Source organism: Anomaloglossus baeobatrachus, chromosome 8 (assembly GCF_048569485.1).
Source record: "Anomaloglossus baeobatrachus isolate aAnoBae1 chromosome 8, aAnoBae1.hap1, whole genome shotgun sequence".
Classification (NCBI taxonomy): domain Eukaryota; kingdom Metazoa; phylum Chordata; class Amphibia; order Anura; family Aromobatidae; genus Anomaloglossus; species Anomaloglossus baeobatrachus.
This window is the reverse complement of record NC_134360.1, coordinates 155029739-155173917: the sequence shown is the minus strand read 5'-3', so window position 1 is coordinate 155173917 and position 144179 is coordinate 155029739. Positions and strand designations below refer to the sequence as shown.

The 144179-nt window shown below is 45.8% G+C and overlaps 1 protein-coding gene across 1 annotated transcript; it reads left to right on the top strand.

The window, feature by feature from the left end:
* The first annotated feature begins 55821 nt into the window (after positions 1-55821).
* LOC142250055 (fibronectin type III domain-containing protein 7-like) lies at positions 55822-105689 on the top strand. Its single transcript, XM_075322117.1, has 11 exons — positions 55822-55879; positions 59520-59771; positions 63261-63521; positions 65006-65263; positions 69117-69377; positions 75967-76227; positions 83158-83448; positions 94496-94756; positions 95018-95275; positions 104988-105248; positions 105376-105689. Exons 1-11 carry the CDS (start codon positions 55822-55824, stop codon positions 105687-105689), a joined length of 2736 nt encoding a protein of 911 aa, XP_075178232.1.
* The last annotated feature ends 38490 nt before the right edge of the window (positions 105690-144179 follow it).

Here is a 144179-nt window from a genome sequence, read left to right as displayed (position 1 = left end):
TTATGGCAGCAATGGTAGTACTGCTCCCCACAGGTGGAGCAATGCCCGGGGCACGGTTGGTGTTTGTGGAAGTCTATGGTGCTGCGTGACTAACACGGTGCAGGGCCGACAAGCAATGAAAGAAACAGGCACAAACAGTAGTCTCTTTACCTTTTCCTCTTTTACTCGGCAGAAACTTAGTTCAGGGAGACCGTCACAGATGGTAAAGATGATCCGGCCGGCCTGGAAGTGCCTGGGGTGATCTTTGGCCAGTTGAGTATGAGGCCTACTCCTTAATCTTTCTCTGCTGTGTTAGGACACTGCACTTTGGGTTTGCAATTGCCCTCTAGCTGCTGGGACTTGTTGTTCGTCCCCTTTTCTGTGTGGTAGACTGCGCAGGCCCTCTCTGGTGCTTCTCTGCTGGAGTCTACACCGGGCCCTTGGGATGCAGCTGTACCTTCAGATTACTTCTGGGACAGGGGGCTTACAGCTCTCCTGCCCTCCGGATTCAGCTACCAGGGATGGATTTTATGCCCTGGCAACTACAGACTCCGATGTCCGAGTCCCTGCTGTGCCTCTCTGCTCCCCTTGCTTCACTGGGCCAAGCTATCCCAGCTCTAGGCCCCAGTTTACAAGGCAGCACTACTCTGCGTCTGCACTCTTTCACTCCTGTCTCCAGACTAACCACCACTTCCTCCTTCCAGCCAGACTTAAGGAATGCTCCCTGAAGTTCCAGGTTCAGAGCTCCCCCTGCTGGCCGGAGGGAGAACTGTGTTGAGTGTTAACTTACTGGCCAATAGATCTCCCAATTACCTCCAGGCTCAGCGTTAACCCTTTTGGGAGGGCAATGCTGTTGTGGCGACCAGGTCCTGGGGCGCCACACAATCATCATGAAAGTTGACATTTGGAGGAAACCCCGCAGGTCCAGCCCATGATTTAGCTGTTGAATAATACTGTCAGCTCAGTACGACCCTGTAATCTGAAATGTCCCTCACCGTCTCCCTAGGTCACAGTGAATGGCAGCTTCATGACTGATGGCTTATGAGGGTTAATTCTACTGGAAGATTTCCTTTAATTGCACAAAAATAGTATAATTCTAATGAACTATTAGTCTCAACCTGAATTTTTGGAAATAATGTTTGTAATATTCATTTTTTTAATACTATTATGATTGGATCGCTTTGAAGAACCCCGGTCCATAGTCCAGGTTGGGGTTCTGTGGCCGTGAAAAGGGGCTGCATGAATTTCCTGAGCTTCCGAGTTCCATCGCATTTGATTTGCCGGCCTGGTGTGACGTCATCTGTGATGCGTGCAGCACACAAGTGAGATCCTGCGAGCCTGGCTAGTCATAAGCTCAAACGTGGTTCCCAAAGGGCAAGAAAATTTCTGTATCTCTTGTCCACGGCCAGAGAGCACCCACTTCCACCTTGGCCTGGGTTTCTACTAAGTGATCAGCTCATTTCGCCTACTAATAGCAATCATGGTGTTATTTCCTATTGATCATGATTATGAAAAAAAGCCTTTCATAATGCTTAATGTTATTTAGATACTCTGATGCTAAAAATCCATATATTCTAATGTGTGTTTGATCTACAGCACCATGTAGTCCACAGAATGTGATTGCAGAAGTGGATTGTGTAACAAGTATTGCAGCAGTATCCTGGGATAAGAGCTTGGGAGCAGACAATTATACCGCTTTGGCCATTGCTCCAGATGGGGGACTGTACGTGTGCCATTCCATTACAACATACTGTGACATTGTGGGATTCACGTGTGGTCAGACGTATGTCATAACTGTCTCAGCAGCCAATAACTACAGCGATAGTAAAGTAAGCTCGGCAGTAGAAGTGATAACTGGTGAGTGCGTCTAGTCCTGCAAATCGCATATAGTGTAGATTTTCATGATAACTCCTCAACTGTGTATAAGATTGTCCGTAATGCTTTGAAATTTTAATGAAAGGTTCTATAACTACTCAGAATCCTCAAAAAAAAATCCTCAACATAACCTGTAAGTCAATAGGATCCATAAGGATTAGCTGAGATGCTGGTTATAGCTCCATTAATGGTAATGTCATCAGAGCCTTCATCAAAGTTTCATGGTATATAATTAAAGAATACAGAATGAATACTCTAATAATTGAATGAAAAAGCTCATTATAATTGATGGAAAGCTATGTAATTGATCACATAAAATGTTCACTCTAAAGGCGGCGTTACACGGAACGATTTATCGTGCGATCGCATGAGCGATCGCACCCACCCCCGTCGTTTGTGCGTCACGGGCAATTCATTACCCGTGTCGCACAAAGTCGTTACACCTCCGTCACACATACTTACCTCCCTAACGACGTCGCTGTGGGCGGCGAACATCCTCTTCCTGAAGGGGGAGGGACGTTCGTCATCACACCGACGTCACACAGCGGCTGCCCAATAGAAGCAGAAGGGGCGGAGATGAGCGGGACGTAACATCCCGCCTACCTCCTTCCTTCCTCATTGCTGGCGGGATGCAGGTAAGCTGTGTTCGTCGTTCCTGGGGTGTCACACATAGTGATGTGTGCTGCCTCGGAAACAATGAACAACCGGCGCGCAGAAGAAGGAACGACATTATGGAAATGAACGACGTGTCAACGAGCAACGATAAGGTGAGTATTTTTGCTCATTAACAGTCGTTCGGAGGTGTCACACGGTACGAATTCCGTGACCCCGACAACATATCACACGATATATCATACCGTGTAACGCCGCCTTAAGGCTGTGTTCCCACGATCAGGGTTCACAGCGTTTTGAATGCTGCTTGTTTTCCCTGCATCCAAAATGTGTTGTACAGTACAAGCATAGTAGACGGGATTTCTAGACATCCCATGCCACAGCATGTCAATTGTTGCTGCGGAGATGCGAGAGTACTCCGCAGTGAGAACACAGCGAGAAAACGCAACTGACCAAGCCCGGATCAGGGGCACGAGCAGCTACGGTCTCCTGCGGAGGAGACTTGTGGCCCCACAGGTCAGGACTCACCACGTCCAGGACGCAGCTGGTCCTAGTCATGTGTACATACCCTTAGTTGTTGGTGTTGATTAAAGGGCATGCATGAAAGAATTGACACCAGACAAAGAGTCAGATGTGAATCTCTGCTTGATTAGAGAATCACATGGCTTAAACTGCCTTTATTTTAACAGAGCACCAGTTTATATAAACAAGGAAAAGGGGCATGGTTAGTTCTACAGTGAGCATGCTCAGATATGTCCATTGGTGGTGGGTCGGTCAGTGGGTTGGTCCATGCATTGTTCAATGGATTGGTCCTCTTCTCCCATCTGGACATTCCTTGCAGTTGACACACCCGCGCCGGGGCCATGGGGGTTACTCATTACCGGGCCGCGGTTCCGTTTCCTGGATGAAGCAGGGCGGCTAGGCCCAGTTCCGTGACACTGGCGGTGTCAGTAAAAAGAGAGAGTTTATGATAGTTATTCGTGACGCCACCTGTAGTATGCGGCAAGATAGGTGTCGCCACTGTGGGATGGGGTCTCTGGGGCAGATGGTGATGCAGCTTGGTTGGTATAGCTCTCCACAGGTAGAGCTGGGCCCCAGGGCGGATGGGGGTAGTAGTAGGTGATGGCAGGACTGCCGGACCGGAGGCGCAAGCGAATAACGGAGTGACACAGGGATGCAGTCTCAAGGTTTTTACTCACTGTTGCAGGTTCCAAGGTAACACGTCTAGTCAGTGACCACCTTTGGAGTGCTGGGTTCCACTGTGATGATTTTCAGTCAATCCCGGATAGTTTGGAGGTCAAGACCGGTTCACCCTTCTAGTGTTTTTTCCCTGATCGTCTTCCTGCGCTGACTTCTCAACCACCTGTCCCACACAGTGCCCTGAGCCGGTGTCCGTGGACCCTGTCGGGTGGCTTGAAGCTCAGTCCCTTGGCCCTATGTGGTTATCTTCCAGCGGATTCATGTGTGGATTTGACTTTGGTACTAGATGTGTTCTTAGCCTCTGGTTTTACTAGCAGAGCACTTTGGTTCTTCTCCTCTAGTCTAAAGACCAGTCCCCGATCTGCGGCCAAGTCCCACCACTCCAATATGTCATATGTGGAACAAGGCCACGGGAGTATGGCATACTTCCCGTGGTCTCTGGGACCCTTTTTGTCTTATGCTTGGGTCGAGCTGCACCAGCTCCAGACATCAGGTCTTCACTCCTCCACTGCTCCTTCTTGACTCTCCTCTCTATCACTACAGTGTCCCCTATTACCTAGACTCAACCCCCAGGCCCTGTCGGATTAGGGGGAGGGAGGTACCATCACCAGTGGTGGCTATATATAGCATTAATGGAATCAAGCCCTAACCCTGACCCGATGGAGAGCTGCTAATTTAGAGTGTTGTGTGCTTTGTGTGCATACCAGTGGATGACCTCTTCCTTACCCAGGATGAAGGACCACACCTCTGGCTGAGGTGCAGTACCTCTGTGGCGACTGAAGGGGCGCCACAGATTCCTTGCATACCAGAGCACTGTAAGGAGAACAGGAAGCAGCATCCATCTTTAGATCTGTGTCAAGTGTATGTATCTGAACAAACTATGGAAGGTGAAATAATACGTTTCATTGGTCATTTCCCACAATCCCCTATGGCTCAAGTTTAATTAAGTATTTCATCCTATAGCCCTCTTTAACAAGGTCATACTACAACCTGGGCTCAATACAAAATTTGCAACAGGGCCCCCACCTACCATGTGCTAGGTATATTACTGACACAGGGGTTTTAGGGCCACTTAGAATTTAAGACCCAATCGCAACTGATTTCTGTGCACTCCCTTTTAGTATATGTCTGGTTTTATCCAGGTAAAATATATATCTTTGTACCGTGTTAGCCATTGGAGATAAAAAAAAAATTGTTTAAAAGAACTGAGAGTTCTCAGTGGTTGATACCTTTTTAATGGCTAACTGAAAAGATGGTAATAATAGCAAACTTTCGAGACTACTCAGGTCTCTTCATCAGGTTCAATATAACACAAAATCTGAAGAGTCACATATTTATACACAACAGGACATAGAATAGAGCAGTAAATAAGACAAGTTATGTGAAGCAGAACTATCAGTATGGCAAACAGCTGTGGCAGTAAATATTGCAGCAATTCATAGGTAAGGAGTGTGAAAGTTTTATTGTCCTCTGATTGGGGTCTGGTCCAGAGTTGTGATGCCCCCAGATGCTCTGAGAAGCACATTACTTATTTGATGTAAAAAGACATAGATGGTTTTATCAAAAATGTTTTTCTCTATTCTTGTAGCTAGAAACTATGGCACCACTGAATATATTGCTCTTGTCTTTTCTTTGTCATCAATTTGTTACAGACGGCATATGAGTATTCTACAATCAATTTAACAACAGTGCATAAAATATCTATCTAAAAGGGTATTTCCATCTAATTAAGTAATGAAATATCACTAAGATATGCATCACCTAATCACTGATAAAGAATTGAGGATACACTTTGAAATGTGTTAAAATGAACCACCTACAGTTAGGTCCAGAAATATTTGGACACTGACACAAGTTTTGTTATTTTAGCTGTTTACAAAAACATGTTCAGAAATACAATTATATATATATAATATGGGCTGAAAGTGCACACTCCCAGCTGCAATATGAGAGTTTTCACATCAAAATCGGAGAAAGGGTTTAGGAATCATAGCTCTGTAATGCATAGCCTCCTCTTTTTCAAGGGACCAAAAGTAATTGGACAAGGGACTCTAAGGGCTGCAATTAACTCTGAAGGCGTCTCCCTCATTAACCTGTAATCAATGAAGTAGTTAAAAGGTCTGGGGTTGATTACAGGTGTGTGGTTTTGCATTTGGAAGCTGTTGCTGTGACCAGACAACATGCGGTCTAAGGAACTCTCAATTGAGGTGAAGCAGAACATCCTGAGGCTGAAAAAAAAGAAAAAATCCATCAGAGAGATAGCAGACATGCTTGGAGTAGCAAAATCAACAGTCGGGTACATTCTGAGAAAAAAGGAATTGACTGGTGAGCTTGGGAACTCAAAAAGGCCTGGGCGTCCACGGATGACAACAGTGGTGGATGATCGCCGCATACTTTCTTTGGTGAAGAAGAACCCGTTCACAACATCAACTGAAGTCCAAAACACTCTCAGTGAAGTAGGTGTATCTGTCTCTAAGTCAACAGTAAAGAGAAGACTCCATGAAAGTAAATACAAAGGGTTCACATCTAGATGCAAACCATTCATCAATTCCAAAAATAGACAGGCCAGAGTTAAATTTGCTGAAAAACACCTCATGAAGCCAGCTCAGTTCTGGAAAAGTATTCTATGGACAGATGAGACAAAGATCAACCTGTACCAGAATGATGGGAAGAAAAAAGTTTGGAGAAGAAAGGGAACGGCACATGATCCAAGGCACACCACATCCTCTGTAAAACATGGTGGAGGCAACGTGATGGCATGGGCATGCATGGCTTTCAATGGCACTGGGTCACTTGTGTTTATTGATGACATAACAGCAGACAAGAGTAGCCGGATGAATTCTGAAGTGTACCGGGATATACTTTCAGCCCGGATTCAGCCAAATGCCGCAAAGTTGATCGGACGGCGCTTCATAGTACAGATGGACAATGACCCCAAGCATACAGCCAAAGCTACCCAGGAGTTCATGAGTGCAAAAAAGTGGAACATTCTGCAATGGCCAAGTCAATCACCAGATCTTAACCCAATTGAGCATGCATTTCACTTGCTCAAATCCAGACGTAAGACGGAAAGACCCACAAACAAGCAAGACCTGAAGGCTGCGGCTGTAAAGGCCTGGCAAAGCATTAAGAAGGAGGAAACCCAGCGTTTGGTGATGTCCATGGGTTCCAGACTTAAGGCAGTGATTGCCTCCAAAGGATTCGCAACAAAATATTGAAACTAAAATTTTTTTTGGGGGTTTGGTTTATTTGTCCAATTACTTTTGACCTCCTAAAATGTGGAGTGTTTGTAAAGAAATGTGTACAATTCCTACAATTTCTATTAGATATTTTTGTTCAAACCTTCAAATTAAACGTTACAATCTGCACTTGAATTCTGTTGTAGAGATTTCATTTCAAATCCAATGTGGTGGCATGCAGAGCCCAACTCGTGAAAATTGTGTCACTGTCCAAATATTTCTGGACCTAACTGTATATTAAACTACCCTATCAGGTTTCCGATCACATAATCACTGACAATAACATTTAAGGGCAGCAGTCTAGCCCAGATGTTCATTGCAGCATCCATCAGCCTCTCCACCATGCGATTGCAGTGAGTCGATGGGTTGCCATGACAGGCTGCTGATGGTTTCTGTGCCTTTCATGTTAATTCTCCTCAGAAAGGAGAGGGAACAAAGTGTTAATACAACGTGCTGCAGCATGTAAATTGTAGTCTTCAAACCAGGATAAAAATTACGTGATTTATTTCTACGCGTTTTGGAGTTGTGGCTCCTTCTTCAGAAAAAATCATAGATATATATCTTGATTTTTCCTAAAGAAGAAGCCACAACTCCAAAACTTAAAAATAAATCACCTGATTTTTTTCCTGGTTTCAAACCTACAATTTATATGTGGCAGCACGTTGGATTAACCCTTATTTCCCTCTCCTTTTTGATATTCAACCACCAGCAGCTGTTTCAATATTAACAATATACCCATTACAGTAATTGTGGCTTCACTCAGCTACCCCAGGTGAGCGATTGTCTGTTAGTTTTTCTCATCCCATCATCCCAGGTAAGGCCTCTTTCACACGTTCGTGAAAAACCACGCACGTTTTTCACGGACGTGTCAAAGGTGCGTTTTGCCCTCCGTGAGCTGTGTTTATGCCCTACGTGTGTTCTCCGTGTGTTATCCGTGATAACACACGGAGAACGGGAACTCTCTGCTCACCTGTCCCTGGCGTCGCTGTCCGTGGTGCTGATCTTCGGTCTCCGGTCCTGCCGACTCCCCGCTGCTGCTGCTTCCGGCCGCAATGAAGTGAATATTCAATGAGCATAATGAGCGGCGGTCGGAAGCAAATGACAGCAGCAGCATAGACAGGAGGGCTGGAGAAGGTGAGTAAAGTTTTTTTTTTTATGTTCTGAAACACGTGTGTTTTCTCCGGCACGTGTCACATGGAACACTTCCGTGTGGTCCGTTTGAGTTCCGTGTGACACCCGTGATGCCGGGGAAAAACGGACATGTTGACGTGTGGAGCACACGGACACACGTATGCTCCACACGTGCACACGGTCCATGGCAGAACACGCACGTGAGCGCAGACCCATTGATTTTAATGGGTCTACGTGTGCCCATGTCTCCGGTACGTGAGGAAACGGACCAAACACGTACCGGAGACAAGGATGTGTGAAAGAGGCCTAAGACACTATTTGCGCCTTTTTATCTTTCCAGCAGCCTCTTCATGTTTATTCTCCTGTTATATCCAACCAAGAGGTGGAAAGTCAAAGAAGATCCTGATTTTCAGTATATACAACAATACAATGGTATTGTGCTATATAGCACACGCAATTGCAAATCAAGTTCTCTATGGGAAGTAAAAAAAAGTGGAAAGTAAAAGAAAAATAGTTTTTAAAATAATAAGAAATAATCACCCCTCATTTTCCCCAGTTAAAAATAAACATATTTAGTACTGAAGCATCCGCAAAAGTTCAATCTATCAAAATATAAAAATATTTGACCTGTATGTTAAATGATGTAAAACGGAAAAAATGTAACTGCAAGAATTGGGTTTTTTTTTGTCTCCCCAACATTGCAAAACAATGCAATAATAAGTTATCAAAACATAGTACGGTACGGTATGTATCCAAGAATGTGTACATGAAATCACCAGCTCACCACACAAAAAGCAAGACTGGACAAAACTCCATTGACAGAAAATTATATAAAATTATATAAAATTATCAATCTCGAAAAATGACGGCAAAGTTCATAAGATTTTTTAGGACACTAAAATAGTAAACAACCTATCCTTTTTTTTTTTGTATCACTGTAATTGTACCCACATGGGGAACCTTATTATCAGCTCATTTTTACTGCACAATGAACACCATAAAAATAAAATAATAATAAAAATATTAATTTCATTTATTTTCCACCATTTCACTGTAATTTGAATTTGTTTTGTCGCTTTACCTAACTCTACAATATACAGTCATATGAAAAAGTTTGGGCACCCCTATTAATGTTAACCTTTTTACTTTATAACAATTTGGGTTTTTGCAACAGCTATTTCAGTTTCATATAACTAATAACTGATGGACTCAGTAATATTTCTGGATTGAAATAAGGTTTATTGTACTAACAGAAAATGTGCAATCCGCATTTAAACAAAATTTGACCGGTGCAAAAGTATGGGCACCTCAACATATAAGTGACATTAATATTTTGTAGATCATCCTTTTGCAAAAATAACAGCCTCTAGTCACTTCATGTAGCTTTTAATGAGTTCCTGGATCCTGGATGAAGGTATATTTGTTTACAAAACAATTCCAGTTCAGTTAAGTTTGATGGTCGCCGAGCATGGACTGCACGCTTCAAATCATCCCACAGATGTTCAATGATATTCAGGTCTGGGGACTGGGATGGCCATTCCAGAACATTGTAATTGTTCCTCTGCATGAATGCCTGAGCAGATTTGGAGCGGTGTTTTGGATCATTGTCTTGCTGAAATATCCCCTGCGTAACTTCAACTTCGTCACTGATTCTTGCACATTATTGTCAAGAATCTGCTGATACCTAGTTGAATTCATGCGACCCTCAACTTTAACAAGATTCCCAGTGCCGGCATTGGCCACACAGCCCCAAAGCATGATGGAACCTCCACCAAATTTTACTGTGGGTAGCAAGTGCTTTTCTTGGAATGCCGTGTTTTTTTGCCTCCATGCATAACGCCTTTTTGTATGACCAAACAACTCAATCTTTGTTTCATCAGTCCACAGGACCTTCTTCCAAAATGTAACTGGCTTGTCCAAATGTGCTTTTGCATATCTCAGGCGACTCTGTTTGTGGCGTGCTTGCAGAAACGGCTTCTTTTGCATCACTCTCCCATACAGCTTCGCCTTGTGCAAAGTGCGCTGTATTGTTGACCGATGCACATTTACACCATCTGCAGCAAGATGATGCTGCAGGTCTTTGGAGGTGGTCTGTGGATTGTCCTTGACTGTTCTCACCATTTTTCTTCTCTGCCTTTCTGATATTTTTCTTGGCCTGCCACTTCTGGGCTTAACAAGAACTGTACCTCTGTTCTTCCATTTCCTTACTATGTTCCTCACAGTGGAAACTGACAGTTTAAATCTCTGAGACAACTTTTTGTATCCTTCCCCTGAACAACTATGTTGAATAATCTTTGTTTTCAGATCATTTAAGAGTTGTTTTGAGGAGCCCATGATGCCACTCTTCATAGAAGATTCAAATAGGAGAACAACTTGCAAGTGGCCACGTTAAATACCTTTTCTCATGATTGGATACACCTGCCTATGAAATTCAAAGCTCAATGAGGTTACAAAACCAATTTAGTGCTTTAGTAAGTCCGTAAAAAGTAGTTAGGAGTGTTCAAATCAAGAAATTGATAAGGGTGCCCATACTTTTGCACCGGTCAAATTTTGTTTAAATGCGGATTGCACATTTTCTGTTAGTACAATAAACCTCATTTCAATCCAGAAATATTACTGAGTCCATCAGTTATTAAATATATGAAACTGAAATAGCTGTTTCAAAAACCCAAATTGTTATAAAGAAAAAAGGTTAACATTATTAGGGGTGCCCAAACTTTTTCATATGACTGTATAGTAACATGAATGGTGTAATTCACAACTATAACTCATCCTGCAAAGCAAATGAAAAAATCAAGCCCTCATACATTTCTATAAAAAAAGTTATGAATATTTGAAAAAGCGGAGAAAAAATGAAAACTCAAAAATGAAAATTGTCTGCATCCTTAAGAGGTTAAATCTGAAAACCAAACACTATAGAGCTGTAGAAGCACAACTGTGTGTAGGATATAGAACCACACAAAAGTTCCATACATTCATTTCAGACCAATATTGATACACAATACGACTCCAATTTAGAATTAGAACCAGGAGAACCATGAATCAGTACCAGATATTTATATACAAGACACACTTTTATTAAATTCATTAACATACAAAAATGACCGTGATTATTTCCAAAATATTATCCCAATACACATTGTAAATCAGCTGATTGATCCAACAAATATTTTTTAGCACCCATATATACAGTATATGTGTGTGTGTGTGTGTGTGTGTGTGTGTGTGTGTGTGTGTGTGTGTGTGTGTGTGTGAAAAATAATATTTTTGGGAACAATCAGCTGATTTACAATATGTCATGGATCATATTTTTGAAATAATCACAGTAATTTTTGTATGTAAATGTGTGTAGTGAATGTAGTATATACAATATGTAGTATATATGTATTATATAGTGTGTTCAGATTTTAAGTGATTGCTTTCGCTTTTTTCCAGCACCCTGCACCCCCACTAACTTAAATTCCCAGGTTGGGGCTGAAGTTGTGGATCTGTCCTGGTTGGGCTTGAGTGGAGCTGTGAATTACACAGGTCTCATAACAAAAGATGACGGAGACAGATATGAATGTCACTCTTCAAACACAAGCTGCCTGGTGACAGATCTGATGTGTGGCTCCCAGTATAGTATGACTGTGACAGCGAATGGTGCCTACTGCAGCAGTAACAGGAGTCACGCTCACAGCTTCCAAACAGGTGAGCACATTATATACTGTATACTAAATTGCTATAACAGCACGAGGACTCAGTGGTTAGCACTGTACAATGGACAACACTGTGGCTCAGTGGTTAGGACTGTATAATGGGCAGCACGGTAGCTCAGTGGTTAGCACTGTTGTGTTGCAGTGCTGAGGTCCTGGGTTTAAATCCCCTCAGGCCTGTTTCACACGTCAGTGAAAAACACTGACGTTTTTCACTGGCGTGTAAAACACGCACATGTCCCTCCGTGTGCCGTGAATTACGGCACACGTGGCTTGTCTAAGTGCAATCCGGGCTCCGTTCTCCGTGGCCCGTGATTGCACTTAGAGATTAACTCACCTGAGCGCGCTCCCGCTGTCCATGGTGCTGATCGCTCCCGCGGTGCAGCATCCGGCCGGCGCTGACCCCCGCAGCAGCTGCTTCCGGGTCGGCTGTGTCGTGCATAATGAATATGCGCGACAGTAATGAGCCGGCTCAGAAGCAGCAGGGAGAACGGGCTGCAGAGAGTGTCGCTGGAGCCGGGTGAGTAAAAATGATTTTTATTTTAAAAGCACGTTTTTTTCTGGCACGTGTTTCACGGACCACACCACTGCGTGGTCCGTGGGACATCAGTGATGCCAGAAAAAAATGGACATGTCTCCGTGCGGCAATCACGGACCCGCGGGTATGCCGCACGGAGACACGTGCAGTGAAAAATCACTGATGTGTGAGCAGACCCATTCATTATAATAGGTCTGCGTATGTCAGTGATTCTGGTACGTTTAAAAAAAAGCACAAACGTCCCAGAATCACTGACATGTGAAAGGGGCCTTAAGGAGTTTGCATGGGTTTTCTCCTACACTCCAAACACATACTGATCGAGAATATCTGGATTGCGAGCTCCACTGGGGACAGTGATGTCATCTGTACAGTGCTGTGGAATATGATGGTGCTATATATGGAAGAAAAATAAATATCAATCCATAACAATATGGTGAAAAGTAGCTATTACCTCACTGGGTATAAGACAAATACATTTTACCAGTGTCTGACTGCTGTCTATAGCTTTGCTCCATCCATTCCATTGCTAGGACAAGTATATTTGATAGATAAATATTGTTGGAAAACCCTTTTAATATTACATATAATGGTGTAAAATATATTTGGTGTAAAATGCTGACACATGTTAGTAGATAATTCTGTAGAATATCTCACAGTATAAATATGTTTCTCATCATCTCCAGCTCCTTGTACTCCACAAAATGTGACGGCAAACTTGGATTGTGTGACGAATATTGCAACTATTGTATGGGACCCCAGCCTGGGAGCAGACAATTACACCGCTTCAGTAATGGCTTCTGATGGGGAACATTACGTCTGCAATTCTACTACAACATCCTGTGACATTGTTGGGTTAATGTGCGGACAGAAGTACCTAGTGACTGCCTCCGCGGCCAGTAAGGACTGTAGCGGTAAAGCGAGCCAGGCCATAGATCTACACACAGGTAAGAGCAATTATCTTAAGAATTGGGTATGTACGTGACCTAAGGTTCTTTAAGAAAAGACCTATAGATATGGCAGACACCAAGATACAAACTAATAAAAATGTATAAAAATAATAAAACGATTGGCCTCATTCATTATTGCATTTGAGCATTTTCGATTGTTTTTCATTGCCCCTAAGGGGTACTTTGCACACTATGACATCGCAGGCCGATGCTTGCGATGCCGAGCGTGATAGTCCTTGCCCCCGTCGCTGCAGCGATATCTTGTGATTGCTGCCGTAGCGAACATTATCGCTACAGCAGCTTCACATGCACTTACCTGTCCTGCGACGTCGCTCTGGCCGGCGAACCGCATGCTTACTAAGGGGGCGGGTCGTGTGGCGTCACAGCGACATCACACGGCAGGCTGCCATAGAAGCAGAGGGGCGGAGATGAGCGGGACGTAAACATCCCGCCCACCTCCGTCCTTCCGCATAGCTGGCGTGAGCCGCGGTGACGCAGGTAGGAGATGTTCCTCGCTCCTGCGGCTTCTCACACAGCGATGTGTTCTGCCGCAGGAACGAGGAACAACATTGTACCGTCAATGCAGCTACATTATAGAAATGTCGGACCCTACACCGATGATACGATTACGACGCTTTTGCGCTCGTTAATCGTATCATAAAGGAATTACACACTACGATATCGACAGCTACGCCGGATGTGCGTCACTTTCGATTTGACCCCACCGACATCGCACCTGCGATATCGTAGTGTGCAAAGTACCCCTAAGTCTTTATTTAATGTGTGCCTTTTCTCAAGCCTATTATATATGTCTACTTGTTTTATTTTTTCTTATGTTTACCATTTTTATTGAAGACTAGAAGGTGGCCCGATTCTACGCATCGGGTATTCTAGAATTTACGTATTGTGTAGTTCATGTATGATTTTTGTTATATATATATGTGTGTATATATATATATATATATATATATATATATATATATATATATGATGTTGTTGTGTGTAGTTACCAAGTGTTTGTGTAGGGCGCTGTACATGTTCTGGGTGTTGTCTGGGTGTGGCGGGGGGTGAGAGCGGTGTTGTATGTGTGTTGCGTGTGTTGCGTTGTTTGTGGAGCGCTGTGTGTCTGTAGCGTTGTGTGTGTGTGTGTTGCGCGGTTTGTGTGTGTGTGGTGTGTTTTGGGGGAGGTATGTTTTGTGCAATGTGTGTGTTGTGCGGTATGTGCGTATATTTGTGTGTGCCGCGTTGTTTGTGTGTTGGGTGTTGTGTGTGTGCAGCTTTGTCTGTGTGTGTGGGTGTCTGTGTAGGGCAGTTGTTTGTGGTTCCCAGTGTGTGTGGTGTGTTGTGCAGTGCGCGCGCGTGTGTGTGTGTTGGGGGGAGGTGTGCACTTCCGATCGTGCTCCATCCCCCATGCAGCGCACTCCCCATCGTGCTCCATCCCCTATGCTGCGCATCCCCCATCGTGCTCCATCTCCCATGCTGCGCACTCCCAAACGTGCTCCATCCGCCATGCTGCGCACTCCCAAACGTGCTCCATCCACCATGCTGCGCACTCCCAAACGTGCTCCATCCGCCATGCTGCGCACTCCCAAACGTGCTCCATCCGCCATACTCCGCACTCCCCATCGTGCTCCATCCCCCATGCAGCGCACTCCCCATCGTGCTCCATCTCCCATGCTGCGCACTCCCAAACGTGCTCCATCCGCCATGCTGCGCACTCCCAAACGTGCTCCATCCACCATGCTGCGCACTCCCAAACGTGCTCCATCCGCCATGCTGCGCACTCCCAAACGTGCTCCATCCGCCATACTCCGCACTCCCCATTGTGCTCCATCCCCCATGCAGCGCACTCCCCATCGTGCTCCATCCGCCATGCTGCGCACTCCCAAACGTGCTCCATCCGCCATGCTGCGCACTCCCAAACGTACTCCATCCGCCATGCTGCGCACTCCCAAACGTGGTCCATCCGCCATGCTGCGCACTCCCAAACGTGCTCCATCCGCCATGCTGCGCACTCCCAAACGTGCTCCATCCGCCATGCTGCGCACTCCCAAACGTGGTCCATCCGCCATGCTGCGCACTCCCAAACGTGCTCCATCCGCCATGCTGCGCACTCCCAAACGTGCTCCATCCGCCATGCTGCGCACTCCCAAACGTGCTCCATCCGCCATGCTGCGCACTCCCAAATGTGCTCCATCCCCCATGCTGCGCACCCCCCATCGTGCTCCATCCCCCATGCTGCACCAGCATCAGCCTCTCTACCCGCAGCATCAGCCTCTCTGCCTGCAGCATCAGCCTCTCTCATCCCAGCATCAGCCTCTCTACCCGCAGCATCAGCCTCTCTCCTCCCAGCATCAGCCTCTCTGTCCCCAGCATCAGCCACTCTGTCCCCAGCATCAGCCTCTCTCATCCCAGCATCAGCCTCTCTCCTCCCAGCATCAGCCTTTTCTGTCCCCAGCATCAGCCTCTCTCCTCCCAGCATCAGCCTTTTCTGTCCCTAGCATCAGCCTCTCTCCTCCCAGCATCAGCCTCTCTCCTCCCAGCATCAGCCTCTCTCCTCCCAGCATCAGCCTCTCTCCTCCCAGCCTACCCCAGCCTCAGCCTCCCCCAGCATCAGCCTCTCTCCTCCCAGCATCAGCCTCTCTCCTCCCAGCATCAGCCTTTTCTGTCCCCAGCATCAGCCTCTCTCCTCCCAGCCTACCCCAGCCTCAGCCTCCCGCAGCATCAGCCTCCCCCAGCATCAGCCTCTCTCCTCCCAGCATCAGCCTCTCTCTTCCCAGCACCAGCCTCTCTCCTCCCAGCCTACTCCAGCCTCAGCCTCCCCCAGCATCAGCCTCTCTCCTCCCAGCATCAGCCTCTCTCCTCCCAGCATCAGCCTCTCTCCTCCCAGCCTACCCCAGCCTCAGCCTCCCCCAGCCTCCCCATCCCAGCCTTCCCCAGGATCAGCCTCTCTCCTCCCAGCCTCCTCCAGCACGCCGTGCTCCTCTGCCGACACTCACAGATCCGATCGCATACACTCACACACACACACACACACACACCCGATCGCATACACTCACACACACCCGATCGCATACACTCACGCACACACACATTGACGATATTGCACATACGCGCTCACACTCACAACATCCGGAGATACCACATGCTTCTGGCCATGTGATCCTCCGGCAGGTCCTGGAAGCTCACAGCACAGTATCGCCGCCGGGAAGCAAGTGATATCCCAGGATGTTGTGAGTGTGTGGATGCGATGTGATTTGTGTGTGAGGTGTGTGTGAGAGTGAGTGTGATCTGATGTGTGTGTATGTGTGTGTGTGTGTATGCTGTTATGTGTGTGCGTGTGTGTATGTTCCGCCGCTGCAGGACCTTGATGCGCTGGTAACTATGCTACCATGGTTACCAGCGTATCTCGTCCCCCGCTCGCACGGGAGCCCACACCAGCATACGCCGGCCAGCCCCAGCAATGCGAGGGTATGTGTCGGCTGGTTTGGCGGCGTACGCTGATGTGGGCTCCCGGGGGTTCAGTACTCACCTGGGAGTCGTGGCTCCGTGACCGTGTCGGTTCGGGGAATGCGTGTGGGGGGCGGGGCCAGAGCGAGCGTGCATTGCGTGAGGGGGCGGGGCGTGGGCGAGTTGCCAATGCCTGCAGGGTGCCGGGGTGAGAGGCCAATCTGTGGGGGGCGGAGCCTGGGCGAGCGGCCGGTCAATCCGTGTGGGGGCGCAGCCTGGGCGAGCGGCCAATCCGTGCGGGGGGGCGGGCCCATGGCGAGCCCAGCGGCCAATCAGCTTTGTGTCACCGTAAGGACACAATTTTGGAGCAAGACAGACAGAATAAGGCAATTATATATATAGATTAGTGTTTCCAGATTTTTTTCAGCCAAATCATCATTTGCGATTTTTCTCCGAATTTGTAGTAAATTTTCTCCAGTCCCCCATAGGGATATTATAGTCACCAGCATTGTTTTGTGCAATTTTTGTGAAACATGAGTGTATTGCTCTAAAAATGTTAAAGAAAAAAATGAAGATGTTTTTTGAGACATTGAATTCATGAACCGCGTGTGCCATTATGAAGAATTTGGCAGAAAAACGGCTCTTTACTACAATTTAAAAAAGAAAAGTGCCTAAAAGCCTAACACAAATGATAAATCGTGGTCATTGTGTTTTTCAGCTCCTTGTGTCACAATCATGGAGACACCACAGCTCAACTGTTATAACAACTCAGCCTCAATGTCTTGGAGTCAGAGTCCGGGCGCCATCAGTTACATCGCCAATGTCTCCAGTCCAGGAGCAGAAATGCTTTTCTGCCAGACAACATCCACGGGCTGCATCATCAATCAGCTAAAGTGCGGGCAGATATATAATGCAACCGTTACCGCCATCAATCAGCAATGCACGGGTCCAGCCGCCATCCCAGCTACTCTCACAACTGGTAAGCACCTTTTATCGCTTCATTCCTAACTATTGACCATTGTGAATATTCTGCATTTCGGAGTGATGACTCTTGCTGTGTAATTTCAGCTCCCTGTCAGCCTCACCATGTAGTCACTGATATAAATTGCTCCAGCTCAGTGATTAGGTTGAGCTGGGATGAGTCCCCCGGAGCCCACAGTTATTATTCAATGTTGAGGACACCAGAACACCAATATCTTCTATGTAACAACAACACTGAGCTCGGGTGTGATCTCCGTGACCTTCCATGTGGACAGACCTATGATGTGACAGTGACAGCAGTCAATGATCGGTGCGAGAGTCTTCCCAGCTTTCCATCTACGTTGTATACAGGTATATTGGATGCTCTGACTTCAATTACATATAGCCATTATATTGGTGGTACAGTAATCTAAATAAATTCTAATATTAGATAAGGCTGATCACTAGATATAATTGTTCCTGCTCTGTCTGAGACAACTGTTAAGGCTGCAGCCCATCAGTGACCACTGATAGGCTGCAGCGCTCATGAGAAATAAACAATATGAAAGATTGCTGGGGACACAGCGTTTGGAGCGGAGGAGTGGAAACTGACATAACTACTGAATGGCCAATGTATATGACTATATGGCCAATGTATATGGATTTGCTAAATAGAAACCGTAATAATAGACTTTCTTTCCTTCAGTGCCCTGTTTGCCAAGTCAAGTTCAAGCTGATATCAATTGTGAGTCCAATGTAGTAACTGTGTCCTGGGCTACGACGGCCGGAGCGGTGAATTATACTACAGTCGTTACTGGACCTCAGGGAGAACAGCACTACTGCCAATCCAGCCATACATCCTGCCGCTACACTCAGCTCTCCTGTGGCCTCAGCCTGGAGGCCTCTGTGGCTGCAGTGGGAAACAGTTGTACAAGTGATTTCAGTGGATCTGTATCTTTTCATACAGGTTTGTGTGAAGATTGGAGATTTATATTATAGTCCCAATTTCAAATTTAAATTTCATTCTTTTTCTGCAAATGTACAACTTCTAATAGTGCACATGAACAGTGAAGGACAGTTATAGCCACAGATGCGCTTGTATATTCACATTTTATCAGACCTGGTTTTCTAAAATAAACAAAAGGTATTTTCCATGAGTTTCTATTAGAGATGAGCGGACCCGTGGAAGTTCATAATTACTTAGGTTGAAAAAAAAAGGTTCAGGTTCAGCGGCTTCACTGGACTATACAGTGCTGGCCAAAAGTATTGGCACCCCTGCAATTCTGTCAGATAATACTCAGTTTCTTCTTGAAAATGATTGCAATCACAAATTCTTTGGTATTATTATTTTCATTTAATTTGTCTTCAATGAAAAAAAAAAAATTGCCATGAAGCCAAATTGGATATAATTCTACACCAAACATAAAAAAGGGGGTGGACAAAAGTATTGGCACTGTTTGAAAAATCATGTGATGCTTCTCTAATTTGTGTCATTAACAGCACCTGTAACTTACCTGTGGCACCTAACAGGTGTTGGCAATAACTAAATCACACTTGCAGCCAGCTGACATGGATTAAAGTGGACTCAACCTCTGTCCTGTGTCCTTGTGTGTACCACAATGAGCATGGAGAAAAGAAAGAAGACCAAAGAACTGTCTGAGGACTTGAGAATCCAAATTGTGAGGAGGCATGAGCAATCTCAAGGCTACAAGTCCATCTCCAAAGACCTGAAAGTTCCTGTGTCTGTGGTGCACAGTGTCATCAAGAAGTTTAAAGCCATGGCACTGTGGCTAACCTCCCTAGATGTGGAAGGAAAAGAAAAATTGATGAGAGATTTCAACGCAGGATTGTGCGGATTGTGGATAAAGAACCTTGACTAACATCCAAACAAGTTCAAGCTGCCCTGCAGTCCGAGGGTACAACAGTGTCAACCCGTACTATCCGTCAGCGTCTGAATGAAAAGGGACTGTATGGTAGGATACCCAGGAAGACCCCATTTCTTACCCTGAGACATAAAAAGCCAGGCTGGAGTTTGCCAAAACTTACCTGAGAAAGCCTAAAACGTTTTGGAAGAATGTTCCCTGGTCAGATGAGACAAAAGTAGAGCTTTTTGGGAAAAGCCATCAACACAGAGTTTACAGGGAAAAAAAAGAGGCATTTAAAGAAAAGAACACGGTCCCTACAGTCAAACATGGTGGAGGTTCCCTGATGTTTTGGGGTTGCTTTGCTGCTTCTGGCACTGGACTGCTTGACCGTATGCATGGCATTATGAAATATGAAGTCTGAGGACTACCAACAAATTTTGCAGCATAATGTAGGGCCCAGTGTGCGAAAGCTGGGTCTTTCTCAGAGGTCATGGGTCTTCCAGCAGGACAATGACCCAAAAAACACTTCAAAAAGCATTAGAAAATGGTTTGAGAGAAAGCACTGGAGACTACTAAAGTGGCCAGCAATGAGTCCAGACCTGAATCCCATAGAACACCTGTGGAGAGATCTCAAAATGGCAGTTTGGAGAAGGCACTCTTCAAATCTCAGGGACCTGGAGCAGTTTGCCAAAGAAGAATGGTCTAAAATTCCAGGAGAGCATTGTAAGAAACTCATTGATGGTTACCGGAAGCGGTTGTTCACAGTTATTTTGTCTAAAGGTTGTGCAACCAAGTATTAGGCTAAGGGTGCCAATACTTTTGTCTGGCCCATTTTTGGAGTTTTGTGTAAAATGATCAATGATTTGATTTTTGTTTCATTCTCTTTTGTGTTTTTTCATTGCAAGCAAAATAAATGAAGTTAATAATACCAAAGAATTTGTGATTGCAATCTTTTTCAAGAAGAAACTGAGTATTATCCGACAGAATTGCAGGGGTGCCAATACTTTTGGACAGCACTGTACATAAAGTTCGGTTGTGGACCTGGACTTGACCTGAACCTCATTGGAAGGCACTGATTGGACAGTTCGGGTCTCCGCCCACATGCTGTCACCCATAAACAAAGCACTTCAAGGGGAGGGCAGGGTTATTTTTATTTTTTTTGTGAACGCTGCATCCAATAATGCTGTTTTTACGCCCAGTGCAAGCCAGTCAGAGACTGCAAGCAGCTTGCACTGGGCTGATGTCACATGGAGTTTTACTCAAACTTTACAGAGTGTCATGGTGGCATCAGCCACTGTTCACACTACACATACTGCCACTCCACACTATAGTTTCTCTGGTGTTTCTGAGTTAAACAGGCAGGCTCAGGCATCAACAAACTGTGTACTCATTAATGGTCAGGCCAGTCTGCTGATTACGTTTGGGATCACATGTTGTTGGAAACCTATCACATTTACTTCCTGCCTTTTTAAGATGGTGGAATCAGTCTTCCCACACCAACTATAGTTTATTGGTGTTTTGGTCTGTGTGCTGTTGTGTCTCAGTCCTGCTGGTGATTATATTACATGGTGCTTGGAGTTGTTGTGGAATTCTTTTGTTGTCTTGTTCTTTCCTCCCTGCTCTTTGGTTCCCCTGTTTGTTTATCTCTGTTGGTTTTATCACGCTCCTGTGCCGGCCCCCCCATTGGGTAGGGGGGAGGTGGTATAAGATCTGGGTTGGTCAGAAGCAGAGTCGGGTTGGTGGCTCAGACATCCTCACCTTCAGAGGTAACTCTGAGATAAGGAATAGCTAAGGCCCCTCTAGTCTGAGGGCCAGTCTAGGAGCTCCTGTCCCCTGCATTTCCCGATCATTGTGATAGACAAAGACCGAGCGTACCCGAGCATAGTACTACTCACTCTAGTGGTTTGCATATGTAAAGCACCCAAACTCAAAGACTGATTTTTTTTGTAAAGTTTGTGTTTGGTTCAAGCACTGAACTTTAAAGTTTGGGTCCGCTCATCTCTATTTTCTGTGGCTTCATAGTTGAGAGCTTTAAGCACCAATCCACCATGTCGTGATTTTGTAGTACACCAGTGCTTCTATGGGAGATTAGTATCTTCACACAATTGTGGAACATGATGCAATGATTTCTGTTAAATTCATATGAAAAAAAATATTTGTTTCTGCATTAAAGGAATTTTTCCTTTTCAGAAAACCCCTATACCCCAATTTTTTTTTATAGTTTTTTTACTCCCTCTTCACACCCCAGGTCCAGCGCTGAGTCCATGGTGCTGCTCCCCGTGTCTGGTATTGTCTGCAGCTCCGACAACATGTCATCAGTGCAGCAGAAAATCACTGAGCTTTGTGGCTCTGAGCTGCAAGTACTATCTACTTGGGCAATCTCACTGAGTGGCTGCAGCATTATTGTTTTGATGTCAGCGCTGCAGAAAACACATGTGACGCCCTGGCAAAACCAGGTAGTCACAAATAGGCCCCTGCATAACTCCTTCCCTCACTAGGAAACACACAGCCAACCTAGAAACCCTAGTCACCTAGGGAAAGATAGACACACCAGTGGGCGTGACCAGGCAGTTGGACACGCCCACCCAGGGGTCCAGACAGCCTGGGGCGGGAAAAGTAGTTGGATCAGTTTGGAGTTCAGTTTGGAGAGGAGTGTGGGCTGGAGCTAAGTGTAGCTCCAGCAGGTGAAGGTCAAGTTGAACGGTACCAAGGTAGGAGCCCTGGTGCCTTGGCTAGTAGGCAGACGGTGGTCTACGTCAGCAGGAGACGGGAAGACGGCTCGGCAGAACTGAGGTGGACCGGGACAGGCTTGTAGCCCGCCGCTACCGACACGGGGAACCGACCCGGAAACCGTAGCATAAAGGGGGGTACTCGGACCCTGGAGCCAGAACCGTAAACAAGCGGACTAGTTAATTCACCGATTGAGGCCAGGACTAGAGGTTCTGTCCCACCCAAAGTCCCTCATAGAAGACAACAGCCCACCAATAGGGATAAGAGGTCACCCCAGGGCCCATAGATCCCACGGGCCAGCGTCTGCGGGCACGGCTCCTAAGGCCACATCCAGCCGGGAAGCGGACTCCTGAGTTTGAGACTAGGAAAGTCCACCTTACACATCACAGTGTAGAGAAAGGATAGAGACCACCAGCCGAGTGGGGGACCCGAATGCAACCGGCCGCGGCACCGGCCACCAGCACCTTGGTTTACCAGAGACTTGTGTGGTTTATTAACCGTGAGTAAACAAACACTCCCTGCTGTTGCTATACCCTGCACCAGAGCCACTGGGACCCGGGGCAACCATCCCTACCCATGGAGGGGTTAACATCCAGCTACCATTATATCTCCCCCGGGTGCCCCATCACAGCAGCGGTGGTATCCCAACTCACCACACACCGTGGGTGGCGTCACAAACTTAACACGGCCTAGCCCGTACATCTACGTCCCCCCCATTTATTCGGCGTGTCCGCGAGACCCCCGGTTCCAGAGGCCCTCGAGCCACTACCCCTGCTGGTCCGGATCCGAGCAGCGCCGGCTGCTGGCACGGGGGCGGCACACACATATCGGGAGCATGTACACTACAATAAAGTAAAAAAGTAGATTTTAGTAGTGCATTTAAATAACATAGGGTGCTTGGTTAACACTATTTGATCAAAAAGATTAAAAACTAGTCGGAACAAGTATTGAAACCTTACCTGGTCTCAGTGACTTCAGTGTAAATAAGGGCAGAGAAGGACAAGGCCTCTGCTATCACTTGAGCCATCTGCCTAACTCCCCATGCATATGATCACACCTGGACTTTGTTACACACCTCTGTCCACTGCTAGCCACCACATGACCTTTTCTCTATTGGGACTTACACCTACTGGGTTACCTGTAGAGATGGGCGAACCGGTTGTGGTTCGGTTCGAGTTCGGGTCGCTGAACGGGGCTCTTGTTCGAGTTCGGTTCGGCGAACCGGTTCGGCGAACCACTCGAACCTCATAGGAAACAATGGGAGGCAATCACAAACACATAAAAACACCTAGAAAACACCCTCAAAGGTGTCCAAAAGGTGACAAACAACTCACAACACAACACAAACACATGGGAAAGTGACAAGGACATATACTCATGCGAAAACAAAAGAGCTGGACAAGGAAAAAGAGGAAGAGACACAGATATAGGCATGGCATGCTCTTCTAAAATCATGTAAAACACCGCAAGGTTACTCCAAGCGGAGTCTCCCTTTTTTCCAAAAATTGGGCCACACAGACACCCAACCCTTCAGTGGCAGCACTCGTGCCCCAGTTGTACACTTCATAGCTAGATTTGCATCATGCACATTCAAAAATACGCTATACTTAACCGTCCCCAGGATGACACCGGGGTAGGTAGCAAAGTATTTGCTGAACCATGACTTGTTCATCTTGGCTCCTTTTAAAAAACACAGCAAGCAAGGGTTACTCCAAGCGGAGTCTCCTTTTTTCCAAAAATTGGGCCACACACACACCCACCCCTTCAGTGGCAGCACTTGTGCCCCAGTTGTACATTTCACAGCTAGATTTGCATCCATTTAATTTGTACGTGTGCGGTACGTATTTGCACGTACCGGAGACACGTACACACGGAGACCCATGTTATTCAATGGTAGATGGCACACACACGTAAAATCACACGGAACGTGTGACCGTGTGGTAAGTACGTGTGTGCGCTTTTCTACACGGACGACATGTCCGTTTTTGGCCGGCAGCACGCAGGCACGGACCCGCTTTAGTCTATTGTTCCGTGCCTGCACGTACCGCACACGGAGTATGTCCGTGTTCAGCACGTTTCGTGCATGTGCGTTTTTACACTAGCAATCTTATTTTTTGTTTTTTTTTAAATTAAAGTCAGTATACTTACCTTTTTTTCTGCTGTTCTCAGTCATACTTACATTGGCGCTCGGTTTTTTTCTTCCCCCGGCTCATACCGTTCCCCGATCACCAGGGCGGCGAGGAACAGCTGTGCAGAGAATACGCGGCAACAATTACTTTGAATATGCTGGACGCTCATTAATCAATCTCGTATTCCCTGCTTTCCCCTCCCACAGATGCCTGTGATTGGTTGCAGTCAGACACCCCCCCATGCTGAGTGACAGCTGTCTCACTGCACCCAATCACAGCAGCCGGTGGGCGTGTCTATACTGTGCAGTAAAATAAATAAATAAATAAATAATTAAAAAAAACGGTGTGCGGTCCCCCCCAATTTTAATACCAGCCAGATAAAGCCATACGGCTGAAGGCTGGTATTCTCAGGATGGGGGGCCCCACGTTATGGGGAGCCCCCCAGCCTAACAATATCAGTCAGCAGCCGCTTAGAATTGCTGCATACATTATATGCGACAGTTCTGGGACTGTACCCGGCTCTTCCCGATTTGCCCTAGTGCGTTGGCAAATCGGGGTAAAAAGGAGTTATTGGAAGCCCATAGCTGCCAATAAGTCCTACATTAATCATGTCAGGCATCTCCCCGAGATACCTTCCATGATTAATCTGTAAATTACAGTAAATAAACACACACACCCGAAAAAATCCTTTATTAGAAAAAAAAACACTAACAAATTGCCTTGTTCACCAATTTAATAAGCCCGAAAAAGCCCTCCATGTCCGGCGTACTCCAGGATGGTCCAGCATCGCATCCAGCTCTGCTGCATAAAGGTGACCGGAGCTGCAGAAGACACCGCCGCTCCTGTCACCTCCACGCAGCAAATGAAGGGAATAGCGAGATCAGCTGTATTCAGCATTGGCCGCGAGTAACCTCAGTGACAGCTCAGCTGATCGCGCTATTCCCTTCATTAGCTGCGTGGAGCTGTCAGGAGCGGCGCTGTGTTCTGCAGCTCCGGTCACCTTCATGCAGCACAGCAGGATGCGACGCTGGACCAACCTGGAGTACGCCGGACATGGAGGGCTTTTTCGGGCTTATTAAATTGGTGAACAAGGCAATTTGTTAGTGTTTTTTTTTTCTAATAAAGGATTTTTTCGGGTGTGTGTGTTTATTTACTGTAATTTACAGATTAATCATGGAAGGTATCTCGGGGAGACGCCTGACATGATTAATCTAGGACTTATTGGCAGCTATGGGCTTCCAATAACTCCTTATTACCCCGATTTGCCAACGCACCAGGGCAAATCGGGAAGAGCCGGGTACAGTCCCAGAACTGTCGCATATAATGTATGCGGCAATTCTGGGCGGCTGCTGACTGATATTGTTAGGCTGGGGGGCTCCCCATAACGTGGGGCTCCCCATCCTGAGAATACCAGCCTTCAGCTGTATGGCTTTATCTGGCTGGTATTAAAATTGGGGGAGACCGCACGCCGTTTTACTAAATTATTTATTTATTTATTTTACTGCACAGTATAGACACGCCCACCGGCTGCTGTGATTGGGTGCAGTGAGACAGCTGTCACTCAGCGTGGGGGGAGTGTCTGACTGCAACCAATCACAGGCGTCTGTGGGTGGGGAAAGCAGGGAATACGAGATTGATTAATGAGCGTCCGGCATATTCAAAGTAATTGTTGCCGCGTATTCTCTGCACAGCTATTCTTCGCTGCGCTGGTGATCGGGGAGCGGTAAGTATGAGAGAGGGCTGCTCACTTCAGTCACTCGGGGGATTAGCGGTCACTGGTGAATCCTTCACAGGTGACCGCTAATCAGTACGCGGCACACAGACAGAACCGCGGCATGACAATGAAGTCGGGTGACGTTCACCCGAGTTCATTCTCATCGCGCAACTCTGTCTGCTGTCAGCCGACATGTATCAACGGCATTGTGCAACACACAAACGGACATTCCACACGGACATTCCACGTACACATACACGGGCATTTTACACACAAACACGGACATTTTACACGTACACACGGCTCGCATACGCCATCACACGGATGCCATACGTACCGGAGAAACGCCCCAAAAAAACGGAACACGGACCCGAAAAACGTACCGTGTCATACGGACGTTTTTTTTGCGGAAGTGTGTTTTAGGCCTCAAGCACATTCAAAAATACGCCATCCTTAACCGTCCCCAGGATGACACCGGGGTAGGTAGCTAAGTCTTTCCTGATCCCAGCTCTGCTCATCTTGGATCATTTTTAAAAACAATGTAAGCAAGGGTTACTCCAAGCGGAGTCTCCCTTTTTTCCAAAAATAGGGACACACAGACACCCACCCCTTCAGTGGCAGCACTTGTGCCCCAGTTGTACACTTCACAGCAAGATTTGCATCAAGCAAATTCAAAAATACGCCATACTTAACCGTCCCCAGGATGACCCCGGGATAGGTAGCAAAGTCTTTGCTGAACCATGACTTGTTCATCTTGGCTCCTTTTAAAAAACACAGCAAGCAAGGGTTACTCCAAACGGAGTCTCCCTTTTTTCTAAAAATTGGGCCACACACACACCCACCCCTTCAGTGGCAGCACTTTTTCCCCAGTTGTACACTTCACAGCTAGATTTGCATCAAGCACATTCAAAAATACGCCATCCTTAACCGTCCCCAGGATGACACCAGGGTAGGTTGCTAAGTTTTTCTTGATCCCAGCTCTGTTCATCTTGGATCATTTTTAAAAACAATGTAAGCAAGGGTTACTCCAAGCAGAGTCTCCCTTTTTTCCAAAAATTGGGCCACACAGACACCACATCAGTGGCAGCACTTGTGCCCTAGTTGTACACTTCACAGGTAGATTTGCATCAAGCACATTCAAAATCCACAAGCATTTACTCTCCCCAGGATGACACAGGGGTAGTAAATTCCTTGTGGATCCATGACTTGTTCATTTTGATGAACGTTAGTCTGTCCACATTGTCACTGGACAGACGCGTGCGCTTATCTGTCAGCACACACCCAGCAGCACTGAAGACATGTTCAGAGACAACGCTGGCAGCTAGACACAACAAAATCTCCAAGGCGTAAGTGGAGAGCTCTGGCCATTTTTCAAGATTTGAAGCCCAAAATGAGCAAGGCTCCATTCGCAAAGTCATGGCATCGATGTTCATTTGGAGATACTCCTGTATCATCCTCTCCAGCCGCTGACTATGTGTAAGACTTGTTGTCTCTGGTGGCCTTGCAAAGGATGGTCTAAAAAAATTATGAAAAGATTCAATAAAATTACTGTTACCAGCACCAGACACGGTGCTACTGGTACGGGTAGACTGTTGAAGATGACGAGACTGTCCCATGTTTGTCAAGTTACAACTGGGAGATTCACTCCCTGCACCACGGTTGTTTGGTGGAAAAGCCGAGCTAAGATCGAGTACCAGCTTCTGCTGATACTCCTGCATACGTGCGTCCCTTTCTATGGCTGGAATTATGTCACAAAATTTGGACATGTACCGGGGATCTAATAGTGTGGCAACCAGTAGTCATCATCACTTCTAATTTTGACAATACGAGGGTCATGTTGGAGGTAGTGCAGCAAGAAGGCGCTCATGTGTCTTGCGCAGCCATGCGGACCAAGTCCACGCTGTGTTTGTGGCATAGAGGTGCTAACCGTTCTTTCTTCCTCTGACATCTCCCCCCAACCTCTTTCAACAGAAATTTGACCAAGGTCTCCCTCATCCGCTGAGTCTTCCATGTCCATGGACAGTTCATCCTCCATTTCTTCATGTTCTCCTGCACCCTGCTTCAACATTTCGCCTGCTACTATGCGCCCTTGTTGATCCCTGTCCCCCATGGTCCCATGACTGCCGCGTTGGTGATGATGAACGTCTGGACCTTGGTGATGTTGTTGTGTCTTGCGCATATGAATCCTCCTGTAGTTCCTCCCCTTCCTGTTGTCCCACCCCCTGACTCCGAATACTGTTTAGCGTGAGCTCCAGCATATAAATGACTGGAATTGTCATGCTGATAATGGCATTGTCAGCGCTAAATATATTCGTCGCCATGTCGAAACTGTGCAGAAGGGTGCATAGGTCCTTGATTTGAGACCACTCCATCAGAGTGATCTGCCCCACCTCTGCATCTCATTGGCCCAGGCTATACGTCATGACGTATTGCACCAGGGCTCGATAGTGCTGCCACAGTCGCTGTAACATGTGGAGAGTCGAATTCCAGCGTGTCAGCACATCGCATTTCAGGCGATGAACCGGCAGGCTGAAAGACTTCTGGAGCGATGCAAGTCGCTCAGCAGCGGTGGTTGAACGGCGGAAGTGAGCAGACAGTTTTCGTGCCCTGTTCAGAAGGCCATCTAGGCCGGAATAGAGTGTTAAAAATTGCTGGACAACAAGGTTTAACACATGAGCCATACAAGGCACGTGTGTCACCTTGCCCAGGCGAAGGGCCACACCCAGGTTTGCAGCATTGTCGCACACGGCCTTACCAGGCTGCAGGTTGAGTGGAGACAACCATTTATTAAACTCAGTCTCCAGAGCTGCCCACAACTCAGCTGCTGTGTGACTCTTATTTCCAAGACATTTCAAGCTAAAGACCGCCTGATGCCGTTGCGCTCTGCTGCCAGCATAGTAATGAGGGGTGCGTGATTCCTTCTGCGCAGTTAGAACGCTGGTGGCCTGACCAGGCAGGCTTGGGGCGGAGGTGGAGGACCCAGATGAGGTGGAGGAGGCAGAAGCAGTGGCGGAACTTGGACAGATAGAGGATTGACACACAAGTCGTGGGGACGGCAAGACTTGTGCAGCAGACCCTTCACCATCTATCACCATAGTTACCCAGTGCCCAGTCAGCGACATGTAACGTCCCTGTCCATGTTTACTGGTCCAAGTATCGGTGGTGAAATGCACCCGTTGACACACAGAGTTTCTCAAGGAAGCGGTGATGTTGTGTGCGACATGCTGGTGTGGCGCAGGCACACCTTTCTTAGAGAAGTAGTGGCGACTGGGCATCTGGTACTGGGGCTCAGCGACAGACATAAGGTCTCTAAAATCCTGTGTGTCCACCAGGCGGAAAGGCAGCATTTCGGTAGCCAAGAGCTTACAGAGGGATAAAGTCAACCTCTTAGCTTTGTCATGGGTCGCAGGAAATGGCCTTTTATTTGTCCACATCTGAGGGACAGAGATCTGGCTGCTGTGTGTAGACGGTGGTGAGTAGGGTGTCCCTGAAAAAATGCAGGCTTGTGAGGAAAGTGCAGGCGTAGACATGATGTTGCCTTCATCCAACGTTGATGCTGTCGATGTCTGAGAGAGCTGTACACACGCACTTGTTTCCCCTTCCAAACCAAATGACGACCTACCAAGCAAACTGCCTGTTGCGGTTACAGTGGTGGAAGTTGTGCGTGGAAAACCAGGTGTGACAGCTGTCCCCACAGTCCTAGAAGATGAAGAGCGCGCGGATGCACTTGAAGGGGCAGGCGGTGGATGGTTCGCTCCACTAGACCGCATTGCAGCACGGTGAGCTTCCCACTGGGACATATGATATTTATTCATGAGACGATTCATGGAAGAAGTTGTCAAACTCCTGAGGTTTTGCCCTCTACTAACAGAATCACGACAAATTTTACATATCACATGATTTGGGCGATCTTTTTCTATGTCAAAAAAGGTCCAGGCTAGGCAAGGCTTAGAGGGTATGCGACCTGCTGAGCCCCCCCAACTAGCGCTCAGAGGCAGAGTGGTGGCTGAGGATGCAGTTGTAGACGTGCTACCAGTACTACTCCTCTGTCCAGGAAGGCGCAAGGTAACTTCGTCGTCAGTAGCATCCTCCTCCACCACCTCTGTTGACCTCCTCGAGTTCCTGACTGTGGGTTGACAGTAGGTGGGATCTAGAACTTCCTCATCAAGCGTTGTGTTTGCACTCCCCTCACCCTCAGACCGAGCCTCTTCCTGACGTGAACCAATATTTAAGTTGTCATCCCAATCTGGTATCTGCGTCTCATCGTCATCAGTATGTTCCTCATTGTCTATTACAACAGGTGTTTCAGTTTGTGAATAAGGGTCAACATTATGCTCAGAAACTTGTTCATCACTGCCTGAATCTGAGTCACAAAGGTTCTGGCCATCACTGCAGACCATTTCCTGGTCTGTACTCACTGTAGCTTGGGAGCAGACCTCTGATTCCCAGGCTATAGTGTGACTGAACAGCTCTGCAGATTCAGACATCTCAGTTCCACTATACTGTGCAGGGCGGATGGAGACTTCAGAGCTGGGAGAAAGCAAGTGTGATTGGGATGACAACTCCGAGGACTGGTGTTTTTTGGATGCGGTAGTTGAGGTGGCGGAGAGGGCACTTGTTGGACCACTTGAGATCCATTCAAGCATTTTCTTTTTTTGGCCATCATCTACCTTTGTTCCAGTTGTTCGTGTCCGTAAAAAAGGGAGCACATCGGATTGTCCACGGTAAGTAGTAGACATCTTACTTTTGCTGGAAGATGGTCTATCTTCAGCAGATGTTAATGGAGCTTTGCCACCTTCCCCATGGACAAACCCTTTTTTTCCTTTTCCAACACGCCTCTTCCCCTTTCCACCAGCATCTGTCATTTTGCCACTCATTTTGATTGCGACAATATTGTGCACTTAAAATGTGGTAGTAAAAATTGAGAGGTGGTGTAGATTGCAGCGGTGGTCTATCTTTATTAACAGCAGAATAAACAACAATAACTATCCCTGACAATGCAACTACGGCTCTTAAACTGGCAGCATAGTTTGCTAGTATAATGGCTTAGTAACAATGAGTTTGAGTGTGCAATGCAGAGGTGCTGCAAATAGATTTGCACTAGTGGGACACTAATGGAAGTCCAACAGCCACTTTTAGGATGCCACTAAGTTTACTCAGTGTTTGCTAGTATAATGGCTTAGTAACAATGAGCTTGAGTGTGCAAAGGGCAGGAGGGTACAGTGGCAGGGTTGTGGGTCAGTGTACAGGAAAGGAAGCCTCACTTTTTATCCCTCCTAATGGGGAAATGCAGCGAGGAAGTCCCTGACCTTAGCTACACAGACGCTGTTATCTTCTGTAGCTGTTAAAATCTGTTTCCACGGACCTGACTGTCACCTATGGCTCTGAGCCTGCTGTTATTAGCCCTTACAAGGGCTAATAGAAACTTCTATCCCTATTCTGTATAGCGCTGTGTGTAGAGCGTACACTGCAGTATCGGAGACAGGAGCTACGCCAGCGGTGACTGACACCCAAACACAGAAGAGATAATGGCGTCCGGACGGGCAGATACCCGTTTTTATAATGCAGGGACATGTGACATGGACATCCTATCACCCATGCCGTTGCTTCTCTGGCTAAAAGTCCACTTAGCTGTGTGTGTGTCTGGGATTCGCTGAAATGCTGGTGTGGCGCCCTGGACTAGCCAGGTCGTCACAGGTACTACAACACAACACCCCCCACCCCGAGATAGGCACATCAGTCAGACACAAATCCTTGTTGCCTCCCTCCAGGGGCTGATGTCCACACCAGGTGGGGTGGAGCCAGGCGGTTGGCCCCACCCACTGAGGAGTTCACAGTCCTGGAGGCGGGAAAGGAAGTCAGAGAGAGTTAGGGAATTGAAGTGTGCAGAGCAAAACTGACTGTGTCCGGGTACATGGCCCGGGCACCAAGAGCAAGGTTGGCAGACGGTGGTGGCCGTCTGCAGGAGAGGCAAATCAACGCGTAACCGTAGGACCGGGGATGGGCAGTGGCCCGCCGGTACTGAACCGTGGAGCAAAGTGAAGCCAGCACAAACCGGCAGGGCCTGCGGACCCCGACCAGGCTTGGAGTCGCCGTTAAACAGGTCAAATCCGTTAGTGACCGGAACCCCAGGGGTTTCCAAACAGCCAAGATCCGATTGAAGGCAACCGTCCAAACAGCAGAAGGGAAATACAGCTACTGCCACAGCTAGAGTTCCCAGGGCCAGAGCCTGCGGGCAAAATGGCTCCTCCGGCACATATTCACGCTGGGGAGCGGGTTACCGGTGGGAAGCCATCGGGACCGAAGATACACAAAAGGTGCAGGGAAAGGCAGCCACCACCAACCGTCTGGGAGAAACCACAGCAGCCGGCTGCGGGACCCGTCCATCCAGCCCTTTGTTTTACCAGAGACTTGCATCTGTTTGTGGCTGAGTGAGTACTACCGTGCCGTCCGGCACCGCGCTGCGTAGTTCAAGCGCCCCCTGCACCTTGCCCAGCCCTGCTTCCCCGTCCCCTCACCGGGCCCCGGGACCCCCAACCCCCCTACCCACGGAGGGGGAAAACATCTCAGCTGCTCCCTAACAACGCTCCCGGGATCCCCGTCACCAGCAGCGGTGGTGCCCACCTTCACCACAAACTGTGGGTGGCGTCACGGACCAAATCCCCAAACCAAACCACCCCTTTCACTCACGGTCGAGGAGCGCCGCTCGAGTCCTCGGATCCGGCCCACCGCTCGAGCCACCGAGCAGCAGCAGCGCCGGACCCGAGCGCCAGCGAGAGCGCAGCAGCGACGGCCCCCTCCCCGCCCGTGACACTGGCCCGCCCCACTACACGCTTGCGCTTAGGGAAGGAAGACAATGAAAAAAAAAAAAATTGGCGATCGCCATTATCCCAGCAGCAGTGATCTGAATGCGCTGTTCCCGCACACTATACGCTGAAATTTCATAATAGTGTGAGTCACAGAGTGACTGAGACTATTACAGTGGAAAGCCAGCTAGGAATTAGCTTGGCTTTTTGCTGCTAGAACCGTTCTCGAACGTAACTAGAACTATCGAGCTTTAGCAAAAAGCTCGAGTTCTAGTTCGATCTAGAACAGCCCCCAAAATCCCTCGAACCGCGAACTGGAGAACCACGAACCACGAACCGTTCTCAACTCTATTTACCTGTGTTTAATACAGACACGACCAGTGCACTTAAAGGGATTTGCACATATATCCCTTTAATATGTGTACAGTATTGTGTGACTCCAGTTGAGTAAATCAACATAAATACTATCAGGACCTAGTGCTCTTAAAGGGATCCTCCTAAATGGAACTGCATTATACAACTATTTGGAGACTCCAGCACAAAGTATGCAATTGCAAATATTTGCTTACCCAGTAACACCCACAGTGCCCTTTAAAGGGATCCTCCTACTCAGTACCCTGCTATACACCGTTGGTGGCCCTGCATAGTAGACACTGTTCCAGTTCTTACTTCTGATACATGTCCACCGATGACATACTATACTGTGGAGTTTCATTAACATAGGCTGAACCATCCCACATAGGATTGGCTTGATTGTGTTCTCACTTGCGTCAAACAAACATAATAAGGACATATGCAATTTTTCACAGTTGAGGTTTGCTACAGATTTCTTTTGCCTTCCTCGGGAGTACTTGTGGCATCCCTGAGGCTTCAGTCACCACAGGGTACTGCATCTCACCAGAGGTGCGGTACTCATCCCGGGTAAGGAGGAGTTCGGTGCCAGATCACTAAATCCACAACCACACATAAGCCAGTTGCCCACTCACCGGAATGGGGTTAGGGTTATTTAGGATGGTCACCATATCGTCTGTGGCCTCCCACCCACTAGCTCATGTACTCGAGTGGGCGGATCGACTGATCTAGGGAGCAGGAGCCACACACACACACTTATTCAGTCTTGTCACGACCGGGAACCAAGTAAGATGCAGGAGAATACAGTCGCTGAGGGGAGAGCTGATAGCCCCCTTAGGACCGGCTCATATCTCAGGGTGTAGAGCCCTAGGCTGGTGGGCACTTTACGGCCTGCCAGGAAATCCACTGGGCGTGGGATTTCAAGTCTTCAGGCCCACAACAGCGCCCAGGGCAAAGCAGCAGAAAGAGCCAGGAGCCGTGACCATAGGGCGGCCCATCAGCGGACTCGCACTGCCTGCTAGATGGGACGAGGAACATAACCACCCCAAGGAGTCAGGTCCCTGTGTAGCTTCAAGTCGCAGGGACTCACACAACACAGCGCAGGGAGGAAGGACTCGTGAAGTATACCTTCCGTACTGGCTCCCCAACTTTTCGGGATTGTCTGGAGCCCATCACAGCAAAGTCTGCCAGTCCAACTGCTGGAGCAACTCAGTGAGTAAACACCTTAAACTGCAACTGCTGTGTCATCTGATCCTTCCCGTGTCCTGCGCTTCCCACACTGGGGTGGACAACTACTCTCAACATCATCCCTGGGGCCTACAGTAGCTCTGCCTGTGAAGAGCTGCAACATCTGAGCTGCATTTGAACCGCCCCGTGCCAGCAGCCGGGCTGCTCGGATCCAGATCCGCGGTTGCTCGAGGGGTCTCCGGATCCGGGGGTCGTGCGGCCCCACGAATTAAAAGGGGGGAAAGTATTTACACGGGACTGTTTGGTTAAAGTTCGTGACGCCACCCATGGTGTGTGGTAAGATGGAGTACAACCGCTGCGATTGGGAGTACCCAGTGGCGATGGTGGGGGTGTGCCGCCCCCCGCGTCAGCAGCCTGCCACCGCTGCTTGGATCCAGATCCGCGGTCGCTTGAGGGGTCTCCGGACTCGGGGGTCGGGGTCACGCGGCCACTCGGAATTAAAAGGGGATTATTTACAGGGGATTGTATGGACAGCTAGTGACGCCACCCATGGTGCATGGTAAGATGGAGTACCACCGCTGCAATGGGTAGTACCCGGTGGCGATGGTGGGGGCAGCCAGATGTTTAACCCCTCCACGGGTAGGGAGAATGCCACGGGACTCGGTGTTAGTGACGGGAAGGTGCCGTTGGGATGGTCGGGGGGTCGTTTGTGTACTCACTCAGTTCAATAACACTGACACCGACAACTGTGGTAAACCAAAGTTCAGGACACCACTGCCACTTGAAGGGAGCACGCCTGGATCCCATGCCCGTTGGTGTAGCCTGTTAGTCTGTGACCTTTTCCTTAGCACCTTGTCCTCTAGTTGGTCTCTATAGTATGAAACTAGTTGGGTCCCGCTCACCAGTATGGCTAACTGGGTGAGCTTGCTCTCAGGGTTCACGCTTGGGATTTTCTGGACCGTGTAAGTGGAAAGTCCTATCCCCCTCTTTGCGCTAGTACCCCGATTTTGGAACGTGTGGAGAACGGATCTTGAAGGCTCTGTCCTCGTCGGGTAAATTGTCAGGATGCCTGAAGCTTCTTCTTGACCTAGGTTCTACGTACCCCGTCGTGCCCTGGCCCCTGCCCGGTGATGGCACAAGGTCGCCGGCTGTTCTCCTCGACAGACTGTGCCCCTTGTCATGATCTCCCTGCGACCGGGGTCCAGCTCCTACCAGCCCTAGACCAACGTCTGCCACCTAGTAATTCATGGAGCCCAGCTCCTGACATCTCCTCTCGAGAGTCACTGCTCAACTCAACTGTCTTCTGACACTCCTGACCCCTCTTTTAGCCAACCCCCAAATGGCCGACCCTATTCCACTCAGGCCGTCCACTGGTGTGTCTGGTGGGTGTGGTGCAGAGTGTTCCTAGGATTTTGATTAGCAACACCACAGGATAGGGACCCGTAACCAAGGAGGAGGTGGATATTGTACAGAAGGGCAGATTGCACAATACCCTGTGATGACCTGATAGGCCAGGGCGTTACACGTTACCATCCGCCCCAGCAGAGAGAGATCTTGCGCAGCGGTGGCTCCCCTTATAGCTGCATACCACAGGTGGCGTCACAAAAGACAACTACTCCCATCATCACCATCATCCCATCCCCACCATTTTGGTTGACACCACAGGATCATGGAGCTGGGCCAGGCCACTGTGACAACCCAAACCCCCAACACCAGCCCGGTGACGAGTAGTTCCCAAGACCCCACAGGCGCATCATAGTCCCTACTCATTACTCAATCGACACCTTGCATACAGAAATGCTATGATATGAAACCCATGCCCCCCCCCCCAAAACATTGAATGCTTGTCACGCATATGGCGCTCATTTAACTTTGATACTCAAAGTGGCCACCGTCAGCTGCAATGCACATCTGGACTGTATGCAAGGTGTCGATTCGTATTGAATTGATGATGCCCTACAACTTTGTAATTCACTTTTTTTCTCTATCTCGTTCCGTTTTCGAGATAAAAATGCTAACTCCGTTGCTTTCCTCCAGGTGGTGCTATAGAAGGTTTCATTGCGTAGCACATGGCTACTTTACTATACCTAGACACCACTTATATGCCTATAGCTGTCGCCGTTCTCAAGTTAATGGCGGTGGACAGGATATGGGTGGACACACTGTAGATAAAGCAATCCTTGACAAAGGCCTGGAGTAAGATCAAAATGTTGGAGGGACTATATCTGTTTGTTACCATAAAGAACACATTAAATTTTGCACTGTAAGCAGTCTCCGTACTCTTGTATTTTCAATTTTTCTATATACCGGTGTGCCAAAGTTTCTATATATCTTTATATATATTACATACAGTTTCCTATCATTATGTATATTACCGTCCTTTATTACATAGTGCCCTCTCTTGTTATGTACATCACAATTTGGCATTCGTCCATTAGAAAGCCTCATTTTGCGGAGGCGATACACATGGGGTCCTTTTCCTATCCTGGTTTATGGATTAAACTACATGCCTCTTAATTTTTTAATGCTTTTACATTAATCCCTTCATGACATATGATGTAATGCACGCCGACGTCAGCTGCCGGCCTCTGATTGGCCAATGGTGTGTATTGCAGCACAGGGAGCCAGTGGGTTCTCTGCGCCATGAAACAGTACAGCTGAATCTACGTCTGAGGCTGCACATTCTTTTGAAATAGACAACAGGGTCAGCGGTCCCCCCTCCACCTCTCAGCCGGTGCAGCTGCACTCGTGATATGTTCGCCCCTGTACATTTGTATAGAGTACAAAAAAAAACAGAAAAAAATAAAAATTGAGCTGGAGTATACGTTGGTATATGTGCAATAGGCGCACATTCACACTATGGCCATTTCACAGACAAAACCCAAGAGAAAAATACAAAATGACCATATACCCTATAACAGGGGTCCCCAACCAGAAACAACAATTGGAAATAAAGAATCTTTCCCACATTGATATCAGAGAGAAAAAGTGACCTCCATACACAACACAATCCACTATACAAAGACCAATAATGCCACATACAAGGGAGAAATACCACCATACCCTGACCAGACAACATATTGCCACAACATAGTGACCAAATACAGCCACATACAAGGGAGAAATAATGCCACACCGTGACCAGACAACATATTACCACCATGTAATGACCAAATACAACCACATACAAGGGAGAAATAACGCCACAGCGTGACAACATATTGCCATCACAAAATAACTGAATACAGGCACATACAAGGGAGAAATACCACGGCACTATGACCAGATAACATATTACCAACACATAGTAATCAAATACAACTACATACAAGTGAGTAATACCACCACACCATAGTTAGACCACATTGTAACCAAATATTAACACATAGAAGGGCGAAATACCGCAACACTATGACCAGACCACATAATGACCAAATAATACCACACACAAGAGACGAACACCAGCACACCGTGACCAGACCACATATTACTACCACCCAGGGACATATAATACTACAATAATGATCATGAATAAAAGCCACAATACTAATAACACTAATATTATCAACAGTGCCATTTTAACACAGGAGCTCTGTATATAATGTACAGGTAATACAGTGATCACTAGTGACATTATACACAGGGGCTCTGTATATAGTAGTGTGAGTGTGTGTGTGTGTGTGTGTGTGTGTGTGTGTACATGTAATACACTGTCTTACCAGTGATGTCTCTAGCTCAAGTTACTCATCTTTGCTTTTCCTCTTCATCTGGCGCTGACTGCCACTTGCCACCATAAACCAATAATTTATGTCCCTCGTTCTGGCCCCATATAGTAATTATGTCCCTCATCCTGGTCCCTTTTATTTAATAATGTCCCCCACCCTGGCCCCCTTTATTTAATACTGTCTGGGGAAACAAGTGGAATCAAAAGGGGTTGTTAATTGCTTCCTGCACTAAATATCTCCCCACACACTGCTCCTGTCCAAAATAGCCTCACAAAGTGCCCCTTTCCATAATGTCCCCCCTATGCCACCTTTCACAATCCCCTTCCCAATTGGCTCATAATGACCCTCATTACCCCATAATTTCCTCCATTGCTCCATAATGTGCCAATTTGCCTCATAATGTCTTCATTACCAAATAATGCTTCTCATTCCCCCACAATTTCCCAATTTACTCTATAATGTCCCCCTTGATCTATAATGTCCCAATTTTCTTCCTAATGTCCCCCATTTCCCCAAAATCTTTCAATTTGCTCTATAATGTCCCTCATTGCCCCACGATGTCCCAATTTACTCTATAATATCTCCCATTTCACCATAATGTCCCAGGACGCTTCAAAATGTCCCTCATTGCCCCATAATGTCCCAGTTTGTTTTATAATGTCCCCCACTGCCCTATAATGTCCCAATATGCTTCATAATGTCTTCCACTAACTCATAATGTCCCTCATTGCCCCATAAAAGACCCCACTACCCCATAATGTTCCTTGTAAAAAAACATTGTTCCTCCCCCACCACAGCCCCCTCATCCAAAATTATTGTACATGTCCTCTTTGGCTCCTCTGGAGCAATTACCTCTGTGCCTGTGCATCCCCCTCTTCTCTGCAGCTCTGGCCTCGGTGACGATGGCATGTCGCAGTGCTGAGGAGCTCTTCTGCCTTAGTCCTTTTGCCGCACTGTTCAAATGTATGCGTGCCTGAAAGATGCGCAGACATATGAACAGAGGCGGGGTCTCCAGGTCCTTGACACTGCATATGTGCAGGCCTAGACCCTTGCAGTGCACCTTTAGGACCTTAGGTGAGTCATATGACTGTGATGTCACCAAAAGTCATTCTGCAACTGCGTAAACTTCAGCGATAGTACAGACCTTGTACAGAACAGAACTTGTAACTTATACTCCGACTCATTCCTTGTTTTTATATATATATATATATATATATATATATATATATATATATACATATATATATTATACCTTTGTCTTTTTTATGTAATAGAGAGGTCTTTTGACCCCTCATTCTCTAGGGTCTGGGTGCAAGTGAGGGCTCAGTCCTCCCTATAGCTAATCCCCTGAATATATTCATTAAAGGGTTTAATTTTTAGGACTTTCCAAATAAATGGAAGGTGCAATTTGTCCAAGAAAATTAGGTATTGAAAGAAGCACCTGCAACAAAATTGTTAATGCCTTATCAATATGTATGTAGTGAAGTATAGATGTGTTGAAACACTTTCTGATCTCTGTCTTCTCAGCTCCTAGCGATTTTCTGATCCTTTTCAGAACCATGTAACGAAAATTCAGACCAGCCGGCTCATGCACCATCTTTGTAATGGATTGGAAGTCACTTTCTCAATGTCTGTCTATGAGAGCCTCGAAGTGAGTCTCAGACTTAAGGCCCCGTCACACACAGAGATAAATCTTTGGCAGATCTGTGGTTGCAGTGAAATCATGGACATATTGTTCCATTTGTACACAGCCACAAACCTGGCACTGATTGTCCACAATTTCACTGCAACCACAGATCTGCAGCAGATTTATCTCTGTGTGTGACAGGGCCTTTAGTGTTAATTCACAGGAGCATATAACTTAGACGAGGGTTAGCCGATGTTTTATCGAATAGCACTTGCTTCAATGTGTTACTATTGGGTAGTGCTGACTAATGCGTTGTTCTCATGCTGATTTGGCTTAAGAAAAAAAATGCAGCATGCTGCGATTGACAGATGGCGTGCACTAGAGTTGAGCGAACACTAAACTATATGTACTCACTATGCTCATAACGAGTATGTCTACTACTCGTGTTTTTGTTCCCAATAGCATGTGCAATGCAAGTCAATGGGGAAAACTCACAATGTAACGAGTAACCCGAGTAACCATCTTTTACGCACCTGTGCTCCAAATCTCGCATGCTAGAGAATCCAATCACAGTAAATGAAACTTGGCTCTGACTCAGAGCTTGAGCCGAGTGTCATTACCATATTCGATCCGATTCTCTCACATGAGAGAACATACACCCATGTGAGGGCAACCTTACATTGAGAGAGTAACTTCTGGTCACACTTGAGACACTTTGTGAGCCGGCTAAGCTGGATTGCAGGCACATGGTTGAGAAGACAATCGGAACATCACTGGGAGCTGAAGATGGTGATCAGTAAGTATTTAAACACTTCCACACTACAGTACATTCATAATGATAAGGGATCAGAGAATACATCCTTTGCTGGGAGTGTTTCTTAAGTGTGGTAATAATTGATTTCTTATTGTTTTAGTTCCCTGTTCAGTAAGAAACATTCATGCGCAGCACCAATGTGGCAGCGACTATGCAGATGTCACCTGGGAGGCGGCCGCGGGAGGAGTCACATACACAGCTGCGCTCAGCACTGAGGACGGAGCCAGAAGAATATGCAATACTTCAGATGCCAGCTGTATAGTCTATGGCTTACAATGTGGGGAGCAGTATGCAGTTATGGTGGAAACATTTGGACCAAGTTGTAGCAGCAAAGTCAACGCGTCGGAATATATCATTACAGGTGATTTAATCTCTGATCACATAAAAGATGATTCTGTTTCTCCCAGACTGCCTGTGTGTTATATTACTCTGTACCACAGCGTCCACTCCTAAACATGCCACTTTACCTTCCTTGACTTAAAGTTTGATTTTCACAGTTTCCTCCTTCAGTGTTTTTTAGCTCTTTTTATTTTTCCAAAGTTACTGAGATATAATTATCAGCATTTCAAGTTTTTACACTTCTTTTGATAAATACATCAACTTTATACTAAAACTCAATAATTACAATGTTGACCCTTAGTTTTAAAGATTTCTGAAGTTCTCCCTGGCAGCTGGATGTCAGCTTTTGGGCCAAATTTTTGACTGATAACCAATGATGAGCAAGCCCTACCATGCTCAGGTACTCAGTACTCATAACAAGCAGTCGGACGCTTGGACGGGCTCAACTTGTGTACCGAGTATAATGGAAATCAAAGGGAAGCTCAAAATATAACCTTTATTATTATCAATTAAAATATCAGAACACCCAAACAAGTGATACCACAAGGTATTTTAGCACCAATTTACAGAGTAGATGTACACGAGATAGATCACAGGCGACTTATTTACACTTTCCTCTTGATACTCCCAATATACTCATGTATATCCAAATAAATGAGTGGGACTCAGCACCAATATAGATGAATAAAAATCTTCATGCTTTATTTGAGAAGTTTAAAAATAAAGAAAAAGGTCACAAATCATCCAAAATCGCCATGCGACTTGCCGTGCGGCTTGACGCGTTTCGGACACAAAGGGGGGAATTTAAAAACAGAATTTAAATATCCAAATAAATCAAAGTGACATTGTGCAAAACCACTTCTCCTCCATAATTGCACTTTTGCCCAGAGAATATTGCTCTCATAAGGTGGCTATGTGCAAATTAATTTATAAACAATTTACCATGTGAAAAAAATCACTATGGACACTGAAATACAACCAGAGAGAGAAGATGTTAGTGACAAATGTGCTCAAAGTGTTAAATAGTGCAGTCAATGGTAGCAGTGGGATTTCTGCTCACCGCCTATCCCACTGCAAACCAATGAAACTGGTGTTACCTTAGAATTTGTAGGGGGGGGCGACCTTTTGCATACATGTAAGGGGTAGTCGGACCCCTGGTAGTGAAGGAGCAGTTTTTCCCCCCCTGAAGACACCACAGTAGTATAGTGGCAAATTGTAAATGTTGATGGTAAAATGTTACCTGTCATAAACTGTTTCCCCACTAGGTGCCAGTGTAGAGCAGTGGTTCCCCTGGTAACAGTGGCAGGGAAGGAAGGGGCAGGGCAGCCTAGGTGGGGAAGGAAGGGTTCTGAATGCAGAGTCTAGTGTGCAGTGAGATGTGAGAGGCGAGCAAGCTCGGTCTGAGGTGACAGGGCAGAGTGTGGGAGTGAGACGAGGCAGTCAGCCTGAGTGAGTACTCTTGGCTAGAAAGCAGAGGAAACCCATGAGAAACGGTGGAAGAGTTGGGACTAGTCCGGAGCCGGTGGTGTGTACTAGAGTGGAGTGCAGCTATCAGGGGGATAACAAGTGGCCCCTGCAGGCGAAGGTTAGTGCCCTGACAAAGAAGTGGAGAGGTGAGAACTTATCCAGAGCCGGTAGTGTGTGCTGGATCTGCCCTACAGTAAATCCGGGTTAGAGCGCAGCTACTAGGGGGTTAACGTATGTCCCCTGCAGGCAAAGGAAAGTGCCCGTAGAGAAAAGGAAACCGTTTTTGTAGAAAAGGACCTGTAACTTGTAACGTACTAAAGTAAACCTGCTGCAAACAAAAAGATGGAAGCTTTGTTTAATAAATCGGTGTTTGGTTTATCCGCTGCCTGCAATTGTCTCTTTCCTGAAAGTGAAGAAGGAGCTGGAGAGCACAGAAAGAACGCTGTCATGAATGGGCCCCATGCATCCACACTCTGCCCCAACAACACACCTGTTTTGCAAGTAACGGCCGGGCCGGGGTTCAGCCTGCGGCCCACAAGGCGAGGGGACTCGACTACACCCCCTGAGGCGCCCCCTGCCCCCGTTACATTTTGGCGTAGTCGGCAGGATCAAGCCTGCAGAAGAGAAACCCCGAGTAGAGACCAAGTGGTGCCTGATGTACTGAACAGGCCACAAGATGGCGGCAAGATGGCGGCCGCTCTCATGGATTCAGTGAAGGCGCGAAAAGTGGGCGCCAAACGAAAAGCGCTGGGCTGGCCTGTAAGGAAGAAGCCCGGAGTGCACCGCCCAAAGAGGGGAGGTGCTTGCCCCGAGATACTGCAGAGGTCTAGAGACGTGGGCGGCGCCGCAAGAAAGAAGAGGCGTCGCAAACGCTGTGCCGACCTGGTGGGTGAGGCCGGGGGCGGAGTATGGGCAGAAGCGGGAAAAGAAGAACCGCCTCCACCTTCCCGGCGCGATTGCAACCCCGGCAGTGGAAGAAGAAGCAAACTCCAATACCTGGACCAAGCAGAATGGAGAACAGAGCGTGGCGCGCTCAGCATAAGCAAGCGCTCGCTGAAGCCTGTGGGCTGAAGAGTACCCCGACAGTCGCGCCAAAAGCGGCTGCCGAACCTACGGCTGGAGACAAGCCAAGAGAAGCATCGGCATTACTGGTGATACATCAGAGTATGGTGTCGCACCCGGTAGTTGTTGTCGGCAGCCCACTGCGGTCCCGTCCAGCTACCCCCTCACCCCCGCAGGAGGCTGAAGGGCCTGAACCGGAGAAGGAAGTACCGGAGCCACCGGGTTATGAGCCGTTTCGTAGGCTACCCCGCTTACCTGGACAGTCCCTCTCCGATCATGTGAGGGCCCAGCGGGCCGAATGGCTGCGTGCATACCACCCGCAGTGAGGAGGTAATCGTCCGGAAGAGAGTGATTTGTTTGCCGTTGAAAACTGGTACTGTTGAAAGCCGGTGAATGTTTCCAGTTACAGTAACGTTAAAAGTACTGAACCCGGGAGAAGCTTAATGCAGAACTGTGCGTGGACTCATTCCGTGACTGTTAAGAAGGAATCTTGTTGTCCTGTTGTTTTCTGCCCACCCAAAGACCGGGAGCGCTTGGAAATAGCCTCCGGGCAGAAGGTCAGCTAAGACCGGGAGCTTCCCTGGAGGGACTCCGGGCACCAAACTTGTGTGCCAGTCTGTGTGTTTTAAGTATTGTGTTTTCCTACATGTGTTGTTTTGCAGGTACGAACCTCGCCAGGAGGCTGAGGTTAAAGAGGGGAGGAATGTAAAGGGTAGTCGGACCCCTGGTAGTGAAGGAGCGGTTTTTCCCCCCCCTGAAGACGCCACAGTAGTATAGTGGCAAATTGTAAATGTTGATGGTAAAATGTTACCTGTCATAAACTGTTTCCCCACTAGGTGCCAGTGTAGAGCAGTGGTTCCCCTGGTAACAGTGACAGGGAAGGAAGGGGCAGAGCAGCCTAGGTGGGGAAGGAAGGGTTCTGAATGCAGAGTCCAGTGTGCAGTGAGATGTGAGAGGCGAGCAAGCTCGGTCTGAGGTGACGGGGCAGAGTGTGGGAGTGAGACGAGGCAGTCAGCCTGAGTGAGTACTCTTGGCTAGAAAGCAGAGGAAACCCATGAGAAACGGTGGAAGAGTTGGGACTAGTCCGGAGCCGGTGGTGTGTACTAGAGTGGAGTGCAGCTATCAGGGGGATAACAAGTGGCCCCTGCAGGCGAAGGTTAGTGCCCTGACAAAGAAGTGGAGAGGTGAGAACTTATCCAGAGCCGGTAGTGTGTGCTGGATCTGCCCTACAGTAAATCCGGGTTAGAGCGCAGCTACTAGGGGGTTAACGTATGTCCCCTGCAGGCAAAGGAAAGTGCCCGTAGAGAAAAGGAAACCGTTTTTGTAGAAAAGGACCTGTAACTTGTAACGTACTAAAGTAAACCTGCTGCAAACAAAAAGATGGAAGCTTTGTTTAATAAATCGGTGTTTGGTTTATCCGCTGCCTGCAATTGTCTCTTTCCTGAAAGTGAAGAAGGAGCTGGAGAGCACAGAAAGAACGCTGTCATGAATGGGCCCCATGCATCCACACTCTGCCCCAACAACACACCTGTTTTGCAAGTAACTGCCGGGCCGGGGTTCAGCCTGCGGCCCACAAGGCGAGGGGACCCGACTACACCCCCTGAGGCGCCCCCTGCCCCCGTTACATACATAATCAGAGATTCTGATTTTCAGTTGTCAGCTCAACATGCCTCTGACAGTATAGCCTCCAATTCCCCTGATGAATCGCTACTGAGGAAACGCGTCGGGAAGGAGGACGTTGAGTATTACTGGTGTTGCCTGGGGTAATGTGTGGTATGCAAAAGGTCGCCCCCCACTACAAATTGTAAGGGAACACCAGTTTCATTGGTTTGCGGTGGGATAGGCGGTGAGCAGAAATCCCACTGCTATCATTGACTGCACTATTTAACACTTTGAGCACATTTGTCACTTTAACATCTCTCTCTGGTTGTATTTCAGTGTCCATAGTGATTTTTTGTCACATGGTCAATTGTTTATAAATTAATTTGCACATAGCCACCTTATGAGAGCAATATTCTCTGGGCAAAAGTGCAATGATGGAGGAGAAGTGGTTTTGCACAATGTCACTTTGATTTATTTGGATATGTACCGCCCCGTGGGCTCAGCTGCGACCGGCGAGCTGCTCGGATCCGTGCTCGCTCTGCGGGTGGTGGCTCGAGCCTCTCACGGACCCGGGGGTCACGTCGCTCTGCAAGGGAGTTGGCGCTACACGCGGGAATTTGGGGTGTTTAATTTGAAAGGATAGTTTGTGACGCCACCCACGGGTTGTGGTGATTGTGGACACCACCGCTGCGGTGAAGGTGTGGGGACCCCCGGGAGCGGTGTAGTAGCGCAGCTAGGAGTTGACCCCTCCGTGGGTAGGGGATGTTGCTCCCGGAGTCCGGTGAGCCGGGGCCAGGGTGCAGGGTGTAGTGTTGCGGTGCAGCGCGGCGCGGTGCATGATGGCACTGGTGTACTCACTCTGACACAAGACACTGGAGTCACTGGTAAACCAAACGGAGTGATGAACGGGGCCTGCAGCCGGCTGCAGCTTTTCCCAGGTTAGGGTGGTAATGTCCGCTTTTCTCCTGCACCTCTGTGTATGAATCTTGACTCCTGTGCCTAAGCACCGATAGTCCGCTCCCCGACGTATATCTATCGTAGGAACCCGTTTGCCCGCAGACGCTGGCCCTTTGGATCTCTTGCCCTTGGCGGTGGCACTTATCCGGAATGGTTGGGCGGTTGCCTTCAATCGGGACTTAGGTGGGAATGAACCCCTGAGGTCCAGACTGCAATCAGTTAATTCGACTATGTTGGTAGCTTCTAGCCTAGTTTGGGGTCTGAGTACCCTGCCTGGTGCTCCGGTATCCAGTTGACTCCCCATTTCGGTTCCGGCGGGCCACTAACCTGTCCCGGTCCCTTACGGTTCCGCCGGTCGTCTTCCCGGTCAACTTCAACTTGAACTAGACTCCTAGGTTCCCGCCTCCAGGCCTGTGAACTCCTCGGTGGGTGGAGCCAACCACCTGGCTCCACCTCCCCTGGTGTGAACATCAAACCTAGAGGGTGGTGACAAGGCTTTTAGTTTGACTGGTGTTACCTAACTGGGAAGGGGATGTGTAGTGTTGTTGTGTCTACCTGGGACGTCCTGGATAATCCAGGGCGTCACAGATATACATGAGTATATTGGGAGTATCAAGAGGAAAGTGTAAATAAGTCCCCTGTGATCTATCTCGTGTACATCTACTCTGTAAATTGGTGCTAAAATACCTTGTGGTATCACTTGTTTGGGTGTTCTGATATTTTAATTGATAATAATAAAGGTTATATTTTATTCTATTTACCAGTGCTATATTATATCTTGATAAATTGGTAATAAGGTTTTCTATTTAAAGGGAAGCTCAAGCATCTTTCTGAAAAATCTTCCGGAAAAATACTTAAGTTTCCCATTGACTCAGTACCTGAGTCGAGCCCTTCTGAGCGTCCGACTGTTCATTACAAGTACCGAGCACAGTAGTGAACGCTCATCAAGACTGACAAGCCATTCTTGTCTAATCAATGCTTAGTTTACTACAATTTTTGTCTGTCCCCCTCTTTTTGAGAATTGACCACAGGTTCTTAAATATTGGGGATGTCATAGTAATCCAACTCAATATGCGGGTTCTCACAGCCCTTCACATAGTAATATGGCCACCACAAGCCTTCCCACTCAGTATTATGGCCCCATCAACCTCCCGAGTCAGTATTATGGTCCCCACCAGCCATCCACTCAGCATTCTTCCTGCATGCTGCTCTGGTCTGTAGTTAGTACTGAGGCACCTGAACACCAGGCACGATGTAGTGACATCATCTAGCCTGCAGTGCACAAAGTCTAATGAGACTCACCTGTGCAGGCTGAATCAGGATCACAGAGCATTTGGTATCCACATCCTGAGGATGTGGATATTGCTGAAATTGTGATGACATGGGAACTGGAGGGGGCCCGATGCTGAGCAGTACTGACCTCACCCGACTCATGAGCCCCATAGTGGCTGTGTGGCCTGCACTATGGACGGTATTTTCCTGTTGCAATTGTATCTGAGGATTATACAGTTTACAGTTATTTTTTTACAAACCATTCTTCTCTCTTAAAACTCACAGCAGGTAAATGTTACTCTACATAGTTGATCATTTTAGTCAATTAACATGAAAGAAGCTAATTCTAATGTATGTAACCTATTTAATACAGCCTCTGTTGAGACATATCGCAATCTTTCTTGTGTGACCAATATGTTGAGTAGTAGAACTGTAGTATTAGTAGAACTAAAGCTCAGCACAAGTTCTGCTGTACCACATTCACTGGTTTGTTCAACATGAGTCAACAATGCTATGACTGCATGTGCATGTGGTTGTCCTGGAGAAGTCAACAGACATTGAAATGCGCTGGTAATAAACCACTTTGAATTATCTTCTGGTTACTGGAGTCGACACTAAGGATACCGCTGGGGAGCTGTCAATCAGGCAGATCTCACCAGCGACCAGTGACCTACCACCAGCCAGCAACGACTCGTGGAAACGATGCTGCGCTTGGTAACCAAGGTAAATATCAGGTAACTAAGCAAAATGCTTTGCTTGGTTACCCGATATTTACCCTGGTTACCAGAGCACACCGCTTAGCGCTGGCTCCCCGCACTCGTAGCCAGGATACACATCGGGTTACTAAGCAAAGCATAGTTACCCGATGTGTACTCTGACCACGTGTGCAGGAAGCAGAGAGCCAGCACTGGCAGCCTGAGAGTGGCGTACGCTGGTAACCAAGGTAAATATTGGGTAACCAAGCAAAGCGCTTTGCTTAGTTACCCGATGTGTACCTTGGTTACCAGCGTGTGCAGCTTCCAGACGCCGGCGCCCTGCTCCCTGCACATTCAGATCGGTGCTCTCTTGCTGTCAAACACAGCGATGTGTGCTTCACAGCGGGAGAGCAACGAGCAAAAAATGAACCAGCACTGTGTGTAATGATCAGCGATTTCACAGCAGGGGCCCGGTCGCTGCTTAGTGTCACACACAGCGAGATCGTTGATGAGGTCACTGGTGCGTCACAAAAACCTGTGACTCAGCAGCGATCTCGCTAGTGATCTCGCTATGTGAGAAGTACCTCTAACACGGATAACACGCTATTTCTTTTTTACCCTTGATTAACCATTTGTGGCTCTGCATTAGCTGTTTATTGAACTATTACAGCGGTTGTGTCTCACACAATTCCATCAGGTCAACAATTCCTATTCCATATTTACCTTATTCTATGTGGAAAAGACCTTATCGCACCTAAGGTTTTCAATCCAGCATATCACTTTATTTATACATAGAGATAACAGGGCATTTGAACAAGCACACAGCTCTGGACATCAAGAGCCATGATTAGGAGACCTGCTCTGAAAGATAAGGGGATTGATGATTTTGCAAGATTTAAAACAGCAGCTCATCAGGAGCTGAAAGAGAGGGAAAAGAAGGTGAGCAGATAACTGCTGGATAAAAATTAATAGACTGGAGAGAAGTGGATGATATATTAGTCATTAACATCTCTCCTGAATTGTAACTACTGCGCACATTTGGCCAGATTCTGAGCAGGCATTAGTGGCCAAGCTCCATGGGAAACAGCTGTACACTATGAAAGATAAAAACTCGATGCAGAAAAATGACAGTTAGTAGAAAAAGCAAGTCAATAGCAAGCTTGTTTATTTTTATACTGTCTAAATAATTAATGCAGTCTACTAATCTGAGAATACCCATTTAAGAGAACTCATACATACTGTATGTATATTGTATTACAATACATGGGCCTGATGGATGATGTTTGTTCATAACCATGATATGATGGCCACCGGACACGTCAGGGAGGGGAGATATGTATCACAGAGAGGTGGTTGTCTTCTGTGATGTAAGCTTTGAAGCTAGCTCCAGTAGATATAGTACTGAGAAGATTAATAGGGCTTACAAGGGCCAGATTTATGAGCAGTCAGAGAGATGAATGGGACTGGCTGTTCACATTTCCCCACCTCAAGGCGTGGTATGGTGGACATAAGAAAGTCCAGGTATAGTCATTAGTTGTCTGTGTGTGGAGATAAGACGTTCTCCTGTGTGAAGTCTCCATGCTTAAATTTAACTTAGTATTGCCTTTGTTAGGATTCTGAATCTGTTTCCTGCAAAGAAAGGTCATTACTTTTTCAGTTTTTGTGGCTCACTTTATGGAGTCTTAGTAGCTTGGATGTTTTGTTTAATCTTGCCTCCTGCACCTACCTCAAATGCGATCGAGTGAGCCATATTCCTACACCATTTAGCGCTGAAAACTTCACATGTAGTAATTTGTTTCCTTCACCTTGTCTTTATAGCACCCTGCAAGCCACAGAATGTCACCGGAGATGTTGACTGTCAGACCAACCGAGCGGCAGTATCCTGGAGCCGCACCCCCGGTGCTGTTAGTTACTTAGCGTCGATCATAGGACCAGAAGTAAATGGTCCAACCTGTAATACCACATCCACTACCTGTTATATTGATCTAAAGTGTGGACTCACTTACGACTTTATTGTCACAGCATTCAATGCACAATGCCAAGGTGAAAACAGCATCGTCACACAACTTGTCACAGGTACAATCTACATGTCTGTCTGCAGGGAGGTGAAAGCAAACTGTGATTAGGGGAATGTGGAATGACTGTATGTGGAGATCTATATGTGTAAGTATAAATCTAACTTTACATTGACACCATTTTTATAAATGTCCATATATGTTTTTTTTTTAGCTCCGTGTGCTCCTGGTGGCCTAGTGACACAAGTGCATTGTTACACTGGATCATTGCTTCTGGCTTGGACTCCGATGGCTAATATTGGAAATTTCACCTCTAACCTAATGGGATCTGATGGAATTAATAGAACATGTAAATCCACAGAAGCAAATTGTACCTTCCCCAGCCTGCCCTGTGGACAGGAATATACTGCGTCTGTGTATGCTACAAACCAACCCTGCGATGGGCCGCTAAGTCAAAATGTCAGGATTCGATCGGGTAAGGCAGTGGGATTCAATTCAGATTCAATTCAGTCATACAAAGTTGTTTGCTTGCACTATAGATGCTGTAGTCAATATTGGATTTATGGAAAAAAAAATTCAATACAATTCAAAAATACAAAACAATAGATGCAAAATTGTAATTTATGCTAAAAATCTGCATAAATTAAAAGGCTTCATCATGTCAATGGCACTGCAAGGGTTGCCAGTGCACAGGGCAAGGCAAGTATTGCACCCCCGTTAAGTAACCCTAATAATAACACATAATAAATAACACACAATGCCCGACAGAATTCCCCTTTTAGAAAGTATTAATGCACCCTTATACAGTAATGATGTCTCTCATTGCCCTCACCAAAAGAAAAATTCCATCTTTGTTACTATTCACAAAAATAGAGTTTATCTAATCTAAGAAATTGTGTCCTCTTCTCCTGTGCACACAGAGCGGCCCGGTACAGGCGGTGCAATGTAATGACATCATGGTGCTGCCTGCAAAGGGTCACTAGGTTCGGTTCCCATCAAACAAAGGTACGCCTTGATGCGGCTGATGGGATCTGATGAAGTGGCCATTTTATGCTCTCACTACTTTCATTTTTAGGGTTCACACACACACACTAGAGTATAAAAACCAATCCCATTTTCATCCTGAAGTAGGATTAGTGAAATCCCTTTGATATTCCACATGTCATGCGAGTGCTATGTGAGTGTACAATTTTTTGTTCAGGCCTAGCATCCGTATGACATAGTTTTTTTTTCTCAGCAGCTATTATTCTACAGTCGTTTACAATGTTTTATGCTACAGAATGGAAATGTAGAAAACAGACAGCATACGGATGTGACGTCTGTTTTTCTTCTCTCGCCCATTGACTTGTATAGGCGACCATACAAAGCATGGGCCATTTTTTCCTCAGGCCAAATACAGCTGAAGACTGCCTCACTGAATAACATTGGTGAATGCAATCAGATTTTTTTTTATATCCTATTGCATTTGTGTGAGCGAGGTCTTATTTAGTGGCATGCCAAAGTTTGGGCATCCCTGTTCAAAATTAATATTATTATGAACAGTTATAGGACCAACCAGCAGGATTTTCATATATAAAGTAAAGCCAGTGCTATACTGGAGCTAGGATGCTGAATGTAAGCATAGCTTTTGTTCTGCGATTGGATGTTTTATTTCAGAAATATGTGCAAGTAAAGTTACAGAAATTTACTGCTATTTGATTGACAGCAGCTGCTGAATAGCTAATATGTGGGTCGGGTTTTGCTATTTATTCCCACCCCTGTCTGCCTCCCTGGTAGATGTCTCTATCAATAAAGTTTTCTCAAAGCAAAAACAAAGCAGCTTGAAATACCAAAAAATGACAAAAACCGTAAAGTCAAAAGCATGATAAAAACACATGTAAAAAAAACTCACACAAAAAAACTGAAGTAACGTAATTTACCTAATAAGTGCAGAAAATCTGCAACCTAAAAATGTCGCTAAACACTAATTGTGGGAACGAAACCAAAACTCTTCTTACTAAACACTTTAGTGATTAATGCTCTTATCATGGCAGAACTACGAGGATTATTACACTTATTTCTGACCTTTTTCTTTAATTACATGATATCCATTCTAATCTACAGCTCCTTGTGCACCTGTGGATATACAGCCCTCCCTAAACTGTACAGATAACTCCGTTCTTGTGTCTTGGGGTGTTTCACCGGGAGCCTCCAATTATTCCTTGTCAATGATCAGCTCACATGGAAACAGAAGCTGCAGCAGCGAGGACGCGAGGTGTCGGGTCCAGGATCTGCTATGTGGGGAAAGCTACGCCGTAGCCGTCCGTGCACACAATGAGGTTTGCAGCAGTAAAGAAAGTAGTGTCACCAAGCTTCTAACAGGTGAGGTTACATTACTACTTTTATATTGGTTTTTAATTCCTTAGGGTCAGAACACACAGCGAGTAATACGGAGCGACTAGAATGCAATAAAAATTCGCATTCCACTCGGACCAATATTACTCTATGGGGCCGCTCCCATGAGCGATTATTTTCTCAGCCCTAATCGGACCGAGAAAACAGCATGCTGCAGGTGGAATACGATCTTGTTCCACTCGTACCTATTCAAGTCTTTGGGGGCAAAAGAAACTTCGCATTGCTCTTGTGTTACACCGGTGTAACGCAAGAGAGGTGCGATTTTCGCATCAGCCGGCAACGGAGGAGATAGGGAGATAAATCCCTCCCTCCCCTCCGCAGCGCTGGCCCTCCCCTCCGCAGCGCCGGCCCTCCACTCCGCAATTGTGGTCTGATTGCATGATTGGACCACATTCGCATGACACTCGGCTCCTGCTTTGCTGCGAGCGTGTGCCGAGTGTCATACGAGCCCTCGCAGTAATCCACGTGTGGCCTCAGCCTTATTGACATAATTTTTTCTGGTTGCTAAAGAAAACTTATAATGCAGTAAAGTGTAACAGCACAGTGTGAATGTGTGCAAAACAATAAAAAGTGGTTGCTAAGAGATTCATCCCAGAATTTACCTGTCTGCTCTCCGGACGTTTCTACTTTACATGAGATAATAGTGGACCATCATTTCTCTAGGTTCTGCTTTGTTGTTCCTCTTTGAAATGAATAAATCAATGATTAGCTCCATGCTACCTGATGAGAGATGGCCCTCGTTGACACTCACACTTGATACCTAGTTGTCAGTTAATTATGGTACTGGTCTCCTTAAAGAGAACCTGTGATGAGGATCATGCATGATAAAGTAAAGGTATGGGCATAAATATAAGTGCTGTTCTACTCAATTATTAGGTACCTTTAGTATAAAAAGCCAGAGCCTGGTTAATGATCATTAGAAGTTTTTGCTAAACAAGCTGTTCGTGCATTGAGTTGAAACTGTGGGTGTGGGTTTTCGGCTCTGCCCCAGCCCCTCAGCTGCTTTTGGTCTTCATATATTCTTACTGTTTAAAACTTTGCAGCGGTACTATACTAATTGTGAGCATTTAATATGAGCATTTGCCGCCCCGGCAAAATTTTACTGAAGCCCGCTGGGAGGTCAAGGTACACAAGCACCGCCCACGGTTAGGATGCTGCCGCTGCGAAGTTTTACACAGTAAGAATATATGAACACCAGAGGCAGCTAAGGGGCTGTGGCAGAGCCAAAGACCCCACCTACAGTCCTGCCCCACATTCCCGCCTCACAGTCCCAACTTCTAATGATCATTAAAGAACAACCAGACTGCTGATTTATATACTAAAGGTACCTAATAAATCAGTGGAACAACATCCTTAGGCCTGTACCTTTAGTTTAACATACAGTCATGGCTGAAAGTGTTGGCACCCTTGAAACTGCTCCAAAAAATGAAGTATTTCTCCCAGAAAATGATTGCAATTACAAATGTTTTCTTATACACACGTTTAGTTCCTTTGTGTTTATTGGAACAACACAAAAAGCAGATAAAAAAGGCAAATTAGATATAATTTCACACAAAGCCCCAAATATGGCTGGACAAAATTGCTGGCACCTTTCACAAATTGGGATTCAACAACCTTATTTCAAACGTGTGATGTATCTTCTGACTCTCCTGTGGCAAGTAACAGGTGTGGGCAATAGGAAAATCACACCTGAAACCAGATAAAAAGAGAAGTTGACTTAGTTGTTACATTGTGTGTCTGTGTGTGCCGCACTATGCATGGAGAACAGAAAGAGGAGAGAAATTTCTAAGGACTTGAGTACCAAAGTTGTTAAAAAATATCAACGATCTCAAGTCCATCTCCAAAGATCTTGATGTTTCTTTATAAACGGTGTGCAACATAATCAGGAAGTTTAGAACACATGGCACTGAAGCTATTCTCCCTGGTTGTGGACAGCAGAGAAAAATTGATGAAACACAGGATAGTCTGAATGGTGGATAAGTAGCCCATATCAAGTTCCAAAGAAATTCAAGCTGTTCTGCAGACTCAGGGTTCATCAGTGTCAACATTTGATTGAAATGAAATGCTATGGCAGGAAATATAGAAGAACCCCACTGCTGACACAGAGACATAAAAAAGCTAAACTGCAGTTTGCTAAAGTGTACGTGAGTAACCAAAATTCTTCTGGGAAAGTGCCTTGTGGACAGATGAGACCAAGATAGATCTTTTTGACAAAGCACATCATTCTACTGCTTACCGGAAACTAAATTAGGCCTATAAAGAAAAGAACACAGTACCTACAGTCAAATATGGTGGAGGCTCAAAGATGATTTGGGGTTGTTTTGCTGTCCCTGGCACTGCGTGGCTTGTCTGTGTTCAGGGCATAATGAAATCTGAAGATTAACAAAAGATTTGGGGTTGCAAACTAGTGTCCAGTGTCAGAAAGCTGGGTTTGTGTCCTAGGTCATGGGTGTTCCAGCAGGAAAATGACCCCAAATGTATTTCAAGAAGCCCCCAGAAATGGATGGAAACAAAGCACTGGAGAGGTGTGAAGTGGCCAGCAAAATATGAGAGACCTGGAGCAGTTTGCAAAAGAAGAGTCCAAAATTCCAGTTGAGAGGTGTTAAAAGATTGTTGATGGTTACAGGAAGTAATTGATTGCAGTTATTTATTCAAAAGGGTGTGCAGCCAACTATTAAGTTGAGGGTGCCAACCATTTTTTCGGGCCCATTTTTGGAGTTTTATGTGAAACTATGTACAATTTGCCCTTTTTTCCGATGTTTTGGGTTTTTTTTGTCTTGTTCCAATACAGACAAAGGAAAGAAACGTGTATGACAAAACGTATAATTGCAAACATTTTTGGGGAAAAATACTTATTTTTCTGGAACAATTTCAAGGGTGTCAACACTTTCGGCCATGAATGCACCTGATTCTGATAATAAGTTCTCTTTAAGCAGCAAGCTGCCTTCCAGTTAGATCCAAAGCAAACCCAGACCTCATTTAGATGCCTGTTTTCATGTGAGTTTTATTTGTGCTTTTCACCGGTAGAACACTAAGCTACAATAGTGTATGGAGCTGTTTACATGACTATATTTTTTTGCTGACTTAATATACACAAAAGAAAAATGGAAAAGTCCTTTTTTGATACTAATACAAATCTGGGGGGCCATGAAAAACTGGACAGTGCACTGTCGGCATCTTAGTTGCAGTCTAAGGCCTGTTTCACACGTCAGTGAAAAACACAGACTTTTTCTCTAACATATACCGGGATTCACGGCACACGTTGGTTCTACATGTGCTATCCGTGATCCGTGAAAGCACATGGAGATAAACTCTCCTGCCCCCTCTCCTGCTGTCCATGGTTCTGAAGTCTCCCGGTTGCTGTGTCTGGCTGCTGTATCTCTCACTGCTACAGCTACTTCTGGGTCGGCTGTGCAGTGCATAAATGCATATGCATAAGAATAATGAACCAGCCTGGAAGCAGCAGACAGCAGCGGCCGAAGACAGTGTCGCTGGAAACGAGTAAGTTTAAAAAGCTTTTTATTTTCAATGTACTTGTTTTTCTGGTATGTGTTTACCGGATCACACCATAGCATGGTCTGTTGAACAGGAGTGATGCCAGAAAAAAAACAGACATGTCTCTGTGCGGAGGACATGGACAAGTGTGTACACCGCATGGAAACACAGTCAGTGAAAAATCACTGATGTGTGTGCAGGCCCATTGATTTTAATGGGTCTGCGTATGTCCGTGATTCTGGTACATATAAAAACTGTGATAGGCTATGTGCGCACAGTGCGTTTTTCGCGGCGTTTTTGCGCGTTTTTCGGGTGCGTTTTTGGCCTCAAAACTGCAGGACTTTGCTTCCCCAGCAAAGTCTATGAGTTTTCATTTTTGCTGTCCGCACATATCTGTTTTTTATACCTGCGTTTTTGAGTTAAAAAAAAATGGACATGTCAGTTCTTTCCTGCGTTTTTCTGCGTTTTCCCCCCATGCAATGCATTTGAAAAAGGCAGCAAAACGCAGAGATCAAAAACGCAGCAAAACGCAGCCAAAAACGCACCAAATCGCGGTAAAGACGCGTGCGTTTTTTTATGCGTTTTTTCGACGCAGGTGCGTTTTTGTGCGTTTTTAGCGGCCAAAAACGCACAAAAACGCAGCGTCAAAAAGACGCAGTGTGCGAACCTAGCCATATACGTACCAGAGTCACTGATGTGTGAAAGAGGCCTAATGCTGATCACTTTTCACTAACTGTTTGCTCAGAGGAGTTTGAGCAATCTCCATTGGGTTTTTTTTGCTTGTGTGAAAAATGATGAATCACTGATAGTAAAACCTAACAAACAGAAGAAATACTAATGAAAATCTGATCCAGCCCACTAATGGAAATTGGTCTATTTTTCACGTACAAGAAAAAAAGACCTAAACATCTCAATTAACCCCTTAACGACCAATGACGTACATGGTACATCATGAGCCGGTGTCAGCTCCGTGCCGACAGCAGTCACAACTGCTAATTTCCTAACAAAAAAACTATGTTTCAAAAATGGTGCTGATGTAAAGTAGACATGTGGGAAATGTTATTTATTAACTATATTGTGTGGTGGAACTACCTGGTTGAAGAGCATACAAATTCAAAGTTTGAAAATTGTAACATTTTCACATTTTCTACCAAATTTTTTGATATTGTTATAAATAATGTCAAATAATATGGAGCATGTATTACCACTAATATCTCAGTATTACTGGGATCCGTTCCAGAGTTATTAGCTGATAAAGTGACACGCGTTGCCATCCATATGTCCTCCAATTGTCACACATATGTCCATTTTTGACATCCATATAACATTAATTTTTATACATCAGTAATGTAAAAATTTTAAAAGGTCAGATATTTTTTTCTATGATGTGTCTATATGGTATAGAATAATGGGCACGTGTGATCCAAACAAAAACGGATCAGAGTAGAGCAGTGTGATTTTTGGACTTGCAGACCATCAGTTCATGTGCAAAACCTTTCATCTGGACAACCCTATTAACTTGCATACAGTAAGGGCTGGTTCACACTAAGCGACAGCGACAACGAGGTCGCTGTTACGTCACCATGTTCTGTGACGTAACAGCGACCTTGTAAGTCGCTGTTATGATCGCTGCTTAGCTGTCAAACACAGCAGCCGAAGCAGCGATCATAACCGCGAGAGCAGGGAGCCGCGCACACTGCTTAGCGCTGGCTCCTTGCTCTCCTAGCTACAGTACACATCGGGTTAATTAACCCGATGTGTACTGCAGCTACATGTGCAGAGAGCCGGAGCCGGCAGCACAGGCAGCGTGAGAGCTGCGGAGGCTGGTAACTAAGGTAAATATCGAGTAACCACCTTGGTTACCCGATGTTTACCCTGGTTACAGCTTACCGCAGCTGCCAGATGCCGGCTCCTGCTCCCTGCTCGCTTCATTTCGTCGCTCTCTCGCTGTCACACACAGCGATCTGTGTGTCACAGCGGGAGAGCGCCTTTGAAGAAAACGAACCAGGGCTGTGTGTAACGAGCAGCGATCTCGCAGCAGGGGCCAGATCGCTGCTCAGTGTCACACACAGCGAGATCGCTAATGAGGTCACTGTTGCGTCACCAAAACCGTGCCGTAGCAGCGATTTCGGTAGCGATCTCGCTATGTGTGAAGCACCCCTAAAGCGGGCTTTACACGCTACGATATATCTAACGAGATGTCGGCGGGGTCATGTCGTAAGTGACGTACATCCGGCATCGTTAGTGATATCGTAGTGTGTGACAGCTATGAACGAGCAGAAATACTCACCTTCTCGTTCATTGCTGACACGTTGCTCATTTTCTAAAAATCGCACGTCCTGTTGTTCATCGTACCTGGGGCAGCACACATCACTCCATGTGACACCCCGGGAACGATGAACTGCAGCTTACCTGCAGCCACTGGAAATGCTGAAAGAAGGAGGTGGGTGGGATGTTTACGTCCCGCTCATCTCCGCCCCTCCGCTTCTATTGGGCGGCTGCTGTGTGATGTCGCTGTGACGCTGAACGTCCCTCCCCCTTCAGTAAGTGGATGTTCGCCGCCCACAGCGAGGTCGCTTGGAAGGTAAGTACGTGTGACGGGAGTTTACAGCATTGTGCGACACGGGCAACAAATTGCCCGTGTCGCACAAACGATGGGGGCGGGTGCGATCGCAAATGCGATCGCAGGATTAATTGTAACGTGTAAAGCAGCCTTTAGTCTATGTGTTTGACACATGGACAGCGTAATCACTGAATCTATACTGAGTAGAGTAAACCTCAACGGTAAAGTTCGTGATTTGTACCAAACACATTGTGTTCGGAGTTCCAACCCGAGCACAGACGTGTAAAAAAAAGTGTGTGTCCAAATTCAGACACTGTATGCTAACAAAGTTTGTTGAAAGCCTGCAGAGAGAATTACTACGACCATTTTACAGCGCAGAAGTTCGGGTCTCCATTTGGGTTTGGGGCCAAGTTCAGGTCAAGTCCGGGTCCACATCCCTAATCCTGAGTTCAAACCCCTAATTTAATTTTTGCACAAATTATGAATAATGTGCATCTTTTTTTACATTAGGCTTTGGACAGTGGGTCAGGTTCATTACCTATATTTTTTTGTGCTTTTATTTTTGTTTTATACTTTTCTATCCAAGGAACATCAGATTTTGTTCTGCTAGCCTTGAAAAAAACAACCTGGATCAGAGTTATGATCAGACAAAAAAAAAATTAAACTACGGAAAATAAAGCCATTGGCTGTTTTGGAAGAAATATAATTTAGGCGTTATTCAGACTTTGGTGATTATTTTTGTATACAGAAATCGTCCGAGTTTCATCATTGTTTTTGATCAAGATTTTCATCAGCGCTCGGTCAGAGTTTCATCAGACTTTCTAAATGAAGGTTTCTCAAGCTTCTAATTTCAAACTATCTGTGAAAACTGTACAGCACATTGTTGGCATGTTAGCGGTGGTATTCTTCATGGACCCATAGACTTGCATTGGCGATTTTGATGTCAGAATCAGATCAATATCGGAGAAATCTCTGTGAAAAAGACAGATAGATCCAGACCTCACTATGAATTTACAATGTGTTACATTAGATTGAGTTATATACAATTTATATTGATAAATTATATGTTTTTTCATCTTTCAGGCCCATGTTCTCCGTTGAATTTGCAAGCTCATATTACTTCTGATCTGGTTGCACTGGTCTGGGGAGCAGCACAAGGCGCTGTGAATTACACCGTAGAGGTGGCCGGCACTAATGGAGACATATACATTTGTCATTCCTCCAATTCCTCATGTGAAACGCAGGACCTCATTTGTGGCAGTCTGTACTCTATGTCAGTCACAGTTATCGGACCCTACTGCAGTAAAGTCAGCGGCAGCTATGGATTTCAAACAGGTAAGAAAGATACATAAAGATAATATTATTAAGATATTATGTAAGAAAAGGTCTAAAATAATACCTAGAATTTTGTGAATGCTAAAATTAAAATACCTATAAAAATTCCACTTAAATATATATTTTAATATCTTTGTTAAGCTACCAAAATATTTGGGTCACTGTTTAGTAACAAAGACTTTAGCTCTCAACTAACAACATCACAAAGTCACAGCCATTCATGAATATTTTACTCTTCATCAGTTACTCTGTCTTTATATTCAACTAAAAAGAGATTTTTCTGTCTGTGATTTTCATGTCATTGCATATATATTGTATAATGGGTTATGTCCAACATTGCACGTTAACCCCTATCCACAGTACACAGGATAGCTGATAGCTTGCAGATTAGTGGTGTTTCGACCTATGATGTTTAGGACTCTGAAATACCGTCAGAATGTGTTGATGGCCATGCATGCCCGCCATTGTTCCTTTCATTGTCTATGGTACTGCTTTAGAAAACCAAGTACTGTACATGGCTTTCTCCAGCTGTCCCAAAGAGGTTTACCGGTGAATTTTTATTTTTTTTTAATTGTTTTATTTTCAACGGGTCAAAAGGTAGGTGATTTGTACTTTGGTGTTATGTATTTTTTTTTTACTTTTTACTGTATTTCGTCCCCATAGTGCCCATATTTTCCTAGCTTAGCATATTTCCAGCTGTTACTTAATTTTTATGATTACCCACTTAAATCCTGGATTAAACACTTAAACTTACAAACTGAAGTTTCCTACGAGATATTTAGGCGGGCTTTACACGTTGCGACATCGCTACCGATATATCGTCGGGGTCATGTCGTTAGTGACGCACAACCGGCGCCGGTAGCGATATCGCAATGCGTAAATCCTAGCTGCGACGATGAACGAGCGCAAAAACGTAAAAAATCGCTGATCTGTGTCACGTCGTTCATTTCCATAATGTCATTACTGCTGCAGATACGATGTTGTTTGTCGTTCCTGCAGCACCACACATCGCTGTGTGTGAAACCGCAGGAACGACAAACATCTCCTTACCTGCGTCCACCGGCAATGCGGAAGGGAGAAGGTGGGCAGGATTTTATGTACCGCTCATCTCTGCCCCTCCGCTTCTATTGGCCGGCCGCTTAGTGACGTCACGGTGACGTCGCTGTGACAGCGAACGCACCTCCCCCTTGAAAGAGGGATTGTTCGGCGGTCACAGCGACGTCGCCGAACAGGTATGTGCGTGTGAAGCTGCCATAGCGATAATGTTCGCTACGGCATCAAGCACCAGATATCGCATGTACGATGGGGGCGGGTGCTATTTTAATGATATTTCTACATATTAGTATCTTTTAGTCGAGGTTCAGTTGACCATATTTCACGGTTCATGTATAGACTACAATGTACAGACTTACTGGGGGTCTCATAAACTTACAGCCTCTTATACTGTATAGCGGGCTTTACACACTACGATATCGTTAATGAATTATCGTCGGGGTCACGTTGTTTGTGACGCACATCCGGTGTCATTAACGATATCGCAGTGTGTGACACTTATGTGCGACCTAAAACGATCGCAAAAGCGGCCAAAACCGTTTGCCGCGGAGAGGTCGTCCTAAAACAAAAAATTGTTCTCTTCTAATTAGCGATGTTGTTCCTCATTCCTGCGGCAGCACACATCGCTGTGTGTGACACCGCAGGAGCGAGCAACATCTCCTTACCTGCGTCCACCGACAATGCGGAAGGAAGGAGGTGGGCGGGATGTTTACATCCCGCTCATCTCCGCCTCTCCGCTTCTATTGGACGGCTGCCGTGTGATGTCGCTGTGACGCCGCATGACCCATCCCCCTTAGAAAGGAGGCGGATCGCCGGCCAGAGCGACGTCGCAGGACAGGTAAGTCCGTGTGGGGTAAGCGAGGTTGTGCGCCACGGGCAGTGATTTGCCCGTGTCGCACAACCGACGGGGGGCGGGTACGATCGCTTGCGATCTCGCTAGCGAGATCGCAGCGTGTAAAGCCCGCTTGTGTTTATGAGACTCTAAGTACAGGTTTCTGAGAACAGCAGTCAGTTTGTGCAATCTGGACAGTCAAATATGGCCATCTGATGTGAATTTTAGAAATTTAATTTAATTTCACGATGTTTTGCTGTATACTGTATATTAGTATAGTAGTGCATTGATAGGACACATGGTTGTCTTACAGGGAGTATAGGCTCTTAGGAATTATCATGTGTGCCAAAGCCCAAGATGGTGAAAACAGTTTGGGCAGTTAAATTATTAAAAACACATCTGGAATTAGTATCATTTTTATTATTATTAGTTATAGAGCACAACTGGTTCCATAGTGCAGAAGGGGTGGCATGTGGTAGTTGTAGTCGTGGGCAAGAGTGAAAACCCTGGCTGCTGCGCAGCCCTGCATAGTCAGTCCGTGCCCTGGCCACCTCCACAGCGCAAAGGGTTAACTGTGGGATACATTTCTGACACAAAGTCCAAGTTCTTATTAAACGGTTCTTTACTTGTAAATGCACCTAATATCCGCAGAAAATGGTCATTACAGGCACTTTTCTTAAATGTTGTGGCTTTTAGGAAGTTTGTTCTTGTAATAAAATTTGCTGCAGCCCACAGTGGAAACTGACCTGAAGTGTGACTTTCCGAGTCTACAGCATGTCAATTGTTCATTGCGGAGTCCCATGCATCCTCTGTAGGGAGAACACAGCGAGAGACCGCGGTGCTCCGAACCCTGATTGTGGGCACGAGCAGCTGCAGTCTCCGGCATTCTCCTGCAGAGGAGACTCGTGGCCCCGCAGGTCAGGACCCGCCACACCCAGGACACAGCGGGTCCTAATTGTGGGTACGTACCCTAAAAACCAGGGACTGCTTCTCACGGTGACGGGCAAGGACGATTCTCTAGAACCCAGCGACGTCAGAGACTTTTCCTTGTATACACAATCAACAGAGTGAGAGATGAGTGAACAACCAAAGAACATTTATTCCAAGCAATCCAAAAGGTCCATAAAATAATCCACCACACAGAGAGTAAAGTAGTCCAGTAATGGGATAACTGTCCCAAGGATCAGTCACAATCCTCCAGCAGTCCTTTTCCAGGGAATTCAGAGTTTCTCAACGGCTCTCTGGGGTGCTGCCTGTAGCCACAGCTTCTCCCCAAGAGGATGAATCTTCCTGCTTCCTCTCTTTCTTAGCCAGACTGACTAATCCTCCAGGTAAGCATAGAGTTTGGGTGGCTTCCAGGCACCCCTCCCCCACCCCTAGGGACAGAAGCACTGCAGGGGGTTATTAACCTGCAGACAGGACAAATAATACATAGAATGATCAGAGCACCACACCTAGAATACGAACCTACACAAAATGATACACAACCCACAATATCACACCATCACAATCACATTTTTATGTATATATGGCCCCTGGTAGTTTTCTTAATCTCTTTATATATATCATTACATAATTTTTGTACTCTGTTTTTTTTCTTTAAGCTCCTTGCTCTCCCCAGAATGTAGTAACACAGCTGGATTGTACAAGTAATATAGTCACTGTCTCATGGAACATAAGTTCGGGGGCTGACAGTTACTATTCTGAAGCTATTGGGACAAATGGAGAAACATCTACATGTAACGCCACAAATACATCCTGTGACTTTACTGACCTTAAATGTGGAGCATTATACCTGGTTACCGTTACAGCAAACAATGAAGCCAGCAGTAGTAAGCCCAGCTCACCTGTTGAATTTGCAACTGGTAAGTTCTCAATAGTTTGGTGCTAACTAATTAATCATTGTAACTTTGTAAGCAGGGAATCCTAAGTGATTTTTAACTGTCACCTTAAAGAGATCCTGTCTCCGACATAATGTAGAGGCAGAGTCCCTGATTCCAGTGATGTGTCACTTACTTGGCTACTAAAGGGCATGTCAAATGTAAAAAATGGGGCTCTGTCAAGAAGGTGAAAACAGTCTTCAGTGAGTGGTAAGGGATTAAAAAGGATCTGTTGGCTTACAATTTACCCTTGTCACCAGGGTAGGTCCTTATTGCCAGCAATGTTTGAGGTATGTAGGGTCTCAGCAAACAAAAGTATACAAAAAAAAAAGCCTTTTGGATATGAAATCTCACTAATTTATTAGTACAGCTTAGAAGTTTCCAGGCGCATTAAAAATATTGCATCAAGGCAAAAACCAACGCATTTCAGACATCAAGCTGTTTTTAGTTACCAGTTGTTTGCTTTGTCTGCATCTCAAGCCAATCAGGGACTTCTTTCTGCGCAGAGGCTCTTCATGGCCAATCTGGTGAACTCTGTGCTTATCATGTAGGTACACACCTGACTGATAAGGGGAATGGGCTAAGGGCTGGTTCACACTAAGCGACAGCGACAACGAGGTTGCTGTTACGTCACCATGTTCTGTGACGTAACAGCGACCTTGTAAGTCGCTGTTATGATCGCTGCTTAGCTGTCAAACACAGCAGCCAAAGCAGCGATCATAACCGCGAGAGCAGGGAGCCGCGCACACTGCTTAGCGCTGGCTCCTTGCTCTCCTAGCTACAGTACACATCGGGTTAATTAACCCGATGTGTACTGCAGCTACATGTGCAGAGAGCAGGGAGCCGCGCACACTGCTTAGCGCTGGCTCCTTGCTCTCCTAGCTACAGTACACATCGGGTTAATTAACCCGATGTGTACTGCAGCTACATGTGCGGAGCCGGAGCCGGCAGCACAGGCAGCGTGAGAGCTGCGGAGGCTGGTAACTAAGGTAAATATCGGGTAACCACCTTGATTACCCGATGTTTACCCTGGTTACAGCTTACCGCAGCTGCCAGATGCCGGCTCCTGCTCCCTGCTCGCTTCATTTCGTCGCTCTCTCGCTGTCACAGACAGCGATCTGTGTGTCACAGCGGGAGAGCGCCTTTGAAGAAAACGAACCAGGGCTGTGTGTAACGAGCAGCGATCTCGCAGCAGGGGCCAGATCGCTGCTCAGTGTCACACACAGCGAGATCGCTAATGAGGTCACTGTTGCGTCACCAAAACCGTGCCGTAGCAGCGATTTCGGTAGCGATCTCGCTATGGGTGAAGCACCCCTAACAGAGGAACCGCACACCGCAGATGCTAACGCATTGTTTGTGTTATGGGGAATGCTTGTATTTTCAGACCTGTCCAGAAAACTGACTGAGCTTCTAGATTGGTATTACTTGTATTATTTAGATACTAAATATCATACCATTCTCTTTTCCAGCTCCCTGTGTCCCAGTACAAGAAGTACCTAATCTCATCTGCTACAACAATTCTGCTACCCTGTCCTGGAGTCAGACATCTGGAGCCGTCAGATATGTCGCCAATGTGACTGGTCCACAAGACATATATTCCTGTCAAACAGAAGATACTACATGTGTAATCAATCAGTTAAAATGTGGTCAGACATACAGCGTGAGGGTGACTGCTATCAGCAAACAGTGCAGTGGTCTGCCATCTGCTCCGCTTACACTTACATCTGGTAACAATGAAGAAGTTGTGTTTTTAAAAGGAACAAGTCACCAGGTTTATGCTACTCATCTGAGAGCAGCTGTCACAATGACTACACGATAGTGGGAAACCGGGGTTCCTAAACTGACCCTCAATCTAGGGGGCTCTACGCGATCCCTAACCTCAGGGATATTTCTAATGGTGGAGAGGCCTGAGTCCCCTTACTGGCCCTGCTCCTTACCAGTCCTTATCTAATTCCCCCCGCCCCTCCCCTCAGGGAGGGACCAGACAGGAGTGTGTTGGAAACCACAGAAATAGACAGGCAGGGGAAACCAAAACTCTGTTACTCAGTGCACACACACAGAGGTATAAGACAATAAGAGATTAGGAGTAGTGATGGGCGATCCCCCCCTATGGTCGGGATCGGGGAGACATTTTGTAAAGATTGAGATTGAGATAACAAGATCTTGCATCTGATCAACGATCTTAGGCGGGTTTTACACGATGCGACATCGCTAGCAATATATCGTCGGGGTAACGTCATTAGTGACGCACATCTGGCGCCGGTAGCGACATCGCAATGTGTAAATTCTAGGTGCGACAATGAACGAGCACAAAAGCGTAAAAATTGCTGATCTGTGTCACGTCGTTCATTTCCATAATGTCGTTACTGCTGCAGATACGATGTTGTTTGTCGTTCCTGCAGCACCACACATCGCTGTGTGTGAAATCGCAGGAACGAAAAACATCTCCTTACCTGCGTCCACCGGAAATGCGGAATGGAGAAGGTGGGCGTGATGTTATGTCCCGCTCATCTCCGCCCCTCCGCTTCTATTGGCCGTCCGCTTAGTGACGACGCGGTGACGCCGCTGTGATGCCGAACGTACCTCCCCCTTGAAGGAGGGATTGTTCAGCGGTCACAGCGACGTCGCCGACCAGGTATGTGCATGTGAAGCTGCCGTAGCGATAATGTTCGCTACGGCAGCAAGCACCAGATATCGCATGTACGCCAGGGGCGGGTGCTATCGCGCTTGACATCGCTAGCAATAGCTAGCGATGTCGCTGCGTGTAAAGCCCGCCTTAGACTTTACAGTTATGGAATGGAGCGAGGGGGGCTATAAACTAAAGAATTTAGTTAATAATAAACATTGTCATTACATTTACAGGTCCCCCGACGCGTCCTGCAGACCCGCTATGTCCCGAAGCTTCTGCTTCCGAGTACGATCAACGCTGTGCCGCCCGGTAACCAAAGGACCTTCCGTGACATCATAGCATGTGACCAGTCACGTGTTAATGTTGTATTATCTCATTGGCTACAGATTGGTCACATGACTATGACATGCAAGGTCCTGTAGTGTCAGCATGCTTGCTGGTACTCGGTGCTCGCCCGAGCATCTCAGTACTCACAGTATACTCGGCAAACGCCGTGTACTGGCGAAATGCTCGGGCACATGCTCGGCTCCCCCTCCCTGCATGTTGGCGCTCTTTATAGAGTCAGCTTACATGCAGGGATTGGCTGCCACACACTGTAATGCAGCCAGTGAATACTGGCGCCGGGAATCAGGTGATCAGAGATCACCATTGCTAGAGTAACCCACTCGTTTGGTTACTATTGCAACGGGGGCAGCGGTGAAGTCACCGCTTACCAACCCGCAGCCTTTGCTCACTCATTGAGTGATTAGAACGCACGGGGAGCAGAAGTGTTCTTCCTTCCCTTGTGCATTCTGATATAGCAGAGCTGCATCGGTTGAGGAGTAATAAACATGGAGTCCCTAAGTGTGTCTGGGTATTTATTTCTAATAAAGTATTTTTTCTCAGTGTGGTGTCTGTCTTTTTTTAACACTTTATTGGAAATTCTTAATGGCCGGGTCAAACTTGGCCTTACATTAAGAATCTCAGGCTTAATACCAGCTGGTAAAACAAACAGGTAAAGCCAGGCATCTGGGGGCTGGGATTCTCGGCAGCCTGCAGCCGCCCCTGGAAATGGCGCATTCTTTCTTTGCGCCATTTCCAGGCGCTTTACCCGGCTCGTCCAACGGCCCTGGAGCCGGGTGGCAAGCTGTGTAATAAGGGGGTTAATACCAGCTTTGTATTCTCAGATAGTACTAAGCCCGAAATTCATGGTGTCACGCCAAATTAAACATGGCCACCATGAATTTCTAGTAAACAGTAAAAAAAACCACAACACAGAGACATTTTTTTATTAGAAATAAAACAAAAAAAATTTAGAGACTCCATCTTTGTTATAAAAAATCCTCAGTCCGACTTATTCAACAGGGAGAGCATTGTCAACTCTGCTACATTACTCTGTACAGAAAAACGTCTATACAAAGTGAGAAGCAGAGAGAGCAGTGAGCAATGTCAACTCTGCTGCATCACTCTATACAGCAGCGGCTATGATACAGCAGCGGCTATGATACAGCAGCGGCTATACAGAGTGAGAATCTGACACTGAGGCCGGATATCCACTTACGTGTAACTCGTGCAGTCTCGCATGGGCATCTCCCTGAACAGACTGACACTCTCCGGACACGAGCACCGACAGCAAATGTCAGGAGAGTGTGCGGCCGTACCGGGTGATGCCGATTCGACACTAATACAGTGACTGTCAAAGTTCAGTTACCAGGACCTTCAAGATGTCATAGTCATATGACCAGTCTGAAGCCAATGAGGTAATACAGCATTCACACGTGACTGCGTCACATGGCTATGACGTCATTGAAGGTCCTTTAGTAGTCAGTGCTGGTTACTGGGCGGCACAGCAATGATTGGACGGACGCGGAAGCAGAAGCGCCGGGAGGCAGAGACTGTAGGTCGCGTCGCATGACCTGTAAGTATGATCATAATGTTTTTTAATAATGTGCTTTTTTTTCAGTCCCTGGACCCAATCCGGACCCGATCTGTAACACGAGCTTCTCAGGAAAGCTTGTGATTGGGCTCGTGTACACGATCACTATATGATCGGTACAATCCCCGATCTTTACAGTTCGAGATCGCCCATCCCTAATTAGGAGGAAAACAAGAGCAAGAAGTAAGCAACAAGACAACATGAGTAAACTCCACAACCGCTGCAAGAAAAAGCAACACTTTCACCAGAAGTCTGGGGCACCAAACTTCACAGGCCAACACAGAATAACCTCTACCTGGCATGGGTAGAAGATTAAATCCAGCATAAATAGGAGGGAAGTAGATGTAATTGACTTCCCCACCACATGCGATCACAGGAGCCTAACAAGCAGAGAATCAGAGATTAACTCTTGCTAGCCTATGAATCAGCAAACAGCAGGTCGATGCCCATGTCTACCTGTGTTGATCTCAAGCACCAGAGAAACCATCGGACAGAGTATCAGAATCTGCAATCTGAACAGAGATCGATGCTGCCATGACAGTCAGTGAAGTTTGTGCAAACTCCATGTGACAGCAACATAATGTAGGATCAGAGACCCTGAATCCAGAGATGTGTCACTTACTGAGCTGATTGCTGCAGTTTTGATAAAATCCCTGTTTGATCTGCTGCAGATCTACTAGTTCTCTGGATGCTGAGCTGTGTATAACGCCACCCACACCACTGATTGGCAGCTTTCTGTGTACACTGTGCATAGGCAGAATGCTGCTAATCAGTGGTGGGGCAGGGTTATACATAGCTCATGAATATGGAGCACTCCATGGCAGCAGATTTACTAGTCCTATACTGATAATCTGTTCATTTTATGAAAATTTCAGCAAGCAGCACAGTAAGTGACACATCTCTGGAATCAGAATCTCTGCTCCTGCATTATGCTGTTCTCAGATTAGATGGCAAAGACCTGGTGTCAGATTCTTTTTAATGATCACCTTTATCTTAGATAATACATTTTATATCCAATGAATATCCATTATTACAGGTCCGTGCCAACCACAGAATGTGGTCTACAACGTCAATTGCATAAATAACTCAACCCTTTTAACCTGGGCTAAAGCCCCTGGAGCTCTGAGATATATATCCAGTTTGGTATCAGTTGGACAAGAGCGCTTCCAGTGTAGAAGTACAGATACGGTCTGTGAAATCACGGGCTTGGAGTGTGGATGGAGCTACAACGTGACGGTGACAGCATTCGGCAGTGAATGTCAGAGCGCGCCCAGCTCTCCAGCTGAGCTCTATGCAGGTGATAAGACTTGGCCATTCAATTTGTATAGCTTAATAACTTGACTATTTATTTCCACAGCCATCATTAAGGTAGCAAGGTAACCTGTGCCTTGTCCAGGGTACAAGTAAAATATATCTTTGTACCGTGTTAGCCAGTAGAGATAAAAAAAAATTGTTTAAAAGAACTGAGAGTCCTCAGTGGTTGATACCTTTTAATGGCTAACTGAAAAGATGGTAATAATTGCAAGCTTTCGAGACTACTCAGGTCTCTTCATCAGGCATGGTATAACACAAAATCTGAAGAGTCACATATTTATACACAACAGGACATAGAAAAGTGCAGTAAAAAAAAAAAAAAAAAAAAAAAAAAAAAAAACAAGTTATATAAAACAGTTCTGTTTTATATAACTTGTTTTTTTTTTGTTTTTTTTTTTTTTTTTTTTTTTTTACTGCACTTTTCTATGTCCTGTTGTGTATAAATATGTGACTCTTCAGATTTTGTGTTATACCATGCCGGATGAAGAGACATGAGTAGTCTCGAAAGCTTGCAATTATTACCATCTTTTCAGTTAGCCATTAAAAGGTATCAACCACTGAGGACTCTCAGTTCTTTTAAACAATTTTTTTTGTCCAGGGTAGGAACTTTGGGAATGTGGGACACTATGCAAATTCTGTTTGGTGATTCGAAAGTAAAAATAAAGTGTAGAATTCCATTTATAACTACAACTCTATTGATCACACAGGTCAACAAAAAATATTTTTTGTAATCATTGCAGGTGACTTTGTACTTTTCTGAATCATCTTTTTTGTCCTGATTTAAAAAATATGTCAAATATGTCAAAATAATTTAGAGAAAAATTATTATAATCCTCTAAACAAAAGACATCAAAACCCGAATTTTAAAATGGTAATTTTTATTTATAGTAAACAATTTTTAAGAATATACATATTTGACTAAAATGAGATAATTACAGAATAGAAATGAAGACCGAATGGCATAATAATCATTTACATATTGTTATGATGATTAATTAAATAAATAAATAGCAACAACAAATGACTGCCACAATGATCTAAAAATAAATATGACCGATCCAATCAGTAATATTCCCTCATAAAGAACTGATAATAATCAAGGTATTAAAAAATAATAAAGTGACTCTGTGCAAATTAATGCATACAGCAGCAATACAAAAATACCTTGAAGTTATGTATGAATAAAATATGTATATATACTGTATACTTGTGTTGTTATAAATAACTTTTGAGGCTATGGGGGAAGCCAATTTTTTTTTTATATAAAGTGCAATCAGATCTCTACAAATAAGAAGTTGTCATAAAATTATCAACCACATAGCAATTTATGCTCAATATAAACCAGAAAATCTATGACCAAGGAAAAACCCTTAATATGTCCACTATAGCGCTGGAGTCAAATACTACCAGTAATCATATATTAAATGAGCTCAGCAAAGTAAAATCACGTATCTGCAGCCATCAAAAAAACCACATGGGGCATAGCGTAGATCCAACATAGTTGAAAATGGTTACCTGGAAATAAAGTTTTGTGTGCCTCGGTCCTCTCACCCCGACGTTTGTTTCGCTATTCCCTGCTTGTGTGTATTATATATGTGTATATTCTTAATAATTGTTTACTATAAATAAAAATTACCATTTTAAAATTCGGATTTTGCTCCCTTTTATTTAGAGGATTATAATATTTTTTCCTCTAAGTTATTTTGATATATATTTGAGTGGGAGTGTCCACAGTTGGGTTTTTTCTCTTCTATTGCTACAATTTTTGACCATAATTTGTGTTTATTTTTCTGATTTAAAAAATGTATATACGGTAGTTTTTCTGTAGCATGTATAGTTTCCATGGAGCAGCATCATTATTATATAAGGAATAGGAATATACTGGTGAATTTAAGGAAACAGTAATCTACATATCAGAAAAAAATGCTTCTTCTTACAAAACAGTTTTTATTGAACTAAAATAATTTCACATGCAAACTAAAAACCAAAATATGAGCAGTAATGAAAAATGCTTGACATTAGAGTGTCATTGATACGATTTTTCAGTATTGTCCCTATATAACACCCAACAGTAATCTGCCATCATTGAGTCATTCCAAAAACCCCTGGTAGTGGTGTTCCATTACCTCAATTTGCTGGTGAAACCGCTCGCCTTGTTCATCGCTTACATCCCCAAGATTTTGAGGGAAGAAATCTAAATGTGAATGCAAAATGTGCATTTTTAGAGACATGCGACATCTAAGACACTGGTATGCATTTAGCAGTTCCTCAACACCTTCAACGTATTCTGGAGAGTTATTTTTTCCTAAGTAGCTTTCACAGATCCTCTTGAAGCTTTTCCAAGATCTCCATTCCTTATCATTTAGAGTTCATTCAAACACATAATCTCTCATAAGCTCTCTGATCTGAAGACCAACAAATACCCCTTCCTTCAGTTTTGCTGGTGAAATGCTGGAGAATTTCTGACATTTACTGGAACCCTTGTGAATTTGTCTTTGGCTTTCACAAAGTTTTTAATCAATCCCAACTTTATATGTAGTGGAGGAAAAAAGATTTTTGTTGGAGCAACTAAAGGATTATGCTGAGCATTGTCTCTACCTGGAGAATAGATGTTTTTATGTCCCCAATCACGACGAACATAATGCTCTACTGTATTTCTACTGTCCCATAAACACAAGGAGCAACAATATTTTGTGAAGCCTCCTTGCATTCCCATCATTCCCATTAGCAGACCAATCACTTTCAAATCTCCACAGATATTCCATTGATGATGCTTATATTGTACTAGAAGGTGGCCCGATTCTACGCATCGGGTATTCTAGAATTTACGTATTGTGTAGTTCATGTATGATTTTTGTTATATATATATATATATATATATATAGATGTTGTTGTGTGTAGTTACCAAGTGTTTGTGTAGGCGCTGTACATGTTCTGGGTGTTGTCTGGGTGTGACGGGGGGTGAGAGCGGTGTTGTATGTGTGTTGCGTGTGTTGCGTTGTTTGTGGAGCGCTGTGTGTCTGTAGCGTTGTGTGTGTGTTGCGCGGTTTGTGTGTGTGTGGTGTGTTTTGGGGGGAGGTATGTTTTGTGCAATGTGTGTGTTGTGCGGTATGTGCGTATATTTGTGTGTGCCGCGGTGTTTGTGTGTTGGGTGTTGTGTGTGTGCAGCGTTGTCTGTGTGTGTGGGTGTCTGTGTAGGGCAGTTGTTTGTGGTTCCCAGTGTGTGTGTGTGTGTGGTGTGTTGTGCAGTGCGCGCGTGTGTGTGTGTGTGTGTGCGCATCAGCCTCTCTTCTCTCAGCCTACCTCTCCCAGCCTCCCTCCTCCCAGCCTCCCTCAGCATCAGCCTCCCTCTCCCAGCCTCCCCAAGCATCAGCCTCCACCAGCATCAGCCTCTCTCCTTCCAGCCTCCCCCAGCATCAGCCTCCGCCAGCATCAGCCTCTCTCCTTCCAGCCTCCTCCAGCATCAGCCTCCCTCTCCCAGCCTTCCCCAGGATCAGCCTCTCTCCTCCCAGCCTCCGTCCTCCCAGCCTTCCCCAGCATCAGCTTTCCCCAGCATCAGCCTCTCTCCTCCCAGCCTCAGCCTCTCTCCTTCCAGCCTCCCCCAGCATCAGCCTCTCTCCTTCCAGCCTCCCTCAGCATCAGCCTCCCCTTCCCAGCCTTCCCCAGGATCAGCCTCTCTCCTCCCAGCCTCCTTCCTCCCAGCCTCCCCCTCCCAGCCTCCCTCAGCATCAACCTTCCGCTCCCAGTCTCCCCCAGCATCAGCCTCCCCAAGCATCAGCCTCCACCAGCATCAGCCTCTCTCCTTCCAGCCTCCCCCAGCATCAGCCTCTCTCCTTCCAGCCTCCCTCAGCATCAGCCTCCCGTTCCCAGCCTTCCCCAGGATCAGCCTCTCTCCTCCCAGCCTCCTTCCTCCCAGCCTCTCCCTCCCAGCCTCCCTCAGCACCAGTCTTCCCCTCCCAGTCTCCCCCAGCATCAGCCTCCCCAAGCATCAGCCTCCACCAGCATTAGCCTCTCTCCTTCCAGCCTCCCCCAGCATCAGCCTCCCTCGTCCCAGCCTCCCCCAGCATCAGCCTCCCCCTCCCAGCCTCCCCCAGCATTAGCCTCTCTCCTCCCAGCATCAGCCTCTCTCATCCCAGCATCAGCCTCTCTCCTCCCAGCATCAGCCTCTCCTCTCTGTCCCCAGCATCAGCCTCTCTCCTCCCAGCCTTCCCCAGCATCAGCCTCTCTCTTCCCAGCCTCCCCCAGCATCAGCCTCCCCCAGCATCAGCCTCTCTTCTTCCAGCCTCCCCCAGCATCAGCCTCTCTCCTTCCAGCCTCCCCCAGCATCAGCCTCCCTCTCCCAGCCTTCCCCAGGATCAGCCTCTCTCCTCCCAGCCTCCGTCCTCCCAGCCTTCCCCAGCATCAGCTTTCCCCTCCCAGCCTCCCTCAGCATCAGCCTTCCCCAGCATCAGCCTCTCTCCTCCCAGCCTCAGCCTCTCTCCTTCCAGCCTCCCCCAGCATCAGCCTCTCTCCTTCCAGCCTCCCTCAGCATCAGCCTCCCCTTCCCAGCCTTCCCCAGGATCAGCCTCTCTCCTCCCAGCCTCCTTCCTCCCAGCCTCCCCCTCCCAGCCTCCTTCAGCATCAGCCTTCCCCTCCCAGTCTCCCCCAGCATCAGCCTCCCCCTCCCAGCCTTCCCCATGATCAGCCTCTCTGCTCCCAGCCTCCTCCAGCACGCCGTGCTCCTCTGCCGACACTCACACACCCGATCGCATCCACTCACACACACCCGATCGCATCCACTCACACACACCCGATCGCATCCACTCACACACACCCGATCGCATCCACTCACACACCCCCGATCGCATCCACTCACACACCCCCGATCGCATCCACTCACACACCCCCGATCGCATCCACTCACACACACCCGATCGCATCCACTCACACACCCCCAATCGCATCCACTCACACACACCCGATTGCATCCACTCACACACACCCGATCGCATCCACTCACACACACCCGATCGCATCCACTCACACACACCCGATCGCATCCACTCACACACACAGACACTGACGATATCGCACATACGCGCTCACACTCACAACATCCGGAGATACCACATGCCTCTGGCCATGTGATCCTCCGTCAGGTCCTGGAAGGTCACAACAGCACAGTATCGAGGCCGAGAAGCAAGCGATATCGCCGGATGCTGTAAGTATGTGAATGCGATGTGAGGTGTGTGTGAGGTGTGTGTGAGGTGTGTGTGAGGTGTGTGTGAGGTGTGTGTGAGAGTGAGTGTGATCTGATGTGTGTGTATGTTTTCTTCCGCCGCAGCAGCAGGACCTTGATGCGCTTGTAACCATGCGAGCATGGTTACCAACGTATCCACACCACTCCCGTGCGAGCGGAGGCCGGGGGGGGGGGGGGTGAGGGTGGGGTGGGAGTACAGTACTCACCTCGGTGACAGCCGTGTCAGTTCGGGGAATGTGCGGGGGGGGGGTGGGGGAAGTACAGTACTCACCTCGGTGACAGCCGTGTCAGTTCGGGGAATGCGCGGGGGGAGGGAGGGGGCGGGGCCAGAGCTAGCGTGCATTGCGTGAGGGGGGCGGGGCGTGGCGTGGCCGAATTGCCAATGCCTGCAGGGTGCTGGGGCGAGAGGCCAATCTGTGGGGGGGGGGCGGAGCCTGGGCGAGCGGCTGGCCAATCCGTGTGGGGGCGCAGCCTGGGCGAGCGGCCAATCGGTGTGGGGGGGCGGGACCATGGCGAGCCCAGCGGCCAATCAGCTTTGTGTCACCGTAAGGACACAATTTTGGAGCATGACAGACAGACAGATAGACAGACAGATAGACAGACAGACAGACAGACAGACAGACAGAATAAGGCAATTATATATATAGATAGCATCCAAAACAACTGACAGATTTTCATAACTTTCCTTTAGATGAAATGAGTGAGCAATAGGGATTGATGGTTTCATATTTCCATTGTGAAGCAACACTGCTTTCAAACTTTTCTGGGATGAGTCAATAAACAATCGCCAATCTGCAACAAAATACTGTTGATTCAGTTCTTCAAAGAGGCCATTCACATTGTTACAGTACACCATCGGTCCATCAACTGTGAAAAATTGTGTTAAAGTGTTACTTCTGTTTTGGTAATAACACACTTTGACATCATCATAAAGAACGGTGGTACACAGGAACTGGCAAGGTACCTTCATGTGGAATTGGCCTAATCGCAGATTCAAATTCACGGTAATTAATCTTATGTTTGTTCTTTGTAGAAAAGCCCTTCAGTTTGACAAAACAAAAGTAGCAGTCATCACTATCACTATGATCTCTCCAAATCATGGGAATAGCAAATTAAGTAAAACAACCTAAGAAATGGTGATAACATAGGAAGAACCACATACATTGAAAATGCAGAAATAACGTAATACAAAAATACTTCTATCTCAGAAACTTTATTTGATACAGCAAAACTAAGCAGATTTTTGGAATCAACACATCAAGCTCCATAAAACTGACATATTACCTTTGCTGATAATTTTTTTGTGTTGACCAGTGTTATTCTTTCTTTTTAGTGCCTTGTGTGCCAACTGAGCTACAAGCTAAGGTTGACTGTAAATCTGATTTTGCAATGGTATCTTGGATCACTGTAAGCGGAGCTGAAAATTACACTGCGGTAATCACAGGGCCTCAGATGGAGCAGTATTATTGCAGTACAGTCAATTCTTCTTGTAGCTTTACCCAATTGTCATGTGGACTCCTATATAAGGCAACTATTGTTGCAGCTGGAAAGATTTGCAGCAGTACAGTAAGCTCGGCCATTACCTTTCATACAGGTATGTGGGATGCTATTCAGTCTTCATATGGACATTATGTGGGTAATTTATAAGGTGTAAACTCAACTACATGTATTTGATTTATATCTCAAAATCAATTTTTTTAGTAATCCTATTCTCAATATCTACAATATTTACTATACAGTGCTTGGTTGAAGTCTTGGAGCTAATAATGTCTGGGTCTTACTTTCTTTACTGGGCAGCATCTACTTATATATAAGAGGTTTGGTTTAGTTGGTAAAAGTGACCAAAGCAGTTGTATTTTTTGCCATGTTTAATGACGTATTGTGCTTTTAGTGTCCAGTTAAACATTGTGAAATTATTTGTATTCACTGTGATTGGGTCTCAGAGGCCAGCCTGTCATGAAAGAAGTCTCAAGGAAACTTTACACATTTAGGTTTTGGATGTTGTTTATATTGATAAAATCAAGATTGGATTCACATAGAGGAACAGTAGTATCTGTCCTCTATGATTTCTATCTCTTTAAAAATATAATTTTACAGGTTATGGGTGCTAGATTCTGTGATGGGACATTGAACAAGGGAAATAGTCTGACTATCATACCTGAATGTTACAATGTGACCATAGGCTAGCAAGGGACAAGGGGCTCCTATACTGTACCACACACTAGGGGACCCTAGGCTATCCCTGTCCTTAGTGTTACCCCTGATGGTGGAGATGCCTGAGTCCCATACCTTGCTAATCTATTTCCCTCACCCCCCCCCCCCATGTAAGGAAGTGACAAGAGTGTGAGGGAAAACACATTTAGACATACAAGAATGACAGAAGCTCAGTCACACTGTCAGGAATAAACAGTAGTAAACTAAAATGAAAAGCAAGTGAAGCATCACACTAAAACTGCTCAGAACAATATTACATACAACCACCAGTAAGCCTGGATAAATCCAGCTCCCCTGACCAGAATAGACACGTTGTAGCTGGCTCTATAAGAACAATCCAGCCAGCATACTGTATATAGGAGGAGAGCGAATATGACTGGTTCTCCCACTGCTTGTGACTAAAGGAGATTAATAGCAGAGATTAAAGGGGGCTTTATATGCTACAATATCGTTAATGAATTATCGTCGGGGTCACGGTGTTTGTGACGCACATCCGGCGTCATTAACGAGATTGCAGTGTGTGACACTTATGAGCGACCTTAAACGATTGCAAAAGCGGTTAAAATCGTTTACCATGGAGAGGTCGTCCTGAAACAAAAAATCGTTCTCTGCTTATTAGCGATGTTGTTCGTCGTTCCTGCGGCAGCACACATCGCTTTGTGTAACACCGCAGGAACGACGAACATCTCCTTACCTGCCTCCGTCGGCCATGCGGAAGCAAGGAGGTGGGCGGGATGTTACGTCCCGCTCATCTCCACCCCTCCACTTCTATTGGACGCCTGCCGTGTGACGTCGCTGTGACGCCGCACGAACCGCCCCTTAGAAAGGAGGCGGTTTGCCGGCAAGAGCGACGTCGCAGAGCAGGTATGTGCGTGTGACGCTGCCATAGTGATAATGTTCACTACAGCAGCGATCACCACATATTGCACGTACGACGGGGGCGGGTGCTATAGCGCTCGACATCGCCAGCAAATGCTAGCGATGTCGCAGCGTGTAAAGCCCGCTTTACTCTTGCTATCCTGCCTGGGAATTGTAAATCTGTGTGTCGACGCCCGGGTCTGACTGCACAGATCACAAACATCAGAAAAGTTAGAAGGCAGAATACAAGAATCTGAAGTTTCTACAGATCCTGACACCGCTATGACAGTCAGCAAAGCTTGCAAAAACCACCTTGTAACAGTGGAGAAATCTTTCCCCTAAGACTTGGATCACAAATATATTTTCTACATCTGAGAAAATTAGTCCGATTATGCTAATCACATGCTGATCTGAATTTCTCCATCTTCTTGCAGTCCAAGATTTTAAGGGACCAGTTGACTTGAATGGCCAAGTGCCATCTGATTCTTGGAGGCAAATGGACATGTGTACTGCCTCATTGAATTACATTGTTCTGAATGCAATCCATTTTTTTTACGCATAGCACTCTAATGATCGCGGTCGCAGTGATTGCAACCGGGCCCCTGGGTACAGGGAGCCTGCCAGCCCCAGCGTCTGTTTCAGCTGGATGTGCATCCGAAGGTGTGAATACAGCTGAAAATATATCGCAGCACAGAGACCCGTTGGGTACCTGCACGGGAATGTACTGACCGCTGATTAAGGCTATGAATATTCACTGCTCCCCATGCCTATAATCCAGGGTATGGGGAGCAGAGAATATGCAAGCACCCGGCAGGTCACTGTGCTGTAAGTGGGCATGCAATGCATGACAGTGACGTGGTGGCATGCCATCATCAGAGGAGGACACCAGGGGAGCTGGGAAAAGGTACAGTGCCTACAAGTAGTATTCAACCCCCTGCAGATTTAGCAGGTTTACACATTCGGAATTAACTTGGCATTGTGACATTTGGACTGTAGATCAGCCTGGAAGTGTGAAATGCACTGCAGCAAAAAAGATTTTATTTCTTTTTTTATTTTTTTTTTAAATTGTGAAAAGTTTATTCAGAGGGTCATTTATTATTCAACCCCTCAAACCACAAGAATTCTGTTTGGTTCCCCTAAAGTATTAAGAAGTATTTCAGGCACAAAGAACAATGAGCTTCACATGTTTGGATTAATTATCTCTTTTTCCAGCCTTTTCTGACTAATTAAGACCCTCCCCAAACTTGTGAACAGCACTCATACTTGGTCAACATGGGAAAGACAAAGGAGCATTCCAAGGCCATCAGAGACAAGATCGTGGAGGGTCACAAGGCTGGCAAGGGGTACAAAACCCTTTCCAAGGAGTTGGGCCTACCTGTCTCCACTGTTGGGAGCATCATCCGGAAGTGGAAGGCTTATGGAACTACTGTTAGCCTTCCACGGCCTGGACAGCCTTTGAAAGTTTCCACCCGTGCCGAGGCCAGGCTTGTCCGAAGAGTCAAGGCTAACCCAAGGACAACAAGGAAGGAGCTCCGGGAAGAACTCATGGCAGTGGGGACATTGGTTTCAGTCAATACCATAAGTAACGTACTCCACCGCAATGGTCTCCATTCCAGACGAGCCCGTAAGGTACCTTTACTTTCAAAGCGTCATGTCAAGGCTCGTCTACAGTTTGCTCATGATCACTTGGAGGACTCTGAGACAGACTGGTTCAAGGTTCTCTGGTCTGATGAGACCAAGATCGAGATCTTTGGTGCCAACCACACACGTGACGTTTGGAGACTGGATGGCACTGCATTCGACCCCAAGAATACCATCCCTACAGTCAAGCATGGTGGTGGCAGCATCATGCTGTGGGGCTGTTTCTCAGCCAAAGGGCCTGGCCATCTGGTCCGCATCCATGGGAAGATGGATAGCACGGCCTACCTGGAGATTTTAGCCAAGAACCTCCGCTCCTCCATCAAGGATCTTAAGATGGGTCGTCATTTCATCTTCCAACAAGACAACGACCCAAAGCACACAGCCAAGAAAACCAAGGCCTGATTCAAGAGAGAAAAAATCAAGGTGTTGCAGTGGCCTAGTCAGTCTCCTGACCTTAACCCAATTGAAAACTTGTGGAAGGAGCTCAAGATTAAAGTCCACATGAGACACCCAAAGAACCTAGATAACTTGGAGAAGATCTGAATGGAGGAGTGGGCCAAGATAACTCCAGAGACCTGTGCCGGCCTGATCAGGTCTTATAAAAGACGATTATTAGCTGTAATTGCAAACAAGGGTTATTCCACAAAATATTAAACCTAGGGGTTGAATAATAATTGACCCACACTTTTATGTTGAAAATTTATTAAAATTTAACTGAGCAACATAACTTGTTGGTTTGTAAGATTTATGCATCTGTTAATAAATCTTGCTCTTGTTTGAAGTTTGCAGGCTCTAACTTATTTGCATCTTATCAAACCTGCTAAATCTGCAGGGGGTTGAATACTACTTGTAGGCACTGTAAATATATTTGTTTATTTTGTTTACAGTGTACCGCGCCCGGGGGTATGATATGTACCAGGTTGCGGCCAGGATGGGGACATAAAACCGTCTGGGGCCATTATGGGGACATGTATACCAGTCTGGAGCCATTATTAGGACATGTATACCAGGATGGGGCCATTATGGGGACATCTGTTATGATCTGGTCACTGTGGATGATCACAAAACTCCCATCAACAGAAAAAACACAAAAGTAGTTGGAACCTGAGCTGACCGCAATCCCCTATCTGTCAGACCACACTAGAAGTAGTTGTGGAGCGTTCCTAAAAACCTAGATGCCACGTCACAGTCGAAGATACTTACTACACCTCACAGATAGAAATGAGGAAACCTATCTTGCCTCAGAGTAGTCCCCAAAGGAATAGCAAACCCCCAACATATAATGTCAATGGTGATGTAAGAAAGCACAATACACAGATAGGAAATAAAGATTAGCAAAGGCGAGGCCCGATTTCCTAGAAAGAACAGGACAGGACAGATAACTGATTGTGGTCAGTGCAATACCTTGCGGAAAAATGCTAGTCTCCTGATAATAAAAATACTGAGACCACTAGGACTCTTCCCCACTATATCAGGTAGTCTTGTAAATAATGGGAGAAACAAAATACCAAAAAAAACACAAGAATTACAAAAGTGCAAATAATCAAATAGAACAGGAAGAATCTCCCTTTTCTGGCAGTGGGACCTGCAGAGGGAGAACCCCCATGCTCATCAAAACAGAAAGACAATTCCTCTCCTGCAAGAAAACAGACTTTAAGCAAAACAAAAAGAAAAACAAACACCCTTAGGTGTGGATCAGGCAATAAAGCAACTTGCAACTCATCTGGAATGGGACAGGCACAGGATAAATGGAAGGACAACTCCAAGCCAATTTAGAAACTAAGGGCCAAAATGGGGATATAAATACCAGGATGGGACCATATATTCCAGAATATAGCCATGATAAGGTCATACACCAGGATGGGGGACATATTTACCAAGAAGTGGCCCAGGATGGGGGACATTAGTACAGGATAGGGGTCATTACTACACAATGAAGGGGGAGGGGGAGGACAACTCTTATGCCTTTATAGGATTAAGAACGCTACAATGGCCTATACATTTGACCAACATGTGGGGGGCCCAGGCTCAAACTTTGCACTGTGGCCCATCGGACTCTAGTTACGCCACCTCCACCGGGTATCTTTGTTCTAAAACTATCTGGCATTTCAGAGATATAAGGGGGCTTTACACGGTAGCGATATCGCTAGCAATTTCTAGCGATAGCGAGCGTGTAAGTACCCGCCCCCGTCGCACATGCGATTGTTTGTGATCGCTGCCGTAGCGAACATTATCGCTACGCAGCGCCACACATACTTACCTGGTCGGCGGCATCGCTGTGACTGCTGAACAATCCCTCCTTCAAGGGGGAGGGACGTTCGGTATCACAGCGACGTCACCGCAACATCACTAAACGGCCGGCCAATGAAAGCGGAGGGGCGGAGCTGAGCATGATGTAAACATCCCGCCCACCTCTTCCTTTTGCATTGTGGCCGACGGCAGGTAAGGAGACGGTCCTCGCTCATGCGGTGTCACACATAGCGATGTGTGCTGCCGCATGAGCGATGAACCACAACGCTAAACAACCCCGTACCGATTTTTGAGTTTGGGACGACCTCTCCATGGTGAACGATTTTCACCATTTTTGAGGTCGCCTAAGGTCGCTGGTAAGTATTACACGCTGCGATATTGTTAATGACGCCGGATGTGCGTCACTAACAATGTGACCCCGACGATAAAACATTAACGATATCGTAGCGTGTAAAGCCCCCTTTACTGTAAAGACGAGATTGGTTCAGTGCTACCCCTGGCCGACTCTTTCTAGCTCCGCTGCAGGTTACGAACAGGTCTTTTTGGAAATGTAGTTTCCTAGTCAAAAATCATTATTCACATGGTGGGCAATGCAGTGAAGAAGAAGGTGAAGATGAATAAGGGCAACAAAAGTGAGAAGGAAGGCATGTAGTAAGCTTTTATCTGCAGGACTACATATGTATTATATAAGGTTATGTAGCTTTGAGGATTTTACATTTTGTGAATAACCGTTTAACCACAGGATTTATATACCTGTAGTAATTTCACCAAAGAGTGAAACCAGACAAAGGCAAAAGAGGGAATAAAAATATATTACAAAGTAGTCCAGTTTTATTCTTTACAGGCATCAATCGTAGTCTAAGGCGGGCTTTTCACGTTCCGACATCGCTACCGATATATCGTCAGGGTCACGTCATTAGTGACGCACATCCGGCGCCGGTAGCGACATCGCAATGTGTAAATCCTAGGTGTGATGATGAACGAGCGCAAAAGCGTAAAAAATCGCTGATCTGTGTCACGTCATTCATTTCCATAATGCCGTTACTGCTGCAGAAACAATGTTGTTTGTCGTTCCTGCAGCACCACACATCGCTGTGTGTGAAACCGCAGGAGCGACAAACATCTCCTTACCTGCGTCCACCGGCAATGCGGAAGGGAGAAGGTGGGCGGGATGTTATGTCCTGCTCATCTCCGTCCCTCCGCTTCTATTGGCCAGCCACTTAGTGACGTCACGGTGACGTCTCTGTGACGCCAAACGCACCTCCCCTTGAAGGAGGGGATTGTTCGGCGGTCACAGCGACGTCGCCGAGCAGGTAAGTGCGTGTGAAGCTGCCGTAGCGATAATGTTCGCTACGGCCGCAAGTACCAGATATCACATGTACGACGGGGGCGGGTGCTATCACGCTTGACATCGCTAGCAATTGCAATTGCGATGTCGCAGCGTGTAAAGCCCACCTGAGGTGAACTTGTGCTTTAGTATACAGAAGTTTTTATTGTAATTATTGATAGAGACCTGACACAAAAGTACATTTTACAATCATTTGTTGCTTTTTCCTTTCAGTGCCATGTGTTACAAGTAATATAGATTTACAGTATGACTGTGGTGCAGATCATGCTGTGGTGTCCTGGGATGCAGCCCGTGGTGGATTGAATTATACAGCCTCCGTCAGTGCACAGAATGGGGATGGAGGTTCCTGTAGCACAGCAGACACTAAATGTACCGTCAGTAATATACAGTGTGGACAAGTCTATTCTGTGACCGTGGACTCCATTGGGACAGAATGCAGCAGCAGCGCCACCTCTCCACAACTGACGCACACAGGTATCTCTTCGCTTTTTAGGCCTGGTGAAGGTAACACAGTGAATATTAGGCTATTATCACATGCTGCAGATTTGTTGCAGTAATTTCTACAAATGTCCCATTCATCTTAAAGGGAATCTGTCACCAGATTTTCCCAATATAAACTAAAGCCGCTATCTGTACCTGCTCTACTACTGCAATCCATCTAAGCCCTGAACTACCACTGTATGTGCCTAAAAAAAACATATTTTTGGTATACAGCACAACCTAGTTCGATGGGCATCTTTTTTCTTTTCTCAACGCCTCCACTTTGTCCAGAATCACCATCCTCCTGACTTGATTGATGTGAATGACATGTCCTATATCAACCACAGATCAATGGGAATCTTGTGCCTGTGTAAGGAGGTGGTCCGGCTGACATGTTCCCCCTGAAGCCATCGATCACATAGTTGTATTGTGATGTACCTGTTAGGTGGCCTGCTGTGCTAACCGCTGGCCACAAGAGGTCACTGTTTTCTTTTCATAAGTTGTATAATTTTGTGCACTGTGCTGTGAGGAGACAGTTAACTTTGGGACTAGGCCACAGGGGAGGAGGTAGCCTGCAGAAAGAGGGGACTGTGTTCCTGTTAGAAGAGAGTAGGTAGTGAAGATCTGGACAGGATGAGAGAGGTATGAGGTATGTGAGGTATAGCTGGAAGGACAGAAGTAGTGAGATCCAAAAAAGAGGCGACAGAGATCCATTGCGGCCTCCAAGTTATGTGAGACCTGTAAGGAGGAAAAAGCCAAGAACATTGGGAGTTCAGCAGGGCATACATAGAAATCATGGGGCCCCATAGCAGAAGTTCTAATCCCCCCCACTCCGAAAAATAAATAATTATTCATCTGGGTCACTTAACAGCATATCTCCCAATTTTACATCCCTTACAAAGTAATTTTCCTCATATTGAAGCCCCTAGATTCCACTTTCATTGCACCCAGAAAGTATGATGCCAATAAAAGTGCCTCATAAACACTGTATGATACCCCACAGCAAATTCCTCCACAATATCCTCCATATGCACAGTATGATGACCCTACTGAACCCCCCTCAATTACTCCAATAAAGTGTGGTTACCCCCACCCATCCCCATGTGTGATCCCCACACAGCCCTCCATGCCGTATAATGGGATTACATACAGTATAATGGCCACCACATCTCTTCACACTGTATATTGCCCCCTACACAGTCTTCTGCACATAGTGTAGAAAATTATCCAGCATCCAGATCAGTAGATTGGTTTAAAAATCAATTTTTCTTTATTCCAAACTTCATAAAAACATAAAATTCTCCATCATGATGAAGAACGCATCACAAGACGTGTAAGGTGGACGCGTTTCGGACAAAAAACTAGTCCTTAATCTGGTTGTCTCAGTGAGAATGAAATACTTAAAAAAGTGTGAAACAACTGAAATATGTCTTAAGCCCGCTTTACACACTACAATATATCTTACGATGTGTCGGCGGGGGTCACGTCGTAAGTGACGCACATCCGGCATCGTAAGGTACATTGTAGCATGTAACAGCTACGCACTATTGCGATTGAACGGTAAAACGTTCATCGCACGCACGTCATTCATTCCTCATGAATTGAACGTCAGGTTGTTCATCGTACCCGGGGTAGCACACATCGCAGTGTGTGACACTCCGGGAACGATGAACAGATCTTACCTGCGTCCTGCGGCTCCCGGCCAGCAATGCGGAAGGAAGGAGGTGGGCGGAATGTTTACGTCCCGCTCATCTCCGCCCCTCCGCTTCTAGGTTCTTCAAAGTAGCCACCTTTTGCTTTGATTACTGCTTTGCACACTCTTGGCATTCTCTTGATGAGCTTCAAGAGGTAGTCACCGGAAATGGTTTTCCAACAGTCTTGAAGGAATTGCCAGAGATGCTTAGCACTTGTTGGCCCTTTTGCCTTCACTCTGCGGTCCAGCTCACCCCAAACCATCTCGATTGGGTTCAGGTCTGGTGATTGTGAAGGCCAGGTCATCTAGCGTAGCACCCCATCACTCTCCTTCTTAGTCAAATAGCCCTTACACAGCCTGGAGGTGTGTTTGGGGTCATTGTCCTGTTGAAAAATAAATGATGGTCCAACTAAACGCAAACCGGATAGAATAGCATGCCGCTGCAAGATGCTGTGGTAGCCATGCTGGTTCAGTATGCCTTCAATTTTGAATAAAGCCCCAACAGTTTCAGCAGCAAAGCACCCCCACACCATCACACCTCCTCCTCCATGCTTCACGGTGGGAACCAGGCATGTAGAGTCCATCCGTTCACCTTTTCTACAAAGACACGGTGGTTGGATCCAAAGATCTCAAATTTGGACTCATCAGACCAAAGCACAGATTTCAACTGGTCTAATGTCCATTCTTTGTGTTCTTTAGCCCAAACAAGTCTCTTCTGCTTGTTGCCTGTCCTTAGCAGTGGTTTCCTAGCAGCTATTTTACCATGAAGGCCTGCTGCATAAAGCCTCCTCTTAACAGTTGTTCTAGAGATGAGAAGGTGTGTCCAAACTTTTGGTCTGTACTGTATATATATGCAGAACCCATAGTTGTCTATATATTATAATGCACACCTCATAGACCTCCATATAGTATAATGCATCCACATAGTCCTACAAATAGTGTAATGCACAGCCCATAGTCCTCCATATATTATAATGCAGCTCCCATAGTTCTCCATATATTATAATGCAGCTCCCATAGTTCTCCATTTATTATAATGCACACCAAATAGTCCTCTATATATTATAGAGCACCCCCATAGTCTGCATATATTATAATGCACTCCCCATAGTCCTACCTATATTATAATGCACCCCCATAGTCCTCCCTAAATTATAATGCACCCCCATAATCCTTCAGCAGTGTACTCTCTGACTAAAAAAACCCCAAAAACTCACCTCTCCTCTTTTCCCAGCTGCTTCGGACTCCTCAGCGTGTATTCTGCATCTCTGCATAGCGGGCGCACAGAAGTCACATCATAGTATCTGCTATGCTGAGACATCAGAGCTGTCCCTCTGAACAATCCATGTGCGGGTGTCCACCACGCATGCGTGCCATTTGCCCCTCCAGCCTGCTGTATCTTTATGGGCTGGCGGCATCCTGATCATGTGATTTGATCGGCGCTGCCCAGACATGACTCGGCGGCCAGCGGGTGTCAGAGGTTACTATGTTGATGCATGCATCTGTGGCGCCCCTGACCTGGTCAGGCACCACTGAGTACTGCACCCATGCTGGGGGCAGTACAATACAGGTAATCCAGAAGGCTGACCGAGGTGTGACTACACAGGCGCATAGTAATCAGGTCTCACACATGTACCTTTGGGAGGACTCCTGAGAGCTTCCAGGAGGGGGTGTGGCCTCCATGTCCACTCAAGGGGTATGGTAGAGAGCCTGGTTGCTAGGTGGTGTAGGCAAGCACAGTGGGGAAAGAGGAAGAGAAGGAGGAACAAGGAGTCCGGAGCAGAGAGTTGGGAAGTGGAGCTCAGAGAAAGCAGACGTGCAGAACCCACGAGTGAGCCAGTTTAGTGTGCAGCTCAGGGAGAGCAGACGTGAGGAGCATACCCTGGAGCTGTTGCAGTCTAACAGCATCCGCGCAGTGACTACCGACGGGGGAGATCGGTCACCTGGTAGTGCCGCCCGAAATCCACCCAAGGCTAGAGAGAGCACAGGGGTGGCAGAGTAAGGGGACTGCCAGTGAGGTACCAGGCCCGCAAGGGTAACAGGTCCCAGTGCAGAGATAGATTCACCTTTCTTCTGCCAAACCTGCCTGAGGGGGCACTTCAGACCTCCAAGACAACACCACAGAGTCCGCAGCCACGTATCAAAGAGAGGGCCCATAGTTCACAGGAGGCAAGCAGCCGGAGTGATCTGGTCCAGGCTACAAGCAAACGGGCCGAAACGAGGGGAGAACAGGCAGCAGCAACTTCCCCGGGTGACCCCCGTAGGGACTTCAAGTCGGGGTCACCACAAAAACACAAAGGGCTAAGGAAGGCGAGTTGGTAATCACCCTCGTCAGCCAGCCTGAAGGATACCTGGTTCCAGCCTGGTTCATCCCAGCTACGCCCGGGTTACTCACCTGCCATCTACTGTGAGTAAAAACCCTGAAAGACTGTCTGGACTGTGCCTGAGTCATTCTGCGTCCTGTGGTTCCACACACTTACACAGGGCCCTGGGGCTTGCCTCACTCTCGGGAGGCTACTACAACTGACTGCACCCACCATCAGCCGCAGGCACCCCTTAATCTGTAGTGGCGGGCCCCAATGACGGCAATACCGAGAGTGGCGTCACAAAAATCCTAAAAGAAGATTCCATACCTGTGACCAGACCGTCCCGCCACGTGGAGTCCCTGAAGGTAATGCACCGACACAACACCTGTGGGGCTTCACATCTGGCGTCACGAACAGGATAAGGACTAGACCTGTAAAGACAGGTGACCATGTGCCTGGGCGATCCGCTTGAAAAATTGGAAGCGCCGCCATATTGCCACCATGAAAAGCGCGCTGAAAAACAACAGAAGCCCGCGCTAGAAGAAGTTACCGCCCACGAAGAGGTGTGGCTACCCAGAGAACCCCTGCAGAGTCTTGACCTCGCAAGTGATGAGAGCGGAGGTGTGCAGAGACGGCGGGAAGGAAGGGAAGCCACAAGCCTGCTGCTGAGAGAACGCCTGCAGTGTGCTGACCTTGCAAGAGGGGACGAGAGGCGGATCTGTCCTGAGACGGCAGGAAGAAGCAGCGCTGCAAGAAAACAAAAGTCTGCTATTAAAAGAAAAGCTACAGGAAGTGGCAGGCCGGTTGCTGAAAAGAGAGCTGAAGGAAGAAGCAGAGGAGATGGCATCTGAACGCAGAGACCCAGAGCCAGGCTCCGCTGCCTGGTGGGATCGGGAGCTTGCCCAGTTCTGCGACCGACTGGAGGCCAGGATCGTACGGCAGATCAGAGAGGGACGCATGGAGCTTCTGGAGATGGCTACAGCGGTTCGGGCCTACGAGAGGTGGACCACACGACAAGTGCCACACCAGGCGGCGACGACTCAGACCCCGATGATGCTACCGATGGGTGAGTCCTGTGTTGCCCCTGCCCGCTCGAGTGCCCCGACCCCCGCTGCCATGCCCGCGGTCCCTGGAGAGACGCCCGGCACGGCGACACTGAACCAGGCCGCAGCCACGCCAGGTGCGGCCCACCAAGCCCAGACCGCCGCAGCGATTCCCTGCCCGGCCTGCCAAGATCTCGCCGCAGCCGCGACGCAGATCCACACCGCAGGAGCGACTCCAAACAAGGCCGCAGCCACGCCAGGCGCGGCCCGCCAAGACCAGGCCGCTGCCATGCTGGGCGCGGGCCACCTAGACAAGGCTGCAGCCCGCCAAGCCCAGGCCGCCGCAGCGATGCCCTGCCCGGCCCGTCAAGAACCGGCCACAGCAGCGATGCCCGCTGAGACTCCGGCTGCGACCCTGATTGAGACCGCAACAGCGACGCTGATCCAGTCCGCTGCCAGGCCAGGCTTGGCCCGCACAGACCAGGCCGCAGCCATGCCAAGCTCGGCCCGCCAAGACAAGGCTGCACCGCTATCTACCCCGGCCTGTAAGGCCAGAGCAGACACCGCTCCCCAGCCCAAGGAATTGGACCTCCTGCTCACGCTGGGCAAGGACCCCGAATACTGGAGGCTGAAGGCCGACCTAGAGGCTCATTTCCCAAAGGAGATGGTGGACCGGTATCTGCTCCCTCCACATGCCCACAGGAAGACTCCCGTAACCTCCACGGCAAAGAGTCCACCGCCCTGGCCTGCTGACAAAAATCCATCCCCAGCGCTGCCGCAAGAGGAGTGCTCAGGAGAACTAAGGGGGAGGGGAGGCCAGAAGGCTGAGAAGCTGACCCCAGAGCCATCAGCAGTGGATGCAGCACCAGTCCCAGAGCCAAAAATGCTGCCTTATTCTCGCTAGATGAAGAGAGCCCGACACCCCCTGCTGAAGAAGAGCTGACTGTCTTCATGCCCAGTAAGTACATCACCTGGGAGCCTGCACGCAGTGAGGGGGCAGCCCAGCAGGACCCAGCCCACAAGACACGGCGCCGCAGCAGATCGAAGTTTTCTCTGCACAGCAGTCTCCAGATAGGAAGGATGAAGTAACAGCCAGAGACTTGGAGGAGAAGCAGTCATTAAGGAGAGCTAAATCTCAAGTCAGAGGCCCCCTTTGTCGTGGAGTTGTGGAAGACTTCAATTTGAAAAGTGGATACGGCTTCATTGTTGCACCTGGCCTGAAAGAAGGCATCTTTGTAAGCAGGAGAGACATTATAGCACACTTGCCTAGAGGACATCCAGGAAGAAACCTGTACATGGGAGACCTGGTAGAATTCACCAAACACCAAGGAGAACGCGGATGGTACGCACTAGATGTTACACCATGCCCCAGAAATCCCTACAGTAACCCTGCTGTCTCAACACTACAACATAAAGAAAGAGAAAAAGAAACAGAAACAGAAGATGAAGATAGAGAAAATGAAGACAAAATCAAAGATCCCATTGATGACACAACTACTGATGACGACGACAGAAATGTGGAGAATGACAGGTGCCACAGCCCTACAGGCCAAAGCCCTGGTGAGGAGGAATCCATGTAAGGAAGTAAAGAAAAGTACAGCAGTTTGAAAAGTTTGCAACGTTAATGTTCAAGAAATGTGCCCACATAGACTAATGTGAGAAACCCCTTTTTGTACTTTGAAAAATAAGGACTATAGGCTATGAACTGGCTATAGCCACAAACTCTCGCAGTGTGTATAGTTACCTTGAATGCTACCACCACCAGGGAGCATGCCTGTTTATGGGGCCTGGCTCTTCACCACAAAGAGGGTACCTGGTCAGCACCAACTGTGGAGGCCGACCCCACATCCTTCCAGAAGAGGCTGAAGGCGCGGCTCCACCAGGCCAGGTATACCTTGAAACCACCAGACCAAGAAAGCCGCCTCTACATCCTGCCAGAAGTGGCTGAAGGCGCGGCTCGACGGGACAGGAAGATTGGAGGAAAGGTCTGGGGAAGCGGATGGCCCAGACCTAGTTGCTAAAAGGACCGGTGACCTACCTCCTGAGAGGGTTTTGGGTGGGTTAACGGACTTGTGGGTGGAGGGTGGTGATGTATGGTACCTGGTGGTTTTATAATGTTTTTACAATGTTTTACTGTTTTATGCATTTTAAAATGTTGTCTTGCAGCCCCAGGACGTGCTGGTGATAACTAAGAGGGAATGTGGCACCCCTGACCTGGTCAGGCACCACTGAGTACTGCACCCATGCTGGGGGCAGTACAATACAGGTAATCCAGAAGGCTGACCGAGGTGTGATTACACACAGGCGCATAGTAATCCGGTCTCACACATGTACCTTTGGGAGGACTCCTGAGAGCTTCCAGGAGGGGGTGTGGCCTCCATGTCCACTCAAGGGGTGTGGTAGAGAGCCTGGTTGCTAGGTGGCGTAGGCAGGCACAGTGGGGAAAGAAGAAGAGAAGGAGGAACAAGGAGTCTGGAGCAGAGAGTTGGGAAGTGGAGCTCAGAGAAAGCAGACGTGCAGAACCCACGAGTGAGCCACTTTAGTGTGCAGCTCAGGGAGAGCAGACGTGAGGAGCATACCCTGGAGCTGTTGCAGTCTAACAGCGTCCGCGCAGTGACTACCAACGGGGGAGATCGGTCACCTGGTAGTGCCACCCAAAATCCACCTAAGGCTGGAGAGCGCAAAGGGGTGGCAGAGTAAGGGGACTGCCAGGGAGGTACCAGGCCTGCAAGGGTAACAGGTCCAAGTGCAGAGATAGATTCACCTTTCTTCTGCCAAACCTGCCTGAGGGGGCACTTCAGAACTCCAAGACAACACCACAGAGTCCGCAGCCACGTATCAAAGAGAGGGCCCATAGTTCACAGGAGGCAAGCAGCTGGAGTGATCTGGTCCAGACTACAAGCAAACAGGCTGAAACGAGGGGAGAACAGGCAGCAGCAACTTCCCCAGGTGACCCCCGTAGGGACTTCAAGTCGGGGTCACCACAAAAACACAAAGGGCTAAGGAAGGCAAGTTGGTAGTCACCCTCATCAGCCAGCCTGAAGGATACCTGGTTCCAGCCTGGTTCATCCCAGCTACGCCCGGGTTACTCACCTGCCATCTACTGTGAGTAAAAGCCCTGAAAGACTGTCTGGGCTGTGCCTGAGTCATTCTGCGACCTGTGGTTCCACACACTTACACAGGGCCCTGGGGCTTGCCTCACTCTCGGGAGGCTACTACAACTGACTGCACCCACCATCAGCCCCAGGCACCCCTTAATCTGCAGTGGCAGTCCCCAATGACGGCAATACCGAGAGTGGCGTCACAAAAATCCTAAAAGAAGATTCCCTACCTGTGACCAGACCGTCACGCCACGTCGAGTCCCTGAAGGTAATGCACCGACACAACTCTTGTGGGGCTTCACACATCACCACATGAGTCACCGCACTTTGATTAGTGCGCCAGTATAAATAATCTTGCTTACCAACTGATTGTTGCCCCTGGACGAAGGCGTAGCCGAAACGCTCGTAGCTCGTAGGGCAGTCTTTGTGCTCGGCTGACCTCCTCAGTATATTATCACAGGTATCTTTCCTTTTAATTATCAAACTTTGTTGCTCTGTAACATCCCTCCGATGTAGGTGGCTGTACCCGGGGTTATGTATATACAGTATACTGCCAATGTTGCAGCTGGGATTAACATGTATTGTTTCCATCTTCCGGATGTTTTTGATTACTAAGCCCCACTAGGAGATACATGTAGCACAGTGGTTTGGATGCTTGTTTATTTAGACACTTGATTTAATTCTGTCAATTTGACGCCTTTTTGCCACTTACACGCAGAGAGCTTTTTTATTAATTGGCTTTCATATTTATTAGTACACTTGGAACCAACAGTGTATATACCAATTGTGTATTAAATCAACTGTTTGGAGGATTATGCATTCGCACTTTAGTTCATGTTTTTAACAATTACACTGGTGTTTTTTTCCTACTTACCTGTTCAAATAAAATTACAAGATTTTCATTTATTGGACGCTTGATCGTGTCTTTGTTTCTTTGGTTTGTCAATTAATTATATACGATTTTGTCCATCAATACAGTCCTTTATGATCCACATGACTATAATCATTAATACACCGTGTGCAGAATTATTAGGCAAGTTGTATTTTAGAGGATTTTTTTTATTATTGATCAACAACTATGTTCTCAATCAACCCAAAAGACTCAGAAATATTAAAGCTTAATATTTTTGGAAATTGGAGTGGTTTTTTTTTAGATTTGGCTATCTTAGGAAACATTTCTGACATGCAAAAACAAAACCCAAAAAAATTAGTGACCAATATAGCCACCTTTTTTTATGAGGACACTCTACAGCCTACCATCCATAGATTCTGTCAGTTGCTTGATCTGTTTACAATCAATATTGCGTGCAGCAGCCACCACAGCCTCCCAGACACTGTTCCGAGAGGTGTACTGTTTTCCCTCCCTATAGAGCTCACATTTTATGAGGAACCACAAGTTCTCTATGGGGTTCAGATCATTTGAACAAGGGAGCCATGTCATTATTTTGTCATCTTTTAGACCTTTACTGGCCAGCCACGCTGTGGAGTAGTTGGATGCATGTGATGGAGCATTGTCCTGCATGAAAATCATGTTTTTCTTTAACGATACCGACTTCTTCCTGTACCACTGCTTGAGGAAGTTGTCTTCCAGAAACTGGCAGTAGGTCTGGGAGTTGAGCTTCACTCCATCCTCAACCCGAAAAGGTCCCACAAGTTCATCTTTGATGATACCAGCCCATACCAGTACCCAACCGCAACCTTGCTGGTGTCTGAGACGGAGTGGAGCTCTCTGCCCTTTACTGATCCAGCCTCTGGCCCATCCATCTGGCCCATCAAGAGTCACTTTCATTTCATCAGTCCATAAAACCTTTGAAAAATCAGTCTTAAGATATTTCTTGACCCAGTCTTGACTTTTTATCTTATGTTTCTTGTTCAAAGGTGGTCGTTTTTCAGCCTTCCTTACCTTGGCCATGTCCCTGAGTATGGCACACCTTGTGCTTTTCAATACTCCAGTAATGTTGCAGCTCTGAAACATGGCCAAACTGGTGGCAAATGGCATCTTGATATGCTTGATTTTCCTCAATTCATGGGCAGTTATTTTGCGCCTTTTTTGCGCAACACGCTTCTTGCAACCATGTTGGCTACTTGCCATGAAACGCTTGATTGTTCGGTGATCACGCTTCAAAGGTTTGGCAATTTCAAGACTGCTGCATCCCTCTGCAAGACATCTCACAATTTTGGACTTTTCAGAGCACGTCAAATCTCTCTTCTGACCCATTTTGCCAAAGGAAAGGAAGTTGCCTAATAATTAAGCACACCTTATATAAGGTGTTGATGTCATTACACCACACCCTTCCTCATTACAGAGATGCACATCACCTAATTTACTTAATTGGTAGTTGGCTCTCAAGCCTATACAGCTTGGAGTAGGACAACATATATAAAAAGTATCATGTGATCAAAATACTGATTTGCCTAATAATTCTGCACACAGTGTATATACAAGTATATATCTTCTGATACTAATAGATTGTGCATAGGTTTAGTCATGTGGAATTGCACTTTGCCATCAATTTTTGTATGAGATGTCAGAGCGCAGACACAGCGGGAGAATAATGGAGGAGGGAGCGGATAGAGGAGCGCTCTTTCTTTCATCATTGCATTCATCTGTATTGGCAACCGCGATACAGTTGAAAGTGAGATGCCAGGAATGCGGAGTGTCGAAGCCCACAGTGGTGAAATGCATGTTGAGGTGTTTAAGGTCCCACTCTCAGTGTCCCGCTTCACTCCTATTGTACTGCATTATGTCTCAAGGAATTTATCTATACGTGACAGGCACGATCTATAAGGATAATCTGTATGTCTATGAACATTTATGGTTTGATTATTACTGCTCCCAGTCCGTTGTCTGTAGTCTTTTTCTCTTAGATGCTGTGTTGTTTATATCCATAAACTTTGGCAATTTTATATTCTTCTTTTTTCCTCCAGGACCCTGTGTGCCTCAGAATGTCTCTGCTGTTACTGACTGCCAGACAAACGTCGCCTCTGTATCATGGGGCAGCGCTCCTGGATCCATTAATTATACTGCCCTGGTGACCACATCCGATGGCGAGGTTCACACCTGTGATACCACATCAACTGACTGTAATGTCACCGGCCTGAGCTGTGGTGTCACATATACTGTCAGCGTCACAGCATACAATGACCGGTGTCAGGGTGAAAGCAGCCCGGGAGTGGACCTGATCACAGGTATCGTGCACAAAAAGTGCACAGGCATTGTATGGGAGAAGGACCTGATATATACATTATACACTCAGATGATCCACTATACATCTTTTATCTTGTAGTCTTTGCCTGATTTTTTTTTCTTTTCTCTTATGTTCACATTAAAATTGTGATGCTACATATTTCCAACATTCATGTTAAGTTTCCTTTTAATATTCCTTTACTGTTTTATTTTTTTCCTGGAACATTTCTGAGGTGCAGGTGCCATCTTATTTCTTTCTGCAGCCCCCTGTGCTCCGGATCACGTCCATGTAGAGACGGACTGTGCCACAAATGCTCTAGACATTACCTGGAAGCAGAATAACCGTTCGGACATCTTCACCTCCTTTTTAACAACACCGAGTGGGAACATGACTTGTTCATCTGACCAGGCCCACTGCACTTTCTATAACCTGCCGTGTGGAAGTGAATTTGTGGCATCCGTGTCGGCCGCCAACATCCGCTGTAGTGGACCAATAAGCAAATATGTGAAAGCCCAGACTGGTAAGTAGAAGATGTACATATGTATTGCATAGAATAGTGTTTTCAGACCATTTAATACCCACGACAGTATATTGGATCCATCTTGGTAGTACTGGGTACTGTACTATGTTCTTCAGAACAGCTTGGGCTGTTTGTGCTATTGATTCCTTAAATGCTCTTCATGGACCTGGTGTGAGATGAAGTGTGCTTTTTGTTGGAAGCATTAAAAGATTGGTAGAATGGCCATATGATCAACAAACATACTGTGGTACAAGCCTGTGTGCTAAAGCAACATCACCTATACCATTTCATGAGAATGCCTGTTCTAAACCAGTGACACTGGGCAGGATGCCTCCATACATTCTATGATACACACTAATTACTGACTGGGCACATGAAGATACTGAGGTTCCTTAGACAAGGTTATGCCTTTACAATAGTGCTTAGCTGTTTAGTTTTGTTGATCCTGCTAACTATAGTCTTAAGGCCCCCATGACACATGACATAAGGCCTCTATGATACATGACATAAGGCCCCTATGACACATGACATAAGGCCCCCATGACACATTACATAAGGCCCCCATGACACATTACATAAGGCCCCCATGACACATGACATGAGGCCCCCATGACACATGACATGAGGCCCCCATGACACATGATGCATCTATCAGGGATAAACGGGTCTCCAATGTAAAACTCCCCTTCCCAATCTATACTTAAAATAATAACACAACAACGACTTTATTGCTCGAATGGCCACAGATTTTATTTAATCATATATATATGTACCCAAAACTCATGGCTCAACATGCCACCCATTGTTAACACATAACCTGTACATATATATATATATAACCAACACACCTGATAGATCCGTCCGAGAGGCCAACCATCCTTCCTATCCCCCGGCCGTAACCTCCAACCGGCCCAGAGGACCACCTCGGCCGTGACCAACCGACCCGAGGTGTAGGGTAACAACGTTCCATCGTTAATTACCCCTCCCCAGAACCTGCAGGACTTCCGCCCACAAATTCCAAACCAATCCGAAGCCACTCCCCCTGAGTGACTTCATACCAAACAACCGACTGTCGGTACTCCCAACCTCTCTGAATGGACCTATCACCCCGCCACAGACCGGCCAAGTGACACCTTACTTGGCCCAGGCCCTCCACACCCCCATCGCTTGCTCCAAACCATCCCTCAAACCCAACATCCACAAATCCAAACCTATGTCCGTGAGATGGACCCCATCTCGTCTCAGATACTGCTCAGTGGACTCCTCCAGCTCTCTATGTCGCACCACCACACCCCCATTTCGCACCACAAACCTACCAATCGCCCGATTCAATTTGACCCGGGCCCTGTTGATCCGATCAACCGACCTTGCAAAACGCCACCGCGTCCGGGCTATAATATCGGACCAGACAATTACATTCCCGGGAAAGCCCTCCACAAATGCAACAAGTCCATCTTAATATCCCTCTTCACATCCCTCGCCGCCCTCACTCCAAGGTCATTTCCTTCCACATGCAGAATTAAAATATCAGGTTCACGATCAATGCGGCTATAATATGCCACCTCAGGACATGCCCCGAACTCCGAGCCATTTCACACGGGCTTCCGACATTGCCATTCCGAGCTGCCGACCTTCGCGACGAACATCCGCCCGCAACGCTCCCCAATAAACAAAGGAGTGCCCCAGAATCCAAACGAGGCATGGACCTATGAAAATATAAAACCATAAATAACAGACCAAACAAGGAAAACCACACTCCAAGACCCTAACTCAAGCCATTTAACCCCCCCACACCAACCCTCACCTGACCAGGTGTGGTCTAACATACAGGCGAAACCTGGAAGATTCCCATCTCCCAATCCGCCGAATCCAATCGTCACTCAACCCCCACCGGGCAGCTTCCGTTGCTGCCCCAATCCGGAAGGAGTGAGATCCGTAATCCCTCGTCTCTTCCCCCGCCCGTGCCAAAGCCGTCTTCAGCACTGCAATGAACTGAAATCGTGATAACACAGTTCCATCCACATGCCTAAGGAAAACACCGGGATAACCACCTCGCACCTTCAAAAACTCAGACACCTGCACCACCGGGCATAACTGGTGCCCTGGCAATTCAAACAACACCACAAGGCGACCCCGGCCCATCTGATCCGTTTTAGAAAAACGTAGCCGGCATTCCACTCTATCCACCCCAAGCATCACGTCCTCCATCAACAGACCACCAATCGCTTGCCTAGCAGGGCTAACCAACTCGCCAATGCGAAAGGCACCAAAAAACGCCAATACGAACGCTACCGAAAACAATGCCCGTTCATAAGGGGACGAACAGAGCTCCCCCAAACACCCCACCAAACGAACCAACAAAGGAAACGATATAGGCCGACGCGTGTCACGTGACCGTACCCCTTTTCGAAAGCCCCTCATCGCCTGCCGCACCAAGAAATCCTTTGTCGCGTCCCGAACCCCCTGCATTTTAAACAAGAAAACCAACGCCGCCAACTTGAAACCTATCACCGCGACAGACCGACCTGCTGAAAATTCCCCACTAATCAACGTCAAGACCCCTAAAACCCGACCAGTGTACCCGGGCTCCATAAAATCCGACCTTTCCAACTCCTCCCATGCATGCCACACCGTCTGATAACGGCACCAAGTAGCCTCGGCCACCGATCTCCTAATTCCTTCAAATGCTACACTGACGCCAGGTCCCACAGCCATTCTGGGCACGGTTCTCCATCCTCCTCTGCTCCTGGCACCAGTCTCCTGAACCTGTGAAACTGAAATCGAGATAGCGCATCAGCCACCTCGTTTTGAACCCCGGGAACATGCCACGCCACCACACAGATGTTTAGAGCCAAGCAACGTAACACCAGATGCCTCAAATACCCCACTACCGGAGGTGATTTGGCCGACAGTGCATTAATAGAATTCACCACCGCCATGTTATCACAATGCATGCAAACCTTCTTGCCTGCAAATTCCGGGCCCCACAACTCCACTGCCACTATAATGGGAAACAGTTCAAGCAGCGCCAAATTCTTTACCAACCCGGTTTCCATCCACAGCCGTGGCCATTTCCCAATGCCCCAACGTGTTTGGAAGTTCGCTCCAAAACCCGTCGCTCCTGCAGCGTCCGTAAACAATTCCAGCTGGAATAGCTATTGGACAATGCCCTGCTCATCCACAACGTCTTTCCGTTATATTGGTCGAGAAAAGTATCCCACACCAGCAGATCCCCTTTCATCACCTTTGTCACTCTGACAAAATGATTCGGAGCAGACACCCCCGCGGTCGCACTTGCCAATCTCCTATTAAATATCCGCGCCATCGGAATAATACGACAGGCGAAATTCAATTTTCCAAGCACCGACTGAAAGTCCCGCAACTTCACCTTCTTAGACCGATATAACGACCGCACCGACGCCTTCAGATCACGCAGCTTGCCCTCCGGCAACCTGCATTTCATAGCCACTGTATCAATTTCGATACCTAAAAAACACAGGGCCGTCACCGGCCCTTCCGTTTTTTCCTTTGCCAATGGAATACCCAGACTCCGTGCTGTTCGCTCTAACGTAAATAACAACAAGGAGCAAACCGAGGAGCCCGCCGGTCCAACGCAAAGGAAATCATCCAAATAGTGAATCACTGAATGGACTCCTGTCACGTCCCTGACTACCCATTCCACGAAAGAACTGAACGCCTCAAAATAAGCGCATGAAATGGAACAGCCCATGGGCAGGTAACGATCCACGTAGTATCCCCCATCCCACATGCACCCCAAGAGATGAATACTCTCTGGGTGCACCGGTAGTAAACGAAAAGCTGCTTCCACGTCCGCCTTCGCCATCAGGGCCCCTCGCCCGGCTACCCGCACTAGCTCCAAAGCCTTGTCAAACGATACATAATTGACTGCTGACAACTCAGGTGAGATCCCATCATTTACAGACAAACCTGCCGGATACGATAAATGATGAATGAGCCGAAATGTATTTGGCTCCTTCTTGGTTACCACCCCCAGTGGCGAAATCCTTAAGTTGGAGAACGGCGGGTCCTTGAACGGGCCCGCCATCCTCCCCAACTCCACTTCCTTTTGCAGCTTTTCCCTCACCACCTCCGGATGTTCTTTTGCGGATCTCAAGTTACTCGGGCGAAACACCGGCGCTTCAGATTCGAACGGAATCCGAAAACCCTCCGTAAAACCTTTCAACAACAGCTCCGCCACCCGCACATCCGGATATCTATTTAAATAGGGAAGCATCACCTCTACCCTCACTGGCGTCCTCCCTTTTACCAGACCCCTCTCCTGCCTTTCCTTTTCCTTTTTTGAAACACCTGGCCAAAGAGTGGGAACCTCCACAACCAGAACACTCGTGTTTAAACCGACATGACGCCCCAAACTTACATTGCCGTTCATTAAATTGCCAACAGGCACCTTTTCTCAGGCCAGCCGGGGACCCGCCACTCGCACTCGGGCTCCCGGTACCCCCACGAAAGGGCTGAGCCGGAGCCGTCATCAATCGCATCCACAGGGAAATATCCTTGTGGTCCCACCGGATGCCAGGCCGCAGAGCCTGCCATTTCCAGAACTGCTCGTCATATCTCAGCCACCCTAAACCACCATACACTCTATACGCCTCCCCAATGGAATCCATGTAACCAAAAAGGGCGGAGCAATGCTCCGGCTCCTTTTCCCCAATCACGCTGGCTAAAATCGCAAACGCCTGTAGCCAGTTAGTAAAAGTTCTCGGTATCAGCCTGTACCTCCTCTTCTCCTGTACCTCCTCTTCCCCCCAGCCCATCCTCCTTTTCTTTCTTGGAGTCACTTGGCTTCACTTTGTCCAAGTTAAACTTCTCCAAGGGGAGCAAGGAAAAAAGTTCCACATACTCCCCTTTCCATATCTTCTCCCTCACCTCCTTTTTCAAATGCACCCCTAATGGACTTTCAAAGCACACATAAACTTCACTTCGTGCCCTATCATCCAACCGCACAACCTCGTCCTCTTTTTCTGCGTCCTTACTCACCGCAGCCGCTACGCCGTCCGCCTGCCCCACCACAACCGCCGACGCAGCCTCTGGAACTTCAACCTCTCGCGCCGGCACCACCGGCGGACCACCAACTGGGGGGCCCACCCAAGCCCCTGCCGGAGACCCAGGCCCGCTCTGTCCCGACCTCTCCGCCGACAACCCCTGCAACACCCCTAACAGCTGACCCCAAAAATTCCGACCCCGGTACCACCGACTGTCTGACCGTACCTGCGCCCTGCATACCGCCCCCTGCAGAGGAACCCACGCCCCCACCCCCAGACCCCGCAACATTAAACATATCAGTCGTCTTCTCACCAAGCTGCCTCTGAACCGAATCCGGAGCAGCCGTACCACGAACGTCCCTCAGCCGATCCATCCGTCCTGCCGCCTCCTCCTGTCCTTCTTCCTCTCCAGAATCCGAAACGCCGCTGAGGTCCTCAGGGGGGACCAGTGAGGGGACAGCCTGCACCTGGCGGCCGTCGACCCCCACGGTCACCGCACCCTGCGCCTCCGGGCGTCCCCTGCTGGGCCTTCTCCTCTTGACGCAACGTGGCGTCCTGCCGCCACTCTTCTTTGCAGGTCCCACGCCTGCCTGCTGCGTCGTCATCACGACGCTTGCAGATCCTGTGGATCTCCCACCCTGCCGACTGCAGGGAGGCCGTGCTGCTCCCGCTGCTTGTAGGGAACTCCCCCCAGCCCGATCCTCGCTGGGGGGGACCGTGATCACTGATCGCAGCGCCGGGCCCTGCGGACTGCAAGACCCTGCCTCCGGACCCCTCATGCTGCCACCCCGATCTGCACCGCCGCTCCGTCCGCTCCATCTCCCCTGCCGTCTGCAGGGAATCTCCGCCTCTGTTTCCTGATGCCGGGCACCACCCCCAGCCCGCACTTCACTGGGGGCTGCCGTCGCTCCGGTCCGGGGCCGTGCAGACCACCGAAGCTCCGCCCACTTCCGGCCCACGGGATCTCCGGCGAGGATTCCTCCCGGCGGCCGGTACCTCTCCCAGAGGTAAGTAAGGAGGGCTACGCTGCCCCGGAGGGTCCCCAAGGGGGCTCCTGGATCTTGTTCTTCTCCCCACGCCGGGGGAGTAGCGCTCCGGCGGTCGCGCCCACCGAGCGCGCAGCACCGGCCCGGGTGCTGGAGCAGCAGGCATTACCGCTCCAGCCCCGCAGATCGCCGCCAGCTGCTCCCGCAGCGCATCCACGCCAAGGACCTCAGAGGCCCCGCGCACCATGTCCAGTAAAGCTGCCAAGTCAGCCATTGTCCCGTCGGCGAGCAGCAGCACAGGTGGGACACACAGCTTGGGCAGCAAAGAGGAGGTCACCAGGGCACAGCCCCCTTTATACCCCCTAGTACCACCCCACCCCTTCCTTGGTTCCCCCCAATCACCTCCACCGACACTCCCACCAATCCTAAAGCCCCATACACTGCCCCCTAACCAAATCCCTTAACCCCTTCCTACCCTGACCCTTCCGCTCGTCATGGGGCCTATTCACCCCTATGGGGCTCACTGCCCATCTTGACAATGCTTCAGTTGATTGTTCGTCCAACAGCCATCTCAGCTATACTTCCATTTGGCTGAGTGCTCCTGTGTTCTCTGAGAAAGCCACTGACAGACATCTCTACCGGGGGCTTTATCTTTTAGACATGACCGATCAACAACTCATATTTGTTCTAACTTTCACCTATTCATTCCTTATTTTACTTGTTTCCTGTGAATGAGACACTCAGTGTGTTATACTCACATTTCCTCCCCTTTATATCTCCATCCCGGGGGCCGGTGGCTTTATAGTGCCCTCATTATATGAGTTAAACTCCTTGCATTACACAGCTTCTATTCCCTGGATTTCATTCATTATAAATGCACACATTTTTATTTCTGTGAATAAATTGGCAAATGTTACAAACTGACACAAGTCATCTGAATAAGACCTGACGAGTTGCTCTGCTGTGGCCTTAAGCTCGTCTGAAGACAGTTCTTTCAGATGGCTAAAAAAGCTAGATTTGCTTGATATATCTTTATATGCTTGAAGATGTTGGTCAAGAGAAGCGATAAACTGATCAAAGATAGGCAAGAAAGTTTCTGTTCTGTATTTTTCAGAAGGGCTGAGTTGTACTTCCGTATAGCCATAATCCAATGGATTGAGACACACGTTTTGGTGTGTTCCCCCATGCTGGTAAATGACCCCATCCTGGTAAATGTCCCCCTTCCTGGTAAATGTCCCCCTTTCTGGTAAATGTACACCATCCTGGTACATTACCCCATCCTGATAAATGTACCCCTATCCTGGAAAATGTACCCCCATCCTGGCATGTTTCCTGCATCCTGGCATGTTTCCCATATCCTAGCATATTTCCCCCATGCTGTCATGTTTCCCCCATCCTTGCATGTTTTCCCCATGCTGTCATGTTTTCCCCCATCCTGCCATGTTTCCCCAATCCTGCCATGTTTCCCCCATCCTCTGCCATGTTTTCCCCATCCATCCTTGCATGTTTTCCCCCATGCTGCTATGTTTTCCCACCCTGCCATGTTTTCCCACATCCTGCCATGTTGTCCCCCATCCATCCTTGCATGTTTTCCCCCATGCTGCTGTGTTTCCCTCATCCTGCCATGTTTTCCCCCATGCTGCTATGTTTTCCCACCCTGCCATGTTTTCCCACATCCTGCCATGTTGTCCCCCATCCATCCTTGCATGTTTTCCCCCATGCTGCTGTGTTTCCCTCATCCTGCCATGTTTTCCCCCATCCTTGAATGTTTTCCCAATCCTTCCATGTTTCCCCCATCCTTGCATGTTTACCCCATGCTGCCATGTATTTCCCCATCCTTCCATGTTTTCCCCCATACTGCCATGTTCTCGCCCACCTTGACACAGCCGCTGCCACACACAGTTTAAAAAAAACAAACTTCACCTTCCAGCACCCGCTCCACCACTGCGCGCCACTGGGTTGGGTCCTCAGTTCCCGCGCTGCCACCAGTCATCATTATGCCGATGCCGCTTACTGACGCTCCCGCCGTCTCCTAGGCAACAGGCCTGCGGCCTAGGAGAGGATGAGTGTCAGAGCGAGGAGAAATGTCTCCTCTACTTCAACACAACTTTGAACTGCCGGCACGACCGCGCCAGCAGTGCAACGTGGCATGATCAGGCGACAGCGCACGTGCCGACAGAATAAGCTCTGCATACACAGTCTGGCATGCGTGCCATACGTTCGCCATCAATGGCCTAGAAGCTTCTGTTGGGATCAGAGAAGGCTGCCGCATGCCATAAGCTAAGCATTAGGTACAGGTGTACTAAGGAGTCTGGCTAGCCAGGTCAGTGGATGCTGATGCAGGTGCCATGACTCTGCGCCAGCCACTGAGATGTAGGACTGTAGCCAGGTCCCTACACTTTTAATAGTTTCTCTTTTGTTAAATGTTCCTTATCATTCGAAATGGTTCACAGCAAAGAGACGTGTATTTTACATGTTTTGAGATATTTATCCCTATATTGGTGGGTGGCCCAGGGCCCGGGCCCCTTGGGCCCCCCCTAAATCCGAGCCTTCTTCCATCCTAACTTGGCCATCACATTCTTTAGTCTAATGTCAGCTGAACCCACTGATATTGGTAAGATCAGCTGACAGTCTATTGTGTATGTGTGAGTTTAGTTCAATGATGATATCAGTGGAAAAGAGGGATGCCGCCTATTGAGTTTCAGCAGTGGATCCTTTTGTTTGTTTAGCCGACAGCTATCTAATGTGTATGGGCCTGTGCTTTAGCTTGAACCATGCCTATTTGACTTGCATTACAGCACTTTTCCCCACTAAAAACATTTAAGGCAGATCCAAACAATACAAAATATTGGAAATGGTCTTTGGAGGTATTCTTTGTGTTCTATAATATTAAAGGAAATCTGTCATGTGAAAAAACACTATTAATCTACAGATATGGGGTTAATCTGCAGGCTAAAAGCATTTGAATCCTTTACCAGGCCCACACCTGAAACCCCGCTGACGGTAGGAAAATAACTTTAATCCCCCATACAGCGTTTGAGTTTTAGTCATCAGGCAGGTGCCAGCGCAGGTTCTGTCACCGCTCTGTGTATGGAGAGCGGCGGCTGTAACCACACCCCCACACTGATGGACAGCCTCGTCTAATGCTGAGAGGCTGTCAGTCAGTGTAGTGGGCGTGGCTTTAGCCGCCGTTCTCCATACACAGAGCGGTGACTGAAATGCTGCCTGGGGGATTAAAGTTCTTTTCCTCCAGGCAGCGGGGTTTGATGTGCGGGCATCAGGCAAAGTTCAAACACTATTGACCTGCAGATTAACCCCATATCTGCAGGCCAATAACATTCTTCCACGGGAAAGCTTCCCTTTAAAGAGTAATAACATTTTTAAACATTTTTATATGTTGTTTCTCTTATTGATCAGTAGTTGACAGGGGCTTCAGCTCCTGACTGATAAGTCAAATCAAGAAGGAGAAATGCTCATCTTTATCCCCAAGTATGAGCAGAGTGATGTACAGACCTATAGAGTTTTTTTTTTGACCATACATCACTCTGCTCGCTTCCAGTTAAGTTTAGGCTTGACCATTTGGTGGGGTCTTAAGACTAACATCAACACTAATGAAAGAAATCTATAACATATCAGAAAATGTTTTAAAGTTTAGTTGCGCTGTAAGTTTATTCACTTTTTGCTTTATTTTGCAATCTACAGCTCCTTGTATCCCAATGAAAGTGAACACAGCCCTGGACTGCATTAGTAATTCAGCCCTGATTTCCTGGAGCAATTCTCGGGGAGCATTAAATTATGTTTCCTCATTGAATGGATCAGTTGGAGAACGGTACAACTGTAGCAGCCCGGCCACGTCATGCTGGATCAGAAGTGTCCCCTGCGGTGGACTATACACTGTTGTCATGATGGCTCAGAACGACATCTGTAGCAGTGTAGAAAACAGCGTGGCTGTGCTGGAGACATGTAAGATACTCCACATTGTATAGTGTGCTGATACATGTTATATAGGCCATCAACAGGCTAGATGTGAAAATCACATGAATTGTATAAGGTCTGATATTGTATTATCTAAATTGTTCTCTCTTCTTAGGTCCTTGTGCCCCACAAAATATGTCTATATTTTCCCCCTGTAACACAAATGAGGCTTTGCTGCAGTGGGTGGCCGCCCCGGGGGCTGTGCGTTATACAGCCAGTGTAATATCATCAGAAGGAAGAAATTATATCTGCAACACAACAAACACCACTTGCACCATCGGAGGACTTCAGTGTGGAGAGACATACAATGTCACTGTCACCGTATTCAACGATTTTATGGCAAATGTAAGCCTAGAAGGGAAGACATTCACCAAAGGTAATAACAAAATAAGAAAATGCATTGCCGTAGTGCTGATCTTTATGGCCTAAGACACACGGCGAGAAAAACGGTGCGAGTGGAGTGCGATAAAAGAAATCGCATTTCACTCGGACCAATATTATCCTGTGTGTCAGCGCACATAAGCGAATATTTTCTCAGCCCTAATCGGACCGAGAAAACAATCACAGCATGCTGCGATTCTAATGCGATCATTGTGTCTCTCGCACGCATTCAAGTCAATGGGGCGAGAGAAAAATCGCACTGTACTCGTGGTACACTGGTGTACAACGAGTGTAGTGCGAGAATGGCAATACCCGGCTACGGAGGAGAGAGGGGGATAAATCCCTCCCTCCCCTCCTCAGTGCCGGCCCGCCCCTCCGCAGCGCTAGCCTGTCCCTCCGGTTGCTGGCCTGCCCCTCCTCAGAGCCGGCCCACCCCCCCCTCAGAGCCAGCCCGCCCCCAGCAGCTGAGGTCCGCTCGCATGATCGGATCTCAGTCGCAGGAAGACTTGCATGACACTCGGCTCTGCTGTACTGCCAGCATTAACTGAGTGTCATGCGAGGGGATCGCAGTAATCCCCATGTGGCCCCAGCCTTAAGCGGGCTTTACACGCTGCGACATCACTAGCATCGGCTAGCGATGTCGAGCGTGATAGCACCCGCCCCCGTCGTACGTGCGATATTGTGTGATCGCTGCCGTAGCGAACATTATCACTACGGCAGCGTCACACGCACATACCTGTGCAGTGACGTCGCTATGACCGCCAAACAATACCTCCCTCAAGGGGGAGATGCGTTCGACATCATAGCGATGTCACTGCGGCGTCACTAAGCGGCCGGGCAATAGGAGCAGAGGGGCGGCGATGAGCGGGACGTAACATCCCGCTCACCTCTTTCCTTCCACATTACCGGTGGACGGAGGTAAGGAGATGTTCGTCGCTCCTGCGGTGTCACACATAGTGATGTGTGGTGCCGCCGGAACGACGAACAACATCGCTAATAAGCAATTAACGATTTTTTGATTCAGGACGACCTCTCCATGGCGAACGATTTTGGCCACTTTTGCGATCGACTAAGGTCGCTCGTACGTGTCACATGCTGTGCGTCACAAACACCATGACCCCGATGATAATACGTTAACGATATCGTAGCGTGTAAAGCCCGCTTTACTGTTACAGTTCTGAATTCCACTACACTTCACACCACCTGCATCATGTGGGAAGGAGACCCTGTATAATAGGGATTTAATGCAGTCTGTGATTACTTTATACACTGTATATACATTAGTTTCTAGGCATTAGTTATGTGATACTCAACCTCCTAACCTGCACAATATATGTATGTAATCAGTAGTTATCACAAACAGTAGGTTTTTAGATGAACCACTTCACGACATCCGCCGTACATGTACGGCAAGTGTATAGAGCGCAGGCTCCCGGGTTCAAACTGTGACAGCGGGATTTCTCATGTGCCAGCATAGGGGCGTGTCATTCGAAGCACCAATCTACGCACCTGTGGCATGATCGTGGCTTGCTATGACAGCAGGGGGCCTACTGAAGACCTCCATACTTGTCATAGCAATGCTCATTTGAATCCTGAAGTGGCCGGGCTTCAAAAGGAGACAGTGATTTCTGCTATATACAGCAATGGTGGGGCATTACTGGATATAGCACAAGTGATCAGACGATCACGGGTTATAGCCCCCTAAGGGGACTTTTAAAAACCGTGAAAAATACATTTTTTTTAAAAAAAAATATGAAAAAAAAAACCTGTTGCCCCATTAAAAATACTAAAAGAAAAATTTAAAAAAATACACATATATGGTATCGACAGGTTCAAAATATAAAATTAGTTAAACACTGTATATACAGTATATATAAAATTAGAAAATTAAGCACTGTAAACAAAAAAATTAAGAACGCCAAAATTATGTTTTTTTTGGGGCCGCGGCAATAACCACCAAAAATGCTGTAACAAGCGATCAAAACGCCATATATATTCTAAAATGGCATCAGTAAAAACATAATAATGTATATTACATTATTATGATGACTCTTTTATAAACTTTTTGTATGTTTTTGTATTCAATAAAATTATGATACTGTTATGAATATGGAACTCCATGTGTGTTTTTTGCACACCTCTATAGATCAGTAAAACCATCGTCTTGGCCCTCAAAACATAATCATCACAATGCTCCATCATCCAAAAAATGAAAACGTTACGAAAAATTGGAAAATAGGAACAAAACCACCACAATTTATTTTTTCAAACTTTTTTCACCAATAAAACAATGAAAAAATATGGACATGTGTGATGTCGCCGTAATCGTACTGAGGGTGAGAATCATATTTCGAGCTAATTTTTATCACAAGATGTACACTGTAAAAACAATTCCCCAAAACCATGTCAGAATTCAGTTTTTTTCACAATTTCTCCAAATTTGAAATTTTTCCCCCGTTTTACAGAACACTGTGGTAAAATGAATGATGCCATTCAAAAGTACATCTAATCCCGCTAAATACAAGCCCAACTATGTCTATGTGGACAGACACATAAGTTACAGCTATGGGAAGAAGAGGAGGAAAAAACGAAAACACAAATTGACCCCATTGTGAAGGGGTTAATGGTCAACTAACACGCGATATATGTATAACATACAGCTAATAGTCTCTGAATAATAAATGTGCTAAGTATGGGTCACTGCAGATTGCCTATTAGAACAAGCAAGTTCCTACCGGTCGCTGCGTCCTCTCATCTTTTCAGTTGCTTCTTGTAAATGTTCTTCTCATATATCCCATGTTGCATGCCATTATTTTGATGTCATAAACGCATGTTTTCTGCACCTAAAAAGCATGTAAAACGCTGGAATTTTGATGTTTCTTGCTTTTTGCAACTTCTCATTGACTTCAATGTTAGCAAAACGCAGCCCAAATGGCAAAAACAATTGACATGCTGCTTCTTTGGACGCTGAGTTTTTGCCCAAAATTAGGCAAATTAAATGCAGCGTTTAGAAAAGCAAAGTGCTCACAAGAAATCCACTTTTCCCATAGACTTTGCTGGAAAATCAAAATGCATGCATAATCAAAAAAAATCTGATTTTTTTGATGTTGTCTTTTCTATGGTCCTGAGGAAGGGGGCAGAGTTCCTGAAATGCGTAGACCTATGCAACAGTAAAGCCACATTAATCTGATCTTCAGACTTGTGATCATTGGCGCGGCTTACAGAAACCCGTTTTCTACTTTTCTCTGTTATCTGCCACTTGGGTTGCCGCTGCCGTGATCCATTTCTACATGCGATTATAGTAGTTGTGACTGTCACAACTACAGTTGGTGAGTATTATTGCTCCCCCCACCTTTGCCCTGTACCTATAAGGGTAAGACCCTATTGCGCTTTATTTTCCACAGCTTTTTTTTCCTATAAATCCCACCAAAAATGAAGTGAAAAAAATCTTTAATTTCAACAAATAGTAAATTTTATTAGCTACATTTGTTTTTTCATAAAATACAAGGAGACACTGACTACATAAACTGGACAACCCCGGACTAGATTTACCCAAAGTATCGTAACTCCAAAATGAAGCCAAATTTCACAAGGTAATTACGGTGTTCCCCCACTAGATGGTGGCAGTGTGCAGCTATGCCTATATATAGTGACAAACAGGTAATTGCTGTGTTCCCCCACTAGATGGTGGCAGTGTGCAGCTATGCCTATATATAGTGACACAGGTAATTGCTGTGTTCCTCCACTAGATGGTAGCAGTGTACAGCTATGCCTATATATAATGATAAACAGGTAATTGCTGTGTTCCTCCACTAGATGGTGGCAGTGTGCAGCTATGCCAATATATAATAATAAACAGGTAATTGTTGTATTCCTCCACTAGATGGTGGCAGTGTGCAGCTATGCCTATATATAGTGACAAACAGGTAATTGCTGTGCTCCTCCACTAGATGGTGGCAGTGTACAGCTATGCCTATATATAGTGACAAACAGGTAATTGCTGTATTCCTCCACTAGATAGTGGCAGTGTACAGCTATGCCTGTATATAGTGACAAACAGGTAATTGCTGTGTTCCTCCACTAGATGGTGGCAGTGTACAGCTATGCCTATATATAGTGACAAACAGGTAATTGCTGTGTTCCTCCACTAGATGGTGGCAGTGTACAGCTATGCCTATATATAGTGACAAACAGGTAATTACTGTATTCCTCCACTAGATGGTGGCAGTGTGCAGCTATGCCTATATATAGTGACAAACAGGTAATTGCTGTATTCATCCACTAGATGGTAGCAGTATACAGCTATGCCTATATATAGTGACAAACAGGTAATTGCTGTATTAATCCACTAGATGGTGGCAGTGTGCTGCTATGCCTATATATAGTGACAAACAGGTAATTGCTGTGTTCCTCCACTAGATGGTGGCAGTGTACAGCTATGCCTATATATAGTGACAAACAGGTAATTGCTGTGTTCCTCCACTAGATGGTGGCAGTGTGCAGCTATGCCTATATATAGTGACAAATAGGTAATTGCTGTATTCATCCACTAGATGGTGGCAGTGTGCAGCTATGCCTATATAGCCTATATATAGTGACAAACAGGTAATTGCTGTGTTCCTCCACTAGATGGTGGCAGTGTGCAGCTATGCCTATATATAGTGACAAACAGGTAATTGCTGTATTAATCCACTAGATGGTGGCAGTGTGCAGCTATGCCTATATATAGTGACAAACAGGTAATTGCTGTATTCATCCACTAGATGGTAGCAGTATACAGCTATGCCTATATGTAGTGACAAACAGGTAATTACTGTATTCCTCCACTAGACGGTGGCAGTGTGCAGCTATGCCTATATATAGTGGCAAACAGGTAATTACTGTGTTCATCCACTAGATGGTGGCAGTGTACAGCTATGCCTATATATAGTGGCACAGGTAATTGCTGTATTCCTCCTCTAGATGGTGGCAGTGTGCAGCTATGCCTATATATAGTGACACAGGTAATTGCTGTATTCCTCCTCTAGATGGTGGCAGTGTACAGCTATGCCTATATATAGTGACAAACAGGTAATTACTGTGTTCCTCCACTAGATGGTAGCAGTGTACAGCTATGCCTATATATAGTGGCACAGGTAATTTCTGTATTCCTCCACTAGATGGTGGCAGTGTACAGTTATGCCTATATATATAGTGACAAACAGGTAATTGCTGTATTAATCCACTAGATGGTGGCAGTGTACAGCTATGCCTATATATAGTGACAAACAGGTAATTGCTGTATTCATCCACTAGATGGTGGCAGTGTGCAGCTATGCCTATATATAGTGACAAACAGGTAATTGCTGTGTTCCTCCACTAGATGGTAGCAGTGTACAGCTATGCCTATATATAATGATAAACAGGTAATTACTGTATTTCTCCACTAGATGGTGGCAGTGTGCAGCTATGCCTATATATAGTGACAAACAGGTAATTGCTGTGTTCCTCCACTAGATGGTGGCAGTGTGCAGCTATGCCTATATATAGTGACAAACAGGTAATTGCTGTATTAATCCACTAGATGGTGGCAGTGTGCAGCTATGCCTATATATAGTGACAAACAGGTAATTGCTGTATTCATCCACTAGATAGTAGCAGTATACAGCTATGCCTATATATAGTGACAAACAGGTAATTGCTGTATTAATCCACTAGATGGTGGCAGTGTGCTGCTATGCCTATATATAGTGACAAACAGGTAATTGCTGTGTTCCTCCACTAGATGGTGGCAGTGTACAGCTATGCCTATATATATAGTGACAAACAGGTAATTGCTGTGTTCCTCCACTAGATGGTGGCAGAGTGCAGCTATGCCTATATATAGTGACAAATAGGTAATTGCTGTATTCATCCACTAGATGGTGGCAGTGTACAGCTATGCCTATACATATAGTGACAAACAGGTAATTGCTGTGTTCCTCCACTAGATGGTGGCAGTGTGCAGCTATGCCTATATAGCCTATATATAGTGACAAACAGGTAATTGCTGTGTTCCTCCACTAGATGGTGGCAGTGTGCAGCTATGCCTATATATAGTGACAAACAGGTAATTGCTGTATTAATCCACTAGATGGTGGCAGTGTGCAGCTATGCCTATATATAGTAACAAACAGGTAATTGCTGTATTCATCCACTAGATGGTAGCAGTATACAGCTATGCCTATATATAGTGACAAACAGGTAATTGCTGTATTAATCCACTAGATGGTGGCAGTGTGCCGCTATGCCTATATATAGTGACAAACAGGTAATTGCTGTGTTCCTCCACTAGATGGTGGCAGTGTACAGCTATGCCTATATATAGTGACAAACAGGTAATTGCTGTATTCCTCCACTAGATGGTGGCAGTGTGCAGCTATGCCTATATATAGTGACAAATAGGTAATTGCTGTATTCATCCACTAGATGGTGGCAGTGTACAGCTATGCCTATATGTAGTGACAAACAGGTAATTACTGTATTCCTCCACTAGACGGTGGCAGTGTGCAGCTATGCCTATATATAGTGGCAAACAGGTAATTACTGTGTTCATCCACTAGATGGTGGCAGTGTACAGCTATGCCTATATATAGTGGCACAGGTAATTGCTGTATTCCTCCTCTAGATGGTGGCAGTGTGCAGCTATGCCTATATATAGTGACACAGGTAATTGCTGTATTCCTCCTCTAGATGGTGGCAGTGTACAGCTATGCCTATATATATAGTGGCACAGGTAATTTCTGTATTCCTCCACTAGATGGTGGCAGTGTGCAGCTATGCCTATATATAGTGACAAATAGGTAATTGCTGTATTCATCCACTAGATGGTGGCAGTGTACAGCTATGCCTATATGTAGTGACAAACATGTAATTACTGTATTCCTCCACTAGACGGTGGCAGTGTGCAGCTATGCCTATATATAGTGGCAAACAGGTAATTACTGTGTTCATCCACTAGATGGTGGCAGTGTACAGCTATGCCTATATATAGTGGCACAGGTAATTGCTGTATTCCTCCTCTAGATGGTGGCAGTGTGCAGCTATGCCTATATATAGTGACACAGGTAATTGCTGTATTCCTCCTCTAGATGGTGGCAGTGTACAGCTATGCCTATATATATAGTGGCACAGGTAATTTCTGTATTCCTCCACTAGATGGTGGCAGTGTACAGTTATGCCTATATATAGTGACAAACAGGTAATTGCTGTATTAATCCACTAGATGGTGGCAGTGTACAGCTATGCCTATATATAGTGACAAACAGGTAATTGCTGTATTAATCCACTAGATGGTGGCAGTGTGCAGCTATGCCTATATATAGTGACAAACAGGTAATTGCTGTATTAATCCACTAGATGGTGGCAGTGTGCAGCTATGCCTATATATAGTGACAAACAGGTAATTGCTGTATTCATCCACTAGATGGTGGCAGTGTGCAGCTATGCCTATATATAGTGACAAACAGGTAATTGCTGTGTTCCTCCACTAGATGGTGGCAGTGTACAGCTATGCCTATATATAGTGACAAACAGGTAATTGCTGTGTTCCTCCACTAGATGGTGGCAGTGTGCAGCTATGCCTATATATAGTGACAAACAGGTAATTGCTGTATTCATCCACTAGATGGTGGCAGTGTACAGCTATGCCTATATATAGTGACAAACAGGTAATTTCTGTATTCCTCCACTAGATGGTGGCAGTGTGCAGCTATGCCTATATATAGTGGCAAACAGGTAATTACTGTGTTCATCCACTAGATGGTGGCAGTGTACAGCTATGCCTATATATAGTGGCACAGGTAATTGCTGTATTCCTCCTCTAGATGGTGGCAGTGTGCAGCTATGCCTATATATAGTGACACAGGTAATTGCTGTATTCCTCCTCTAGATGGTGGCAGTGTGCAGCTATGCCTATATATAGTGACAAACAGGTAATTACTGTGTTCCTCCACTAGATGGTGGCAGTGTACAGCTATGCCTATATATAGTGACAAACAGGTAATTGCTGTGTTCCTCCACTAGATGGTAGCAGTGTGCAGCTATGCCTATATATAGTGACAAACAGGTAATTGCTGTATTCATCCACTAGATGGTGGCAGTGTACAGCTATGCCTATATATAGTGACAAACAGGTAATTACTGTGTTCATCCACTAGATGGTGGCAGTGTACAGCTATGCCTATATATAGTGACACAGGTAATTGCTGTATTCATCCACTAGATGGTGGCAGTGTGCAGCTATGCCTATATATAGTGACAAACAGGTAATTGCTGTGTTTCTCCACTAGATGGTAGCAGTGTGCAGCAATACCTAGATATATAGTGACAAACAGGTAATTTCTGTATTCCTCCACTAGATGGTAGCAGTATACAGCTATGCCTATATATAGTGACAAACAGGTAATTACTGTGTTCCTCCACTAGATGGTGGCAGTGTGCAGCTATGCCTATATATATAGTGACAAACAGGTAATTGCTGTATTCCTCCACTAGATGGTAGCAGTATACAGCTATGCCTATATATAGTGACAAACAGGTAATTACTGTGTTCCTCCACTAGATGGTGGCAGTGTACAGCTATGCTTATATATAGTGACAAACAGGTAATTGCTGTATTCCTCCACTAGATGGTGGCAGTGTACAGCTATGCCTATATATAGTGACACAGGTAATTGCTGTATTCATCCACTAGATGGTGGCAGTGTGCAGCTATGCCTATAATATAGCTACAAACAGGTAATTGCTGTGTTTCTCCACTAGATGGTGGCAGTGTGCAGCAATACCTATATATATAGTGACAAACAGGTAATTTCTGTATTCCTCCACTAGTTGGTAGCAGTATACAGCTATGCCTATATATAGTGACAAACAGGTAATTACTGTGTTGCTCCACTAGATGGTGGCAGTGTACAGCTATGCCTATATATAGTGACAAACAGGTAATTGCTGTGTTCATCCACTAGATGGTGGCAGTGTACAGCTATGTCTATATATAGTGGCACAGGTAATTGCTGTATTCCTCCTCTAGATGGTGGCAGTGTGCAGCTATGCCTATATATAGTGACACAGGTAATTGCTGTATTCCTCCTCTAGATGGTAGCAGTGTGCAGCTATGCCTATATATAGTGACACAGGTAATTGCTGTATTCCTCCTCTAGATGGTGGCAGTGTGCAGCTATGCCTATATATAGTGACAAACAGGTAATTACTGTGTTCCTCCACTAGATGGTGGCAGTGTACAGCTATGCCTATATATAGTGACAAACAGGTAATTGCTGTGTTCCTCCACTAGATGGTAGCAGTGTGCAGCTATGCCTATATATAGTGACAAACAGGTAATTGCTGTATTCATCCACTAGATGGTGGCAGTGTACAGCTATGCCTATATATAGTGACAAACAGGTAATTACTGTGTTCATCCACTAGATGGTGGCAGTGTACAGCTATGCCTATATATAGTGACAAACAGGTAATTGCTGTATTCATCCACTAGATGGTGGCAGTGTACAGCTATGCCTATATATAGTGACACAGGTAATTGCTGTATTCATCCACTAGATGGTGGCAGTGTGCAGCTATGCCTATATATAGTGACAAATAGGTAATTGCTGTGTTTCTCCACTAGATGGTAGCAGTGTGCAGCAATACCTATATATATAGTGACAAACAGGTAATTTCTGTATTCCTCCACTAGATGGTAGCAGTATACAGCTATGCCTATATATAGTGACAAACAGGTAATTACTGTGTTCCTCCACTAGATGGTGGCAGTGTGCAGCTATGCCTATATATATAGTGACAAACAGGTAATTGCTGTATTCCTCCACTAGATGGTAGCAGTATACAGCTATGCCTATATATATAGTGACAAACAGGTAATTACTGTGTTCCTCCACTAGATGGTAGCAGTGTACAGCTATGCTTATATATAGTGACAAACAGGTAATTGCTGTATTCCTCCACTAGATGGTGGCAGTGTACAGCTATGCTTATATATAGTGACAAACAGGTAATTGCTGTATTCCTCCACTAGATGGTGGCAGTGTACAGCTATGCTTATATATAGTGACAAACAGGTAATTGCTGTATTCCTCCACTAGATGGTGGCAGTGTACAGCTATGCCTATATATAGTGACACAGGTAATTGCTGTATTCATCCACTAGATGGTGGCAGTGTGCAGCTATGCCTATAATATAGCTACAAACAGGTAATTGCTGTGTTTCTCCACTAGATGGTAGCAGTGTGCAGCAATACCTATATATATAGTGACAAACAGGTAATTTCTGTATTCCTCCACTAGATGTTAGCAGTGTACAGCTATGACTATATATAGTGACAAACAGGTAATTGCTGTGTTCCTCCACTAGATGGTGGCAGTGTGCAGCTATGCCTATATATAGTGACAAATAGGTAATTGCTCTATTCATCCACTAGATGGTGGCAGTGTACAGCTATGCCTATATGTAGTGACAAACAGGTAATTGCTGTGTTCCTCCACTAGATGGTGGCAGTGTGCAGCTATGCCTATATAGCCTATATATAGTGACAAACAGGTAATTGCTGTGTTCCTCCACTAGATGGTGGCAGTGTGCAGCTATGCCTATATATAGTGGCAAACAGGTAATTACTGTGTTCATCCACTAGATGGTGGCAGTGTACAGCTATGCCTATATATAGTGGCACAGGTAATTGCTGTATTCCTCCTCTAGATGGTGGCAGTGTGCAGCTATGCCTATATATAGTGACACAGGTAATTGCTGTATTCCTCCTCTAGATGATGGCAGTGTACAGCTATGCCTATATATAGTGACAAACAGGTAACTACTGTGTTCCTCCACTAGATGGTAGCAGTGTACAGCTATGCCTATATATAGTGACAAACAGGTAATTGCTGTATTAATCCACTAGATGGTGGCAGTGTACAGCTATGCCTATATATAGTGACAAACAGGTAATTGCTGTATTAATCCACTAGATGGTGGCAGTGTGCAGCTATGCCTATATATAGTGACAAACAGGTAATTGCTGTATTCATCCACTAGATGGTGGCAGTGTGCAGCTATGCCTATATATAGTGACAAACAGGTAATTGCTGTGTTCCTCCACTAGATGGTAGCAGTGTACAGCTATGCCTATATATAATGATAAACAGGTAATTACTGTATTCCTCCACTAGATGGTGGCAGTGTGCAGCTATGCCTATATATAGTGACAAACAGGTAATTGCGGTGTTCCTCCACTAGATGGTGGCAGTGTGCAGCTATGCCTATATATAGTGACAAACAGGTAATTGCTGTATTAATCCACTAGATGGTGGCAGTGTGCAGCTATGCCTATATATAGTGACAAACAGGTAATTGCTGTATTCATCCACTAGATGGTAGCAGTATACAGCTATGCCTATATATAATGACAAACAGGTAATTGCTGTATTAATCCACTAGATGGTGGCAGTGTACAGCTATGCCTATATATAGTGACAAACAGGTAATTGCTGTGTTCCTCCACTAGATGGTGGCAGTGTGCAGCTATGCCTATATATAGTGACAAATAGGTAATTGCTGTATTCATCCACTAGATGGTGGCAGTGTACAGCTATGCCTATATGTAGTGACAAACAGGTAATTGCTGTGTTCCTCCACTAGATGGTGGCAGTGTGCAGCTATGCCTATATATAGTAACAAACAGGTAATTGCTGTATTAATCCACTAGATGGTGGCAGTGTGCCGCTATGCCTATATATAGTGACAAACAGGTAATTGCTGTGTTCCTCCACTAGATGGTGGCAGTGTACAGCTATGCCTATATATAGTGACAAACAGGTAATTGCTGTGTTCCTCCACTAGATGGTGGCAGTGTGCAGCTATGCCTATATATAGTGACAAATAGGTAATTGCTGTATTCATCCACTAGATGGTGGCAGTGTACAGCTATGCCTATATGTAGTGACAAACAGGTAATTACTGTATTCCTCCACTAGACGGTGGCAGTGTGCAGCTATGCCTATATATAGTGGCAAACAGGTAATTACTGTGTTCATCCACTAGATGGTGGCAGTGTACAGCTATGCCTATATATAGTGGCACAGGTAATTGCTGTATTCCTCCTCTAGATGGTGGCAGTGTGCAGCTATGCCTATATATAGTGACACAGGTAATTGCTGTATTCCTCCTCTAGATGGTGGCAGTGTACAGCTATGCCTATATATAGTGGCACAGGTAATTTCTGTATTCCTCCACTAGATGGTGGCAGTGTACAGTTATGCCTATATATAGTGACAAACAGGTAATTGCTGTATTAATCCACTAGATGGTGGCAGTGTACAGCTATGCCTATATATAGTGACAAACAGGTAATTGCTGTATTAATCCACTAGATGGTGGCAGTGTGCAGCTATGCCTATATATAGTGACAAACAGGTTATTGCTGTGTTCCTCCACTAGATGGTGGCAGTGTACAGCTATGCCTATATATAGTGACAAACAGGTAATTGCTGTGTTCCTCCACTAGATGGTGGCAGTGTGCAGCTATGCCTATATATAGTGACAAACAGGTAATTGCTGTATTCATCCACTAGATGGTGGCAGTGTACAGCTATGCCTATATATAGTGACAAACAGGTAATTACTGTGTTCATCCACTAGATGGTGGCAGTGTACAGCTATGCCTATATATAGTGACAAACAGGTAATTTCTGTATTCCTCCACTAGATGGTGGCAGTGTGCAGCTATGCCTATATATAGTGGCAAACAGGTAATTACTGTGTTCATCCACTAGATGGTGGCAGTGTACAGCTATGCCTATATATAGTGGCACAGGTAATTGCTGTATTCGTCCTCTAGATGGTGGCAGTGTGCAGCTATGCCTATATATAGTGACACAGGTAATTGCTGTATTCCTCCTCTAGATGGTGGCAGTGTGCAGCTATGCCTATATATAGTGACACAGGTAATTGCTGTATTCCTCCTCTAGATGGTGGCAGTGTGCAGCTATGCCTATATATAGTGACAAACAGGTAATTACTGTGTTCATCCACTAGATGGTGGCAGTGTACAGCTATGCCTATATATAGTGACAAACAGGTAATTGCTGTATTCATCCACTAGATGGTGGCAGTGTACAGCTATGCCTATATATAGTGACACAGGTAATTGCTGTATTCATCCACTAGATGGTGGCAGTGTGCAGCTATGCCTATATATAGTGACAAACAGGTAATTGCTGTGTTTCTCCACTAGATGGTAGCAGTGTGCAGCAATACCTATATATATAGTGACAAACAGGTAATTTCTGTATTCCTCCACTAGATGGTAGCAGTATACAGCTATGCCTATATATAGTGACAAACAGGTAATTACTGTGTTCCTCCACTAGAAGGTGGCAGTGTGCAGCTATGCCTATATATATAGTGACAAACAGGTAATTGCTGTATTCCTCCACTAGATGGTAGCAGTATACAGCTATGCCTATATATATAGTGACAAACAGGTAATTACTGTGTTCCTCCACTAGATGGTAGCAGTGTACAGCTATGCTTATATATAGTGACAAACAGGTAATTGCTGTATTCCTCCACTAGATGGTGGCAGTGTACAGCTATGCCTATATATAGTGACACAGGTAATTGCTGTATTCATCCACTAGATGGTGGCAGTGTGCAGCTATGCCTATAATATAGCTACAAACAGGTAATTGCTGTGTTTCTCCACTAGATGGTAGCAGTGTGCAGCAATACCTATATATATAGTGACAAACAGGTAATTTCTGTATTCCTCCACTAGATGGTAGCAGTATACAGCTATGCCTATATATAGTGACAAACAGGTAATTACTGTGTTCCTCCACTAGATGGTGGCAGTGTACAGCTATGCCTATATATAGTGACAAACAGGTAATTGCTGTGTTCATCCACTAGATGGTGGCAGTGTGCAGCTATGCCTATATATAGTGACACAGGTAATTGCTGTATTCCTCCTCTAGATGGTAGCAGTGTGCAGCTATGCCTATATATAGTGACACAGGTAATTGCTGTGTTCATCCACTAGATGGTGGCAGTGTACAGCTATGTCTATATATAGTGGCACAGGTAATTGCTGTATTCCTCCTCTAGATGGTGGCAGTGTGCAGCTATGCCTCTATATAGTGACACAGGTAATTACTGTATTCCTCCACTAGATGGTAGCAGTGTGCAGCTATGCCTATATATAGTGACACAGGTAATTGCTGTATTCCTCCTCTAGATGGTAGCAGTGTGCAGCTATGCCTATATATAGTGACACAGGTAATTGCTGTATTCCTCCTCTAGATGGTGGCAGTGTGCAGCTATGCCTATATATAGTGACAAACAGGTAATTACTGTGTTCCTCCACTAGATGGTGGCAGTGTACAGCTATGCCTATATATAGTGACAAACAGGTAATTGCTGTGTTCCTCCACTAGATGGTAGCAGTGTGCAGCTATGCCTATATATAGTGACAAACAGGTAATTGCTGTATTCATCCACTAGATGGTGGCAGTGTACAGCTATGCCTATATATAGTGACAAACAGGTAATTACTGTGTTCATCCACTAGATGGTGGCAGTGTACAGCTATGCCTATATATAGTGACAAACAGGTAATTGCTGTATTCATCCACTAGATGGTGGCAGTGTACAGCTATGCCTATATATAGTGACACAGGTAATTGCTGTATTCATCCACTAGATGGTGGCAGTGTGCAGCTATGCCTATAATATAGCTACAAACAGGTAATTGCTGTGTTTCTCCACTAGATGGTAGCAGTGTGCAGCAATACCTATATATATAGTGACAAACAGGTAATTTCTGTATTCCTCCACTAGTTGGTAGCAGTATACAGCTATGCCTATATATAGTGACAAACAGGTAATTACTGTGTTCCTCCACTAGATGGTGGCAGTGTACAGCTATGCCTATATATAGTGACAAACAGGTAATTGCTGTGTTCATCCACTAGATGGTGGCAGTGTACAGCTATGTCTATATATAGTGGCACAGGTAATTGCTGTATTCCTCCTCCAGATGGTGGCAGTGTGCAGCTATGCCTATATATAGTGACACAGGTAATTGCTGTATTCCTCCTCTAGATGATGGCAGTGTACAGCTATGTTTATATATAGTGACAAACAGGTAATTACTGTGTTCCTCCACTAGATGGTAGCAGTGTACAGCTATGCCTATATATAGTGACAAACAGGTAATTGCTGTATTAATCCACTAGATGGTGGCAGTGTACAGCTATGCCTATATATAGTGACAAACAGGTAATTGCTGTATTAATCCACTAGATGGTGGCAGTGTGCAGCTATGCCTATATATAGTGACACACAGGTAATTGCTGTATTCATCCACTAGATGGTGGCAGTGTGCAGCTATGCCTATATATAGTGACAAACAGGTAATTGCTGTGTTCCTCCACTAGATGGTAGCAGTGTACAGCTATGCCTATATATAATGATAAACAGGTAATTACTGTATTCCTCCACTAGATGGTGGCAGTGTGCAGCTATGCCTATATATAGTGACAAACAGGTAATTGCGGTGTTCCTCCACTAGATGGTGGCAGTGTGCAGCTATGCCTATATATAGTGACAAACAGGTAATTGCTGTATTAATCCACTAGATGGTGGCAGTGTGCAGCTATGCCTATATATAGTGACAAACAGGTAATTGCTGTATTCATCCACTAGATGGTAGCAGTATACAGCTATGCCTATATATAGTGACAAACAGGTAATTGCTGTATTAATCCACTAGATGGTGGCAGTGTACAGCTATGCCTATATATAGTGACAAACAGGTAATTGCTGTGTTCCTCCACTAGATGGTGGCAGTGTGCAGCTATGCCTATATATAGTGACAAATAGGTAATTGCTGTATTCATCCACTAGATGGTGGCAGTGTACAGCTATGCCTATATGTAGTGACAAACAGGTAATTGCTGTTTTCCTCCACTAGATGGTGGCAGTGTGCAGCTATGCCTATATAGCCTATATATAGTGACAAACAGGTAATTGCTGTGTTCCTCCACTAGATGGTGGCAGTGTGCAGCTATGCCTATATATAGTAACAAACAGGTAATTGCTGTATTCATCCACTAGATGGTAGCAGTATACAGCTATGCCTATATATAGTGACAAACAGGTAATTGCTGTATTAATCCACTAGATGGTGGCAGTGTGCCGCTATGCCTATATATAGTGACAAACAGGTAATTGCTGTGTTCCTCCACTAGATGGTGGCAGTGTACAGCTATGCCTATATATAGTGACAAACAGGTAATTGCTGTGTTCCTCCACTAGATGGTGGCAGTGTGCAGCTATGCCTATATATAGTGACAAATAGGTAATTGCTGTATTCATCCACTAGATGGTGGCAGTGTACAGCTATGCCTATATGTAGTGACAAACAGGTAATTACTGTATTCCTCCACTAGACGGTGGCAGTGTGCAGCTATGCCTATATATAGTGGCAAACAGGTAATTACTGTGTTCATCCACTAGATGGTGGCAGTGTACAGCTATGCCTATATATAGTGGCACAGGTAATTGCTGTATTCCTCCTCTAGATGGTGGCAGTGTGCAGCTATGCCTATATATAGTGACACAGGTAATTGCTGTATTCCTCCTCTAGATGGTGGCAGTGTACAGCTATGCCTATATATAGTGGCACAGGTAATTTCTGTATTCCTCCACTAGATGGTGGCAGTGTACAGTTATGCCTATATATAGTGACAAACAGGTAATTGCTGTATTAATCCACTAGATGGTGGCAGTGTACAGCTATGCCTATATATAGTGACAAACAGGTAATTGCTGTATTAATCCACTAGATGGTGGCAGTGTGCAGCTATGCCTATATATAGTGACAAACAGGTAATTGCTGTATTAATCCACTAGATGGTGGCAGTGTGCAGCTATGCCTATATATAGTGACAAACAGGTAATTGCTGTATTCATCCACTAGATGGTGGCAGTGTGCAGCTATGCCTATATATAGTGACAAACAGGTAATTGCTGTGTTCCTCCACTAGATGGTGGCAGTGTACAGCTATGCCTATATATAGTGACAAACAGGTAATTGCTGTGTTCCTCCACTAGATGGTGGCAGTGTGCAGCTATGCCTATATATAGTGACAAACAGGTAATTGCTGTATTCATCCACTAGATGGTGGCAGTGTACAGCTATGCCTATATATAGTGACAAACAGGTAATTACTGTGTTCATCCACTAGATGGTGGCAGTGTACAGCTATGCCTATATATAGTGACAAACAGGTAATTTCTGTATTCCTCCACTAGATGGTGGCAGTGTGCAGCTATGCCTATATATAGTGGCAAACAGGTAATTACTGTGTTCATCCACTAGATGGTGGCAGTGTACAGCTATGCCTATATATAGTGGCACAGGTAATTGCTGTATTCGTCCTCTAGATGGTGGCAGTGTGCAGTTATGCCTATATATAGTGACACAGGTAATTGCTGTATTCCTCCTCTAGATGGTGGCAGTGTGCAGCTATGCCTATATATAGTGACACAGGTAATTGCTGTATTCCTCCTCTAGATGGTGGCAGTGTGCAGCTATGCCTATATATAGTGACAAACAGGTAATTACTGTGTTCCTCCACTAGATGGTGGCAGTGTACAGCTATGCCTATATATAGTGACAAACAGGTAATTGCTGTGTTCCTCCACTAGATGGTAGCAGTGTGCAGCTATGCCTATATATAGTGACAAACAGGTAATTGCTGTATTCATCCACTAGATGGTGGCAGTGTACAGCTATGCCTATATATAGTGACAAACAGGTAATTACTGTGTTCATGCACTAGATGGTGGCAGTGTACAGCTATGCCTATATATAGTGACAAACAGGTAATTGCTGTATTCATCCACTAGATGGTGGCAGTGTACAGCTATGCCTATATATAGTGACACAGGTAATTGCTGTATTCATCCACTAGATGGTGGCAGTGTGCAGCTATGCCTATATATAGTGACAAACAGGTAATTGCTGTGTTTCTCCACTAGATGGTAGCAGTGTGCAGCAATACCTATATATATAGTGACAAACAGGTAATTTCTGTATTCCTCCACTAGATGGTAGCAGTATACAGCTATGCCTATATATAGTGACAAACAGGTAATTACTGTGTTCCTCCACTAGATGGTGGCAGTGTGCAGCTATGCCTATATATATAGTGACAAACAGGTAATTGCTGTATTCCTCCACTAGATGGTAGCAGTATACAGCTATGCCTATATATAGTGACAAACAGGTAATTACTGTGTTCCTCCACTAGATGGTGGCAGTGTACAGCTATGCTTATATATAGTGACAAACAGGTAATTGCTGTATTCCTCCACTAGATGGTGGCAGTGTACAGCTATGCCTATATATAGTGACACAGGTAATTGCTGTATTCATCCACTAGATGGTGGCAGTGTGCAGCTATGCCTATAATATAGCTACAAACAGGTAATTGCTGTGTTTCTCCACTAGATGGTAGCAGTGTGCAGCAATACCTATATATATAGTGACAAACAGGTAATTTCTGTATTCCTCCACTAGATGGTAGCAGTATACAGCTATGCCTATATATAGTGACAAACAGGTAATTACTGTGTTCCTCCACTAGATGGTGGCAGTGTACAGCTATGCCTATATATAGTGACAAACAGGTAATTGCTGTGTTCATCCACTAGATGGTGGCAGTGTACAGCTATGTCTATATATAGTGGCACAGGTAATTGCTGTATTCCTCCTCTAGATGGTAGCAGTGTGCAGCTATGCCTATATATAGTGACACAGGTAATTGCTGTGTTCATCCACTAGATGGTGGCAGTGTACAGCTATGTCTATATATAGTGGCACAGGTAATTTCTGTATTCCTCCACTAGATGGTAGCAGTATACAGCTATGCCTATATATAGTGACAAACAGGTAATTACTGTGTTCCTCCACTAGATGGTGGCAGTGTGCAGCTATGCCTATATATATAGTGACAAACAGGTAATTGCTGTATTCCTCCACTAGATGGTAGCAGTATACAGCTATGCCTATATATATAGTGACAAACAGGTAATTACTGTGTTCCTCCACTAGATGGTAGCAGTGTACAGCTATGCTTATATATAGTGACAAACAGGTAATTGCTGTATTCCTCCACTAGATGGTGGCAGTGTACAGCTATGCTTATATATAGTGACAAACAGGTAATTGCTGTATTCCTCCACTAGATGGTGGCAGTGTACAGCTATGCTTATATATAGTGACAAACAGGTAATTGCTGTACTCCTCCACTAGATGGTGGCAGTGTACAGCTATGCCTATATATAGTGACACAGGTAATTGCTGTATTCATCCACTAGATGGTGGCAGTGTGCAGCTATGCCTATAATATAGCTACAAACAGGTAATTGCTGTGTTCCTCCACTAGATGTTAGCAGTGTACAGCTATGACTATATATAGTGACAAACAGGTAATTGCTGTGTTCCTCCACTAGATGTTAGCAGTGTACAGCTATGACTATATATAGTGACAAACAGGTAATTTCTGTATTCCTCCACTAGATGTTAGCAGTGTGCAGCTATGCCTATATATAGTGACAAATAGGTAATTGCTGTATTCATCCACTAGATGGTGGCAGTGTACAGCTATGCCTATATGTAGTGACAAACAGGTAATTGCTGTGTTCCTCCACTAGATGGTGGCAGTGTGCAGCTATGCCTATATATAGTGACAAACAGGTAATTGCTGTATTAATCCACTAGATGGTGGCAGTGTGCAGCTATGCCTATATATAGTGACAAACAGGTAATTGCTGTATTCATCCACTAGATGGTAGCAGTATACAGCTATGCCTATATATAGTGACAAACAGGTAATTGCTGTATTAATCCACTAGATGGTGGCAGTATACAGCTATGCCTATATATAGTGACAAACAGGTAATTGCTGTGTTCCTCCACTAGATGGTGGCAGTGTACAGCTATGCCTATATATAGTGACAAACAGGTAATTGCTGTGTTCCTCCACTAGATGGTGGCAGTGTGCAGCTATGCCTATATATAGTGACAAATAGGTAATTGCTGTATTCATCCACTAGATGGTGGCAGTGTACAGCTATGCCTATATGTAGTGACAAACAGGTAATTACTGTATTCCTCCACTAGACGGTGGCAGTGTGCAGCTATGCCTATATATAGTGGCAAACAGGTAATTACTGTATTCCTCCACTAGACGGTGGCAGTGTGCAGCTATGCCTATATATAGTGACAAATAGGTAATTGCTGTATTCATCCACTAGATGGTGGCAGTGTACAGCTATGCCTATATGTAGTGACAAACAGGTAATTACTGTATTCCTCCTCTAGATGGTGGCAGTGTGCAGCTATGCCTATATATAGTGACAAACAGGTAATTACTGTGTTCCTCCACTAGATGGTAGCAGTGTACAGCTATGCCTATATATAGTGACAAACAGGTAATTGCTGTATTAATCCACTAGATGGTGGCAGTGTACAGCTATGCCTATATATAGTGACAAACAGGTAATTGCTGTATTAATCCACTAGATGGTGGCAGTGTGCAGCTATGCCTATATATAGTGACAAACAGGTAATTGCTGTATTCATCCACTAGATGGTGGCAGTGTGCAGCTATGCCTATATATAGTGACAAACAGGTAATTGCTGTGTTCCTCCACTAGATGGTAGCAGTGTACAGCTATGCCTATATATAATGATAAACAGGTAATTACTGTATTCCTCCACTAGATGGTGGCAGTGTGCAGCTATGCCTATATATAGTGACAAACAGGTAATTGCGGTGTTCCTCCACTAGATGGTGGCAGTGTGCAGCTATGCCTATATATAGTGACAAACAGGTAATTGCTGTATTAATCCACTAGATGGTGGCAGTGTGCAGCTATGCCTATATATAGTGACAAACAGGTAATTGCTGTATTCATCCACTAGATGGTAGCAGTATACAGCTATGCCTATATATAGTGACAAACAGGTAATTGCTGTATTAATCCACTAGATGGTGGCAGTGTACAGCTATGCCTATATATAGTGACAAACAGGTAATTGCTGTGTTCCTCCACTAGATGGTGGCAGTGTGCAGCTATGCCTATATATAGTGACAAATAGGTAATTGCTGTATTCATCCACTAGATGGTGGCAGTGTACAGCTATGCCTATATGTAGTGACAAACAGGTAATTGCTGTGTTCCTCCACTAGATGGTGGCAGTGTACAGCTATGCCTATATGTAGTGACAAACAGGTAATTGCTGTGTTCCTCCACTAGATGGTGGCAGTGTGCAGCTATGCCTATATAGCCTATATATAGTGACAAACAGGTAATTGCTGTGTTCCTCCACTAGATGGTGGCAGTGTGCAGCTATGCCTATATATAGTAACAAACAGGTAATTGCTGTATTCATCCACTAGATGGTAGCAGTATACAGCTATGCCTATATATAGTGACAAACAGGTAATTGCTGTATTAATCCACTAGATGGTGGCAGTGTGCCGCTATGCCTATATATAGTGACAAACAGGTAATTGCTGTGTTCCTCCACTAGATGGTGGCAGTGTACAGCTATGCCTATATATAGTAACAACAAAGAGCCAGCACCAGTGTGCACTAAGGCATCAAATATTCCAAACTGCATTATAAAAAATTTTTTTTGAGATTTTTGGCAAAAAATTGCAATTTCTTGAGCTGCTTCGCCACGTCACGGCAAATCTCATTTGAAGCAGTCCTACACTAAAATATTTTTATAAAATGTGCCATGCGGCCTCACATATAAATAGCAGAACTGCTCTCAGCAGCACTCACCTGGTCTATTGCAGTCCCGTACCCATGACTGAGTCATGGCTGTGGGCGGGACAGGTCCAAGCAAATGCTGCATGAAGTATATATATAGCCTGTGGACAAAGCCTGATGACCCAATGTGAACAGTCACCAAACGCCAAAATCTATACAGATGGAATACATCCCAAATTGGGGTGCATAGCAAGGTGGAGGTCAACCACCGACCAATTCAACAAAGAAACAACAAAGAGCCAGCACCAGTGTGCACTAAGGCATCAAATATTCCAAACTGCATTATAAAAAAATTTTTTGAGATTTTTGGCAAAAAATTGCAATTTCTTGAGCTGCTTCGCCACGTCACGGCAAATCTCATTTGAAGCAGTCCTACACTAAAATATTTTTATAAAATGTGCCATGCGGCCTCACATATAAATAGCAGAACTGCTCTCAGCAGCACTCACCTGGTCTATTGCAGTCCCGTACCCATGACTGAGTCATGGCTGTGGGCGGGACAGGTCCAAGCAAATGCTGCATGAAGTATATATATAGCCTGTGGACAAAGCCTGATGACCCAATGTGAACAGTCACCAAACGCCAAAATCTATACAGATGGAATACATCCCAAATTGGGGTGCATAGCAAGGTGGAGGTCAACCACCGACCAATTCAACAAAGAAACAACAAAGAGCCAGCACCAGTGTGCACTAAGGCATCAAATATTCCAAACTGCATTATAAAAAATTTTTTTTGAGATTTTTGGCAAAAAATTGCAATTTCTTGAGCTGCTTCGCCACGTCACGGCAAATCTCATTTGAAGCAGTCCTACACTAAAATATTTTTATAAAATGTGCCATGCGGCCTCACATATAAATAGCAGAACTGCTCTCAGCAGCACTCACCTGGTCTATTGCAGTCCCGTACCCATGACTGAGTCATGGCTGTGGGCGGGACAGGTCCAAGCAAATGCTGCATGAAGTATATATATAGCCTGTGGACAAAGCCTGATGACCCAATGTGAACAGTCACCAAACGCCAAAATCTATACAGATGGAATACATCCCAAATTGGGGTGCATAGCAAGGTGGAGGTCAACCACCGACCAATTCAACAAAGAAACAACAAAGAGCCAGCACCAGTGTGCACTAAGGCATCAAATATTCCAAACTGCATTATAAAAAATTTTTTTTGAGATTTTTGGCAAAAAATTGCAATTTCTTGAGCTGCTTCGCCACGTCACGGCAAATCTCATTTGAAGCAGTCCTACACTAAAATATTTTTATAAAATGTGCCATGCGGCCTCACATATAAATAGCAGAACTGCTCTCAGCAGCACTCACCTGGTCTATTGCAGTCCCGTACCCATGACTGAGTCATGGCTGTGGGCGGGACAGGTCCAAGCAAATGCTGCATGAAGTATATATATAGCCTGTGGACAAAGCCTGATGACCCAATGTGAACAGTCACCAAACGCCAAAATCTATACAGATGGAATACATCCCAAATTGGGGTGCATAGCAAGGTGGAGGTCAACCACCGACCAATTCAACAAAGAAACAACAAAGAGCCAGCACCAGTGTGCACTAAGGCATCAAATATTCCAAACTGCATTATAAAAAATTTTTTTTGAGATTTTTGGCAAAAAATTGCAATTTCTTGAGCTGCTTCGCCACGTCACGGCAAATCTCATTTGAAGCAGTCCTACACTAAAATATTTTTATAAAATGTGCCATGCGGCCTCACATATAAATAGCAGAACTGCTCTCAGCAGCACTCACCTGGTCTATTGCAGTCCCGTACCCATGACTGAGTCATGGCTGTGGGCGGGACAGGTTCAAGCAAATGCTGCATGAAGTATATATATAGCCTGTGGACAAAGCCTGATGACCCAATGTGAACAGTCACCAAACGCCAAAATCTATACAGATGGAATACATCCCAAATTGGGGTGCATAGCAAGGTGGAGGTCAACCACCGACCAATTCAACAAAGAAACAACAAAGAGCCAGCACCAGTGTGCACTAAGGCATCAAATATTCCAAACTGCATTATAAAAAATTTTTTTTGAGATTTTTGGCAAAAAATTGCAATTTCTTGAGCTGCTTCGCCATGTCACGGCAAATCTCATTTGAAGCAGTCCTACACTAAAATATTTTTATAAAATGTGCCATGCGGCCTCACATATAAATAGCAGAACTGCTCTCAGCAGCACTCACCTGGTCTATTGCAGTCCCGTACCCATGACTGAGTCATGGCTGTGGGCGGGACAGGTCCAAGCAAATGCTGCATGAAGTATATATATAGCCTGTGGACAAAGCCTGATGACCCAATGTGAACAGTCACCAAACGCCAAAATCTATACAGATGGAATACATCCCAAATTGGGGTGCATAGCAAGGTGGAGGTCAACCACCGACCAATTCAACAAAGAAACAACAAAGAGCCAGCACCAGTGTGCACTAAGGCATCAAATATTCCAAACTGCATTATAAAAAATTTTTTTTTTGAGATTTTTGGCAAAAAATTGCAATTTCTTGAGCTGCTTCGCCACGTCACGGCAAATCTCATTTGAAGCAGTCCTACACTAAAATATTTTTATAAAATGTGCCATGCGGCCTCACATATAAATAGCAGAACTGCTCTCAGCAGCACTCACCTGGTCTATTGCAGTCCCGTACCCATGACTGAGTCATGGCTGTGGGCGGGACAGGTCCAAGCAAATGCTGCATGAAGTATATATATAGCCTGTGGACAAAGCCTGATGACCCAATGTGAACAGTCACCAAACGCCAAAATCTATACAGATGGAATACATCCCAAATTGGGGTGCATAGCAAGGTGGAGGTCAACCACCGACCAATTCAACAAAGAAACAACAAAGAGCCAGCACCAGTGTGCACTAAGGCATCAAATATTCCAAACTGCATTATAAAAAATTTTTTTTGAGATTTTTGGCAAAAAATTGCAATTTCTTGAGCTGCTTCGCCACGTCACGGCAAATCTCATTTGAAGCAGTCCTACACTAAAATATTTTTATAAAATGTGCCATGCGGCCTCACATATAAATAGCAGAACTGCTCTCAGCAGCACTCACCTGGTCTATTGCAGTCCCGTACCCATGACTGAGTCATGGCTGTGGGCGGGACAGGTCCAAGCAAATGCTGCATGAAGTATATATATAGCCTGTGGACAAAGCCTGATGACCCAATGTGAACAGTCACCAAACGCCAAAATCTATACAGATGGAATACATCCCAAATTGGGGTGCATAGCAAGGTGGAGGTCAACCACCGACCAATTCAACAAAGAAACAACAAAGAGCCAGCACCAGTGTGCACTAAGGCATCAAATATTCCAAACTGCATTATAAAAAATTTTTTTTGAGATTTTTGGCAAAAAATTGCAATTTCTTGAGCTGCTTCGCCACGTCACGGCAAATCTCATTTGAAGCAGTCCTACACTAAAATATTTTTATAAAATGTGCCATGCGGCCTCACATATAAATAGCAGAACTGCTCTCAGCAGCACTCACCTGGTCTATTGCAGTCCCGTACCCATGACTGAGTCATGGCTGTGGGCGGGACAGGTCCAAGCAAATGCTGCATGAAGTATATATATAGCCTGTGGACAAAGCCTGATGACCCAATGTGAACAGTCACCAAACGCCAAAATCTATACAGATGGAATACATCCCAAATTGGGGTGCATAGCAAGGTGGAGGTCAACCACCGACCAATTCAACAAAGAAACAACAAAGAGCCAGCACCAGTGTGCACTAAGGCATCAAATATTCCAAACTGCATTATAAAAAATTTTTTTTGAGATTTTTGGCAAAAAATTGCAATTTCTTGAGCTGCTTCGCCACGTCACGGCAAATCTCATTTGAAGCAGTCCTACACTAAAATATTTTTATAAAATGTGCCATGCGGCCTCACATATAAATAGCAGAACTGCTCTCAGCAGCACTCACCTGGTCTATTGCAGTCCCGTACCCATGACTGAGTCATGGCTGTGGGCGGGACAGGTCCAAGCAAATGCTGCATGAAGTATATATATAGCCTGTGGACAAAGCCTGATGACCCAATGTGAACAGTCACCAAACGCCAAAATCTATACAGATGGAATACATGGGCACGGGATTGAAATAGACCAGGTGAGTGCTGCTGAGAGCAGTTCTACTATTCATATGTGAGGCCGTATGGCACATTTTATAAAAATATTTTAGTGTAGGACTGCCTCTAATGAGATTTGCCGTGACGTGGCGAGGCAGCTCAAGAAATTGCAATTTTTTGCCAAAAATCTCAAAATTTTTATAATAAGTACAGTTTGGAATGTTTAGTGCTGAAGTGCACATTTGGTGCTGGCTTTTTGTTTTTTCTTCATTGTATTGGTCGGTGGTTGACCTCCACCTTGCTATGCACCCCAATTTGGGATGTATTCCATCTGTCTAGATTTTGGCGGTTGGTGACTGTTCACATTGAGTCATCAGGCTTTGTCCACAGGCTTTTTACTTCATGCAGCATTTGCTTGGACCTGTCCCGCCCACAGCCATGACTCAGTCATGGGCACGGGATTGAAATAGACCAGGTGAGTGCTGCTGAGAGCAGTTCTACTATTCATATGTGAGGCCGTATGGCACATTTTATAAAAATATTTTAGTGTAGGACTGCCTCTAATGAGATTTGCCGTGACGTGGCGAGGCAGCTCAAGAAATTGCAATTTTTTGCCAAAAATCTCAAAAATTTTTTATAATAAGTACAGTTTGGAATGTTTAGTGCTGAAGTGCACATTTGGTGCTGGCTTTTTGTTTTTTTTGTTTTTTTTTTTTATGCCTATATATAGTGACAAACAGGTAATTGCTGTGTTCCTCCACTAGATGGTGGCAGTGTGCAGCTATGCCTATATATAGTGACAAATAGGTAATTGCTGTATTCATCCACTAGATGGTGGCAGTGTACAGCTATGCCTATATGTAGTGACAAACAGGTAATTACTGTATTCCTCCACTAGACGGTGGCAGTGTGCAGCTATGCCTATATATAGTGGCAAACAGGTAATTACTGTGTTCATCCACTAGATGGTGGCAGTGTACAGCTATGCCTATATATAGTGGCACAGGTAATTGCTGTATTCCTCCTCTAGATGGTGGCAGTGTGCAGCTATGCCTATATATAGTGACACAGGTAATTGCTGTATTCCTCCTCTAGATGGTGGCAGTGTACAGCTATGCCTATATATAGTGGCACAGGTAATTTCTGTATTCCTCCACTAGATGGTGGCAGTGTACAGTTATGCCTATATATAGTGACAAACAGGTAATTGCTGTATTAATCCACTAGATAGTGGCAGTGTACAGCTATGCCTATATATAGTGACAAACAGGTAATTGCTGTATTAATCCACTAGATGGTGGCAGTGTACAGCTATGCCTATATATAGTGACAAACAGGTAATTGCTGTATTAATCCACTAGATGGTGGCAGTGTGCAGCTATGCCTATATATAGTGACAAACAGGTAATTGCTGTATTAATCCACTAGATGGTGGCAGTGTGCAGCTATGCCTATATATAGTGACAAACAGGTAATTGCTGTATTCATCCACTAGATGGTGGCAGTGTGCAGCTATGCCTATATATAGTGACAAACAGGTAATTGCTGTGTTCCTCCACTAGATGGTGGCAGTGTACAGCTATGCCTATATATAGTAACAAACAGGTAATTGCTGTATTCATCCACTAGATGGTAGCAGTATACAGCTATGCCTATATATAGTGACAAACAGGTAATTGCTGTATTAATCCACTAGATGGTGGCAGTGTGCCGCTATGCCTATATATAGTGACAAACAGGTAATTGCTGTGTTCCTCCACTAGATGGTGGCAGTGTACAGCTATGCCTATATATAGTGACAAACAGGTAATTGCTGTGTTCCTCCACTAGATGGTGGCAGTGTGCAGCTATGCCTATATATAGTGACAAATAGGTAATTGCTGTATTCATCCACTAGATGGTGGCAGTGTACAGCTATGCCTATATGTAGTGACAAACAGGTAATTACTGTATTCCTCCACTAGACGGTGGCAGTGTGCAGCTATGCCTATATATAGTGGCAAACAGGTAATTACTGTGTTCATCCACTAGATGGTGGCAGTGTACAGCTATGCCTATATATAGTGGCACAGGTAATTGCTGTATTCCTCCTCTAGATGGTGGCAGTGTGCAGCTATGCCTATATATAGTGACACAGGTAATTGCTGTATTCCTCCTCTAGATGGTGGCAGTGTACAGCTATGCCTATATATAGTGGCACAGGTAATTTCTGTATTAATCCACTAGATGGTGGCAGTGTGCAGCTATGCCTATATATAGTGACAAACAGGTAATTGCTGTATTCATCCACTAGATGGTGGCAGTGTGCAGCTATGCCTATATATAGTGACAAACAGGTAATTGCTGTGTTCCTCCACTAGATGGTGGCAGTGTACAGCTATGCCTATATATAGTGACAAACAGGTAATTGCTGTGTTCCTCCACTAGATGGTGGCAGTGTGCAGCTATGCCTATATATAGTGACAAACAGGTAATTGCTGTATTCATCCACTAGATGGTGGCAGTGTACAGCTATGCCTATATATAGTGACAAACAGGTAATTACTGTGTTCATCCACTAGATGGTGGCAGTGTACAGCTATGCCTATATATAGTGACAAACAGGTAATTTCTGTATTCCTCCACTAGATGGTGGCAGTGTGGAGCTATGCCTATATATAGTGGCAAACAGGTAATTACTGTGTTCATCCACTAGATGGTGGCAGTGTACAGCTATGCCTATATATAGTGGCACAGGTAATTGCTGTATTCGTCCTCTAGATGGTGGCAGTGTGCAGCTATGCCTATATATAGTGACACAGGTAATTGCTGTATTCCTCCTCTAGATGGTGGCAGTGTGCAGCTATGCCTATATATAGTGACACAGGTAATTGCTGTATTCCTCCTCTAGATGGTGGCAGTGTGCAGCTATGCCTATATATAGTGACAAACAGGTAATTACTGTGTTCCTCCACTAGATGGTGGCAGTGTACAGCTATGCCTATATATAGTGACAAACAGGTAATTGCTGTGTTCCTCCACTAGATGGTAGCAGTGTGCAGCTATGCCTATATATAGTGACAAACAGGTAATTGCTGTATTCATCCACTAGATGGTGGCAGTGTACAGCTATGCCTATATATAGTGACAAACAGGTAATTACTGTGTTCATGCACTAGATGGTGGCAGTGTACAGCTATGCCTATATATAGTGACAAACAGGTAATTGCTGTATTCATCCACTAGATGGTGGCAGTGTACAGCTATGCCTATATATAGTGACACAGGTAATTGCTGTATTCATCCACTAGATGGTGGCAGTGTGCAGCTATGCCTATATATAGTGACAAACAGGTAATTGCTGTGTTTCTCCACTAGATGGTAGCAGTGTGCAGCAATACCTATATATATAGTGACAAATAGGTAATTTCTGTATTCCTCCACTAGATGGTAGCAGTATACAGCTATGCCTATATATAGTGACAAACAGGTAATTACTGTGTTCCTCCACTAGATGGTGGCAGTGTGCAGCTATGCCTATATATATAGTGACAAACAGGTAATTGCTGTATTCCTCCACTAGATGGTAGCAGTATACAGCTATGCCTATATATAGTGACAAAAAGGTAATTACTGTGTTCCTCCACTAGATGGTGGCAGTGTACAGCTATGCCTATATATAGTGACACAGGTAATTGCTGTATTCATCCACTAGATGGTGGCAGTGTGCAGCTATGCCTATAATATAGCTACAAACAGGTAATTGCTGTGTTTCTCCACTAGATGGTAGCAGTGTGCAGCAATACCTATATATATAGTGACAAACAGGTAATTTCTGTATTCCTCCACTAGATGGTAGCAGTATACAGCTATGCCTATATATAGTGACAAACAGGTAATTACTGTGTTCCTCCACTAGATGGTGGCAGTGTACAGCTATGCCTATATATAGTGACAAACAGGTAATTGCTGTGTTCATCCACTAGATGGTGGCAGTGTACAGCTATGTCTATATATAGTGGCACAGGTAATTGCTGTATTCCTCCTCTAGATGGTAGCAGTGTGCAGCTATGCCTATATATAGTGACACAGGTAATTGCTGTGTTCATCCACTAGATGGTGGCAGTGTACAGCTATGTCTATATATAGTGGCACAGGTAATTTCTGTATTCCTCCACTAGATGGTAGCAGTATACAGCTATGCCTATATATAGTGACAAACAGGTAATTACTGTGTTCCTCCACTAGATGGTGGCAGTGTACAGCTATGCCTATATATAGTGACAAACAGGTAATTGCTGTGTTCATCCACTAGATGGTGGCAGTGTGCAGCTATGCCTATATATAGTGACACAGGTAATTGCTGTATTCCTCCTCTAGATGGTAGCAGTGTGCAGCTATGCCTATATATAGTGACACAGGTAATTGCTGTGTTCATCCACTAGATGGTGGCAGTGTACAGCTATGTCTATATATAGTGGCACAGGTAATTGCTGTATTCCTCCTCTAGATGGTGGCAGTGTGCAGCTATGCCTCTATATAGTGACACAGGTAATTACTGTATTCCTCCACTAGATGGTAGCAGTGTGCAGCTATGCCTATATATAGTGACACAGGTAATTGCTGTATTCCTCCTCTAGATGGTAGCAGTGTGCAGCTATGCCTATATATAGTGACACAGGTAATTGCTGTATTCCTCCTCTAGATGGTGGCAGTGTGCAGCTATGCCTATATATAGTGACAAACAGGTAATTACTGTGTTCCTCCACTAGATGGTGGCAGTGTACAGCTATGCCTATATATAGTGACAAACAGGTAATTTCTGTATTCCTCCACTAGATGGTAGCAGTATACAGCTATGCCTATATATAGTGACAAACAGGTAATTACTGTGTTCCTCCACTAGATGGTGGCAGTGTGCAGCTATGCCTATATATATAGTGACAAACAGGTAATTGCTGTATTCCTCCACTAGATGGTAGCAGTATACAGCTATGCCTATATATAGTGACAAACAGGTAATTACTGTGTTCCTCCACTAGATGGTAGCAGTGTACAGCTATGCTTATATATAGTGACAAACAGGTAATTGCTGTATTCCTCCACTAGATGGTGGCAGTGTACAGCTATGCTTATATATAGTGACAAACAGGTAATTGCTGTATTCCTCCACTAGATGGTGGCAGTGTACAGCTATGCCTATATATAGTGACACAGGTAATTGCTGTATTCATCCACTAGATGGTGGCAGTGTGCAGCTATGCCTATAATATAGCTACAAACAGGTAATTGCTGTGTTTCTCCACTAGATGGTAGCAGTGTGCAGCAATACCTATATATATAGTGACAAACAGGTAATTTCTGTATTCCTCCACTAGATGGTAGCAGTATACAGCTATGCCTATATATAGTGACAAACAGGTAATTACTGTGTTCATCCACTAGATGGTGGCAGTGTGCAGCTATGCCTATATATAATGATAAACAGGTAATTTCTGTATTCCTCCACTAGATGGTAGCAGTCTACAGCTATGCCTATATATAGTGACAAACGGGTAATTACTGTGTTCCTCCACTAGATGGTGGCAGTGTGCAGCTATGCCTATATATAATGATAAACAGGTAATTACTGTGTTCATCCACTAGATGGTGGCAGTATACAGCTATGCCTATATATAGTGACAAACAGGTAATTACTGTGTTCCTCCACTAGATGGTGGCAGTATACAGCTATGCCTATATATAGTGACAAACAGGTAATTACTGTGTTCATCCACTAGATGGTGGCAGTGTACAGCTATGCCTATATAATAATAAAAAACTGAAGTGCAAAGTAATTTAATCCATAAGCATACAAGACAATTAGTGCTCAAATAAATAACACTTATATAATGTAAGAAAAAATGACTAAAGTTGTAAGATGGCAGTATAAGATCATAGAAGTACATAAGATATTTAATGAATAAATATATATACAAAATCCAAATGGATCCCACAAAGAAATATACAGACCACAGTGTAATAAGCAGCTCATGGCAGCCAGGACCAGACCTTGGCCTGTTTATTACCTGGGGTCTGGTCCTGGCTAATATACGCTGTTTATTACACTGTAGTCTGTATATTTCTTTGTGGGATCCACTTGGATTTTATATAAGTGTGTTATTTATTTGAGCACTAATTGTGTTGTTTGCTTATGGATTAAATTACTTTGCACGTCACTTTTTTATATTCATAGCTGCACACTGCCACCATTTACTGGACAAACAGCAATTACCTTGTGAAATTTGGCTTTATTTTTTACCAATGTTTGTTTTGTTATTATTTTGAATAAATATAGTCCGGGGTTGTTCAGTTTAGTCTGTCATAGTCTCCTTGTAATTTATAAAAAAAAAATTAACTAATAGTAAGTTTCATTTGTTCAAATTAATGTTTTTTTCACTTCATTTTTTTGGAGGATTAGAATATTTTGGAAGTCATATGGTAATATAATGGCCTTTTGGTATTTACAACCTGTTTTATCGCCTGAATGCAGGATGGAGAGTGACGCTCAGCTTGTGTCTTCAGAATTCCCCATAGGTGTTTGATTGGGTTCAGACCAGGAGACATACTTGGCCACTGAATCACTTTCACCCTGTATTTTTTCCCAGAATATAACAATGGCTATGGATGTGTGTTTTGGTTCATTGTTATATTGGAAAAGGCCATGGAGTGAATCTGTGAATTCATGATAACCAGAAGCACTGATGCCGACCCACATAAGGACACTGCCAACACCATGTTTCACTGTAGGCACCATTTAGAAAAATTAACTTATAGCAATGCATGGTGCCTACAGTGAAGCATGGTGGTGACAATGTTTTTATTTGGGGCTGCAGGAGTGCTGCCATTGTCAGGGAGCTACATTTTATTGATGGTTATCATGAATTCACTGATGCTGACATCACTTTGTGCCCTTGCTAGACGTGCACTTTTCAAACATGAAAATTATCAAAAAGCACACAATTGTTGCATTATTGAAGATGAACAATGTGAAAATGATTCAGGGGCCAGGTATGTCTCCTGATCTGAACACAACCAAAAACCTATGTACAATTGTGAAGAGACAAATTGAGCGTAAAGCTGCAGTCACGCTTGCATGTGACTCGCACGATGATCGCATCGCCCGGACTGGCCGTGGCTCTCCTGACAGGAGCTTGTCAGCTTCCTGTATTTCTGTACAGCTGCACGCTCCTGTCAGGCAAGCAGCTGGGCAGTCCAGGCAATGTGAGCCTCGCACAAGTCACACACAAGGGTGAAGCCAGCCTTAGTCTCCATCCAGTATCTAGGCTCTAAAAGAGGTCGTTCTTGGAAAATAGAAAAAGATACCATATTTGCCGGATCAGGAAGCTAGCAGCTAATTCACACACATAGGTGTTCCAGTCAGTCTTTTTTCTTTTTAGCATGCAGTTTCTTCTGACTGAGAACCCAGAACCCCGCCCTATTACCAGACTCTATTCATGCTCCTATATAGCCAGGAGCCTGTCTGCCCACACTTGCAGATTTTTAATAGCATATGGACAGGCACTAAGGTTAGGTTCCCGAAAAATTAGAGATTACCTTGTCGTTGGTTTCGGGCTCATTTGCATTGATCAATACATTAGCTAAACATCTCTAGTACTTTAATAATAATATTTATTCATTTATATAGCGCTATTAATTCTACAGTGCTTTACATACATTGGCAACAGTGTCCCCATTGGGGCTCACAATCTAAATTCCCTATCAGTATGTTTTTGGAGTGTGGGAGGAAACCGGAGAACCTGGAGGAATATTCATAGCAGTTTTGCAATACCATTTTTCATTTATTTCATTTTTTCCAGATAGCTAAATGTATTTTTCATTGTTCACAGTATCCCTATAGCAGTAATGCTTTACCATTTTTCATGTTTATATTTTTAGTGGTTAGTGTGCAGCTTATTATCTGTATTATAGTCATGTATTTTTAAGCAAGTGCCTAATTCACTCACATAGGTGCTCCAGTCAGTCTTTTTTCTGATTATCTTGCAGACCGCAGGCACAGAGACCCCTTTGTGATAGCGTCTGGTGCACGGAGCAGCCACTGAAGAATGTCGTCATTGGCTTTACTGCAGTTAAATGCTTTACGGCGCCACAAAGCATTCAACTGCTGTAAAGTACTGACAGCAGCAACGGCCCTGTGTATAGGACGCGATCATGGAGGAGTGCTTTTTGTGGACCGCAGGCACATAGACCCCTCCATGTTCGTGTCCGTGTACGGGGCCGCCGCTGCTGTCAACGCTTTACTGCAGTTGAATGCTTTGTGGCGCCATAAAGCATTCAACTGCAGTAAAGCCATGATGACATCCTGCAGTTACGGAGGGGTCTGTGTGCCTGCGGTCTGTAAGAAACAGCTGGAGGCACCACGGGAATGGAGGAGAGGTGAGAATATCTTTTATTTTGTGTAAACAACTGCAGTAAAGCCATGAGGGCACTGTGCACCACATCTGCATATAAAAAATTGGCCCAATTTTCATCCAGAAAAGTTGGACAAGTGAAACCCGTCTGGTATTCCATATGACTTGTGAGTGCTATGCGAGTCTGTGGTTTTTTTTCTCTACTAGAATCCTTATGACAGCGGTTTTCAATGTGTTTGTTTTTTCACCAACTATTTTTCTACAATCATTTACTGGACTATTTACAGTATTCCGTGCTACAGAATGGTAATAAATCAGTTAAAAAATATGGCATACGGAAGGTCCATGTGATGTCAGATTTTTTTTCTTGCACCCATAGACTTGCATCATTGAGTCTCAGCCGTTTTACGCAGCCAAACACAGAATGCTGCGATTTTCTTCCTTAGGCTGGAATCACACTTGCGAGTGTAAAATCAGTCCGATTCTCATGCCAGAAAGTCGGACGATTTATTCTCACTTTTCATCAGTGTGCTGTCAGTGTGCAATCAGTTTGTACCCTCAGCAGCCCTTCATGTACTGTTATGTACAGGAGCATTTACAGTGTTCTCTGCTACTTGCTAGAAATCTATTGAGAAAAACGAATGTCACTAGGATTGTGTATGAGCCGTCCATGTGACATCCGTTTTTTTTTCACGCACCCATAGACTTGCATTGAAGAGACTTGTGTGAGAAACTCACCAAACGCAGTATGCTGCAATTTTTTTCTCAGTCCAATTTGGAGTGAGAAAAATTAGCAGATTGGAGTTGACTCATTGATTAACATTGGTCCGAATGCAATGCGAGATTTTCTCGCATTTCACTCGTGCGAGTTAATCGCAAGTATGAAGCCGGCCTTAGGCCAAAAGCTGAGGGAAAAAAAATCACAGATCAGGACTGCCTTAATGTTTAACCCTTTCATGACCTTGAACATATGTCCAAGGTCGTGCCGCTCCCTTTGATGCTGACTCACATGCTAAGCTTGCACCTTTCCCTATACATGTCGGCTAATCTGATCAGAGATCTGAAATCCACCCACCACTGATAACTAGTGAAACCCCTTCTAAATCTCTGACAGCGGGATTTAAAGCACATTGGCTTGTTATTTAGCAAGTATTCCCCGCTACCATCGATGGCCCATGACGTGATCACGGGCACTAATGGGTTGTCATGACATCCAGGACACAGCTGATGACCCCTGTCACTGTCATGAAGTAGTTCCTATGAATGCTGGCTGAGTGCTGGCATTCACAGGAGATCGTCATTTGTACTGTGCAGCGCGGTGCTCATGCCCTGCTCTGTACAGCACAAGCAGTCGGAGTATTGCAACTTTAAATCTCCTACGGGAAATAGGAAAACCAATAAAAAGTTTTAAAAAAAAGTTTTTAAAAATAGGAAAAAAATTCATTTTAACCTCCCTATTGCCTCATTGAAAATAAAACAATAAAAAAAGTAGTATCACCACGTTCAGAAATGTCCTATACATCAAAATCTAAAATAAATTCATCTGATAGGTAAAGGGCGCAACGAGAAAAGAAAATCAAAACACCAGAATTACATTTTTTTGGCTGCCACAACATTGCAATAAAAAGCAATAAGAGGCAATCAAATCATTGTATCTGCCCCAAAATGGTGTTTGTAAAAACATCAGCTCAGGGCACAAAACATAAGCCATCACTGAGCCCCAGATCCTGAAAAATGATAATATTACGGTTCACGAAAAATGGAGACAAAACAACCATTTGTTTTTGACAAATTTCTGTTGTTTTTTTTATACCAATTAAATAAAAAAAACTATAAATGTTTGGTATCTACAAACTCGTACTGTCCTGGGGAATCCTACTGCTAGATTAGTTTTACCATATAATGAATATGGTATATTGTGGAATTGCACTTTTTTTTTTAGCAATCTCCCTGTGTTTGGAATTTTTTCCTGTTTTATAGTACACTATATGGTAAAGTTAATGGTTTAATTCAAAAGTACAACTTGTCACAAAAAAACAAGCTCTCAAGCAGCTTTGTTGATGGAAAAATAAAAAGTTATGGCAGTTAGAAAAAGGCGAGGAAAAACCGAAAACAGAAAATGGAAAATTGCCCGGTGGTGAAGGGGTTAACATTGATGCAAGTGTGACGCCCTGGACTAGCCAGGTAGTCACAGGTAGGCCCTTGCACAAACACCTTCCCCTAAAAAGGTACGAGCAGCCAACCTTAAAACCCTGAGTCACCCCTCTCAGGACTTGACATTCACACCCGGGTGGTGGAGCCAGGTGGTTGGCCACGCCCACCGAGGAGTCCGGAGAGCCTGAGGTGGGAAAAACAGGCAAAAAGAAGAGGAGTTGAGTAGTTACAGGAGTGGAGGAGAGTTGTAGCAGAGAGGAGACGTCTGTCAGGGATCCGGGTTGGAGACGGATACCCTGTGGCCAGGAGGCAGACGGTGGTGGCCGCCTGCAGGAGCTGGGATTACAGCCGGTTGAACCGTAAGGGACCGGGACCGGGTAGTGGCCCGCCGGTACCGAACCGGGGAACTGATTGGAAACCAGAGCACCAGGAGGGGTACTCAGACCCAGTACAAGGCCCAGAAGCCACTGGACCGAGTCGAATTCACTGATTGGGGTCTGGACTTTAGATCTTTTCCCACCCAAGACCCGACTGAAGACAACAGCCCAACCATTGATAGAACGCCAATGCCCAGGCATCGAGATCCCACGGGCCAGCGTCTGCGGGCAAAAGGGCTCTACCGGCACACACACAGCTAGTGAGCGGACTACCGTTGCTCAGGCATAGGAGTCACCATTCTACTAAAAGCGAGGTGCAGGAGAAAGGTGGAAATCACCAACCTGAAAAAGGGGAGAAGCGCAGCCGGCTGTGGGCACCTTCCACCATCTTGTTTGGTTTACCAGAGACTCCAGTATATCTGTAATAGTGAGTACAACAGTGCCCTCGGGCTGCGCACCGCACCGCACCACCAAACCAGCACCCATCTCCCCGCCTCATCACCTCCCTCGAGCCCCCGGGACCATCACCCCCCTACCCACGGAGGGGTCAACACCAAGCTGCGCAACACCATCCCCGGGAGCCTAGTCAACGGCAGCGGTGGTGTCCATCCATTCACCACAACCCGTGAGTGGCGTCACGAACTTAACCCCCAAAAACAGCCTCGGCCGTGGACCTGCCACCGAACACCACCCCTCACGTAGCGCCAGCATCCCTTCAGAGCGACGTGACCCCCGGGTCCGGGAGGAGCTCAAGCCACCCACCGACGAGGCCGGATCCGAGCGGCCGAGCCCCGGGGCGGTACACATCGACCTCTTCTGGCATCATGAACAGGATTGAATCCATCCATTTACCGGTGGAAGTGCGCCTTGAAGTTACAGTCAGCGGTGTCCCATTGAAAAATTGCAGAGTCTGCCATCTTTGGGCGTGAAGTTTCCCGCTACAGCCGTCTTCTCCAAGAAAAGAGCGGGAGAGTGAAGCCCCGCCCCCGGAGAACAGAGCGGTGCAAAAGGAAAGGGGAGTGCCCCGAAAAGACCAAGGGGGGCGGGTGAAGACCCTGTTCCAGGTGACCAAGTCGATAATGGGCAGGGACTCCAGGACTCTGCCACCCATCTGGTTCCTGGACCCCGACAGTGCACCATGTCCGCCCCGTCCGACAAGCCAGAATTCCTGGAGCCCGCGCCTGGAACAGCGGTGTGGGTGGAAGCCCGGACAACTCTGATGTGCTGCCATCTCAAAGCACAGGTGCGCTTCCTCATGGAGCAATGGTCAGCCGAGATGGAGGGGATAGCCGCTGCCATGCGGGCACGTGAAGTGGCGGCAGTTTCGGAGGAAAGGGTATGCGACTCACGCCCCTATGTCCTTAAGGAACCGGCCGCTGCGGCTGAGGGACCCGGTCTGCTCCTGCCCTCCATACTGCCTCCCCCACAGCCCGTAGCAGTTGACGCTACCTCTCCGCCCGGTTCTCCACCCTCGTCACCGGTGGTGGAGCCCGTCCCAGACGCACGTGAGGATCCGCCTGTGGAGGCAGCACGCGGACGGCCGTACGTTCGGCCTGCACCACTCCCGCTTCCATGGAAAGACATTTCCCGGAAGATGCCCGCTCCTGATGTGGTCCCACCGGTCCCGAAGGTCCAGGCCC

Excerpts from the sequence above, each read along its gene's own strand:
- LOC142250055 (XM_075322117.1), top strand. The coding sequence starts at position 55,822 with ATGAACCAGCCTGGAAGCAGCAGACAGCAGCGGCCGAAGACAGTGTCG. Across the intron at positions 76,228-83,157 it reads GGCCATTACCTTTCATACAG|TGCCATGTGTTACAAGTAAT; the intron begins GTATGTGGGATG and ends TTTTCCTTTCAG. Across the intron at positions 95,276-104,987 it reads ATATGTGAAAGCCCAGACTG|CTCCTTGTATCCCAATGAAA; the intron begins GTAAGTAGAAGA and ends TGCAATCTACAG.